This window comes from Chanodichthys erythropterus, chromosome 7 (genome assembly GCF_024489055.1).
Source record: "Chanodichthys erythropterus isolate Z2021 chromosome 7, ASM2448905v1, whole genome shotgun sequence".
Classification (NCBI taxonomy): domain Eukaryota; kingdom Metazoa; phylum Chordata; class Actinopteri; order Cypriniformes; family Xenocyprididae; genus Chanodichthys; species Chanodichthys erythropterus.
In genome coordinates this window covers 43,195,931-43,340,109 of record NC_090227.1, presented here as the reverse complement: position 1 = coordinate 43,340,109, position 144,179 = coordinate 43,195,931, and the positions used below count along the sequence as shown (strand labels likewise).

The following is a 144,179-nucleotide window of genomic DNA, read 5'->3' as shown; positions in this document are numbered from 1 at the left end:
TCATCATCCAGGACAGATGTGATAATTTGTCATGAACTTGTACACTCCGTACCAAGAAGGGTCAGAGCAGTATATTCAAAATTATGGAGGGCATACTAAGTGCTAGAATATTATACATTTGTTGAATTAAATCTAGGGTGTACTCATTTATGCAATCCTTAATTTAAACAAAATTGTCTAATTTACTTATTTTATGGCTATTAGTGAAGTTCACAACGTAATTTCGGGAGGAGTGAACCCATCTAATCTTTCAATTAGTGAAACTCAAACATAATCTCAAGAGGAGGGAACCCTAATCTTTCAATTACATCCAGAGCATATAAGCAGCTACTCACCCTGCTCTGGCATCAGTTGTTTCGATATCATCCGGATGCGTCCGTTACTGAAACATGTCCGAACTCCAGCTGTTCCCGTCAGACGACGAATTCTCCAGCGTCCCAGAGACGCCCGCTCTTCATCTCCAACCCAAACCAGGTCGTTCCACATTGGATTGTGATCCACTGCCGAATCGCACAGGACGTCAGCTCCAGCGCTCGTACAAGCCGCGCTCAAGAAGACCGCTCTCTCCTCCTCCATCAAGACCGTCATCTTCCTCCGTCTCCAGTTCTCCTTCTCCTCCTCCTCAGTCTTTATCTCAAACTACTCGCCAGGACGTTCCGTTAATTCCCCCTATTTCAAAATGGACTGTAAACAGCCTCCGTCAAGCACTGGCTAATTCCGGTGTCCATTTCCAACGCAGATCATCAAAGATCCAACTATACGAGCTTCTGACGAGTTCCCAAAATTCTCCCAGCCAGCCCGAACTTCAATCAAAAAATCCTAAAAACAAAATTCAACGCATCTCAACTATCCGTTCTTCCCCGCGGCAGCAGAGTAGTCGCCAAACTCGCCACCAGCACGAGCGCGCTAATCCGACCGCTCGTACTTCGGCCACCGAACACAGTTCTCCAGCAGGCTCCGGCTCCAAATAACCCTCAAGTTTTATTTTCAGGTTCAAGATCCTCCAAGCATGACACGGAAATACCTTCTCATTTAATTCCATTCTCTTCTGTTCCGTCTTTCCTTCCTAATTCTCAAAAAGGTGTGGAATCCAGTGTGAGGCTGCCTCCACTGAATGTTCCACCCCCTCTCCCTTTTCCTTTTTCTTCTGGTGACGACCACAGCGTGAGGATGCCTCCGCAGTCAGTCCCACCTATATCTCTTCCTATTTTCCACTCTTTTCCACCTGCTGCAACTCATACTAATCAAGATCCTCAGCCCTCTACGTCTACAGCCCCAGCTCGCTGGCCATCTCATTCCCTTGCGTTAGCGGAACATCTTCCACCTCCTCCTCATGCGGTAGCCCAGGAACCTCCTCCAGTGTCTTCTCAACTTCGCTCACTAATCCTAGCAGAAATTCAGAACATTGGCTCCAGACGCAGACTCCAACCTGACACCAGTTCCTCCCTTTTCAGAACTCATATTCCAGTAGACCATCCTCTCAGTCATCTCCACACCCTATCAATGGAATCAATATTGCAAGCTGTTTCTCCAAGAACTCTTCAATCTTACTGGACAGCCCGGAATTCTTTTAAAAACTTCCATATAATTTACAACATGGCTTTTCCAGATTTTTCCCTCCTCTCAATTACTTATTTTATTTCCCACCTGAACAGTACCAAATCATTTCAGCCAGGATCCATTAAAGTCTACCTTTACAACAACTTCCTGTTTCATGGCGAAACTTTGCCAGGCCGCCACAGACACGCCCTTCAGCGAAAACTCTAGATCTTCGCAATTTAACATCGCAAAGACCTTTAGATTAGACTGACCAAATATTATGTTGATCTGATTAAAGCTCTAGGAGGAGTTCGTTAAAATACAATGTCTAGAAATGGCAAAAACTAAAACAATTTTGTAGAGAAAATCAAAATATCTGACTTCCTGTTGAATTTCAGATTTTGCACCCAGGGGCTTTTTTTTTTGTTGTAGTAATTGGGCTGTTACATGTGTCTAACAAATGTCATACCTGTACGTGAAACGTAGCGCTTAATTTAAATTTTATAGCTAGCGCTATCGAGCCATTTTGCCAACCTAATTCTGAAACCCATATCAAATGTAAATTTTCACCACTTTTGACGCGTATGCAACGTTTCATGAGTTTTTGAGCATGTTTAGGCCCTCAAAAATGAGATTGATCTTGGAGAAGAATAATAATTGACTGAGCGATTACAATAGGGTCCTCACCAGAGCCGGCCCTCCCTATAGTCAAGTAAAGTCAAGTCAAATTCATTTATATAGCGCTTTTACAATTGGTAATTGTTTCAAAGCAGCTTTACATATTAGAAGCACAGAAAAAAGGGAAGTGGTGAAAAATAAGCTGTACAAACAAGCGTGGTAATATGTAACATATACAAGATGGTGCTACATTAAGCCAATGTCGGCTGACTTCCAGGGGTGGAAAAAAACCCCTACACTCTAAAAAATGCTGGGTTGTTTCAACCCAAAATTGGGTCAAATATGGACAAACCCAACCGTTGGGTTAAATTTTTAAATGCATTTTTTTTAACCCAACGGTTGGGTTTGTCCATATTTGACCCAATTTTGGGTTGAAACAACCCAGCATTTTTTAGAGTGTAGGAGAAAAACCCAGCGTGCTAACACTGGGAAAAAAGTCCTAGGAGGGAAAAAACCCCTTGGAAGATATATATAATATATGTAAATGGATATGGAGATCAAAATCTGAATTATACATTTTATTATAGAGATTAAAAATAGATTATATATAAATATATATAAGCGGATACAGAGATTAAAAATCTGAATTATAGATGCTACGTTGTAGTCAGGTCCAGACACAGGTTCTCCATCTGATCTGGATACGGCCTGGATCCAGCACCCGGTAAACCTCAGGATAAGCAGAGAGACTGACATTAGCGTAGATGCCATTCTGATGTACCTGTACCGCTAATATATAGTGTTATAGTAAATGTTCTCGGTTCCGGCCGACCTAATTATTGCAGCATAACAATCCCTTAACGGATTTGAAAAATGTTAATGCATTGATAATGTGTTATGTGTATGCAAGAGCAAAGAGATGTGTTTTTAGTCTAGTCTATAAGCGAGTTTTAGTTTTAGTCTATAAGCGAACTCAGCGGCTGCTTAGGGCCCCGCCGCCACCAGGGGGCCCCCAAGAGCAAATAAAATGACAGCTTGATTTTGACATTGCGCATTCTATCAGTTGCAGTTCTGGCGCATCCGTCTCAATACTGTGAAACTTGACGTTCATTCGCATCACGTTACACTCACTCACAGGACACTGCACTTATCGCAATCACAAAAGTTCGTTATTTGCATGTGCTTTAAAGCATTGCCGGTTAAACATGCTGACCAGCTGTTCTTAACCAGAAGCATGCATGCACACTAAAAGCCTGTCAAACAGCCTCCGGTTAGTGGACTTTATCTTTTGCATCTGCACTAATACTGTCAAATACACACAAAGTTTAAATAAACAGAGTTGGTTATGTCTAAAGTGAAAGTAATCAGTTGAGATAAAATCGGATGCGTGTCTGTATTTTAGATGCGTGCCGGTCTTAAAGAAACAGAAGCCTAAAGCCCCGGGTATACTTCTCTTTCCGCGCTCGGACGCGTTTGCATTATGTATTGTGTTTGGAACCTCACATGCCCAGAAATCGCGAGATGTCAGGGAAAACATAAGACTGCAATTTAAATGAATAATATAATACATATAATCTGGTAGTAAAATATAAAGTGTAGCGCATTTTATTGATGCAAAGATGAATGGGATATGTGTAGCTATTTTGTACATCATTTGGAACTGCTTTTTATTCACTAAGCAGGATCGGAGAAGAAAAATAGTGCATCCACCATTGCAACATAGTTCAGAAGATACACCAAGAGAACAAGAAACAAAAACGATGGGGAAGGCATGCTTCTGAGTAATAGTAAACATGCTGCCCTTGTCCTTAAAGGCATTGTTGGCGTGTTGCTAACTGAAAAGGATTGCGCCATTGACCAACTGAACCCTGCTCTAAAATCAATGGTGCAGTATTTTTTTGTTATTTAAAGGGCACATTAGTAATATGTGCCTATAGATGGCTGCACAACACACATACACAGTGCTTGATGCACACACAGGGACGCACAGCAGCACACAAACATGCCAAATATCACAAATAAAAGGATTCCTCACTGCGTTCAGTCAGAGCAAACATGCAGAAACTGTCCAGTCTCCACAGAGACCTTCCATTAAAACAATTAGACAGCGCCCTCTTCTGGATTGAGTTTGTCACGACACACAGAGGTGCCGCCAGTTACATTGTTTTACAATTGCTATCCAGCGTTTACTAATACATAAAGTACTTTTTCTAAACTCTTAACACAGCAACACACATACATCACACATATGGCCAAATAGTTAATTTTCTGCCCCAAACCATATTTTGTTAAATAAACACAAACTCTACATTTCAAAATGCTAAAAACTGTCTTCAACACATAATAACTCTATCAAAACACTGTCAAACACTAGCACTAGTTTTCTATCCAACATGAACATATAGTCAATCAAAGCGCAATGACTGTTGATGGCATTATGAAAACTGCATTACTGTCAGGTTTAGGTACAGATCCACAAGGCAAAAAGGTTCAAAAACATAAAGTAAAGCTAATAAACCAAATAAACAAGTCAAAGTTCTGAGTAAAAAGTCTCTCAAAGCAATCCAAACATAGGCCAAAAGATCTGTCTGAACAAAAGAAAAAATGTTTTATGTAGGCTAAATACACACACACACACACACACACACACACACACACACACACACACACACACAAAGGCTTGCGGTCTAACATGTTTTATGTTTGTGTCACTGGTCAGAGAAAGATTAGCTCATCAAAGTTCTCTAAACACAGATTATTGTAAATTAGATAATTTATTTTAAGAATTTCAAGTAAGTGAAAAAAAGTGATTAAAAAAAAGTCTTAAGTGACGATGACGACAGGAAAATGAGTGAGAGATGACTGAAGTGTTTATATCCAGAAATATCAGGGTGCGAGCGGTCCTGCTTCTTGAATCAGAGGATCTTGCGTGATAAGGAGCTTCCAGCTGATCATTTCCCCAGCACGTCGCTAAAAACACTCTATACATCCCAGTGTGCATACTATACCCCATTTCTGACAGTGTGGAACAAACAAAACAAGCCATGAAAATTGCCCTGACTCTTGATATTTTATCTTTTTAGATGATTAGTTAATTGCATTTGATATATTTTACTGTCAATAACACATTTGCAATGGGTTGTGAAAGCTGCTTTTATGCATATTTGCATAGTTTTTGTTGCATTTGCACAGTTCTGGCCAGCAGGGGTGTTGTTTCAAACGCTTTCGAAAAAGCTTTTCGAAAAGTTTCGTTACTCACATCACTACTCATCACTACTGACAAAGAGCAATGATGAAATAGGCATTGATTTCATCTGAGGCACATTTTAGGATTAGTCGTTCGCTGGGTCTGGTGTCAATAAAAGCTTCTACTTATGGAAATAATTCCATAGGACATACAGCATAAGCTTTTTGAAGAATACAAAAGGCGATCATTTGTTTATATAAAACATAATCATTTGCATTTTTTTTTTTTTTTTTTTTTGAAAATGAGTGATTGTTTCTCTAGATTAGACTCTTATTTCTCGTCTGGTATCATGTAAAGCTCTTTGAAGCTGCACTGAAACTGACATTTTCCACCGTTTGGAGGCCAGTGAAGTCCACTATATGGAGAAAAATCCTGGAATGTTTTCATCAAAAACCTTCATTTCTTTTCCACTGAAGAAAGAAAGACATGAACATCTTGGATGACATGGGGGTGAGTAAATTATCAGGAAAATTTTATTTGAAAGTGAACTAATCCTTTACCAGTGTGTTAGCAATGAGAAAATGCCTATTAGATTTGTTTTTGTAGTCAAGACTTTAAGGTTTATATAGAAATTTAAATGTAAAAATGATTGACTTTTAAAAAAACACACCCAGAGAAATACAAACTAGAGTATAAAGTATCACAGCTGTCTGGCTTAAATGTGACAGAAGAGAAATACAAGAAATGTTGAAATCTGCTCAGATCTCGAGGTCTTCATGGGCTCCCATCGGATGAAAACCTGGTCTCTGTGTGGAAGAAATAAAACTTTTGTTATAGTCATAATCTCATATTATTAATAGTGTAAACATTAATGAAAATCTTCAGAATATTAACAGAATATTTGTGATTAGATGATGAATCACAACTATTACATGCACATTAAAGGGTTAGTTCACCCAAAAATGCATTAATTTCTTTCCCTCATGTCTTTCCACACCCATAAGACATTCATCTTCAGAACACAAATTAAGATATTTTTGATGAAATCCAATGGCTCAGTGAGGCCTTCATTGACAGCAAGACAATTAAAGGATTAGTTCACTTTCAAATTAAAATTTCCTGATAATTTATTCACCTCCATGTCATCCAAGATGTTCATGTCTTTCTTTCTTCAGTCGAAAAGAAATGAAGGTTTTTGATGAAAACATTCCAGGATTTTTCTCCATATAGTGGACTTCACTGGAGCCCAAATGGTTGAAGGTCAGATTAGTTTCATTGCAGCTTCAAAACGTTCTACACAATCCCAGACGAGGAATAAGAGTCTTTAAGGAATAAAATTTTGAACTAATTGTTATATACTTGCACTAGCATATTGTATATGACAATTTAGTTCAAACTTTGACCTGAGGAGGGCAGTAATACACTTAGCAGTGTCTACACTGCTGGAATTCAAATAGAGAAGAAGAAGAAGAGAGCTAGTTCAAGATGAGCATTTATGATTAAAGCGTATAAAATAATAATTAAAAAAAAAAAATTAGAAAATGAGTGATGGTTTCTCTAGATAAGACCCTTATTTCTCATCTGGGATCGCTGTAAACTGTAATTTTGACCTTTAACCGTTTGGGCTCCATTGAAGTCCACTATATGGAGAAGTATTTTTTCGACTGAATAAAGAAAGACATGAACATCTTGGATGACATGGGGGTGAGTAAATTATCAGTAAATTTTAATTAGAAAGTGAACTAATCCTTTAACACTTTTAGATGCCTAGAAAGCTACTAAAGACATATTTAAAACAGATCATGTGCCATTAATGTTATGAAGCGACGAGAATATTTTTTTGTGTACAAAAAACAAAAACAATGAATTTATTCAACAATATCTAGTGATGGGAGATTTCAAAACACTAAAACAAGTATTCTCGTCGCTTCGTAACATTAAGGTTGAACCACATGAACTGTTTTAAATATATCTTTAGTAGCTTTCTGGACCTTGAAAGTGTTCATTATCTTGCTGTGAATACAGGCCTCACTGAGCCATCAGATTTCATCAAAAATATCTTCATTTGTGTTCTGAAGATGAACGAAGGTCTCACGGGTGTGGAACGACATGAGGGTGAGTAACTAATGACAGTATTTTCATTTTTGGGTGAACTAACCCCATAAACATGAATAATAATAATAATAATAATAATAATAATAATAAACTCTCAATATGTCTCCTACATTTTGTTAATTCATGACTACAATTATTTAGGACAGTAGACAGATATAAAATGGAAGTAAACAGAAAAACCAACTCTGGGATTAATTTCTGACATTATAACACAATATCTGCTGTTCTGAAAGTGTGATTGTATTAAATGTACCTTATGGTTTTGGCAGCTCTTCTTGTGTTGTCATTTCATTTTTTTCACAAGTGGAGATCTTGCAAGTTTGGCAGAGCTTGATCATCATCGTCATCATCATCATCAGTGTTATTAATCTCTTGCAGATTAGTTGGAAAATCTCTCAAAAATTCTCTCAGTTCCTGCCAAGTCCCCTGGAGTTCAATCTCAAATCTGATTGGCTGTGTTTCTCTTCGACTGAACTGAGCAGTGAGGTTTCCATATGCCTCCTTGATCAATCTCATCCAATGGTTGATATCTGCAGTGGGTCTGAAGATCAGGCTGTGTAGATGGTTCATTCTTTGTTGATCTCTTGGCGAATACAGTTTGAAGAGAACGTCTGGATTGTTGTGCAGCCTATCTTCTTTGATTCATTCTAGTTCAAGATTAGTCTTTGTAAGATCCTTCTTTTGGTACATTTTTCTGACCACTCTTCCTGCTGACATTTCTAGTCAGTGCTGGTGTTTGAGGATGGTGAAGGTCCTGTTTAAACCTCTTGTTAACCAGCTCACGCTTATAAACCCTAGTGATTGCACAGGTTACACATGTTGGTTCCCGTCTCTGAATAATCTCATCCACTGGAGGCCATCAGTGGGTCTGAAGAGCAGAACATGAAGACGACCTCGTCTGTAAACTCTGAAGAGAACATCTGGATGTCCTTCATACTCTGACCGCTGACATTTCTGCCTCTTCTTCTCATCACAAGACAAAATGAAGAGGGCGGGAACTTGTTTTGGTAAGATTAACTTGAATCCACATATTCGTGTTTTCCAGAAGGGGTTGGTCACATGACTCTCAAACTGAAACTCAGTTCTCAGTAAACAAACCTCAAAACACAACGCTCAAAGTGTCCATCAGTCAGATCTTGTGTGTATTATAGTCAAATTATATGTCATTTATAAACAACACAAAGACAATGAAGCAGATTTAGCATAAAAAATCCAATGCATTCATTTTACTTTCATTAGATCACATACTTTTTATTCAATTCCAGCTTTTTATTCTGTCATTTGATATATTTATTTATTTTTTAAGGAGCAGACACAAGCTATGCTTTTGAGGCAGTTTGCATGTATTTAAATCAGCAAATAAAACTTCATTAAAATGTTTGAGCTTAAATAATATACTTGTAGTGTGTAATTAAAGATTATGGCTTTTAAATGGTGTTTAACACACAGTGTATGTAAAGTGTTACGAGTTTCTTCTCTTGAGTGTTCTCTGTGATCATTATTATTAGTGTTTATCTTGAATTATGGAACTTCTTACAGTAATTTATACAGTTATGACTGTGTAGAGTTATTTTATATTTGATTATTCAGTTTCTGTGGTATTACTATTATTAGACATGCGTGCCTGAAAAAATATATAGCATTGATTTATTTGTATCTTTCAATATTTTTACCGTGGTATCGACTTTGGTGTCGAGTATTGTGCACTTTTGGTAGTACTAGATTTTTGGTATCGTGACATCCCTATTTGTTGCTAAACAATTTTTTAAGTATTATAGTATGTTTTAATAATCTTTCCAAAGCTATAAAAGGCTAAAATATTCCATGTTTGACTCTTTCTATTGTCTATCCGGTCTAGGTTTATAGGGATTTTAAGAAGTAATTAGTAATGAGTTGAATTACTTATTGAGTAATTAAATTATTTTTCAGACAGAGTAATTAGAGTAATTATTTTAAATACAACATTGATGATGTAATTAGTAATCAATTACTTTTTTTGAAGTAAGTACTTACCCAACACTGCTTATGAGGATATTACCCATGTCCTCATGTATCAAAAGGCTTATAAATCACACAGAATGAGTTTTTTGTGAAAGTAAAAACGTGCACAGTTTCCTGTGATGGTTAGGTTTAGGTGTAGGGATAGTGTAAGGTGACAGAAAATATGGTTTGTACAGTATAAAAACCTTTACACCTATGGAATGACCCACAATTCACAAAAACAAACCTGTGTGTGTGTGTGTGTGTGTGTGTGTGTGTGTGTGTGTGTGTTCAAGCGGCACATGAACTGATCATCTCTTCCTAATAAACGTGAATTAACATCAGTACATGCCTTTTCTTAAGTTCACGACCCCTCCCTCATTAAAACCTGTGTTCAGTGATAAAGCGCTCTTCATGTGGACTGTGCACGAGCGCCAGAGAGCACAGTTGCATCCCACTGATAACAGCGGCAACACCAACAAACGCTCAGCATGATATCAGAAACAACACATTCTAGTGCCAGATCACCTCTTATTTAACAAACTAATGAAATGAATGCTTTGCTAGTCAACTGGAGATGTTTCATATGTGTTAGGTACATGCTGCAAGATGTTTCAAAAAGTGGACGATATCGACTCAGTTGAGTTGGGTCAACACAATTTAGTTGGTTTACGTCAAATTATTTTACTCTATTGTAAAACATCATTGGTCACAGAGCTATTTTGAATGTCCCGGGACAACGTGGTGTTAACATCACAATATATGTTGCAATCACACAGAATGGGCTCTTCCACCAGCATGCCGACTTAGACCCTTACAACACAGCCAGCCTCTTTTGCAATGACCTTTTGTGTCTTGCCCTCCTTGTGCAAGGTGTCAATGGTGGTCTTTTGGACAACTGTCAAGTCAGCAGTCTTCCCCATGATTGTGTAGCCTACAGAACTAGACTGAGAGACCATTTAAAGGCCTTTGCAGGTGTTTTGAGTTAATTAGCTGATTAGAGTGTGGCACCAGGTGTCTTCAATATTGAACCTTTTCACAATAGTCTAATTTTCTGAGATACTGAATTTGGGATTTTCCTTAGTTGTCAGTTATAATCATCAAAATGAAAAGAAATAAACATTTGAAATATATCAGTCTGTGTGTAATGAATGAATATAATATACAAGTTTCACTTTTTGAATGGAATTAGTGAAATAAATCAACTGATGATATTCTAATTATATGACCAGCACCTGTAGATGTGAATGGTTTATTTTGCAGTGTTGTGTCTTATTTGCTTGTGTGTAGAGTTTTGACACAATGAGCCAAATTTAGCAAAACGTGTGTAAGCAATAGGCAAAAAATGTAAGTGATCTGCTAATTACAGTTTTTTTCAGTTGCTAGCAAGCATTGTTCAATACCGAAACCACATTTTCAAAACTCTTCACACAGTCTGCATTAGCAGCATGAACAGTTCATCTCACCTACAAAACTCACTCAGACCAACATAACACTCATTCAGAAAACACACATTTCATTCACAACACACTGACCTAAAACACACTAACAACAGGAAGCGTTACATCATTGATGAACTTTTCGTTTTTAAAGTTTCAATGATTTTCCACATAAATCAGTTCTTCATATAGAATACTGTAACACAATTTCACTTTATTGAAAGCATTTGTAACACGAATGAATCAGAAATTAATCAAAATTAAATTTTTTATATGAATATAGTACTTGAAAATAATAACCAAAAGGTGAAAAAAGAGGGAAAAAACTCCAGGGCTGCAATGATAATAAAAAAAGAATAAATAAAATACATTCTACACATTACTGTGACAACATGTGTATTTGTTCATTATAGTAAATTACAGTGATGGTTCTAGTCTGCTCTCTCTCTTGCATTGGAGTAGGTGGAACTTCAGCTAAAATTGCAATTAGCTTGTAATGATTATTTTTTTCATTTTTGGCTATATTACAGTTTTTTTTTTTTACAATCACTTTGCTACTATTTTCAGAACATTGATGTCATTTTTCACAACTCTAGCCACAAAACTCACAACCAATGATCAAAATGCACATTTTTCAAAACTCTAACGCTTTTCTCAATTGCTTGGATACAATACACATGAAACTTAGATAATTTGTTCATTCAACAAAAATCACCTGTTCAATATGACACAACTTACAGTTTTTTACAGACGCTAGGACACATTTCTCAATACTTAGGTCACTTTTGCAAAACTCTTCACACAGTTCTCCTAACCAACTTTCATCTTGGCAAAGCAGTTCATTTCACATTTAAAATGTACTACAACTACCAAAACACTGTATTCAGGTCTCAAATCAACGTATTCTTTCAGAACACTAGCAAAGGTTGACAGCCGACAAACACACTTTGTCACCCACAAAACAATGACCTAAAAAACACTAACAACATGTAGCATTATACAATGTTTTCTTGTGTAAAACAAGGACACATCTCTGTTTATAATTCACTGCAATACTGTATATGGTACTGGAATGAATTAGACATGATGCAGAATTCATCAATATTTTATGTTGTCTGCTTTTGTAATATAATTGAAAGAGTAACACCTGTGTAGATGTTCATCTACAATGAGAATCAGCTGTGGCTGGTCCAACTGTCCAATTGTTTTTATAGCATTTAATTTCAAGATTTAAAATATATTTAATTAAAATATTATTGTAGGAATGCAGCAAATTGCTGTCTTATTCAGTTTTGTATTATGTTATTGTTTTGAACACAAGTTTAACAGTTTTGAAAACAGTATGTTAGCATGTGCAAATCGGCCTGTACGTACAAAGAGTTTTGGCAGTTGTTGTGTCTGAGTGAGAAAAGAATTAATGAAATTTGAGAGATGTAGTCATTGAATGCATTTTGTGCCAAAGCAATGATAATTGATCCTCAGTTTAGCCCACATAGACTTCTGTTGTGCTCACTGTGTGAAGAGTTTTGCAAAAGTGACCTAAGTATTGAGAAATGTGTCCTAGCGTCTGTAAAAAACTGTAACATCAAAGTACTGCTATTTCAAAAGGCAATTCACACATTACATTTCAAATGAGTGTCTATTCATTTCCTTACAATGATCTAACTATCAACTGATACAACTGCTCAAAATGATAAGTAACTGTTGCATTACTCTTAATGCATAGTTGTATGGAAACAGAAAAACAATCTTCCATGTTTACTGTAAATCATGAAAGTTTCAAGATAACGAGATTCATTGTCACCAATTAGCGTGGAGCATGAACCAATTAGACTACAATATCCATGGATGATGCCTGCAATGACATCACAGCAGACCAGTGTCAGGCCTGGATTCGCCATGCCCGAAGGTTTTTTCCAAGATGTTTGGCTAATGAAAACATCCATTGTGATGTAGATGAGAACCTGTGGCCAAATCCACAACATAGAGTTGATGACAATGTAGAAGTACAGTAATCACTCCTGTTTTGTTTCTTACAGTACAAGCAAGCAAGTTGAGGAACACTGCATTTGATGTTTTACAGTACTGTCTTTTCTATTTCATAGCTAATTATTTTTGCTTTGATTCAAATAAACCTATGTTGTGATTGTACTGTAGTGTTTTGCATCAATATATTACAAACTTTGTTCAATGATTCCACTGTGTCTGTAGTATTCTCTCTATACTGCAGTACTTTTACAGAGTACATGTAGTTCCATAGTGAAACCTGTATCATCTATTTTGTTCTAAAATATTTAATGATTGTACAAACAATGACACAGTGAAACTATCGGTTGCTTGTGTTTGGGTGATCTATAGTTATGTTTCAATGGTATTTCACAGTAAATTTGTGTTTTGAACCAATGATTGTGCAAGTGCAAGATTTCTTTAAAGATGTGGATGCACAATGCAATGTTTTGAACAGTAGACAGCCTGTGTTACAAGTGATAACCGTTTTGAGTTTTGAAAAATGACATCAAGGTTCTGAAAATAGTACCAAAGTTATTGTAAAAAACTGTATTGAGAATAATTTAAAATAATTACTGCATAAATGCTTGGAATTTGCCATCATTCTGTTTTGAATGTGTTTTTAATCATTTTGAATGCAGTGTGTTAGCATTAGAAAAATGTGCTGAAAATACATAGTATTTTGCATGTTGTGGAGTACGAATGGGAAAAGAGTTCCTGAATTTTGAAAAGTGTGGTCACTGAATGCATTTTGTCTGAAAGCAATGAAAAATGATTCACAGTTTGATCTGCATTGACTTCTGTTTCGCTGACTGTGTGTAGAGTTTTGAAAATGGGGTTTCGGTATTGAACAATGCTTGTTAGCAACTGGAAAAAACTGTAAGACAAAACAGAAATATGCTGCATTTCTACAGTAATATTGTAATGAAATATATGCTGAATCTAAAAAATCAAATACTATCAAAGCAATTAGATGAAACTGAACACCTACACAAGCATTCATTTTTCAATTTCATTATCATCCATTCAAAGAGGAAAACTTTGGAATAATTTTGTACTGTTATGTAAACAAGGTTCATGTAACAAACTGCAGTGAATTATAAACAATAGACAGTGTTATTCTTGTTGTTGTTTTTGCTCGTTGCTTGAACACATTTTACAAAACTTCGCTCATTGTGCCAAAACTCTACACACAAGTAAACATGACACAACACTGGGAAATATACCATTCATATCTGTGTCAAATTGAAACTCTACTATCAAAACCTAACATTCCTTTGTCAAAATGTAACTCTGATGACAAAATGACACACACTTGCATCATATGCATACACTTTCAGATCAGGGGGAACACACTAGTCTACTTTATATAAAACACTGCAGTCTTTAATTTTCACTGTTTTTATTCAGTTCATCAGTTAGCATTCTGTGAGGCTCAATGCAACACTTACAGTTTTTGTTCTGGGTTTTTTTTCCAACAAAGGTTTTCACAACAACCAAAAATGAAAGTACTGAAAGGTTACAAATGACATCAACTCAATACTGCACATCACAGTACTATACAGTACAGTAAAGTAAATGCAGTAACGCAAAAATAAAACAAAAATAAAACAAAATACACTACTGTAAATACAGAAAAACAGGCCAATTGTGCGTGGGTGGGATTATAGATCCTGCCGTCTGTTTGGGTCTGGCCACATGATCCACCACCGTTGCTCTAATGTCATATGAAATATTGCTCAGTGCATAGCCTCTTTGACCATGTCCTACTCCTCTCTCTCTTCCTCTTCCTCTGCCTCCACCTCTTGCTCTCCATGCTTGCAAAGTTCTCATGGTTTACAGTTTTTTTCAATTGCTAACAAGCGTTTAGCAATACTTAAAGTACTTTTTCTAAACTCTTAACACAGCAACACACAAACATCACACAATTAGCCAAATAGTTAATTTTCTACCCAAAACCATATTTTGTTAAATAAACACAAACTCTGCATTTCAAAATGCTAAAAACCTTTTTCAGCATATACTAACTCTATCAAAACACAGCAAACCTGATTCAAAATAGAGTCGTTCTGTCAAAACATAGCACTGGTTTTCTATTCAACATGAACATATTGTCAATCAAAGCGCAATGACTGTCAAAATACTAACAGTTGATGGCATTATGAAAACTACATTACTTGTCATGTTTCGGTTCTAACTGGAGAAAATATGAAATCCATTGTTTTCATAATTCAGTTTCCTTTTACTACAGTAATAGTATAATGCATGTAAGCCATTCTACATGTTTGGTTGAGTGTTGAATGTGTGCATTCTTGGCAACAGATGTGAGTCATTATTTTATAGAATGCGCAGTAGAAAAAAAGAGGAAGTAAGTAACAGAATTGCTCAGGGCAGCTACTGGTCAAATGGGTCCCCTATGCAGAACTTCAGTTGGCCCCTTGGTTGAAATCTCTTTCTGGGGGTGTGGTGTTGATGTTGCGCTCATAGAGGTTGGGATGGTGTCCACTTGGTAGCTAGTGCCCTGTGCAGACCACATATTCTGCATATATGGAACAGTGGTAGAGGAATCGTTGTAGTAAAAGCTTTACATGAAACTTTTACTGAAATGAAAGCATGAAATTGCTGCCATTGATCAACAACAAATCCAACATACATGGCCTTTGGTGATTATGGAAGCTTTGTTTCCTCCACAGAATAAAAAAAGTATAAAAGGTAATTGTGACTTTATCTCACAATTCTATTATTATTATTTTTTTTATTTTTTTTTATTTTGCAATTGTGAATATACATCTCACAATTCTGACTTTTTCCCCTCAGAATTGTGATATGTAAACTGTAGGAATTGAGTTTAAAAAGTCAGAATTGTGAGATAAAAAGACATAATTACCTTTTTTATTTTCTATTCATGGCAGAAATAAGCTTTCATAGGAGATGCACAGTCCAGCACACATTCTTCCTCCTCTCCCATACCTCTTCTTCTCACTTGCCCTGATCCAACTTCTCCTTTCCTCTTTCATCTATTCTTCTCCCTTACCCAGATATTATTTTCTTTCTGCTCCTCTGTGTTGTTCTTCATCCGCACTGAACAAATCCAATTCAAAGAGTCCTATTTTACTGTGTGTCCATGTAATAGAAAGAACTTCAACCCCTGACTATGCTTCCAACTGAGACTGGAATCTGCTATTTCTCAATATTTCAGTGATCTGCTAATTACAAATGCTTATCAGTTGTTTCAGTATTTGTTTTATATATTTTTTTTTCAATACTTTTGAGCTGCTGTTGTTGCAGAATTAGAGGTTTTATCCTATATTTAAAGACTGGAACATTGGGTCTTCATTTCTGACTTGCTGCATGTGTTTAAGCATTTGTAAATAAGATGAGAAAGATCCATGATTTTGGTATGGGGTAAGCTTATATGAAAATAAAATGTAAGCATTTAAGAAATGTGTTAATTGACTGCATTTTGTGTGAAAACGACATGAATTGTGTTAATGGTGTGGTCACAACAGACAGATGTTCTGCTAAATGTGTTTAGAGTTTTGAAAATGTGACTACAGAATGGACAAAAGCATGTTAGCAATTGAAAAAAACTGTAACTGAGGCCTTTTTGTAGCTGGCTGATTGGTGTTCAGTTTTGTAAGTAAGTGTTTTGAGGTGTGTATTTGAGTGGTTGCAATTACCCGATGTGTTTTGTATTTTGGATACATGTGTTTTCCAAATGGCACCCTGAGATTTCATTTTTGAACGAAGTGTCTTATGTATGAAATAGAGTGTAGTATGCAGGACCAAGTGTGTTGCATAAAGGAGTAAGTGTGTTGCAGAATTGCAACTAGAGTGCAAAGCAGCGCTTTTGTTTAAGGTATGGGTACATGTGTTTGAGGTATGGTAACAAAAGCTTCAAGTTGTGTTACTTTAGTCAAAGCATGGGTCTATAGTGTTCAAGCCACGGGCAAAAACTGTAAGCAAAATATAAGCACATACAGATCATTCATTAGACACTACATTCAAAAATGGAAAACACAACATCCAGAACATGATGTTACTGAAAAAAAAGTATACACAGTAAACACATTTTGCCATCACATAAAATGTGTAGAAATCACAAGTAATGTGAATTTAAAGTATACTGTATGTATTATATTCAATATTATATAGTATTGAATGTCTGTATATTATATACAGTACTTACATACTGCAAACATACAGCAGTCTAAATGCAAATGACTAAAAGGTCAAAGAAAACTCTAAATGAAAAGCATGATACAGTACACACACACACACACACACACACACACACACACACACACACATACTATACTATACTATACTATACTATACACTATAGTAGACTATACTATACTATACTAGACTAGACTAGTATCTGTGTAGTATAAACTGCAATTGAAATAAAGGTGACTTGACTTGATTTAGGCCGGACCCAACATGAAGACGTGATGCTGAAGCAGAATGAATCTCTCACTGACTCTGAACTTTTTGTGTGTGTGTGTGTGTGTGTGTGTGTGTGTGTGTGTGTGTGTGTGTGTGTGTGTGTGTGTGTGTGTGTGTGTGTGTGTTCTGTATCATGTTTTTCATAGTCATTTGCATTTAGACTGCTGTATGTTTGCAGTATGTAAGTACTGTATATACAGACTATATAATATTGAATATAATACTGTACTTGCAGTGCATACAGTATACTTTAAATTCACATTACTTGTGATTTCTATACATTTTATGTAATGTCAAAATATATTTACTGTGTTACAATATACTTTTTTTCTGTAACCTCATGTTCTGGATGTTGTGTTTTCCATTTTTTAATGTAGTGTCTAATGAATGATCTGTAGTGTTTATATATTGTTTAAATGTGTGTATGATCTGAAAGCTTTGTTTGATTTTGCCATAAGAGTCAGAGGTTTTGTGAAATTAGTTTGAAGATTGGATTTGTGTTTAATGTTTTGAGAAAATGAGTGATGGTTTCAAGAAATGTGTTTTAGCAATTGTGAAATACTGTAATACTGCAGAACAGTGCAATCCTGGCCTAGCCTGACATTGTTCAGGGTGGTTAGAATGGTCTCGACTCGAGCGGGAGACAATCGTGCCCGCATCATGGTGGAATCCCATATGACCCATAAATATGTCGTTCTCTGGGTAGGACAGAGAACACTTTTCTCTCATTTAATCTCAACCCTAGAGAAACTAGATGGGCTAGTACGACACCTGTATTGTAACGCCATCTCTTGTGACTGTGCTAATATTAGCCAGTCGTCTATGTAGTTCAAAGGCTAGGCCGAATGGAAGAACCCGATATTGGTAAGCTTTGCCCCCGAAAGCGAACCTCAGGAACCTCCTGTGTTGTGGCAATATTTCTATGTGAAAATATGCGTCCTTATGATCGATCGTGACAAACCAATCGTGATGTTGGATTTGCAACACGATCGTTTACGATTAACATCTTGAACTCGAGAGCTTTGACTGAACGGTTTAAGCCTCGAAGATCTAAGATTGGACGCAGCCCCCCGTCCTTCTTGGCAACTAAGAAGTATCTGCTGTAGTACTTGACTCTCTCTCTAGAGGGGGAACATGCTCTATGGCCCCTCTCTCCAGCAGAGATTGCAATTCTTATGACAGTAAAGTCGCTTGCCCCGGCTTCACGGTAGTGGAGACCACACCGTTGAAACGCGGAGGACGACAAATAAATTGGATTCTACTGTCTTTAGAACCCACACAGACCCCCCTGGCAGTAGTTTCCACGCTGACAGGTTCTCTGAAATGGGCACTAATTTTGATACTTCCGTTGAGGGGATGTTAGATGTTCCACGTCCTGATGTGTTACAGAAATCAACGGAACACCTAACATGTCACTGAAAACCGCTGCCCCCCGCTGCTCCAGAGGTGGCGGGGAAGGAGGGTTTATGTGAAGATATTGAGAAGGGGCGGGTGTTAGATATTATGAGGCTGCTGAACGTGACAAGCTGGTCCCTAGATTTATAAGGGGAAGCACAACTCGCCACAGCCTTCTTAGCAGGTCAGCCTGGTCCACCTGCAACACTGCCATAGTATGCAGCAGTACCAGTCTGATACACTGATCAAAACACCTTCCCACCAGTATGGATGTTAATATGCATAGCTTGGTGGGGAGTGCTGTCTCTTTAAGTGACTATGAGCTCCAGAGAGGAGATAGCTCGCAAGGGTCTCTTCAAACTGGAGCATCATTGTTTAAATCACACGCCCTTGTACCCACGATAGTCAAATAAGTTGACATTGAAGGCACAAAGGCACAAGAAAAATAAGGTTTTCCCCATGAACGAGTTAACGTCATGGAGAACCTATTTATTGCTTATATATGCATATATATATATGCACAGGCCCAGATTAAGAACACGTTGGGCCCTGGGGCTATAGCAACACCAAGGGCCCCCTTTCATCCGATTGCCATTTCATTTTATCAAATTATTTTATATAAGCACACTAAATAATCCATGCTATTTAACATATTTTAAAATATATTTAACACATAAAATATTTAACATATTTTAAAATTGTATTGCATATACTGCTGACACAATAATTCTTTCCTCTGATTAACACAAAATAAACTATTTTGAAGAATGTGGGTAACCAAACAGTTGATGGTCCCCAGTGATTTCCACATTATATATATATTTATTTTTTCCTACTATGGAAATGAATGGGGACCAGCAACTGTTTGGTTACCCACATTCTTCAAAATATTTTATTTTGTGTTCAACAGAAGAAAGAAACTCATTCAGGTTTAAAACAACTTGAAAGTGAGCATGTGATGACAGGATTTTAATTTTGGGGGTGAACTATCCTTTTAAGGACAAGGGTCCGCATGCTAACTATTAGGATGCTGTTACTTTAAGATCTGCACGCGTCCGATTTTCTCAACTCACTTCAGACATAACCAACTGTTTATGTAAACCTTTTGTGTAATTGACAGTATTATAGCGCAATCAGACGCGAAAGATGAAGTCCAGTAGTCAGGTGCTGTTTGACAGGCTTAAGTGTGTGTGCACGCTTCGGGTGTATGGGGTCAGAAAAAGCGCATCTCAGAACAGCACACGAATGACATGTTTAAGTGGCAGGGCTTTAAGTACATGCAAATAAAGAATTGATTGCGAATAAGTGCAGTGTCCCGTGAGTAACTCTACCGCTGTGTTAACGTGTGATGTGAATGTGTCGAGGTCGAGTTGTACGGATGGAGGCACCAGAACTGCAACTGATAAAATGTGCTTTAAAGACAGATAGTTGGAGACAAGTCACTCGACATTGGTGTTCGTCAAAAAACAGTAGGAAAGTTAATTCGGGATTTTTACACGGGTGATGATGATGAGAGAAAAACACTGACATTCTGAATCCACAGCAATAAAATCAATCGACTTGTCCCTGTAAATGTTGAAAACACCTTACGTTTTAATGAGAAACAATTACCATCCGAATAGGGCTTAACTCGTAATAAAAATAATAACTTGATGCAGCTGCTATCTCACCTTTTTCAACGTGTAAAGCACGCAGATCGGCGACGGTGTCGATGGGTGAAGATAATTTTGAGCTGCCGCTGCACGCGGGGTCTTCCACTGGCTCGAATGTTTTATGTGAACCGAAGCAGTTAGTCAGTTTTGTAATTTTTGCTGTAAGATTAGCATCCCTTTTCTCCCTTTCAAGCTTATTTTTCCTTTTGCGCACCACTATCACATTTTTTTTTTTTTTTTTTTAATCATTTTGAACACCAGCGATGCTGAACAAGCAATAAAGGCCAATTTTCTAGTCTAGGCCTACATGCGACAGCATAACGCAAAGAGGCGTTTCCCGATGTCATGCCACGAATTGTAAAGTGATTTTGATTGGACGGTGATTTATCTGTCAGGCACATTTTCCAATCATTTTTTCTTGTTATTTTATTAGACACAAATCAACCACCTTTGACTTGTCAGTCTCATTTCCTCCAGCCAATCACGGGCCCCCTCTACCCGCGGGCCCTGGGGCTTCAGCCCCACCTAGCCCTTATGTTAATCCGGCCCTGTATATGCATATATATATATATATATATATATATATATAATTAAATATATAAATATAAACATATATTATAAGGCCATTTCACTTAATAAATTCCTCAGAATTAAATGCAGCCAATTACCACACAAGTAAACACGGTCTGAATGAAAGGCTGTGCTTAAAACTTTCATAGATCAGTCTGATATGCCTATAACACAGCCATTGTGTACAGCGCAGTAACAGCCTGACTCGTTGTGAAACGCCTCTGATGATGCGCCCCCAGGGGAGAGATAACATGCAAGCGTCTCTCCGATCTGAGGCAGCATCATATAAACGCGTGCCTTTGCACCCGCGATAGTCGATCGAGTCGACGTCACGGGTACAAAACACATTTATATTAGAAATGTTTGGGGTCTGCTTGTGTCACTGTTTGAATGACCACCCAGAGCAGTTCACTTTATCATCACAGGAGGAACGCTCAGAGACGGACAAACTCATATTCCATTCCAATGGAAAACACTAATTGTCCTCTGCCCGAGCCGAAGCAGCGCCGGAGCACGCTTCGGTCTCGGTAAAAGATATTGCGATCCGGAGAAAGAGTGAGAGCAATACGTATAACCCCGTCTCTCGCTCCTCAGCCAGATTGCCACGCGAGCCCCACGATCACATTGTGGGTGCTGCCCCTTGAATAAGCAAAGCGAACGCGAAGCACTTAACTATGAACATTCACAATGCTCGCACTCGCCCCGTTACATCGCAAGGGCAGCGTGCTCTTCCCCAAACAAATGAAACAATACTGGTGTGTGTCTGATTCGGAGATGGACCGCGAACACGGAGACACACACCGTTTGCTTTGTTCAGCGATAACTTTCTCTCAAATATAATATATATCATATATGCGTGTTCACTTTTCACTTGTCAGACAGAGTTGAAAAAGGAACAAAGGAAGAGAAAGTTCTGCGCACTGCCTGTCAAATCTAACTCCTAACAAAGTAATGAAGGAAGGAAAGAGTTGAGCAGAGCTGCTTCACACACACACTTCACAGTATGGTCTCTGAAGACAAAAGACCTGCTGATGCACAGGTGGATCATCTAATTATAGCCTCGCTACGACGCATTCCAATGACGTCACGCAAGGCTATAAATATAGGTCAATTTCATTGACGTTGTTTTACACATATATTCACAGCTGGTCACGACTAAAAGACGTTCCCATAGCGCTGAATAAAGCGCAGCTTAGAGTGTAGCCTTTGAAAGGGAACATATTTTTCAGGTAAAAACATGATCTCTGTGTGCAAGAGATGAAAAAAAAAAAAAAAAAAAAATGATTATATTCATAATCATGTGTATCTATTATTATAAAGTAAACATGAACCAATTCTCAGGATAACAGAACAGCTGTTAGATGATGATGAAACACAACTTGCACTGTTACATGGTGTGAGTTTTCTCAGCATTTATTTAACTTAAACATGAACAATAATGTTTTCAGATGATAATAGCTGAAGTTCTGGAGGGTGAGACGGGCTGCTTGACTCAGTTGTCATGATTTGTTGAACATCTCTGGTGGAAGAAATATGAACACATCATGAAATGAAGAAAACATAGATGCAGTCAAAACAGATTTTCTACATTTTGTTAATTCAAAAACAAAGTTTTATTGGGGTTAGTTAGAACAACTTTTAACAACACTCAACTCACAGCTGTCTGATATGATTCTACGACATTTTTATCATTTCAATATTTGCTGTTTTTAAAAAAAAATGTGAATGTTTTACCTTGTTTATGGCAGCTCTTGCTTAAATTGTGTCATTGTAGACTACATGTTGTTTTTTCCAATTTAAGATCTTGTATTCTCGCTCTCAGATCTTCTATTGCTGCTCTCAGATCTTGTACTGTTGCTCTCAGATCTTGTACTGTTGCTCTCAGATCTTCATCTTCAAGTGACGTCAAACGATTGTTTGGAAAGTCATCACAGAATCTCTGCAATCTTCTCTGATCACCAGAGAGATTCATCACATGTCGAATCCGCTGGTCATCAGCATGTTGAAAAGTCCACTGAGCAAAGATGCCAGTATATCGATCTCTAAGTGTTCTTATCCACCAGCAGTCATTCGTGGGTCTGAAGAGCAGAACACGAAGTTTTCCTTGTCTATAAACTCTGAAGAGAATATCTGGGTTTTCGTTCAGCTGTCGTTCTCTGTGTTGCTTTCTTTCTTCGTCTTTTTTATCATCTTGTCCTTCTTCAATAACCAGCCCTTCATCCATGTCTCTGACCACTGCTGTTTCTGCTGCCATTTCTAGTCAGCGCTGGTTTGTGAAGAATTTGAAAGTCCTGTTTAAACCTCCCGTTAACCAGCTCACGCCTATAAACTCTAGTGATTGCACAAATGTCTCAGGTTACACATGTTGGTTCCCGTCTCTGAATAATCTCATCCACTGGAGGCCATCAGTGGGTCTGAAGAGCAGAACATGCAGACGACCTCATCTGACTCTGAAGAGAAGATCTGGATGTTTCTGTGTCTCTTTTGTTCAGTTTCAGTCATGTTTCCAACATCCAGTCCTTCATACATGTCTCTGACCGCTGACATTTCTGCCTCTTCCTTGATCTTCTCATCACAAGACAAAGGGAAGAAGGTGGGAACTTGTTTTGGTAAGATTAAACTGAATCCACATGTTCATGTTTTCCAGAAGGGGTTGGTCACATGACTCTCAAACTGGACCTCAGTTCTCAGTAAACAAACCTCAAAACACAACGCTCAAAGTGTCAATCAATCAGATCTTGTGTTTATTATAGTCAAATTATATGTCATTTATAAACAACACAAAGACAATGAAGCAGTTTTAGCATAAAAAATCTAATGCATTCATTTTACTTTCATTAGATCACATTTCATTAGATCACATGTCATTTGATATATTTATTTATTTACTAAGGCAACAGACACAAGCTATGCTTTTGAGGCAGTTTGCATGTATTTAAATCAGCAAATAAAACTTCATTAAAATGTTTGAGCTTAAATAATATACTTGTAGTGTCTAATTAAAGATTATGGTTTTTAAACGATTTAATGGTGTTTAACACACAGTGTCTGTCATGAAACACACATTCACAGTGAGGTTAAAAGAAACGATGAGTAAAGGATCTAAATACATATAGTCAGGATTATGTTGTTTCATAGTGTTTGTGTTCATGTTTCCTTTGTTCAGTTCCTATAGTTACTAAGTTCTCCTGTTCATTCACTAATGAATCCCACATGTATCTAGATGAGTAAGCACTTCCTGTTTTGTTCATTCCTTTGTCGTTTCTCATCGTTATTTAAAGTGTTATGAGTTTCTTCTCTCGAGTGTTCTCTGTGATCATTACTATTACAGTGTTGTCATGGAACTTCTTAATATCACCATATACTTTGTGCACATGTTCAAATTCTGCATGTAAAACGTTTTTACAGCGTCACTTTTCATTTACATGAATTGTGTCACTCTATCAACAGTTATTACACAAGGAACTCGTAATAAAAATATAAGAATGTACAAGTATCATATTAATATAAATATCATATTAAATAAATGCTTGTCTTCACAAGCAGTGGTTTATGTTGAGTTAGTAATGGGCTATTATACTATTACTAAAAGCTGTTGGGTAAAATAAGTGAACACAATAAAAACACACTGACATTGATTATAATAGTTTAATGACAGGATCCACTGTGACAATCACTGAATCATTCGTTCAAAAGATTCATTCAAAAAGAAATTTTTACATAATAAATTAATTTAAATTCATACAGTATCATAAATATTTTTTAACAGACTAATTTTAGACATTTATAAAGTGACTCATTTATAATAATAGAACATCTTGTTTAATCCTCTAGTAAATAACATGTTTTGTTTGCTTGTCTAAAGTTTTGTTTTCACAATCGTGCAGGTTTAGTGTGAGATGCATTCTGGGATTCCTGGCTGTCTCAAGTCCGCACAAGTCACGGCCAATGAGAATGAGAAACGGCCAATGTTCTTTTTTTATTGGGTTTTTGGTTAAATGGCTGAAATAAGGTTGATATTCAGCTGTGTGGCAGATTTGATCCCAGCTAAACATGACAGAGAAGAGAAATAAAAGATGCAGAAGGACTTCAAGGGTTCCCGTTAACATGATCTCTGTGTGGAAGAGACAAAACAGATAATCTGCTGTTATATTCCTGATCTCATAACTATTATTTCAGAGTAAACATGAATAAATCAATTCAGAAGAGTTGCTTATAGATGAATATGTGCACGTGAATAAGTGTATATTCATACAGAACTTTTGACCACATGTTTAGTGTATCTGTTTGCACTTGCATTAGTCTTCTATGACATGAGTTTCTCAGCATTTCATTTATCTTTATGAATATATTATGATCATTAGAAAAATTGTTTCAACATTTATATCTCTGGTTAAACCTTAACCCAGCTCAACTAGAACCAAATGAAAGCTTAAAACAGACACATTCAGTGTCAAAAACACTTGCTACACTTTCATTCATGAATAAAGCATGGTGTTATTCTACTTTTAAAGTCAGTTTTATGATGGAAGTAACAAACAGATAAATCCAACAAACCACTTAACTCAATGACTATTTTTATGATTCATTTATGACATTTTAACCATTTGTACATTTGCTGTTTTGGAAGTGTTAATGTATTGAATATTTTACCTCATGTTTTCAACAAGCATTTTCAACAAACATTACATTTCTGTTATTGTTGTAGTCCTCTGTTTTGTAATTGAAGTTCTTGAATTCTATCTGTCAGATCTTCAATATGGTCATAGACAGAAATGTTTTCGTCATGATTGTTATTAATCTCCTGCAGATGGTTTGGAAACTCGCGGCAGAATATTATCAGCTGTTCTCGATTACCACTGATATTAATCACATCTCGGACTGTAACTCGGTGAGAAACTCTGTGAGTCCTCTGAACAGTAAGTACTTCATAGTGTCTTCTGATGAACATAATCCACCAGATGGGATCTCTAGTTGGTCTCAAGAGAAGACAATGTAGTTTTTGTATATCAGGTGGATGAACTGGGCTATACACTCTGAAGAGAACATCTGCATTTCGATCCAGTTGATCATCTCTGAATGTTTTTCGCTGACTGTCACCCCACCCTGTAGCATCACCTACTCCATAGATGTCTCTGACAACAGCTTCTGTTCCTTCATCATCATCATCATCATCATCAATGTTATTAATCTCTTGTAGATTATTTGGAAAATCTCTCAAAAATTCTCTCAGTTCCTGCCAAGTCCCCTGGAGTTCAATCTCAAATCTGATTGGCTGTGTTTCTCTTCGACTGAACTGAGCAGTGAGGTTTCCATATGCCTCCTTGATCAATCTCATCCAATGGTTGATATCTGCAGTGGGTCTGAAGATCAGGCTGTGTAGATGGTTCATTCTTTGTTGATCTCTTGGCGAATACAGTTTGAAGAGAACGTCTGGATTGTTGTGCAGCCTATCTTCTTTGATTCGTTCTAGTTCAAGATTAGTCTTTGTAAGATCCTTCTTTTGGTACATTTTTCTGACCACTCTTCCTGCTGACATTTCTAGTCAGTGCTGGTGTTTGAGGATGGTGAAGGTCCTGTTTAAAATCTCTCGTTCCAGTTCACGCTTATAAACTCTAGTGATTGCACAAATGTCTCAGGTTGCACATGTCGGTTCCCGTCTCTGAATAATCTCATCCACTGGAGGCCATCAGTGGGTCTGAAGAGCAGAACATGAAGACGACCTCGTCTGTAAACTCTGAAGAGAACATCTGGATGTCCTTCATACTCTGACCGCTGACATTTCTGCCTCTTCTTCTCATCACAAGACAAAATGAAGAAGGTGGGAACTTGTTTTGGTAAGATTAACTTGAATCCACATATTCGTGTTTTCCAGAAGGGGTTGGTCACATGACTCTCAAACTGAAACTCAGTTCTCAGTAAACAAACCTCAAAACACAACGCTCAAAGTATCAATCAATCAGATCTTGTGTGTATTATAGTCAAATTATATGTCATTTATAAACAACACAAAGACAATGAAGCAGTTTTAGCATAAAAAATCCAATGCATTCATTTTACTTTCATTAGATCACATACTTTTTATTCAATTCCAGCTTTTTATTGTGTCATTTGAGATATGTATTTATTTACTAAGGCAACAGACACAAGCTATGCTTTTGAGGCAGTTTGCATGTATTTAAATCAGCAAATAAAACTTCATTAAAATGTTTGAGCTCAAATAATATACTTGTAGTGTGTAATTAAAGATTACAGCTTTTAAATGGTGTTTAACACACAGTGTATGTAAAGTGTTACGAGTTTCTTCTCTTGAGTGTTCTCTGTGATCATTATTATTACAGTGTTTATCTTGAATTATGGAACTTCTTACAGTAATTTATACAGTTATGACTGTGTAGAGTTATCTTATATTTGATTATTCAGTTTCTGTGGTATTTCTACTTACTATTCTTAGACATGCCTGAAAAAATATATAGCATTGATTTATTTGTATCTTTCAATATTTTTACCGTGGTATCGACTTTGGAGTCGAGTATTGTGCACTTTTGGTGGTATCGGTACTGACTAGATTTTTGGTATCGTGACATCCCTATTTGTTGCTAAAAATTTAAAAATGAAAGTATTATAGTATGTTTTAATAATGTTTTCCAAAGCTATAAAAGGCTAAAATATTCCATGTTTGACTCATATTTAAATTATTAAAAGAGTTTCCTTTCTATTGTCTATCCGTCTAGGTTTATAGGGATTTTAAGAAGTAATTAGTAATGAGTTGAATTACTTATTGAGTAATTAAATTACTTTTCAGACAGGAGTAGAGTAATTATTTTAAATACAACATTGATGATGTAATTAGTAATTAGTAATCAATTACTTTTTTGAAGTAACTTACCCAACACTGCTTATGAGGATATTACCCCATGTCCTCATTTATCAAAAGGATTATAAATCATACAGAATGAGTTTTTTGTGAAAGTAAAAATGTGTTTCCTGTGATGGGTAGGTTTAGGTGTAGGGCGACAGAAAATACGGTTTGTACAGTGTAAAAACCATTACGCCTATATAGAGAGTCCCCACAATTCACAAAAAACAAACCTGTGTGTGTGTGTGTCAATATATTACTTTAACAATATCTCTAAAAAAATCAAACCCAGACTATATCATTAGAAAAGTATAAAAGTTACAAGTGTTTAAGATTAAGTACAGCAGTGTGTAAATGAATCTAACACAATCATCCATACTAGGGTGGAAAAAAAAAAAAAAAATGATTTCTCGATTTTAATCGATTCTCATTTTTATGAACCGATATCGATTCTTAAATCCCAAGAATCGATTAGTCTAGTCTGTTTTCAGTCGATGAATGAGCAGAATATGTAGCGCCTCCCATCCAATAAATCGCAATAATATTTGTGCTTTGTTACTTTTGATATGAAGCAATGTCTCAGATTTAAAATGACGTCCATCTTATTATGAGATTCAAAAAATAATTAAAGCTGCAAGCAGCGATGAAAGGTCCCTCGCACCCGGGCTCACCACCACCCATTTGCATCAGGAAAACAGTGAACAGTGGGTGACATGGATGCAAGCGAGTAAATACAGGAGAAATATAGCCATTTCAAAGTCAAGTCATTTCAAAGTGCCATACTTCCTGCTGCCAACAGGTGGCGCTTTGACCGTAACCAAATATTGCCATGTAGATGTCCTCAGGCCAGGACTATTATCAAACATATGAAGTTTGGAGCAGATCGGACATTGTATGCCTGAGTTGCTAGAACTTCCTGTTTCTTGGCTTTAATCGCATACATTAGCACTCAGCTAAGTGTTTCATGATTTAACATATTTCTTTAACATATATTACTATGTTTGGTACATCATGGCATATTAAAATGTTTTTCTGAGAGTGAACTAAAGTGTAAAGGATACCATTTCCTGTTGCCAGCAGGTGGCACTATGACTAACTGAATATTGTCATATAGATGTCTTTAGGCCAGGACTCTTATCACACATGTGAAGTTTGGAGCAGATCAGACATAGTATGCCTGAGTTACAACTGCTTCATCATTCATGGCGAAACATCAGAATTTGTCAGGCCGCCACGGACACGCCCTTCAACAAAAACTCAAGATCTTTGCAATTAAATGTCGCTAAGGCCTTAAGATTAGACTGACCATATATGATGTTGTTATTATTAAATGTCTTTGAGGAGTTAATCACAGTGTAAAATATGTCATTTCCTGTTGCCCCCAGGTGGCGCTATGACTGTAACTGTATATTGTCATATAGATGTCTTCAGGTCAGGACTCTAATAAAACATGTGAAGTTTGGGGCAGATCCAACATCGTATGCCTGAGTTACAACAACTTCCTGTTTCATGGCGAAACATCGAACTTTAGCAGGCCGCCACGGACACGTCCTTCAGCGAAAACTCTAGATCTTCGCAATTTAACGTCATAAAGGCCTTAAGATTAGACTGACCAAATATGATGTTGATCTGATTAAAGCTCTAGGAGGAGTTCATTAAAGTACAACGTCTGGAAATGGCAAAAACTGCACAAATTTTGCAAAGAAAATTCAAAATATCTGACTTCCTGTTGGTTTTCAGATTTCACTCCAAGAGACTTTTTTTTGTAGGTATTGGGCTGTTAGATGTGTGTACCAAATTTCATACCTGTACGTGAAACGTAGTGTCAGGGGCACTTTGTTGAAATATTTTAAGTGGAGCTATCGAGCCATTTTGCCACACTTAATTCTGAAACCCTTATCAGACGTAAATTTTCACCACTTCTGATGCATCTGCAAAGTTTCATGAGTTTTCGAGAATGTTTCGGCCCTCAAAAAAGTGATTCACCTTACATGGCGAAACATCAGACTTTGTCGGTCACCACGGACACGCCCTTCAACGAAAACTCAAGATCTTTGCAATTTAGCATCTCAAAGGCCTTAAGATTAGACTGGCCATATATGATGTGCTTCTGGTTAAATCTCTATGAGGAGTTAATCACAGTGTAAAACATGTCATTTCCTGTTGCCCCCAGGTGGCGCTATGACTGTAACTGTATATTGTCATATAGGTCAGGACTCTAATAAAACATGTGAAGTTTGGGGCAGATCAGACATTGTATGCCCGAGTTACAACAACTTCCTGTTTCATGGCGAAACATCGAACTTTGCCAGGCCGCCACGGACACGCCCTTCAGCGAAAACTCTAGATCTTCGCAATTTAACGTCTCAAAGGCCTGTAGATTAGACTGACCAAATATGATGTTGATCTGATTAAAGCTCTAGGAGGAGTTCGTTAAAGTACAACATGTGGAAATGGCAAAAACTGCCAAAATTTTGTAGAGAAAATTCAAAATATCTCACTTCCTGTTGGGTTTACAAACTTTGCACCCAGGGGCTTTTTTGTAGGTATTGGGCTGTTACATCTGTCTGCCGAATTTCATAACTGTACGTGAAACGTAGCACGAAGGGCGCTTAATTGAAATTTTGTAGGTGGCGCTATCGAGCCATTTTGCCACACCTAATTCTGAAACCCATATCAGATGTAAATTTTCACCACTTCTGACGTGTGTGCAAAGTTTCATGAGTTTTTGAGAACGTTTAGGCCCTCAAAAATGCGATTCATTTTGGAGAAGAAGAATAATTGGCTGAGCAATTCCAATAGGGTCCTCACACCATCGGTGCTCGGGCCCTAAATACTGTTTTGGTGCTGTTTAATGTGGCGTGACAGATCGCTTTAGCGCCTCAGTTAAAGAGAAGCATGTGATCATCCTCTCCTCCGCTTTAATACCAGTTACAGCGCCAAATAAACATGCATGAACATCTGAAGGTATGTTACAGTTTTTCTCGGTTGCTTAAACACATTTCTTGAAACTATGCATCATATTCTCAAAACAGTAAACACAAATCCATAACGTCTCACCCAATTCCTCAAACATCCTATTTTCAGGTCAAAATGAAGCTCTACACTCAAAACCATCATTCTAAACCAGTCATTCTAAACTCTATTTATAATAAAACATCATTGAGTGTAATTTAAGTGTTTGTATATTAATAAGTTAATTTTAACCTTCAACATTATAGTAATGTAGTACCAGCTGACTCTCATGTGTAGTTTACAGCATTAGATTAGATTTTTTTCCTCTAGAAAATTTGCCATGTATTGTAACATACTGTGATATACTACATCCAAAATAATCGATATCGAATCGAATCGAAAGCATGTGAATAGTAATTGAATCGAATCGTGAAAATTGTGTCAATACCCAACCCTAATCCATGCAGTGTCAAAGTTGGGTTTTGTTAAATGAATGTAAAGTTTTTAATGAAGTGTTTCATTTTGCAAAAGAACTGAAGTGTTCTGCTTGTGTGTGTGGATCTGTGAATTGTGATCGCTGCGTTTCAGTTCAAGCGGCACATGAACCGATCATCTCTTCCTAGTAATAATCATGAATTAACATCAGCACACACCATTTTTTAAGTTCACGACCCCTCCCTCATTAAAACCTGTGTTCAGTGATAAAGCGCTCTTCATGTGGACTGTGCACGAGCGCCAAGTGAGCACAGTTGCATCCCACTGATAACAGCGGCAACACCAACAAACGCTCAGCATGATATCAGAAACAACACATTCACACACTCTTATTTAACAAACTAATGAAATGAATGCTTTGCTAGTCAACTGGAGATGTTTCATGTGTGTTAGGTACATGCTGCAAGATGTTTCAAAAAGTGGACGATATCGACTCTGGTGAAAAGTGGTGTGGACGTGTCCCACCCACAAATTACGCCCATGTATAGTAATATCATTGTACTTGTACAAGTATTTTCAAACAGGTTAACTCGGGTAATTCTAAACTGTACATTCATAAACCCTGAGTTATTTTTAGCATTTCCATTGTCAGTATCACTGATTGCACAAATACGACATTGGTTTAAAAAACAGCTTGTCTCGATCTTGTGCACGTTTTTACATGTTGACGGTAACATCCAATTTGCCCTGAAAATACTTTTTGGACCATAAATTGTACAAATAAAAAGTTTTTTTTTTCATCAGAGCCTGCAAAAGTGGTGCTAAACCAGTTCAGGAGCAGAAAACCACAACCCATCTTTTTTTTTTTCACGCAATTTCATTTAGTTTATTCAAAATAAATCAGTTGAGTTGGGTCAACACAATTTAGTTGGTTTACGTCAAATTATTTTACTCTATTGTAAAACATCATTGGCCAGCTATTTTGAATGTCGTGGTGGTAACATCACAATATATGTTGCAATCACACAGAATAGGGTCCTCGACCAGCATGCCAACTTAGACCCTTACAACACGGCCCACAAATGTTTTTGTTTGTGTAACATATTGTGTTTAGAATATGTTCTGATTTTCAGTGCAAAATGTAACCTTTGGAAAGCCATGGATGTAGCGAATGGTTTTACAATGTGGTGAGAAATAAATATTTTCATCAATGTACAGTACTGATCTTGTGTCATTTTTTTTTTGTGTCAATATATTCTATATCTTTAGTAAAGTATAAAAGTGTTTAAGATTGAGCACAGCAGTGTGTAAATGAGTCAAACAGAATCAGAATGCATGGAACATGTGTGTTCCATATGGTGTCAAAGTTGGGTTTTGTTAAATGAATGTAAAGTTTTAAATGAAGTGTTTCATTTTGCAAAAGAACTGAAGTGTTCTGCTTGTGTGTGTGGATCTGACAAAATTAGCCTTGCTTTTAAAATTGTGCTTGAGCAATCGTAAAAAACTGTAATCCCACTGTATCTAGATGAGTAAGGACTTCCGGTTTTGTTCATTCCTTTGTTGTTTCTCATCATTATTTAAAGTGTTGTGTTCTCTGTGATTATTATTATTACAGTGTTTATCTTGGATTAACTGTGTCATGGAATTCTTAATATCACCATATACTTTGTGCACATGTTCAAATTCTGCATGTAAATTCTTTTTACAGCGACACTTTTCATTTACATAAATTGTGTCACTCTATCAACAGTTATTACTGTCACAGACACGTCAGGCTCCACCTCCCTGCAATACCCACGCACTCAATCACCGGAGTTCTGATCACCGCCACCTGCACGTCATCATCCCCGCTATCACCAGCACTATATCTGCCACACTCACACACACAGTCTTTGTCCGGTCTCGTTTGTTATACAGACTCATGTATACTTACCTCAAGGACTCCAACCTGCTACTTACCTGCTACCAGCGATCCCAGTCTCTCCAGCGTCTCCAGTCTTCCTCCTGTGTTCCTCCCTCCGTGTGTGTGAGTGTTCCTCGTCTGCCATACTCCATCTCATCTACCACGATTTCCATCTACAAGCAACAAAGGACAGTATTAATTCCCTATCATCACATTGAACTCTCTATCCACCATTTACTCACCTGCTCATTGCTGAATTTCAATAAACAACCTTACTTGCTTTTACTTCTGCCTCCGTGCCGTCTGTACTGTAACAATTACATTAGGAACTCACAATAAAAATATAAGAATGTTTACAAAATATTGGGAGACAGAGGCTAGTTGTCATAGGGGAAAAGTCTATAGGCCTATCTCAGTATGAAGATATCATATTAATTTTACAGTTTTTTTTAGCAATACTTAAAGTACTTTTTCTAAACTCTTAACACAGCAACACACCTACATCACACAATTATCCAAATAGTTAATTTTCTGCCCAAAACCATATTTTGTTAAATAAACACAAACTCTACATTTCAAAATGCTAAAAACCTTTTTCTACACATACTAACTCTATCAAAACACAGCAAACCTGATTCAAAATAGAGTTGTTCTGTCAAACACTAGCACTAGTTTTCTATCCAACATGAACATATAGTCAATCAAAGTGCAATGACTGTCAAAATACTAACAGTTGATGGCATTATGAAAACTGCATTACTGTCATGTTTCAGTTCTACCTGCAGAAAATATGAATAGTTTTTAAAATTCAGTCTACATGTTTGGTTGAGTGTTGAATGTGTGCATTCTTGGCAAGTGAGTCGTTATTTATAGAATGTGCGGTAGAAATAGTGAAGAGGAAGAAAGTAACAGAATTGCTCAGGGCAGCTGCTGGTCAGATGAGACCCTATGCTGAACTTCAGTGCCCCCCTCTGTTGAAATCTCTTTCTGGGGGTGTGTGGTGTTGATGGTGCCCATAGAGGGTGGGATGGTGTCCCCTATAGTGCCCTACACAGACCACATATTCTGCATATGGAACATGGTAGTGGAATCGTTGCAGTAAAATCGTTACGAAGCTTTTACTGAAATGAAAACATGAAATTGCTACCATTGATCAACAAAAAATCTATTATTGTTATTATGGAAGCTTTTTTCCACCACAGAATAAAAAAGCATAAAAGGTAATTGTGACTTTTTATCAAAAATTGAGAATTGAGAGAAAAAAAAGTCAGAATTGTGAGAGAAAAATTCACAATTTCCTTTTTTAAAATTTTCTATTCATGGCAGAAATAAGCTTTCATATGTTCATCATGTGTAAGGGGGGAAAACACAATCCAGCACACATTCTTCCTCCTCTCCCATTCCTCTTCTTCTCCCTTGTCCTGATCCAACTTCTCCTCTCCTCCTTCATCTATTCCTCTCCCTTACCCAGATATTATTTTCTCTCTGCTCCTCTGTGTTGTTTTTCATCCGCACTGAACAAATCCAATTCAAAGAGTCCTATTTTACTGTGTGTCCATGTAATGGAAAGAAGTTCAACCCCTGACTACGCTTCCAACTGAGACTGGAATCTGCTATTTCTCAATATTTCAGTGATCTGCTAATTAAAAATGCATATCAATTGTTTCAGTATTTGTTTGATATTCTTTTCCAGTACTGCTGTTGTTGTAAAAGTACAGGTTTTATCCTATTTTTGGGTCTTCATTTCTGACTTGCTGTGTTTAAGCATTTGCAAATAAGATGAGAAAGATCCATGATTTTGGTATGAGGTAAGCTTATATGAAAAGAAAATGTAAGCATTTAAGAAATGTGTTAATTGATTGCATTTTGTGTGAAAACGACATGAATTGTGTTAATGGTGTGATCACAACTAAATGTGTTTAGAGTTTTGAAAATGTGACTAGCCTACAGAATGGACAAAAGTATGTTAGCAATTGAAAAAACTGTAAAACCATATTAAATAATTGCTTGTTTTCACAAGCAGTTGTGTTAATAATAGCATGTATTACTAAATAATAGCCTATCACTAATAGCTGTTTGGTAAAATAAATGAACACAATAAAACCACACTGGCATGAATTATAATAGTTTAATGGCAGGTTCCACTGTGACAACATACCCCATACAGTGTGACATCATATCCTAACACTGAGGTGTCTTGCACAAAAGCTCAATGTAACAGTGAAAATGAGAAAAAAATATTGGAGTAAAGAGTGTAACAGCTGTGTGACAGACTTGATCAGTTGTCTGGCTTGAATGTGACACAGAAGAGATTATAAGGAATTAATATTTTGTCTGCTTTAACTTGATGTCTTCAAGGATTCCCATCAGGTGTTAACATGATCTCTGTGTGGAAGAATTAAAAACTGTTGTTATAGTTGTCATAATCTCATTTGTATCTTATTAAAGGGTTAGTTCACCCCAAAAGGAAAATTCTGTCATTAATTACCCTCATGTCGTTCCAAACTCATTAGACTTTCGTTCATCTTCAAAACACAATAGACAGAACTCCATAGACCACTACTCAACTGACACTTTGACGCTTCACATTCTCACGTTACGTGCTGCGTAACACGAGAATGAACCTCATTGGTTCTCACATGCTTCAAACAAACATGCTTGAGGTTCCGTTTACCATATCTGAAGTTTGTGTTGAATTGATGAATGTTTATGTAAATAAAAGACTTAATTCAATCTGTTCTTTATATAGTGATTGTGTCTCTTCAGAAAATTTGGACTAAACCACTCAATTCACATGGATTAGTTTTATGATCTCTTCATGAACATTTGAAGCATCAAAATGTCATTTGCATGGCTGTCAATGGAGGGACAGAAATCTCTCAAATTTAATTAAAAAGATCTTCATTTGTGTTCTGAAGATGAATGAAGGTTTTACGGGTTTGGAACGACATGAGGGTGAGTAATAAATTCATTTTTAGAATTTTCATTTTTAGGTGAACTAACCTTTTAAAGAGAAAACAAGAAGAATACATTTTCAGGAAAACAGAATGATTGCTGTTAGATGATAAATCACAACATGCATGCACATGAACATAAACATGAATTAAAAATGATGCATTCCTACATTTATTTTCTTCCTTAAAGACTAAAGTTTTTGGGGGGTTAGCTTAGTGTTGAAGGTCTTTCAAATACAGAAGCAACAAACAGATAAACCCTAAAATAAACACTACTCAACTCACATTTGTTTTTTTATGATTAGTTGATGACATTGTGAACCATTTCTACAAATTATTTGCTATTTTGAAAAAAATATGATTGGATTGAATGTTGTACCTTATATTTTAGGCAGCACTTCTTTAATTGTCATAGTGAGTTTGAATCATGCCTTCCAGTTCTCCAGTTTTTTCTTCCAGTTCTCCAGTTTTTTCTTCCAGTTCTTCAGTTTTTTCTTCCAGTTCTCCAGTTTTTTCTTCCAGTTCTCCAGTTTTTTCTTCCAGTTCTTCAGTTTTTTCTTCCAGTTCTCCAGTTTTTTCTTCCAGTTCTTCAGTTTTTTCTTCCAGATCTCCAGTTGTTGTTTCTAGATCTTCTGTTTTTGCTTCCAGAGCTTGCATTCTTGCTTCCATCTCTTGCATTCTTGCTTCCAGAGCTTGCATTTTTGCTTCCAGATCTTGGTTTCCTATCAGTGCCATTTTCTAATCTGTGCTGCTGGTGTGTGAAGACTGTGAAGGTCCTGTTTAAACCTCTTGTGAACCACCTCACTCTTATAAACCCTTGTGATTGTGCAAGCCAAACAGAAGATGACAGGAACTATTGTACAGTCAGCACATATTTGATTTGGTGCCCAAATAAAGACAAGTCAGGTTTGTGTGCATCAGACTGGTTTGGCCACATGACTCTGAAACTGAAATCATGGTATAGTGATGGCAATAGCAAAGTACTTTAATATATATACCACAGTACTGAATGTTAACCATATTCATCTATCATGGCCAAAACAGTACATGGCAACCCAAAGCACTTCAATTACCATGGTAATACCATTGTACTCTATAGGGCTTACCTCTGAGTCATTCAAACCAGGTTAAAATCCAGGTTAACAGCATCCAGGGTTTTTAATGTTTAACACTGTTTAGTCTTTACCCTGGATTAAGAATGAATCCTGCATATTCTGGTTTTGAGTTTTCAGGAATCATAAACCTGGGGTTAATATTCTTATTTGCATGTTTGGTGTGTCAGTATCATTGATTGGAATAATACTGCATGTGAGTTTACATAACAGCTTGTTTGGCTTATATATTCATTATAGTACCAAACAATTGTAACTGGTCCTACTCGGCTCGCTCCGAGTGGGATTTGAATTGACGTTTCCGGCATGGATCCCGTTTCCATTACACAATTTGTCCTGAATAGACTTTGTGGAAATTAACAACACAAATAAAAATGTCTCTTCTTCATTCCAATTAATACATTTCAGTTGGAGCCCGCAAAAAGCGGTTCATATACCCAGGGTAAAAAAAAATAACCCAGTGTCAGCAGCCAACCTGGCCCAGACAGGTGCTCAACAATGTGACCAATGAATTAATTGCACACTCTTGAAAGGTTCCATGACAAGAACTAGGCTATTCAAATTCATCCCCAAACTACAGCCTGAGTGAACAAACATGCACATACTCACAGACAGACAGACATAGTTATAAGATGAAAGCATGTTAAACCTTAAACCATCTTGACCACTCACAATGATCATCCTGTGATCTTTCAACCATGTATTTGATTTAAACTCAGATCTGGTTCAGCAGGTTTGACATTGAAACGGCTGTACTAGTCCTGTGTGTTTGACTGCAGCTCTGCAAATATGATTCATTCAGGAATAAAATAAAACAAAACCATACAGTAAAAGCATTTCGGGTTTAACATCTGACACAACCAGATCTACAACATACCTGGGACTGGGACTGAGTGTCCCTACTTGAAAATGATACATCATTCAAGGAAACATTTTCAACATTTCCGAGAAGAGTTAAAGGTTTGTGAGAAGAGCAGATTCAAATCAAAAATCAAAAGAAACAAAACAACACTAAATGACAAGACCTGAAGATTATATAATCCAACCAAATCAGCTGCCCCTCAGTCCACTATGATTCCCAAAGTGATGAAGTGACCATTTCCTCCCTGTTAACTGCTGAAGACTCGTGTGACTCTCTTCACCTAAATTAAGTTACATTGAGTTAGCAATGTTACTGGAACAATCAACAAAACTTGACCTTCCTCTAAATAATCCCAACACAAAACCAAACATTTACATTTATTCATTTAAAAGGCACTTTTATCAAAAATGAGGATAAACAACAGATTTGTCATAAGAGTCAACAATAATAGTATACAATGCCAAGTTTAAAGTATAAAAAATACAGGAGTGGACAAAGCTAGAGCAGAATGCAGAAGAGATTTATTTTTAAATAAACTTTAGAAAGTGTCTTTAAAATGGCTTTTGAACAAAAAAGACAATTTGTTGTAAAGACTGGTGAGTTTGAGGAGCTCTTTATTTCTTCTTTTAGACAGTCCAGATCATATATGAACATTTCAGGGTCAAAATCAAAAGGAGACTGGATCATTGAACTACTGTAATAGCGCTTCATTCATACAGTCATATTGAGTATAATTTTCCCCCTCCTGTCTCTGTTTACTGCTATTCCACCAACTTTAGTTTGATGAAAACAAATTATATGGGATTTAAATGACTGAATTAGTAAATATCATATAGTAAATAATGCTAGAAAAATCTGATGTTTATTAAAATAATTGCATTGTCTTACAAACTTGCCAAAAGGATAAAATGTCAAGCCAAGTCAGGCTAAAGTTCAGAGCTGCTTTTATTCAGAAATTTAAACACTTAAAGTCAAATTTAAACACTGAAAATGTTCCAGAGCTGCTTCATGAAAGCATACATGATCCTGTAATTCATTTGCGATACTGATTTCCATTAGAGACGTCATACAAACAGAAGCTGTCTTGTTTGTGAAATATGAAGTATCATGATGAGTATTTTAGCTCCAGATGTTCAGCACTGATTGTGAACACTGAGATTTTCACGATGCTTCCTGTGTTCAGCTTCAGTCATGATTAATCTTTCACGATTCACTCCTTCATTCATCAATCTTACCAGGTTATTTTCCATTTGAGATCAAGATTATGATGATTACATCACACTTTAGCACTCATCCTGCTTAATAAAAACAGAGAAAATTCTGTAATAATTATGAGCTAAATTCAGCAGCCAATCTGACCGCAACAGGTGCTCAATGATATAATAGTGCATCCTTGAAAAGTGCCATGACAAGCCTGTTCAGATTTGTCCCAAACAACAGCTAAATGAACCAACCCAATCACAGACAGACAAGCAAATATATATATATAAAAGTAGAAAGCATGTTAAAATTATCATCCTGTCCCCATATGATTTTTCATTCATGTATTTGGTTTAAATTTTGCTCTGGTACAAATCTAAATCTGGTTCAGCAGGTCCGACTCTACCAGTCCTGTGGATGTGACTGCAGCTCTGATTCAATAAAACAATAACGATACAGTAAAATCATAAGGAGTTTAACATCTGACACAACCAGATCTACAACATACCTAAGAGTGCCCACCCTTACTTGAAAATGAAACATCATTAGAAACATTTCAGAGAAGAGATGCAGTTTCATGAGAAGAATCACAACTGAACAGCTGGGAACAAACCTAAAGAAATGAAACAATGCTAAATGGTAAAGACAAGACATAAAGGTCACAATCCACTCAAATCACAGGCAAAAGACTGCAGTTACACTATGAAAACCACCTGATGATTGTTTCCTCCCAGCTCAAGACTTATGTGACTATGAGCATCTATATTGAGTTAACAATCCCAAATCAAACTAACATTCATTTAGCAGGCGCTTTTAAACAAACAAACAAACAAACAAAAAAAGACAATTTGTTGTAAGAAAGCAAGACTTGTGAGGAGGATGAACTATCATTTTCGTTGTGATAAATTTCAAGTTAAAAGACAGAACAACTTCAAAAAGCATCTAACTCATTTCTCTGGATGTAGATAAAAGCTATGAGGTGAACATGATTAACGATGAAAACCAGCACAATAACACTGATATTAAAGTGTCACACCTCATGATGACTGATCAACTCTCTTATTCAGGTGATTTACAGGAAAGCTCATTAAAGAAAGGTCAGGTGACTCAACATCAATCTTAGTTGTGTAACAAACCGTTGTTGTACACGTGTGCAAGCAAGCACAGCTGGAATCTGCTAGAATTGAGAAAGAAATATTCAAAACTGTTTGCCAAGATTGCACACTACATTTCTAAACAGTGATAAAATCTGGCAATAATGGTGTCATACATTTTGTTTCTTTAGCTCAAATCATATATTACAGTTTTTTTCAACTGCTTACACACAAAATCCTTACTTGTCACACAATATCTGAAACCTGACACTCAAACAGCAGAACCACACACCAAATCTGCAAAACCACACACTCATTCTCGGCCTTTGACTCAGTTTTCCATTTCATAAAACACTTTTTGCAAAACACAACACACAATTCTCTATGTAACACAAAAATATAACAGGAGTATCTTGATTTCCTTTTTTAAACACAACCATTGTTTCTGTACAACTACACATGGTTGATGTATTTATTTTCTTTTGTACTGTGTAATACTGCAACCACAAATGCTTTCTGTGCTGCTTTGCACTCTAGTTGCAATTCTGCAACACACTTACTCCTTTATGCAACACACTTGGTCCTGCACACTACACTCTATTTCATACATAAAACACTTCGTTCAAAAATGAAATCTCAGGGTGCCATTTGGAAAACACATGCATCCAAAATACAAAACACATCGGGTAATTGCAACCACTCAAATACACACCTCAAAACACTTACTTGAACACCAATGAACACCAATCAGCCAGCTACAAAAAGGCCTCAGTTAAGCCATTTTGAGAACTTTGCAAGCATGGAGAGCAAGAGATGGAGGAAGAGGAAGACAAAGAGAGAGAGGAGTAGGACATGGTCAAAGAGGCTATGCACTGAACAATATTTCAGATGATATTAGAGCAATGGTGGTGGATCATGTGGCCAGACCCAAACAGACGGCAGGATCTATAATCCCACCCACGCACAATTGGCCTGTTTTCCTGTATTTACAGTAGTGTATTTTGTTTTATTTTTGTATTATTTTTGCGTTACTGCATTTACTTTACTGTCCTGTATAGTATTGTGATGTGCAGTATTGAGTTGATGTCATTTGTAACCTTTCAGTTCTTTCATTTTTGGTTGTTGTGAAAAACTTTGTTGGAAAAAAAAAGCAGAACAAAATCTAAGTGTTGCATTGAGCTTCACAGAATGCTAACTGATGAACTGAATAAAAACAGAGAAAATTAAAGACTGCAGTGTTTTATATAAGTAGACTAGTGTGTTCCCCCTGATCTGAAAGTGTATTCATATGATGCAAGTGTGTGTCATTTTGTCATCAGAGTTACATTTTGACAAAGGAATGTTACGTTTTGATAGCAGAGTTTCAATTTGACAGAGATATGAATGGTATATTTCCCAGTGTTGTGTCATGTTTACTTGTGTGTAGAGTTTTGGCACAATGAGCGAAGTTTTGCAAAATGTGTTCAAGCAACGGGCAAAAACTGTACGATATTTTTGATGAAATCCGATGGCTCAGTGAGGCCTGAGCAATGACATTTCCTCTCTCAAGATCCATTAATGTACTAAAAACATATTTAAATCAGTTCATGTGAGTACAGTGGTTCAATATTAATATTATAAAGCCACCAGAATATTTTTGGTGCGCCAAAAAAACAAAATAACGACTTATTTAGTGATGGCCGATTTCAAAACACTGCTTCAGGAAGCTTCAGAGCGTTATGAATCTTTTGATACTGTGTTTTTTAATACTGTATTTGCCACAGAATGATAACCATATACATTCATGTCAACTACAGTAATCCAAAGCACTGCAGTTGGACAATTATAGGGCAGTCGTGGCCTAATGGATGGAGCGAGGTGATACCCTTGAGCAAGGCACCGTACCCCCAGTGGCTGCCCACTGCTCCGGGTGTGTGTTCACGGTGTGTGTGTGCACTTGGATGGGTTAAATGCAGAGCACAAATTCTGAGTATGGGTCACCATACTTGGTCACTTCACTTTTTCACACTTTTCTCTTTAGGGCTTTTATATAGGTATAGGTACTCTATAGGGCTCTATAGGGCAATGGTTGGAGAGTCGGACTTGTAACCCAAAGGTTCAAATATGGGACATCATAATTGGCTACACGTCACTTTTTACACTCGTTAACCAGAAACATTCTAAACCTGGGTTAACAGAATCTTGGCATAACTTTTTCATGTTTTACACTGTTCAGTCTTTTTCCTGCATGGGTTAAGAATGAATCCTGGATTTGTAGGTTTCAAGTTTGTCTGAAAGTCCCAGATATTGATTGATTGAACTTTATTTTCCACCAATGTGGAAATGGATGGCATTCTGTTTTCCTCATAAAACACAGAAGATATACTCATACACAGTTAAGACAATAATTATAATCAACAATTAAAAAAAGGTTCTTATTCTCACAAAAGTTTCTTACACTTAATTCCATTCATTGTCCTGCTTGCCACTGGTATAAAAGTGTGTTTGTAAATATTTTTAAAAACTCTGGTAACCTTATGAACCTTCTTCCAGAAGGAAGCTTCACAAATTTAGAGTAAAGTGGGTGTGTGGAATCTGATAAAACCTTTGTTGCACTTCTACTGTATGCATTGAACGCAAATACAGTTTATCAAGCTGTGTTTGCCATCATCCTATTATTTAATGTATAACTTTTTCTTATTCCTCACTTCGCTTTAATATTAAACATTAAAATACTCTCAACATGGCTTTTATATACCATTTCCAAAACTTATAATATAAAAACTCTTCAATTTCTTCACCTTCCTCCCAGTTGATAGTGTGTTATATATGTTATATGTCAATGCCTTTGCTGGACAAGCTCTTTATTTCATGGTGACTTTAACATTCTTTCACATTTTTGCTGTCAGTATAATTGATTGGATAAATATGACATGACCTGTGTAAATAACAGCTTGTCCTGCTTTTCAGCATCGGTTAGGCTTCTATATTTCTGATAGCATCCAATTTACCCTGAATATACTTTTTAAACCATATTTTTTCTTTCATAAGAGCCTACAAAAGCGATGCCAAACCTGCTCCGGAGCAGAATATCACAACCCATAAAGTGGGAATATGGCTTTACTCTGGGTCGGAAAGATAGATAAGTAAAAGGTATATAGTAAATAGTTAAAAGAAGAAAAAAATGATAAATTATCCTGACCATGCACAATAATCATCCTGTTCCCATGTGATTTCAGCTATGTATTTGATTTAAATGTAAATCTGGTGGAGCAGGTTAGATATTGAACCGGTTGTACAGTATCAGTCCTGTGTATCTCTCGATCTACAACATACCTTAGAGTGTCCGCCCTTACTTGAAAATGAAACATCATTAGAAACATTTCAGAGAAGAGATGCAGTTTCGTGAGAAGAGCAGAATCACACTGAACTGCTGGAAACAAACAAATGAAATGAAACAACACTAAATGATGAAGTGTGTACAATGAGACCTGCAGGTTACAATCTACACAAATCACACAGTAACATTTCATCCAGCAAACCCTATGATCCCCACAGTGATCGAGGGCATTTCCACACTGACCATCCTCAGACAGCATTGACCGTCAGTTATAGTGGAAGAAATAATGGATTTGGTGAAGTTTAGTGGCATCAAATCGTTTGATCAACATGTTTTCTGAGTAATATCTGTGAAAGTATTCGTGTGAAACTATAGTTTCAGGGTGTTACCAAGATTGCTGTTGAGTCACCTGACTTTTCTTTAATGAACTTTCCAATAAAACACCTGAATAAAGGAAGTTGCTCAGTCATCATGAGGGTGCGACACTCTAATGTCAATGTCAGTGATCCATTTCCATCATTAATTATGTTCATCTCAACTGTATCTGTTTATTTGCATCCAAAGAAATGAGTTGAAAAAAGATAGAAAGCATTTTTGTCATCTTCTGTCTACTTGAAATTCATCACAACGAAAAACAACATGACGGAATTTTATGAAATAGTAAATAAAATTTTGCTCACAATTCTAAATGATGCTAGAAAAATCAGATGTTTATTAAAAATAAGCATTGCATTTTCTTACAAACTTGCACAAAGTATACAGGATAAAAAGCAAATAAACTGAGTAAAGTGAAGCTAAATAAAGTTCAGATCTGCTTTTATTAAGAATCTCAAACTCTGAAAATGTTGCACAGCTGCTTCATGAAAGCAGAAATGATCCTGTAATTCATTTGATGCTGATTTCTATAAGAGACGTCAGACAAACAGAAGCTGTCATGTGATTCCCTTTATAATGAAATATCAAAGACTCATTTACTTTGATAAAGGTTAAAGACTGATATGCTGAAGAAAGGAGTGTCATCATCATCATCATCATAATCATCATCATCTCAGAATTTCTGGCTGCTGATGGCACTGAAGGGTTTGGACGTTTCCTCCGCCATGAACGCCTCGATCTCCTCCACGGTTCGAGGAACGCAGGTCAGCAGCTCCACGCTGTCAGCCGTCACAGCGATATCATCCTCGATGCGCACCTGAAGAGACAGAGATACATTATGATCAATATTCATGTGCATTAAAATAGCCTAAACATTGTTTCTAATATCTGAATTCAAAGTGCTTCTGATTATAATATTAAAACTATACTGTATATAATTCATGATATATGTAATTATGCATACATTATAGCATGCAATATTAACAAATCATTAGCAAAATAACCTGCAAAAATGATATAGTGTTTAAGAAAGGACTAGTTATGGATTGATATGAATCTACTGGAATAAATGATTAGTTTGTAATAATTCTGACCCCGCCGAAGCCGCGGAAGCGATTCAGGACGTCGTTGTTGATGAAGCCGCACTGATCCGGAGAGTTGAGCGCTTTATCCAGCAGGTGGTTGATGAAATAGATTCCCGGCTCCACCGTGAGGACCATGCGCTCCTGCACCACACGGCCCATCCGCAGACTCTTCAGCCCCGGCTCGTCCACGCGCTCGGTGCCCTGAACACCAGAAACACAGACACCTGAACTGAATCTGTGCTAACATCACATGAACCTCAGTGAGGGGAAAAGAGACACTTTAATAAAGAGGAAAAAATCTGATGAAAGGCTCAGAACTGACCTCTGGATATCCTCCCACGTCGTGGACGTCGATGCCCAGCAGGTGACCCAGTCCGTGCGGCATGAACACGGAGCCCAGATGAACCTTCAGCATCTCCTCCACCTTCCCACGCAGGATCCCGATCCTAACCAGCTCCTCCAGGTGAACCCGGTCAGCCAGACGATGCATGTTTGTCCACTTCACACCTGACCGGCGACATAAGAGACATTTCAGAGCTCAGAACGGCATTAGACTGAGGTCAGAGGTCATTTTACAGCAGAAAACTGAAGCTCTCTTGAACTTTAAACCAAACACAGTGTCATTTTGTCCTTTTAGGAAGTGCATTCTTAAATAATAAAACTCATATTTAAGAAACACATGCATACTTTAATTCTACAAAGATGCATTCAATTGCATGTTTCTTGAGCAGCAAATCATCATATTAGAATGATTTCTGAAGGGTCATGTGACACTGAAGACTGGAGTAATGATGCTGAAAATTCAGCTTTGATCACTGGATATAAATTATATTTTACTATATATTCATATAGAAAACAGCTATTTTAAATCTTAAAAATATTTCGTATTTTTACTGTATTTTTGATCAAATAAATAAATGCAGCATGTTCAAAAACATGAAAAAAATCTTACTGACCCCAAACTTTTGACTGTTAGTGTAAATCAGACAGTCACAGATTTGGTCAGTAATTTTGGTATCACCAAAAATCACATAAAAAGACATTTCCTAAGCTGTTTCCATATTGATATGTAGATTTCAACAAACCATTTCACAATGTTGTTTTTCAAAGTACAGGATATTAATGCAATAAATGACAAAAATGTAAGAATATCACTAAATACTGAAATTCTGTGCATCTACATATCACTTCAATGACTTTTTTTGTTTATGGATATAGAATTTAAATGCAAGTACTTCCTGAGACTTTTTCTGGTTTTCAAAATAATTTCCTGAAAACTGTCATTTAAAGATGGATGATGTCAGACATAAATATAATTTGATTGTAGTAAATCAGCTTCTACTTTAAAGGGTTAGTTCACCCAAAAATGAAAATAATGTCATTAATTACTCACCCTCATGTCGTTCCACACCCGTAAGACCTTCATTCATCTTCAGAACACAAATTAAGATATTTTTGATGAAATCCGATGGCTCAGTGAGGCCTGCATAGCCAGCAATGACATTTCCTCTCTCAAGATCCATTAATGTACTAAAAACATATTTAAATCAGTTCATGTGAGTACAGTGGTTCAATATTAATATTATAAAGCCACGAGAATATTTTTGGTGCGCCAAAAAAACAAAATAACGACTTATTTAGTGATGGCCGATTTTAAAACACTGCTTCATGAAGCTTCGGAGCGTTATGAATCTTTTGATGCTGTGTTTTTTAATACTGTATTTGCCACAGAATGATAACCATATACATTCATGTCAACTACAGTAATCCAAAGCACTGCAGCTGGACAATTATAGGGCAGTCGTGGCCTAATGGATGGAGCGAGGTGATACCCTTGAGCAAGGCACCGTACCCCCAGTGGCTGCCCACTGCTCCGGGTGTGTGTTCACGGTGTGTGTGTGCACTTGGATGGGTTAAATGCAGAGCACAAATTCTGAGTATGGGTCACCATACTTGGTCACTTCATTTCACTTTTTCACACTTTTCTCTTTAGGGCTTTTATATAGGTATAGGTACTCTATAGGGCTCTATAGGGCAATGGTTGGAGAGTCGGACTTGTAACCCAAAGGTTCCAAATATGGGACACCATAATTGGCTACACGTCACTTTTTACACTCGTTAACCAGAAACATTCTAAACCCGGGTTAACAGAATCTTAGCATAACTTTTTCATGTTTTACACTGTTCAGTCTTTTTCCTGCATGGGTTAAGAATGAATCCTGGATTTGTAGGTTTCGAGTTTGCCTGAAAGTCCCAGATATTGATTGATTGAACTTTATTTTCCACCAATGTGGAAATGGATGGCATTCTGTTTTCCTCATAAAACACAGAAGATATACTCAGTTAAGACAATAATTATAATCAACAATTAAAAAAAGGTTCTTATTCTCACAAAAGTTTCTTACACTTAATTCCATTCATTGTCCTGCTTGCCACTGGTATAAAAGTAAGTTTGTAAATATTTTTTTAAAACTCTGGCAACCTTATACAGAACCTTCTTCCAGAAGGAAGCTTCACAAATTTAGAGTAAAGTGGGTGTGTGGAATCAGATAAAACCTTTGTTGTACTTCTACAGTATGAATTGAACGCAAATACAGTTTATCAAGCTGTGTTTGCCACCATCCTATTATTTAATGTATAACTTTTTCTTATTCCTCACTTCGCTTTAATATTAAACATTAAAATACTCTCAACATGGCTTTTATATACCATTTCCAAAACGTATAATATAAAAACTCTTCAATTCTTCACCTTCCTCCCAGTTGATAGTGTGTTATATATGCTATATGTCAATGCCTTTGCTGGACAAGCTCTTTATTTCATGGTGAATTTAACATTCTTTCACATTTTTGCTGTCAGTATAATTGATTGGATGAATATGACATGACCTGTGTAAATAACAGCTTGTCCTGCTTTTCAGCATCGGTTGGGCTTCTATATTTCTGATAGCATCCAATTTACCCTGAATATACTTATTAGACCATATTTTTTTATGAGCCTACAAAAGCGATGCCAAACCTGCTCCGGAGCAGAATATCACAACCCATAAAGTGGGAATATGGCTTTACTCTGGGTCGGAAAGATAGATAAGTAAAAGGTATATAGTAAATAGTCAAAAGAAGAAAAAAATGATAAATTATCCTGACCATGCACAATAATCATCCTGTTTCCATGTGATTTCAGCTATGTATTTGATTCAAATGTAAATCTGGTGGAGCAGGTTAGACATTGAACCGGTTGGACAGTATCAGTCCTGTGTATCTCTCGATCTAACATACCTAAGAGTGTCCGCCCTTACTTGAAAATGAAACATCATTAGAATCATTTCAGAGAAGAGATGCAGTTTCAGAGAAGAGCAGAATCACACTGAACTGCAGGAAACAAACAAATGAAACAACACTAAATGATGAAGTGTGTACAGTGAGACCTGCAGGTTACAATCCACACAAATCACACAGTAACATTTCATCCAGCAAACCCTCAGTCCACTATGATTAGGGTGACCACCAACAAACAAACCAAATGTGGGACATGTTACCAACACTAAAACACAACCTGAAGCTGTTATATAATGTCTATCTAACTTAATAACAACATTAGTATTCTTCCTTTCAGCTGATAAAAATACTTTGTTCTTTAGTCCCTTCCAGAAAACACCATTACATCAAAACATGTCTTTATTTTACATGTAATTTAAATTAAACATCACTGACCCTAAAGGCAGCAGGCATCATGCAGATAACTATTTTTGAATTAGGTGAAGTTTAGTGGCATTGAATCGTTTGATCAGCATGTTTTCTGAGTAATATCTGTGAAAGAATCTCAATCATCTGTGGAAACTGCCACAGCATTATTTGACACATCTGTCTGTTTTTGTATTGCTCTTTTCAGACAAATCTGCCCCTAAAAACATGTAAAAACAAACAAACATTATTTAACGTCAGTTAATCATCTCTTCTCATCTCAGCAGGCGGTTCTTGGCCAGAATAAACTGAATAACGTAAATCAGACTTTATTCTGCTGATAGTTCAGGGTCAGAGCACAGAATCTCACCAGGAACATTATCAGATTTTAGTGTGTTTTGAATGTTACTGAATTGTGATCCTGTCAATCAGTTTTGAAGATTGTCTTTCTTCATTCCAGTAGATTCCAGCTGTACTTGTTTACATTCGTGTGAAACGAGTTTGATGGTTACAGAACTAAGATTGCCGTTAAATCACCTGACTTCTCTTTAATGGAGTTTCCAGTAAATCAGCTGAATACAGGGAGTTGATCAGTCATCGTTAGGGTGCGACTCTTTAATGTCAATGTCAGTGATCCGTTTCCATCATTTATTTTGTTCATCTCAACTGTATTTGTTTATTTGCTCCCAGAGAAATGAGTTGAAAAGATAGAAAGCATTTTTGTCATCTGTATACTTGAAATTCATCACAACGAAAAACAACATGACAGAATTTTATGAAATAGTAAATAAAATTTTGTACACATTTCATAAATGATGCTAGAAAAATCAGATGTTTATTAAAAATAAGCATTGCATTTTCTTACAAACTTGCACAAAGTATACAGGATAAAAAGCAAATGAACTGAGTAAAGTTCTTTAAAGTGAAGCTAAATAAAGTTCAGATCTGCTTTTATTAAGAATCTCAAACTCTGAAAATGTTGCACAGCTGCTTCATGAAAGCAGAAACGATCCTGTAATTCATTTGATGCTGATTTCTATAAGAGACGTCAGACAAACAGAAGCTGTCATGTGATTCCCTTTATAATGAAATATCAAAGACTCATTTACTTTGATAAAGGTTAAAGACTGATATGCTGAAGAAAGGAGTGTCATCATCATCATCATCATCATCATCATCTCAGAATTTCTGGCTGCTGATGGCACTGAAGGGTTTGGACGTTTCCTCCGCCATGAACGCCTCGATCTCCTCCACGGTTCGAGGAACGCAGGTCAGCAGCTCCACGCCGTCAGCCGTCACAGCGATATCATCCTCGATGCGCACCTGAAGAGACACTCACATGATCATCAATATTCATGTGCATGCATAAACATGCATAAAAGTGTTTCGAAAGTGAAATATTAAAACTATACTGTATATAATTCATGATATATGTAATTATGCATACATTATAGCATGCAATATTAACAAATCATTAGCAAAATAACATGCAAAAATGATATGGTGCTAAAGAAAGGACTAGTTATGGATTGATATGAATCTACTGGAATAAATGATTAGTTTGTAATAATTCTGACCCCGCCGAAGCCGCGGAAGCGATTCAGGACGTCGTTGTTGATGAAGCCGCACTGATCCGGAGAGTTGAGCGCTTTATCCAGCAGGTGGTTGATGAAATAGATTCCCGGCTCCACCGTGAGGACCATGCGCTCCTGCACCACACGGCCCATCCGCAGACTCTTCAGCCCCGGCTCGTCCACGCGCTCGGTGCCCTGAACACCAGAAACACAGACACCTGAACTGAATCTGTGCTAACATCATACATGAACCTCAGTGAGGGGAAAAGAGACACTTTAATAAAGAGGAAAACATCTGATGAAAGGCTCAGAACTGACCTCTGGATATCCTCCCACGTCGTGGACGTCGATGCCCAGCAGGTGACCCAGTCCGTGCGGCATGAACACGGAGCCCAGATGAACCTTCAGCATCTCCTCCACCTTCCCACGCAGGATCCCGATCCTAACCAGCTCCTCCAGGTGAACCCGGTCAGCCAGACGATGCATGTCCGTCCACTTCACACCTGACCGGTGACATCACAGACACTTCAGAGCTCAGAACGGCATTAGACTGAGGTCAGAGGTCATATAACAGCAGAGGACTGAAGCTCTCTTGAACTTTAAACCAAATGCAGTGTCTATTTGTTCTTTTAGGAAGTGCATTCTTAAATAATAAAACTCATATTTAAGAAACACATGCATACTTTAATTCTACAAAGATGCATTAAACTGCATGTTTCTTGAGCAGCAAATCATCATATTAGAATGATTTCTGAAGGGTCATGTGACACTGAAGACTGGAGTAATGATGCTGAAAATTCAGCTTTGAATCGCAGAAATAAATTATATTTTACTATATATTCACATAGAAAACAGCTATTTTAAATTGTAAAAATATTTCACATTTTTACTGTATTTTTGATCAAATAAATAAATGCAACTTTATTGCAATCTTACTGACCCCAAACTTTTGACTGTTAGTGTAGATCAGACAGTCACAGATTTGGTCAGTAATTTTGGTGTCAGAAAAGAATCAGTTCTGTTTATTCTCTGTAGTTTTGCTGCTAGTGTTTGGTATGGTGACTCTGAGTGTTTGTACCTGGTTTGATGGCGGCCATCACGGCTCTGGAGGACTTCAGCACGGCTTCATAAATGGCTCTCTGGTCGGCGGTGAACTTGCCGTTGGCCGGGAAGGAGCAGGTGATGTCGGAGGAGTAGCAGTAATACTCTCCGCCCATGTCAAACAGACTGTCAGGAAACAATCAGACGGTTTTATAGGAATATTTCCCTCTGACCAGATCTAAAAACACCTTTATGGCTCGGGTTTAGTTTTATGATTTGGTTTGGTGACACCATCAAATACAGAGTACTCCAGGTTTATAATTATTATTTATTTTTTTGTCCATTTCAGTTTTATTTTTTGTTATAAGTGTGCCTTTGTTAATGCCAACTACATGAATTTTGACTCAGGTGTTTATTTTTATTGGAATTTTAATATTTTACCCTCATTTCCTTCAAAAAATCAATTTTACCCTCCGTACAAAAAATACTCACACTCAGGACCTTAAGGACAAAAATGTCCTGCAATTTTTTAACCCAGGGCCATTTGACTATAAAATGATACAATATTTGCAAATAGGCATTCATTCTATCAGCAAGGCTTCAAATTTTACATTTTTACAATTTTTTACTAGATTGTGCCATATTTTCAAATTTGGCATATAAAAGAAATACTCGCTTTGTGAGGGGTTGATCATTTCATTGTTTGCAAGATGTAAAGTGTAGTGATGAATTTTAACGCTTTACGATTTGTAAAGCGTTAAAATTCTGAAAATGCATGAATGTTTGGTAATTATGAATAGAAGAGATGCTGATAAAAAAAAAAAACAGTCAGTGAAAGTGGAAAAAAACATGAATATATAATATTTCTATTACAGTTTTTTGGCATGGACATTTTAGTCTATTATGGACCCTCAAAATTAATGTTGTTGTTCTTCATTGTCACACCGAAGAATCTAATAAGCAAAGAAAAAAAATTCTGCTTAGCATTTAGTTTATGAAAATAAACTACTATTTTTAATTTTTTCATAAAAAACACCTACGGCATTATTTAAACAAACCAGCATTTAAAGGGTTACAGTTCTTAAAATTAGATAGAACAGATGCTGGTTAAAAAATTGACATCAGTGGAAGTGGAAAAAAATATTAATAAATCATATTTTTATGACATTTTTGTCTATTTTGCACCTATGTGTAACTTTTTTTTTGACGCACAAGGGTTAAATGAACAGTATCACCAAAAATCTGACATTTGCTAAGCCATTTCCATATTGATATATAGATTTCAACAAACCATTTAACATACAACTTACAATGTTGTTTTTCAAAGTACAGGATATTAATGCAATAAATGACAAAAATGTAAGAATATCACTAAATACTGAAATTCTGCACATCTTCATATCACTTCAATGTCTTTTTGTTAATGGATATAGAATTTAAATGTATAGAATTTGAATGTTTTCAAAATAATAATTTCCTGAAAACTGTAATTTAAAGATGGATGATGTCAGACATACACATTATTTGAATGTAATAAATCATCTTCTACTTCAAATAATGCAACCATCATGATTTTCAAAAATGTGCTTGCAAAAGTGTGTTTGCATTTCTTGTCCACCAGGGGTCAGTGTGCAACTGCTCATAAAGAGATCATGAAGTCTGAACACTGACGAGTGAAATATTCATCACTACACTGACTGTAAACCAGCAGGAATCAACAACACAGCTGATATAGAACACAATTAATTCAAGTAATCATGAAACACAAGGGAAAAGAGGCTCATAAACTCACCACATGTCTCCATCCTGGATGGTTTTGTCATTGGGAGCTCCGGCGTGTCCGTAATGCAGGACGGAGGAGTTATTCCCACTGTTGGAGTTTAAACATGTAAAATAACTGACCAGAATATGCATGAAAAAGTGTTCATCACACACAATCATGTGATTTCAAGACTTATAAATAATGCACGTCACGTGCACTACAATGTTATAGTGCTTTTTCTAGTTTTGCAGGTTCACAAACATTTTTAGGTGAATTATGCATTAAACACTGAATCTGAAACATGTCTGAAGTGTATTTATCTGTCCAGATGATCTGATGTCCTCTGGTCTGTCGTTGCACTGTTAGGTCGTGTTGTGTGTGTAACATCAGTAATGAACACAACAGCCTCTGATGGCTGACCGGCTCTGATCTATGTGTGTGTGTTGGTGATTTACCTTCCGCAGATGCAGGTGTACGAGGTGTGACGCATCCCTCCGCGAGAGTAACAGTAGTGCTGGAACAGACTGAAACACACATTTCACATGAGCATCTGTGAATACTTCAGCACAAAACCAAAAGAAAGAAAAGAAAATGCATTTTTCATAAAGAAAATTATGCATATTTTTAGTTTTAATAATACTTTTTGCAGCGTAAGAATATTTTCATGACATTAACCCCAATTCTTATTTTAAATTCAGTGAGAACATTTCAAAGAACTGAATCCAAAGCATCAGCCAAAAGCAACACAGAAACCCCTTGCTTTCATTTCTCCTCTGTGACCGGCACTAAAATCGTAAAATGCAACATGAAGAGCCTGAAAGAGCCTGTCAGTCGATATCAATTGAAAAAAGTGGCAGCCTCAGAAAACCTTGAGTGATAAATTCATATCTCCACATCAACAAAACAAGATACACACTGATTTGAAGCAGATAGACGAGAGGTTTTCATCTGCTGTGCCATAAAACAGGTGGAAAATCCCACAGATGCACATTAAAGGAGGGACCCGGCCGAGCCACACAGATCAGATCACAGAGACACCCTAGCAACCACATAGCAACACCCTAACAACCACTCAGAATACCCTAGCAACCACATATCAACACACTAACAACCACTCAGACACCCTAGCAACACACTAACAACCACTCAGACACCCTAGCAACCACATAGCAACACACTAACAACCACTCAGACACCCTAGCAACCACATAGCAACAACCACTCAGACACCCAAGCAACACACTAACAACCCCTCAGACACCCTAGCAACCACATAGCAACACACTAACAACCACTCAGACACCCTAGCAACACACTAACAACCACTCAGACACCCTAGCAACCACATAGCAACACACTAACAACCACTCAGGCACCCTAGCAACCTCATAGCAACACCCTAACAACCACTCATAAACCCTAGCAACCACACAGCAACACACTAACAAAATGGAAAAATGGCCTCTTCATAGACTGAAACTAACAATACTCTTAATATTAAGATTAATATTCAATGTCAACAAAACTCATATACAATGTCAACAGTGCACATTAATATTCAGTGTCAACGGTGCACATTAATATTCTTTGTCAACAATGCTCATTAATATTCAATGTCAACAGTGATTATTAATGAGCATTGTTGACACTAAATATTAACTTTTAATGTCAACAGAGCTATTTACTATTCAATGCCAACAATGCTCATTAATAATCACTGTTGATGAAGCTAATATCCAGTGTCAACAATGCTCATTAATATTCATTGTCAAAAGTGATTATTAATGAGCATTGTTGACACTAAGTATTCATCTTCAATGTCAATATACTTTAGCTATTTAGTATACAATGCCAACAATGCTCTTTAATATTCAATGTCAACAGTGATAATTAATATTCAGTGTAACCAATGCTCGTTAATAATCACTGTTGAAACTAATCAATATCCAGTTAATTAATAGTCAATGTCAACAGTGATTATTAATGAGCATTGAGCAATTAGCCAACATTGCTCATTAATATTCAATATCAATAAAGCTAATTAATATTCAGTGTCAATAATGCTCATTAATATTCATTGCCAAAACTGATATTATCAATGCTCTTTAATAATCACTGTTGACGAAGCTAATTAAAATCCAGTGTCAACAATGCTCATTAATATTCAATGTCAACAGTGATTATTAATGTGTATTGTTGACAATTTTTAATGTCAACAAGGCTTTTTAATATTCAATGCAAACAATGCTCATTAATATTCATTGTCAACAATGCTCAACATTCAATATCAATAATGCTCATTAATATTCAGTGACTTCTAACATTCTAGCAGTACATGGGCTTCATCACTCAAGGTTGCAATGTTACTAACCCCCTTTTTCAACTTTCGTTTCATAATGCAGTTAAAAGTGGTTCTAACTTTGGGTTAAAAAAGGTAACCCAAAGTTAAGTATATTGTATTAAACTAACAGAAGTAATATAAACTATGAACAAACAGGAAGTTTGTTATTGCACATGAAGCCAGTTTTTGGCCAGAACTGTTGTTCTCTTGGGAAAGAGCAAATAACAATTGATGGAGCTGTAATTAATTTCAGCCCATGCCAAACAGAAATCACTCAGATGCAGAATGAAGGTTCGCAGCAGGCGTCAGATTGTGAAGGTCATGTGACTCTTATTTCAGATGATTCTTTCTGATGCTCATGAAAATTTGGCTTGGTTTCTTTCCCATTATGAGGAAATGAAGTGATCAGGGAAACACTTCCTTCAGGGTTTGATCTGTGTGTGTTTAATATAGACTGTATGATCCAGTTATTCTAGATTAAATCACACGCTAATTGGAGATTGGATATGGAAAGTACTTTTAATTGAGGGATAATTGTAACCAGCATCCAGGAAACACCTTGATGCTCATTTCCCCCATTCAAGCTCTTTTCATACGGCAGAATATGTACTACTGTTCAGTGATATTGTAGCTCAAAATGCTCAAGAAGTTGATGCAGGTTCAGAATACACAGTGCATCAGTTTGTTGTGTATGGAGCCGCAGACCAGTCGAAAGAGCCAACAGTGGACACGTGAGCATCAATCATAACTGCTTTAATGTTTTTATGGTCGCAAAATATAACTAAATTATCACTACCTGAAGGAAATATGAAATCCATAGTTTTTATAATTCAGTTTCTTTAAGGGGGGAAAACACAATCCAGCACACATTCTTCCTCCTCTCCCATTCCTCTTCTTCTCCCTTGTCCTGATCCAACTTCTCCTTTCCTCCATCTATTCTTCTCCCTTACCCAGATATTATTTTCTCTTTGCTTCTCTGCGTTGTTCCTCATCTGCACTGAACAAATCCGATTCAAAGAGTCCTATTTTACTGTGTGTCCATGTAATGTAAATAAATTCAACCCCTGACTATGCTTCCAACTGAGACTGGAATCTGCTATTTCTCAATATTTCAGTGATCTGCTAATTAAAAATGCGTATCAATTATTTCAGTATTTGTTTGATATATTTTTTCAATACTTTTGAGCTGCTGTTGTTGCAAAAGTAGAGGTTTTATCCTATATTTAAAGATTGGAACATTAGGTCTTCATTTCTGACATGCTGTGTTTAAGCATTTGCAAATAAGATGAGAAAGATCCATGATTTTGGTATGAGGTAAGCTTATATGAAAATAAAATGTAAGAAACGTGTTAATTGACTGCATTTTGTGTGAAAACGACATGAATTGTGTTAATGGTGTGGTCACAACAGACAGATGTTCTGCTAAATGTGTTTAGAGTTTTGAAAATGTGACTACAGAATGGACAAACACCTATACCAATGCCTATAAGGCATGAAGACATTAAGATATTATAATCACATGATTTTTCTGCACATTGTGAACTGTGAAAATTGGCAACAATGCTCATTAATACTCAATGAGCACTATACAAATTTAAATACAAATAAATGTGACCTGCCGCAAAGTGATGATTAATATTTAGTGTCAACAATGCTCATTAATATTTAATGTAATAAGAGATGATTAATATTTAGTGTCAACAATGCTCATTAATATTCAATGTCAAAAATGATGATTAATATTTAGTGTCAACAATGCTCATTAATACTCAATGTCAACAGTGATTATTAATGAGCACTATACAAATTTATATAGAAATAAATGTGACCTGCCGCAAAGTGATGATTAATATTTAATGTCAACAATGCTCATTAATATTTAATGTAATAAGAGATGATTAATATTGAGTGTCAACAATGCTCATTAATATTCAATGTCAAAAGTGATGATTTATATTTAGTGTTAACAATGCTCATTAATACTCAATGTCAACAGTGATTATTAATGAGCACTATACAAATTTATATACAAATAAATGTGACCTGCCGCAAAGTGATGATTAATATTTAGTGTCAACAATGCTCATTAAAATTCAATGTCAAAAGTGATGATTAATATTAAGCGTCAACAATGCTCATTAATATTTAATGTAATAAGAGGTGATTAATATTTAGTGTCAACAATGCTCATTAATATTCAATGTCAAAAGTGATGATTAATATTTAGTGTCAACAATGCTCATTAATACTCAATGTCAACAGTGATTATTAATGAGCACTATACAAATTTATATACAAATAAATGTGACCTGCCGCAAAGTGATGATTAATATTTAGTGTCAACAATGCTCATTAATATTCAATGTCAAAAGTGATGATTAATATTTAGCGTCAACAATGCTCATTAATATTTAATGTAATAAGAGATGATTAATATTGAGTGTCAACAATGCTCATTAATATTCAATGTCAAAAGTGATGATTTATATTTAGTGTCAACAATGCTCATTAATACTCAATGTCAACAGTGATTATTAATGAGCACTATACAAATTTATATACAAATAAATGTGACCTGCCGCAAAGTGATGATTAATATTTAGTGTCAACAATGCTCATTAAAATTCAATGTCAAAAGTGATGATTAATATTAAGCGTCAACAATGCTCATTAATATTTAATGTAATAAGAGGTGATTAATATTTAGTGTCAACAATGCTCATTAATATTCAATGTCAAAAGTGATGATTAATATTTAGTGTCAACAATGCTCATTAATACTCAATGTCAACAGTGATTATTAATGAGCACTATACAAATTTATATACAAATAAATGTGACCTGCCGCAAAGTGATGATTAATATTTAGTGTCAACAATGCTCATTAATATTCAATGTCAAAAGTGATGATTAATATTTAGCGTCAACAATGCTCATTAATATTTAATGTAATAAGAGGTGATTAATATTTAGTGTCAACAATGCTCATTAATATTCAATGTCAAAAGTGATGATTAATATTTAGTGTCAACAATGCTCATTAATACTCAATGTCAACAGTGATTATTAATGAGCACTATACAAATTTATATACAAATAAATGTGACCTGCCGCAAAGTGATGATTAATATTTAGTGTCAACAATGCTCATTAATATTCAATGTCAAAAGTGATGATTAATATTTAGCGTCAACAATGCTCATTAATATTTAATGTAATAAGAGATGATTAATATTAAGTGTCAACAATGCCCATTAATATTCAATGTAATAAGAGATGATTAATATTTAGTGTCAACAATGATCATTAATGTAATATAAATATAAAATATTAATTTTCAATATCACCTATAAGGCATGGAGACATTACGATATAATAAACAGTGACATCATGATTTTTCTGTGAATTGTGAAGTGCTCTAGTATACAAATAAATGCAACTTAAGGTGCTGCAGATGCCTGAAAACTCCTCTGGAATAACAAACAACACTGAAAACCGATGCACAATGCATATACTCTGAAACACACTGAAACAGCAGCCACCATGTAAAGAAATAGTTTAAAATAACTCCAAACATCATCCTGTAATAGTAAAGCGCCACACACTGCGGCTGCATGTATGCTGCAGTACGAAACGGCGTCTCAGAATAGCTCACGTTCACCCAGAGGAAAGAGCCGTTAGAGTCTGAGTGGGCTGCTTGTGCTTTTTCTTTGAAATGCTTCCATTCCTCCGGCATCCCAGACTCCTCCTCTGCACAGGGATATCCCTCAGCGCTGGCATCGGTACGGCACGCCAGACTCAAATGCACTGATCTTGGTCCAACACGCCGGCCTGCCGCAGGGCTGAGGGACACGTCCAGCTTTCTCCACACCAAAGTCTTACGAGAGACAGTCGAGACTTACATGTGGGATAACCTTGACTGCTCTCCGACATTTACAAACCTGATTCCAAAAAAGTTGGGACACTGTACAAATTGTGAATAAAAAAGGAATGCAATAATTTACAAATCTCATAAACTTACATTTTATTCACAATAGAATATAGATAACATATCAAATGTTGAAAGTGAGACATTTTGAAATGTCATGCCAAATATCGGCTCATTTTGGATTTCATGACAGCTACACATTCCAAAAAAGTTGGGACAGGTAGCAATAAGAGGCCGGAAAAGTTAAATGTAAACATAATGAAAAGCTGAAGGACCAATTTGCAACTTATTAGCTCAATTGGCAACATGATTGGGTATAAAAAGATGGGCAGAGGATCACCAATTCCCCCAATGCTGCGGCCAAAAATAGTGGAGCAATATCAGAAAGGAGTTTCTCATAGAAAAAATATAAGAGTTTGAAGTTATCATCATCTACAGTGCATAATATCATCCAAAGATTCAGAGAATCTGGAACAATCTCTGTGCGTAAGGGTCAAGGCTGGAAAACCATACTGGAAGCCCGTGATCTTCTGGCCCTTAGACGGCACTGCATCACATACAGGAATGCTACTGTAATGGAAATCACAACATGGGCTCAGGAACACTTCCAGAAAACATTGTCGGTGAACACAATCCACCGTGCCATTCGCCGCTGCCGGCGAAAACTCTATAGGTCAAAAAAGAAGCCATATCTAAACATGATCCAGAAGCGCAGACATTTCCCTGGGCCAAGACTCATTTAAAATGGACTGTGGCAAAGTGGAAAACTGTTCTGTGGTCAGACGAATGAAAATTTGAAGTTCTTTTTGGAAAACTGGGATGCCATGAAATCCTGACTAAAGAGGACAAGGACAACCCAAGTTGTTATCAGTGCTCAGTTCAGAAGCCTGCATCTCTGATGGTATGGGGTTGCATGAGTGCGTGTGGCATGGGCAGCTTACACATCTGGAAAGGCACCATCAATGCTGAAAGGTATATCCAAGTTCTAGAACAACATATGCTCCCATCCAGACGTCGTCTCTTTCAGGGAAGACCTTGCATTTTCCAACATGACAATGCCAGACCACATACTGCATCAATTACAACATCATGGCTGCGTAGAAGAAGGATCCGGGTACTGAAATGGCCAGCCTGCAGTCCAGATCTTTCACCCATAGAAAACATTTGGTGCATCATAAAGAGGAAGATGCGACAAAGAAGACCTAAGACAGTTGAGCAACTAGAAGCCTGTATTAGACAAGAATGGGACAACATTCCTATTCCTAAACTTGAGCAACTTGTCTCCTCAGTCCCCAGACGTTTGCAGACTGTTATAAAAAGAAGAGGGGATGCCACACAGTGGGAAACATGGCCTTGTCCCAACTTTTTTGAGATGTGTTGATGCCATGAAATTTAAAATCAACTTATTTTTCCCTTAAAATGATACATTTTCTCAGTTTAAACATTTGATATGTCATCTATGTTGTATTCTGAATAAAATATTGAAATTTGAAACTTCCACATCATTGCATTCTGTTTTTTTTCACAATTTGTACAGTGTCCCAACTTTTTTGGAATCGGGTTTGTACACACACTAGTTTTAAATCCTAGCGAGCTGCGATGACATTGTCTGCATTGAAAACTATTCAACATGACACTCTAACATGCATTTAAATGCAAGGTACGCAGCAATAGTTTTTGAATTCAGTAGGCATTGCTCTAGAGTTTGGTTTGATATTTTTTCTCTTTAAAGCACTAATTCCCAAACTTTCTTGGGAATTTATGCTTTTTTTCCCCCTCCTGAGATTTTAAGTTAGTATTTCAATAATTTAATCACACACTGCATGTTCCTGGTTCTCTGATGACCGTTAATGGTCAAATGTCATGCAGGTAAATTAATTACTTATTTGTTTTAAATCATAATTACTTCTATATAATAAAATTACCTATTTCAATGTGACATTTTTTTTATATACAGCTATGGAAAAAATTAAGAGACCACTCCAAGTTCAGAAATCAATGTTAGGTGGTCTCTTAATTTTTTCCATAGCTGTATATAATTTTTTAATTTCAGTGTTTTACAAAGTTTACATATTAATAATTTAATACATTTTTAGTGTTTTTTTTATCGTTTTTTTTTAATTAAATTTTACATTTTCATGATTTAATTAAATTCTATAGTTGTATTTTGATTTCAAATGACATTTTTATTTTTTTAGTATTTTAATTGCTTTTTACATTTATTTTAACTTTACATATTTAATAAATATTTAAATTTACAATGAAATTGTACATTTATTTGATTTATTTTTAGTAAGTGTTTTTTATTGTTGTTATTATTTTAAAATTATTTCAATTTTTAATAAATTCCATATTTAGTAACTGTTTTATTTTGATTATTTTATTGAATTTATTGATTATGTTATTAGTAAGTGTTTTTATAAATTGTATTTTATTTTAAAATGATTTATTTCAAACTTCACATAATTATATTTTTTAGTACTTTTTAATGTTTTAATTTTAGAACTACTTATTTTAGCTTATATATATATAATTAAAAATAATAAATCTTATATATATATATATATATATATATATATATATATATATAAGATTTAATTATTTTTAGTAAATCTAATTGATTGTTTTTATTTTAATATGATATATTTTAACTTTACATTTTTATAAGTTAGCAAATGTTTTATTTTAAATGTTATAATTTTACATTTATAAACTTTTATTTTTTCATTGTTTTTATTTTGAAATTATTTCAAATTTTACTTTTTTCATTTTTAGTAAGTGCTTTATTTTGATTGTTTTTATTTTAACATGATTTATTTTTAACTTTTCATATTTATAATTTAATAAATTTTTAGTAAGGATTTTTATAGATTTTATTTTAAAAGTAATTTTAACTTTACATAATTACATTTTTAGTCATCTTTTATGTTTTAATTTTAGAATTACTTATTTTAATTTATATTTTTAAGATTTAATTATTGTTTAGTATGTTTAATTTTGATTGTTTTTATTTAAAAATTGTTTATTTTAACTTTACATATTACGTAATATATATTTTTACATATTTTAGTAAATGTTTTAATTTTAGAATCACATTTTAATTTTACATTAAGATTATTTTTAATAAGTTTATTTTTTATTATTCAATTTTTTTAATTTTTTTTAATTAAATTCATTTTTAGAAAGTTTTATATCCTAACAAACACCTGCACTTCCGAACCCCAGTTTGGGAAACCCTTCTTTAGAGGAAAGTCGAAGCACCATGAGGACAGATATCCCATGATGCTCTGGTGTTTTGGGCTGCGCTGCACCTGGAAGCTGGATTCATCACACAGACCGAGGCGCGTCACATCACACAGTCTCACCATCTGCGTTTCCTCTTAAATGAACAATCACAGCAGCTTTCACACGCTGTTCTGTGAGCTCCTCAACATCTCCCGTCCTGCCGCTCGTTCCGCCCAGTTTATCTGTTCAAAGAGAGCTGCTCTGAACACACAACAGAAGCGGAGCTCAATCACAGGTGTGACCATGCATAATTCATCGTTTGCTGACCCAAAAATGAATATTGCATTCTCATTTTACACAAATGTACAATATCTAATGCTCCACAAACTGAGAAGTGTCAATCCCATGATGCCTCACTGTCCACACCAAGAGCAAACGCTCGTCTTCATACTGACATCACACTAAGACGAACATGTGCTTAAAAATGAAACACAAGAGCAGACAACGCAACAGATGGTGGAGACGGATCAGGCTGGATAATCTAATCTCAGTTCAGTAAATCCTAATCAAATGCCGTGTTTGTGGCGGTTAGAGTGACATTTCCCATCGGTAACCCGGGACAGCTGTTTGTTATCGCCTGGATTTGCATTTTTAGGACAAGCCGTGCTGTCCTTCGCTCAAATTTCATCTGGATTTATCCGCGGTCAGTCTTGTTTTCTGCTGAAGGGATTCGGAGCTAAACCCAAATGTTTTTCACTGATTATGCAACTAAATCTCAGCAGGATAATTAAAGCAAAACAGTGTTTCCGTGTCATGAACGCACCTGTCCGTCAAAAACACACCTGTCCGTCAGAAATTCATACTTTTATTCATCAAGGACGCATTAATTTGATCAAAAGTGTCAGTAAAGACATTTATAGTTCTATAAAAGGTATTATTATTTCAAATAAATGCTGTTCTTTAGAACTTTTTATTTATCAAAGAGCCCTGAAAAAAATAAAATAAAATATCAAAGTTTCCACAAAAATATGAAGCGTTTTCAACGCTAATAATAATCTTAAATGTTTCTTGAGCAGCAAATCATCACATTAGAATGATTTCTGAAGGATCATGTGACACTGAAGACTGGAGTAATGATGCTGAAAATTCAGCTTTGATCACTGGAATAAATTTAATTTTACAATATATTCACATAAAAAACAGCTGTTTTAAATTGTAATAATATTTTGTGATTTTTACTGCATTTTTAATAAAATAAAATAAAAATAAATTCAGCTTTGATCACATGAATAAATTACATTTTAGCATATATTCACAAAGAAAACAGTTATTTAAATTGTAATAATATTAATATTTCACAATTTGTTCACATAGTTTTACAGTTAATTATTTTAACTTTACATATTCAGTGTTTTATCTTAAATGTTTTTATTTTAGAATTACTTATTTTAATTTTACATTAAGATACATTTTTGTGTTTTATTTTGATTGCTTTCATTTTAACTTCACATATTTGTTTTAATGTTTTTATTTTAGAATTATTTTAATTTTACATTTTTTAAATTTTATATAAATTTTATATAGATTTTTAGTGTTTAAATTGACATTTATGATTATTTTTTTTTTACAATTAAACTTTACATTTATATGATTTAATCAATTTTAGTAAGTACTTTTTCATTGTTTTCATTGTTTTTAAATGTTACACTTTTATTAAATTATTTTTTTTAGTAAATGTTTCATTCTGACTGTTTTAATTTACCAACTATTTATTTTAACTTTACATATTTAATATTTTTATAATTATTTACAATTAAGCGTTACATTTATGATATAATTAATTTTTAGTGAGTTTTTATTTTAAAATTATTTAAATGTTACTTTTTTATTAAATACATTTAGTAAGTGTTTTATTTTGATTGTTTTTATTTTAAAATAATTTATTTTAACTTTATGTATTTATGTTTTAATTCATATTCAGTTTTTAGTTTTTATTTTAAATTAAAAGTTACATTTTCATGATTTAATTAATTTTTATTAAGTGTTTTCACAATTTTACTGTAATTTTTGATTTTACTGTAATTTTTACTTTATATTTTTACATATATCAAATTTATGTAATTTATATTTATATATTATTATATATATTACAAATATATATTTAGTTTCTTTCCCCAATACATAAATAAATTCATTAACTACAAAATAAATTATGAGATTGATTGCGACGATGGCTCAAAATAGATGTTAATACCAAGTGCAAACAGTCAATAAATCTCTCTTTCAAATTCTTTATCCTGTCTCTCTTTCTCTGGGACCTCTGAGAGTTTCCTCTGAGAGTTGCAGTGGACGAACGCTGTAATTAGCGGCTCCGGGGCACGTCTTCGTTTCTGCTCACTTAAATCACCCTTAAATATGTGCTTTAAAGGCCATTTTAACAAGACGTCTTTATGTTCACACAAACTGCAATTAAAGTAAATGAGGGATGAGTTTTAACCAGAGGTTAGTGAACACACTGGCGCTAGAGTCTGACATGAAACAGGATCGTGGAAGAATAAATTGGAGTAACGATTGAAAACGGAGCCCAGGTGCCGTCTAAGAATAACCTGATGATACACACGGATTTACGGGATTCTGCAGAACATCCCACTTTAAAAGTCAACATGAAACACTTTATACTTCTAATTTCAGAGTTTAAAGCAATTGATTGGATAGTGAAACTGTCTTACGTTCAAAACGTAATGGAACGCCGTTCGACAAGCTCCTTTATGTTCTAAATTTAAAATTGTTTACTTTGAACATTTCTCGCTTTTTGCAACATAAAAAAAAAACAATTTTAGATCGCAAAAGTGTAAAATGACACTATTTGGCAACACCTTTCATGTAAAGATAACGTTACAATCACAATTTAATCATTATCCTGGAGATAAAATTACATAAAAGTCCTATTCTACATCAATTCCCAATAACTAAAACTATTAAAAATATTAAAAATTATTGATATTCATTATTGTTTTTGGTAACAAATTAGGCTGAAATAAAATTGATTCTTTTTATTTTAACTTTTCATATTTATGAATTAATACATTTTTAGTAAGTGTTTTTATAGATTTTATTTTAAAAATATTTATTTTAACTACATAATTATAATTATTTTTTAAAAATGTTTTAATTTTAGAATTACTTATTTTAATTTTACATTTTTAACATTTAATTATTTTTAGTAAGTTTAATTTTGTTAAAATTTATTTTAAAGTGGTTTATTTTAACTTTATTTGTTTAAACTATTTTTAGTACATTTTTTAATGTTTTAATTTTAAAATGACTTATTTTAATTTTACATTTTAAAGATTTAACTATCTTTTAAGTTTTTTTTTTTTAATTATTCCAATTTTTACTTTTTTAATTTAATTCATTTTTAGAAAGTGTTTTACATTGATTGTTTTACATAACATAAATAACAAATATAAATATTAGAATAAAAAAAGATAAAAATGCTTTGGCAAGTAACAGTAAAACGTTAAAAAGTAATAAAACTTCAGTTACATTTTACAATAATTTTCCATAAGTTAATGCATTACTAATTTACTGTATTTATTAATTTTAGTTAATGTTATTTAATAAAAATTAATTTCATGTTCATTGTTAGTTCCTGTTCAGGTCCACTAAATAATATACAGATACAACTTTTGATTTTAATAATGTATTAGTAAAAGTTAAAATTTTGATCCAGTTTTTATTACCTTCATATTATTACCCAGTAATGTTTGTGTCTTTAACTCATATTTTCTATATTTGAGAAAAGAGATAGGTTTGCACATAATTTTAACAATACCATGACAAGCTAATGTTATGTTGTATAATTTAAAGCCTGTGTGTGTGCGTGCGTGTGTGTGTGTGTGTCCTGAAATCCTGCTCTAGTTCTGTCTCTGCAGAGCTTCAGCTGAGGCTTTTAGAAGGACCAAAAATCAAGCGAATCTCTGTTTCTCTCCCCTGTTGACGCTCACAGAGACTCGGAGGGCCCGAGCTTCACCTGCAGGCATCATTAATGTGGCTGAATCCCTGATCGATGATCACACACACACACACACACACACACACGGAGCTGTAAAGCTCTCAGTGAAATGAGAATCTCAGAAGCCGCATTTGCCTGAAGCTCCAGTAAACATGATCACAGGAGGCAGGTCATCTCTGATGCCGATCATAGCGCCGCTCCACTGCTCACACTAACACTTCTCTTTCACTATTTGCTATTATTGTTTTAACCTTAATTAAATCAGCATTAACCCACAATAAAGGACGATGTTAAATATTGGCAAGATTGTAGAAAGTTCGTATCATCCTAAAAACAATGATGACCAAATAGTTGGCTCTACTGGACCAATATGAACTAATAATTCATGTGGTGTAGCAGAAAAATTAAAAATTATAAGGGCTTTTCACACTTGAAACTGTAAAAAAAGATTTTATGGTGAAGTAAATACTACAGAAAAACACATGTAATGTATGAAAAAGTTAGTTCAGGCAAGAATTTAAAAAAACTAAGTAAATTCTATATTAGTACTCAATTTAAGCTTGTAGAAATTAAAGTGTAAATATCAACATTATAAAATCAACTTTTCTGATACTGGTGTTCCCATCATGCACTGGGCCTTGAATAATTAATGAGGTTGATTTTTTTCGCTGTTTTCCAGCTGTTTTTACACTTTTATCATTGCTTTTGTGGTTATGTTTAGTAACTTGTCATTTTGTGACAATTAAAGTTCGTTTTCAACTCAAAATGCCACATTCTCACTCAAAAACGATCCATCGAATGTTACAGTCATCGTGTATTGTACATCTAATATATGTAAACATGGTGTCTACCAACCCGATCTCACGGCAATTCGTACGTATTTTACGAGGTGGCTAAATCGTATGAATTCATACGACCTCACTCGTACTAATTCATACGTATTTTGCTAAATCGTATGTATTTTACGAGTTGACAAATTCGTATGAATTCATACGAATGACCTACCCCAAACCCCGCCCCTAAACCTAACCGTCACTGGGGTTTAGACAAATCGTACGAATTCGCACGAGTGAGGTCGTATGAATTTATACGAAATAGCCACCTCGTAGAATAAGTACGAATTGGTCGTGAGATAGCGTTGTGTCTACATATTATTTATTGTATTATTTACTTAGATTCAGTGTTATATTGTTTGAGTAAAATGTATTGCAAAAGAAACTTCAACTAAGTAGAACTTTACTTGGTTAAGTAGAGTTACTTAAAGGGGCTCTATGTAAGAATGACAGCTAGTGGTTGAAATGGGTACTGCAGTTCGAATTTAAAATATTGTTCGGCCCCGCCCCCGCCCCTCCTCCTCAGACTCGACGCTCTCGCGGGTTGCCTGTTCGAAGACACGCGACGGGAGCGACATTGGATGGCGAAGAGACTTACACACTGTAAGATTATGAGTTGATATCGCGTTTTAATATGCTCCCGTTCATAGAGATTTTTAGATGGATGCTGAGGCTTTTAAGGACGGGTAGATTCTGCGATCTCTGACCCAGTTTGTTCGCTGGCTTCCATTGCTGCAATTCGCTGCATGTGTTTTCCGCCAACTGGCAAGGAAAAGCATGTTTAATAAATATATGCAAACATATTATGGTATTTTTATGCTTTTGTACAGTCAAAAACTTACATAGAGCCCCTTTAATTCCATATTTGAAATGTACTTAGAAAAACATGCATGCAAAAACTTGCAAAAGAAAAATTTTGTTGTTTTTTACAGTGTGTGTTTTACAGAAATTGTTTAAGTACTACAAGAAACAGCTGGTAGGGACTACAACAAGCTTCTTCCCGGGTTAGTGACGTCACAAACCATAAAATTTACATAAACCCCGCCCCCGAGAACACGCAACAAAGGGGGTGGGGCCATGTTGAGCTGCTTTAGAGAAGAGGAAGAGTTGTTGTTTTACACCGGACTGCTTCACAAACAATTCAACACAAAAGATGAACATGACGGCACATGCTAGTGGATGAGTTGAATCAACTCCACAGCAACTACATCAATTTATCCACTAACCATTCAGAAACGTCTAAAAGTTGTAACTTCTTCCTGAGTCTCTCCATCAGTGTCGACTCCGGTTTGAACAATGAACAAAATCCTCATTTTGGCTGCGTGAGATTCTCCAGCTTTGTTGTTGTTGAGCTGTTAAAGCTCCGCCCTCTTCTGTAAAGGGGGCGGGAGCAGCAGCTCATTTGCATTTAAAGGGACACACACAAAAACGGCTTGAGCTGAAATTTTGAGCTGAAACTTCATTCTGGAGACACCAGAGACTTGAGAAACGCAGAGTTTTCAAACTACAGCTTTTTGAAAGTGTTTGTTTTCAAAGGTCGACAGCCGTAACCGTAGCAAAAGTTATGCATTTTAAAACAAAAACGCACTAGTGTAAACAGGGCCTAATCGTGGGCTGCACGTCACCTTAGATATCTGGTTTGTTACCTTGATGATTTTGAAACTCTGACTGGAACACCACAGCTTGACAAGACTGACATGGCCTCAGTTCAAAGACGTCGGTGCTTTTTGAAAGCCCTGCGGCCCATATTGTCTCCGACGGCCTGTATTGATTAAAGCCTCGTGAAAAAGCCTTGTTTTTCCTGGAGAGCAGCAGCTCCGTATGACATCGTACCGAAATCCCGCTTCCGAAAAGGAGCAGCGCTTTGTAATCAGTTTTGGGAATCAACGCACTTTCTGAGATGTCGTCTCAGATCATGTTGTGGTCGATACTTCCTGGCAGCCAAAATTTCGGAGCATTGTATTTGGTTACATAAAAGTGAAACTCATGCATAAGCAATCCTATTATAAAACTTATATAATAAATCTAATTATAAAACGGCTGGATGCAATTGGAGGGGCAACTCTCAGCGAGCAGAGTTTTATCTGTAGCTCACTGCATGAAGGACAGAAATGAAGTGGGAGGGAATCTCATGTGGGGACAGATTTCTCTCTCTTCACGCTTGTACGTCTTTCATCAGAAAAAAAAAACAGTTGCAAATGAATGCAGCATGAACTCAGTTTCAGAGCGGAATAGATTTGAGGCTGGGAAGTCTCACATCAATGGAGTATTTTTAGAAGCATTTGAGGTGAGAATGAATTTACTCGAATGCAAAGGGAATTTGTCTCTCAAATTATGCAATGAGGTTCTGCAGGGTCTTAAAGTCAATCAGAAATCGAAATTTAATTTCATAAAACATGTTTCTGGTCTAAATGTGAATGAATCATCAGTGCATATTATTCTATTTAAGTAAAAGTCTGTTAATGCAATCAACCAATAAAAAAAAAAGAAAATTAATTAATTATGTAATTTAGTTCATAAATAAACTCACCAAGGTTGCACATACTATTAGTTAAAAGTTAATTTAATCTAATTTCTTTTAGACGGCTGTTGTAGGTAATGCAGCCTTTCTTAAATCTAGTCAAAAGAATAGTAATTTAATGCTAAATATAATAAATGTAACAGCAATAATAGCAAAATGAAGACTTATTTGAAAAAGAATCATTTCCAGTGGGAAACATTAACTTGACCTTCGGCACATCATTCTGAAATGTAAAGTACGCTTTTCCCCCTCCGATCAATTCAATTAAGTCCTGTTTCACTCATTTTCAAATGACTCTAATTAAGAGGGTAATATATAACTGAGGTACAGAAGGGAGTGACACTGAAACATTATGCCATCTCAAAACATCAGTGATACTAAAAATACAGAGGGGATTCTGGGTAAAGCAATTTTGTTTATTCCACAGTTTCATCTAACCCAGAAAGTTTAATATCTCAACTGTCTGCAATCGCAGACTCATATCAAAGCACATCAGGGTATAACGCTTCCTAAAATTCACACATTACGCCAAGCTTAAACTTAAGAAGTTTTGAGATAAAAAATTCAGCTGGTTCTGTGTCTGATTCCATCAGGGACACAGACATGAAAATATTCAAACTTTAAAAGGAAACTGACTCTGTATCAAGCAGTGAAGATGCAGAGGATCATGTTGTAACCGTGCATAGTGCAAATACTGAGTGAAACATTATTGCATTTCTTAAAAATATATATTTTTTTACTGGCTATCACTTCACAATAAGGTCTAATTAGTTAAAGTTAAACACATTTGTTACACTGTTTCTTCTTCTTTATTAATGTTAGTTTAAAGAAAATACAGCTGTTTATTCATGGTCCATTAAATAATATTAACAAGTTTTTAACAATGCAAATTAAATTAAATTAACATAGATTAATACATTTTAGAACTGAACAAGCTTAGGGTTAGTGAAAGGCGCTTCACATATAGAACCATAAAGGGTTATCAGATGCTTCATATGTAGAACCTTAAAGGTACAATATGTAATAATTTTGTCCACTAAGGGTCGCTAGAAACCTATTCAAAACAAAGGCGTAGCTTGATGACGCCAAGTTTGAGAGTGGAATCTTGGGACATGTGGTCTCCATCTCAATGGATGGTGCAAAAGAATAGGGATTGGACTCAGGAAGAAATCATGTTCATGGATGTGATTATTAACGTTACTGTAGTATGAAGCAGAGCAGGAGCGAGTGTTGTGGAGCTGAACGAGCGACTGATCAACACACACCTCACGAGCAGCGGGACTTTTATTATGACACAGTCGCTCTGTTTATCATATTAGATACATTTGAGAGTGTTGAAAATGATGTTATAACGTTACTCTGTGCGTTCGCTCGGCGGCTGCTGTGAGACACTGTTACACACTGCTGTAAGATAGATCCATTTTACAATATCAGATTAAATGCTGGATGATTTTGTTGATAATTATCATGCAATTCATTTTAAAACGTATTGTATGATGGAGAAAATGCTGTAGTGATGTTAATAAAAAATAAAGCTGCATCTGGTTATGCTATGTTAGCTACTTCACAAAATAGTGTTTTTCTCTGAAGAAAATTTGATTTAAACAATAAGACTAAACGTGTTGAGCTATATAACAATAATTAGTTTTCTGTCTATAAACATATCAAAACAGTTGTCTATTAAAACATGTAATATATTAAAATGTCTTTGGTGTTTCCATGGTTTCTACAAAATCAAACCGGAAACCAAGGATAACGCGGGTATGACGCCAATGACAGGCGACTCCTCACACGTCCCGGAGCCTTGGTTAAAACTGCAATTTTCTCACAATTTACAAATAGTTGCAAACATTTGGGATATTGTAAGTACTCAAATGAACTAAATATATAACACTGGCCTAGTGTTTTTTGGATATTTTACTGCAAAAATATTACATATTGCACCTTTAAAGGGTTCGTCAGGCACTTCAAATGTAGAACCTTAAAGGGTTCCGTCATGCGGTTCATATTTAGAACTTTAAAAGTTCTATAAATGAAACATCCCATGGAACCCTTTAAGGTTCTAAATATGAACCTTATGTAGAACCTTAAAGTCAGGCGTTTCATGTATAGAACCATTCAAGGGTTCCATCATGAGATCATTTTATGGATTTAGTTTTTATTAATTATTTTTTCTTCTTTATTAATTCTCTTTTTAATCAGTATTCGTAAACATACTTTATCACCAAAAAATTTGAAATAACCTATTAAACATGAAAGTATTATGCAACCATTTAAGGCATTTCTCATTATACGTTCTTTAAAATTGATTTGATTATTCAGATTGATTATTGATTATGATTATTCAGTATTCGTAAACATACTTTATCACCAAAAAATTTGAAATAACCTATTAAACATGAAAGTATTATGCAACCATTTAAGGCATTTCTCATTATACGTTCTTTAAAATTGATTTGATTATTCAGATTGATTATTGATTATGATTATTCAGTATTCGTAAACATACTTTATCACCAAAAAATTTGAAATAACCTATTAAACATGAAAGTATTATGCAACCATTTAAGGCATTTCTCATTATATGTTCTTTAAAATTGAGTCAAGAAGTAGTATGGAACCCCACTGAAACTTTTTCGAAGATTGGCCTAAAAGAACGCAGCAGAATAACTTTTGGGACTGCCGTGTCATGAGAGAACCTTTATATAAATAAATTCACAGGGCAAAAAAAGACAGAAGTCATCTTTTGCGCGGCTCTATTTTCCCTTATATCACAAGCCCTATATACAGCAGAGGCAGTTATCTCCATTCTGTGATGCAGCACATATCAGGCGCTTTGAAGTCACAGCCAGTGGCCATCGCAAGAGAGTCGTAATGAAATCTTCAAACTGCTGCTAATTGCAGCTGTATCTGGAGTCTTTGCGAGGGCTGGAGAGAAACGAGGGAAATGAAGGCGAGAGACAGAGAGAGAGAGAGTTACAGAACAATGAGCACCACATAAATGCTGAGGGGACATCAGGGACAAACGCCACCGCAGCGAGAAAAAACAGACCATAAACAACAGCAAACTTCATCTCTAGCATATTTATAACGCAAACCCACACATCTGTGCGTGATTATTCTTTTTCAGATTTAATTAAATCAATTAAGAGTTATGGTCGTGCTGATACACGAGGGGCGGCCAGTCTTGAATAATGTGCATTATTAATTCAGACAATAAGGTCAAACCTTCACATTTAATAAAAGCAAACTAGGAGAATTCACCCAGTGAGGAGCAGGGAATTGTGGGATAGATTTCAGTGGCGTCTTTCATCCCATATTCTCAGTTCCCCTGTCACCTGTGCTGCCTATTTATAACTTGTAACCATAACAACAGCTGTATTGCTTTACAAATATAAAGTCAGAGAGCAGGACACTTTGCCTCAAAATAATGTTTACAACATCTTCATCTGGCAGAAATCATTAGATGAACAGAGAAAGAACAAAATAAGTCAGAAAAATGTGTGACACTCACTTCGTTTAGAAAACTCCCATGAAATTAAACCAAAAGAGGAGTGAAACCTTCAGAGATACAGAGACAAGAAAGATAAAAAGGCACGGTAACACTTTATAATAACTGCACGCTATGAAGCATTAGTTAAACATTAGTAAATAGTCAATTCATCATTTATAAAACATTAATAGACATTAGTAAGCCGTTTATAAATACAGCTATAAATGCATTCTTGATTTATAAGCATATCTATAATGTGTTTAATAATTGTATTTTCATACTTAAGTCCGGATGGAGCGCCGGCGCTCCCATTTGCGTGTCTCTCTTTAAGAGCCAATAAAAATTAAATCCATATAGGTAGCACAAAAATTCTTTTTGCATACAAAATCAGAGACTTTAAATATCATATCAAGCCTCCACTGCATACAAATATGTATATTTCACATGCTCATAACTTCATGAAAAGACAGATCATAGAAAATGGCACATCAATATTTAAAGCAGATTCTCATGATTAGAATGAATCCAAAATCATAGCACTCAAAAAATGGCTAGATGCATTAAAAAGATTAGATTCTGAGAAGTGCCTGTAAACTGGAGTTTACCGCCTGTTGGCGCCACCTGGCTGTGGAAAAAATGAATAACAATTTATTAAACTAAACTTTATGCTATCACCACGAAATTTGAACCAGATGCAGCTCACATGTAGGAGAGTTCATAAGATCATTTAAGAAGTGTAAGTAAATGATTAATAAAACATTTAAATGTAAGTTTATGCATCTTATTATTTATACATATAGTATTAGTTATTTAGTGTGTTAATAAATGCTTTATTAACACATATTCCTAGTGTCAAAACTACCTCAGTACTAACTTTAAAACAGAAAATCACTTGTTTTATAATTACCTGAATTAATCATGAATTGCAGTAGGAAAATGTGTTAATAAAGCATTTATTAACACACTAAGTAACTATTACTATACGCCTAAATAATATGTATAAATAGTTTATTAATCAATTACTTACACTTCCTAAATGATCTTATAAAACTGACAACTCCTAAATAACTGTTTTTTTTAAATAATGTAATACTTAATTTAGAGATGATAGTGTGAAAATACAATTATTAAACACATTATAGACATGCTTATAAGCATTTATAGTTGTATTTATAAACTGCCTACTAATGTCTATTAATGCTTTATAAGTGATGAATTAATCATTTACTAATACTTCATAGCATGCAGTTATTACACATTGTTACCATTTTTAGCTGAACTATCCCTTTAATGACAAGATAATGATTATAATAATTAAAAAGATACTAATTAACCAAACTCTCTAGTTTCTCTCCAAGAGACAGTGAGTTCATCTGTTCTTCCTTAACAAAGAGTCACAAACAGGGAGGATCGAACTCATCGAGGGCCAAGTGAAGGAAATAGAGTGAGAAGAATCTACTTTGCTTGTGCAGCGGCTGGTAATGGAAAGAGCGAGCGTGAAAGTGGACCGCTGTCATACGGAGCGCTGCCTCGGCCCGCCACGGCTAACAAGCATTTAGCTGACAATGGGTTAAAGCCAAAGGTTTGACGTCTCTCAACTTTCTCGGCTCACAGATACTTTAGTTGGACCTAATTGCTCTCCGAGGGACCAATCCTGCGGTCAGACCCGGCTGAACACGGAAAAGTGCATGCTGGGTAACCTTCACCTCTCCATAACACGGATCCATACCAGCAATATTCACAGTTTTGGACTAAATAATACGAGCGCTCCGTGATCACAGCAGCTGAGCTCACTCTTAATCCTGTTATTTTCCAGAAGAGATGAAAAACGATGTCTCAAGTCCCACGACACAAATTAAATCTCATAATCCTAAAATATTTCAAACTCCCTGGATTAAAGGGAGATGAAGAACTACAAAACACGTCAAACCAAATGAAAATCACATTTAAAATATGGCAAAACGCAAGTAGATTTTTTACATTTTTTGCAAGTGAAGGATGCATGACCATGTTAGATCGGATCTCCAGGATCTTTACAAGATCCCATCTGAAGAAATCCATTTAGTCTGATATTCAAAGCTGCATGTCTAACAGTAAGTCAGATTATCGCTTGATGCGTTGCTGTGTTATCAGTGTTCAGCCGCAACACTGGTTACTAGGGCTGAGTACTGACATAATTTCCACGATTCGATTCGATTTCTATTCACATGCTTGCGATTCAATTCCAATTTCAATTAGATTTTGATTATTTTGGATGCAGTATTTCAGTTTCAGCACATGGCAAATTTTCTAGAGGAAAAAAAAAATCTCTCAACTAATGCTGTAAACTACACGAGAGTCAGTTGGTACTTCTATAATAATATTGAAGGTTAAAATTAACTTATTCATATACAAACACTTAAATTACACTCAGTGTTTTTTGTAATAAAGTTTAGAATTACATAATCATATTTCTACTCCAATTCGTTTTTTGTTTTTGTTTTTTTTAAACATCTAAATGGCTGCTGTCATAACTAATTTATTTAATCATGCATTAAATATTGAAGAACACTAAAAATTATAATGAATATGTAACGGTGCATAGCTATATTTATCTTTCTAGAGTTCTCTTTTCTAGCTGACTAATGAGTTTATGGTCACTGAATATGTTTTTCGGAGGTAAATGTGACGTCACGTGACATTGTTTACAAGCTGTTTTATTGACGTCTTTCTGAGGTTGAAGCACTGATTGAGCGATTACACGAGACATGATACGGATTTCAGAAAGTTGTACTGTATATTTTAACATACCTTCAGATGTTCATGTTTATTTCGCTGTAACTGGTATTAAAGCGGAGGAGAGGATGATCACATGCTTCTCTTTAACTGAGGCGCTAAAGCGATCCGTCACGCCACATTAAACAGCGCCAAAACGGTATTTATTTTTTGAATCTCATAAGATGGACGTCATTTGAAATCTGAGACTTTGCTTCATATCAAAAGTAACAAAGATTATTGTGATTTATTGGATGGGAGGCGCTACATATTCTGCTCATTCATCAACTGAAAACAGATTAGACTAATTGATTCTTGGGATTTAAGAACTGATATCGGTTTGTAAAAATGAGAATCGATTAAAATCGAGAAATCACCCAGCCCTACTGTTTACATCATTTGCCCACTGTGGCACCGCCCCCACCAACATTTTGTTTTTTTAAAGTAATAAAAATCATTTAGTTCAGTTAGAGAACAGACACCACAATTAGAAACTGAACAGCGTGAGCCGAACAAGAGTTGCAGCAGGAGTTAGATTTCATTCATCACGAGAGTGTGGAGCGATGGCGATGGCGGAAATTTGCTTTCAAAGTTAAAAGCAAATGCCCCTATTTAAACGAGTTTGTCATTGTACGGTTTTGTTGTTTTTAATGAAGAATAATAATGAACCCACCATTCAAGAAATTGCCGCACACAAATTGGCGATAATTAGAAAGCGAAAGTAAAACGCGCACTGCCGCATGGGTATTCATAACTGTGTGTGGCCACTGGTGTGGAGCAAAGCGAGCATTTGAGTTTCCATATGAATTAATTGAAAACACTCGCTAAGCGCATAAGTGATTTAAAAGCCAGGTGGAAAAAGAAAGAAAAACTCCAACTCCCCCCACCCCGGTGATACCAATATTACCAGTGTTGACACACGTCGATTAACCGGTGGAAAAAAGTCAAGAAACAGCAAAACATAAATAAATAAATAAAATGAATGTTCATTATTTTTCCCATATTCTCCATTGTTGCAGCTCCTTTCTTCCCAGTCTGTCAGTAACACACTGTTTAGTTCCTGTCTCTATGAAGCCCCTCCTTCTGAAAAGCACAATGCGCTCTGATTGGTCAGCTTCAGCAGTGTGTTGTGATTGGTGTTTGGGAAATGTGTTTGAGTCGCAGGAGTGAGGAGCTGACTGACAAGACGATGGCAGAAGATTCGCTTTTGAAGATAAATGTAAAAGCGCCTATTTAAATGTGTCCCGCCCCTTACCATAACCGCCAGTTTCAACACACTACTAACTAACTCAAGCAGGCCCCACCCCTTTATTCTGTGCATGAATTATTTAAATGAGGAATATTTTGACGTGTTCGTTCCCAGAAAAAACTCAAGACTACAATGGTGGCGTTTCATAAACTGTGACTCTGATATAGAGAATAACTGGAACTTTGCAGAGCTTTTTCATGCTCAAACAGCAACATTACACACACAAAAAAAGATGAACTCAGATCCTTCAACCATGAAAAACCTGACCAATGCTAAGTGGTTGCAAACCTCTGCAAACGCAAGATGAAAACCCCCGTTTCGCCACATTGATTGCACTCCGCGTGAACTTTGAGGAAGATCAACTTTTCTCACCCGCTGTCATCAGCCAGCTTTCAGTTCTTCATGGTTTCAAACCTCATGAAACAGCAAACAAATCATCACCTCGACGTGAAGACAGATGCTTTAAAAAACTTCCACTTCATTTCTTTCACTTTTGAATATCTTCATCATCTGCTGCCTGGGGACAAGGCCAAGTTTGAGTTTCATTTTTACCACGTTCATTATTTGCTCTTGAAAATGTCTGCAGGATACGAGAACAAAAAAAAAAAAAAAAAAAAAAGCTTAGTCCTCGAGGAACAAAAGCAAACTTCATAACACATGAAGTTAAGAGAGACATTCATCAGCCTGCGGCTACGAGAGGAAGCAGGCTTCATCAGTCTGAGAAAGCAAGTCTACTAGTTCCTAACGCTCACGTTTGTCCTGCTTTAGTGCTACGTGACCGAATACAAATGCAGCATCTGTACCACCTCCCTTCAGCTCCAAAACAACTAGAACAACATTAGAACTGTTGTTGTGTGTAATCATCTCATTAAAGAATAAAAAATAGCATTTCTACACTTCCTTTCTTCTGTGCAATACAAAAGGAGATACTACAGATCATCCATGGTGCTCGTTCATGTCAAGATATGACAGCTATTTTGATGACTTGCAACCAATGATATTTGACCACAGACGTCGAAATGGGTGGAAATGGGTCATATTTGAATTGAAAATTGTCAATCATATGGTCATATTGGAGCTACATGATGGCAACTAAATGACTACAGTATTCATTTTCCTTTTCTTTAAGACAGTGGCCTTGACAATACGAGACCTCAGCAGACTGTCAAAGAGGCCTCAAGATGACTTAGAATGATTTAAAAGAAGACAAATCAATAAGCTAAAACAACTAAAAGTCAAGATATTTATTTATTTCACCAACTCAACCACTGATTTTTGTCTGTGAAGAACCAGGATACTTGGAAAACTTGGATATGTGAGGAAGCCTCATTTGAAAAGTATAATTTAGGTCATGTAATATAGTAACACTTTAGTTTAAGGTTCAATTCACACTATTAACTAGTTTCTTATTAGCATGCATATTACTAGGATTTTGGCTGTTTATTAATACTTATTAAGCACACATTAATGCCTTACTCTGCATGACCATATTCTAAATCCTATAATCCTAACCAACCTAACAACTACCTTACTAACTATTAATAAGCAGCAATTAGGAGTTTATTGAGGGGAAAAGTCATAGTTAATTGTTAGTTAATAATGAGAATTGGACCCTAAACTAAAGTGTGGCCATATATATATTTTTAATGTGATTCTGTCTAAAGAAATATGAAGTAAACATCAATATCTCTCTAAATGTGTACACTTTTGGACCAAAAGCACTGATGGAGGTTAGTAATCGCAAAAACACAAATAAATGGAATTTACATGCATATGAAATATCAATAAGTACCAATTTTGAATGTTGATTTCCCTGACAGAAATTACTGTTGCCGTAACCATTTTTTAAAATCAGTGGTCAAACATCGAAACTAGAGTCCTAAATCTTTCTAATGATACACATTTTGTCAAGATTAAATATGAATGTCATGGTAACAGTGAACGTAAACAACAAGCGTGCCACACAAGTCCTGAAAAGTGTAGCCAAAACATCTCGATCGCCCCCAGGTGGTTGGTCCCAGTATAGGTCATAAACTAAACAAAGGAGAAACTAAACAATCAAATTACACTTCAAATATTTTTGTTTCTGTCATTTTATGTAGTTTTTATCACACTGATGTAAGTGCAAGTTTTCGTTTTTTAAATAAGTTTGGGCTAAGTTGGTTATTTGATGCCATAACTGACAGCTTCTCTGAGCGAAGTAGTCACTGAGACACCAACAAACTTTTTTGGGGATTTTCGGGAGGAGATTGGAGCTTCGACTTTAATTTATATATTTCCATAACTGTTTATTTCACACTGACATAATGAGTTGTTCTGCATTAAACTTTACTAACTGATTCTGCGGGAGTGAGCCTTGATACTGCGGCTCGACTTCACGCTCACTACTGCGCAGACTCGGGTTCCAAGAAGTCAGCACCACATTTGGACATTGGTGGCTTCACCTCTACAATGGAAGAGACTGAATGTGCGTCGACCATATTTTTTTACAGTCTGTGGTAAACAACAGCAATCTTTGGCCGTTAATGGTCTTTGTGGGAAAAGTAAAGAAAATAAATGATCCTATGGAGGGAGAGCTTTGAATACTGTTGTGGACAATGAGAGGCCTTAAAGACAAAAACAATGAGATTCACTGCTTTAAGATGAAGCAAATCGATTGATTGTTATCCTCTCATGTTTCTCATGTTTTCAGTAAACTCATGTTCTCCAAATGTCCTCTAACACATGATGAAAACACCTATGACATCAGCACTGCTGCTAAGCCTCTGTGCATTTCATTACCAAACTATCCCACCACACACATCCATGATTCAAAGGAGTTAAAAAATGAATTAAGTTTCCAGCATTGTGCAGCGATGAGAGGCTTCTCCACTGCGCCCAGTCCTGCAACAAAACTCAATTTGAATCGATTCTGTGTCTCAAATCCTGGATGGTTTTTCCCACGGGATGCAGCAGCATGTGTGTGGCCACTAATGCGAGAGATTTTTTGTTTTTTTATCAGGCTCGTCTTCAGCTTCAGCTCTGAGATGTGAGGTGGACCACACAGCTGCACTAACAAACAAAACGCACTAAAAATGCAAAATCAGGATGTGTTACATCCTAAAAAGGGTTTTCATTTAATTAGTTGTGCTTGCAGAGTGTTGCCATGGCAAGCACCGCTCAACACAATGCCCTCAGAAAATATAGCATTAATTCATTATTTACTGTATATATCATTTCTACATTTACTCCAAAGCCAAGAAGTGATCCTATGTTGTCAAATAGCAACTAAAACTGAGATATTTTTATTTCTAAAAAGCAATAAATGAGTTTTTGCGGCGGATTTCTGTGCCATTCCCACTGAGGGGCCTCAGCTGCTTCATTTAATTAGTAATTACAAATGTAATGAAGCAAAATGAGTGTTAAAAATGAGCGTTAATTCTGTAAGACATGATGAAATGTGATGCATTGGAAAAAAAGAAAGGCTGCATCTGGAATCGCACACAGTATGTCACAGAAGTAGTATGTCTGAATTCACAGTACTCATAAAACAGTAGGTGAAATGTCCTACTTCTTCCAGCAAAATTCTGAAGTGAGCATACGATGGAGACTTTACTATCCCATGAGGCCACGGGAGAGGATTTGTGAATGGCAGTGAAGTGATGCAACTGGTAGGTCACATGACAGTGACAACATAGCGAATATAGTATGTCCGGACTACATTCAAACTACACACATTCATATTATATAGAACATACTTTTTTTTAGCATGCAAGAATTAATTACTTATTCAAAATAAGTACCTACTCAAGAGTATGTGATTTCAGAAACAGCCATCATCTATGCTGTGCTGCGTTTATTTATTAACTTCATGTGTTTGTGGATGTTCATTTAAATTATGTCGCAATGTTCTGTTCTTCAAACAACAGAAAAAATTCTGCAAAATTTCAGTTTTGGTCCATCCAGATGTAAAATCTATTGAATAATCTAAATACAGTGTTGGGGGTAATGCATTACAAGTAACTTGAGTTATGTAATCAGATTACTTTTTCAAGTAACTAGTAAGAAATGCATTACTTTTTAAATTTACAACAAAATATCTAAGTTCCTTTTTCACATTTATTGACTGACAGCTCTCCTGTTCAGAGAAATAAAGTGCAGAGGTGTTGTGCAATTCCTCAAAATTAATTAAAAGAGTGAAATGCAATCTCAGAATTTTATGCAAACCTGTAATAATTAACTATATTAACCCTCTGGGGTACTTAATTTATGGGTCACACTCAGGAGTAAAAAATTTGAGTAAAATCAATGAAATATATTTTTGTTCAATAATATTTTTTCTTTTCTTTTTTGGTGTTTTGAGATAATTTTATGATTTATAATTAATATTTATGCAATAATTATGACAATTTTTTTCCCATTGAATATAATAGAAAATGTATGTATATATATATATATATATATATATATATATATATATATATATATATATATATATATATATATATATATATATATATATATATATATATATATATATATATATATATTTTTTTTTTTTTTTTTTTATTAAATTACACACATATACTTTATGCATTTAATCTCACTTTATTCACCAATGTCTTTGCTGCTGACTTCAATGATCTAATTCAACCATACTAATAAGCAAAAATGAATTTAGATTAGATTTAGAAATAAGTGTGTTGCACAGCTGAAAGGTTTGTTTGAGCTGCGCCCTCTACTGTACAGGTGTGAATATGCATTTCCTTCAGACTGAAGCTTATTTATTTAACTTTTTGTGTGAAAGTGCATTAACATTAGCCAAAAATAGTACTTTTTTGATATTAAAAAACAAGCAAGCCCAGCTCGGGTGAGAAAAAGTAACATAAAAGTAATGTAACATCACTTTTCATTAAAAGTAACTAAGTGATACAATATTGTAATGCATTACTTTTAAAAGTAACTTCCCCCAACACTGCACACTACTGTTCAAAAGTTTGGGGTCAGTAAGTGTTTTTTTCCTGAAAGAAGTTGATTCTTTTGTTCAGGAAGGATGCATTAAATTTATCAAAAGTGACAGTAAAGACATATTGTTACAAAATGCTACAAAATATTCTATTTCAAATAAATGCTGTTTCAAAGTATCCTGAAAAATTAAATCTATCATTGTTTCCACTAAAATATGACTGTTTTCAATATTGATAATAATTATAAATGTTTTGTGAGCATCAAATCATCATATTAGAATGATTTCTGAAGGATCATGTGACACTGAAGACTGGAGTAATGATGCTGAAAATTCAGCTTTGATCACAGGAATAAATTACATTTTACTATATATTCACATAGAAAACAGTTATTTTAAATAGTTAATAATATATATTAATATAATATAATATTTCACTATTTTTACTGTATTTTTGATCAATTAAATGCAGTCTCTGGTGTGCATAAGAGTTGCACTTGAGAAACTTGTTTGCAAACTTTTACGAAACAAGCCAAGACCACTTGGAGAAAAAAGCTGAAGATGTTTCCCCTCACTTATCCCTAGTGAGCGTGTGAGTAAATCTGACCACTGCTGTACTGATGTGAGTCGCTGCCTGACATGACCTTGCCTGCGGTTTTGTCCTGTCCTGTCCTGTCACACACACACACACACACACACACACACACACACACACACACACACACACACACACACACACACACACACACACACACACACACACACCTGTTCGCCACAATCTCTCTCATTATGTCCAGTCATAGTGAGTCACTGGCCCCTAATGGCCTAATGCGACTGTATGACACATAACGGTGCTCAAAGCATCTCTCACATTAAAAACCTTCATGATCCCTGCAGGAAACTGACATTCACAGGAAAAAAGAAAGTTAGGAGGAAATTGGACGGAAATTGGCTTCTCCTGAGAGATGAATGCAGAGGTGTGGAGTGATGTTACGAGAGAAGGTCACATCCCAGCATGCACTTGGGGCGAACAGAGCTGAAAGGGAAGATGTCATTAGAGGAAGTAGATCATGCATCACAATCTCGGAAGGTCTGGACAAAGCCACTGTTGCACGGACCGCTTCGAGACCTCCGGACGCCACTGCGGTGCTTCTTTAGAGGACAAAACAAGTGGAGGGAGTCGGTCTTATCTTACAGTTCTCGACCGGCAGATACTGAGAGAAAATCCCTGTAAAAATCTGCAGCTTATCAGAGCTTTTGTTTGGAGAGGAGAGAACCGGTCGGCTGGTCTTATCAGACACAAAACACTATCAAAGCTAGAAGATCAACGCCTCACACAGATTGCAAACTGCAGAGTGGAAGAAGACTAAAGCTCAACTACAAGATACTCATTATATAACATGGTTACATTTTTGGATAACAAATACAGTAAAAACTGCAGTTTCATAAAACAAGGGTCAATGCAACAAAAAAAGATGAACATGACGGCACATGCTAGTGGATGAGTTGAATCAACTCCACAATAGACTTGTGCCGATATTCGGTAATGCGATAAATCGTGATAATGAATATGCACGATATTGTAATCGTCGGCACTTCAGAATACCGTAAATAATAATTTATTACCAATTATTAATTTTTTATAAGACAATTAAGAATACTTTACCCATCAATCAACACCGCTGTATTCTGCGTCAAAAGGACACGCACTCAGATGTAAACAATCCCAACGTGCACGAGAAGCACATGGCGGAACCAGTGAAGGAGACGAGCTGAATGAAAGTGCGCGTTCACTCTCTGACAGCAGAGGGCGCTGATGGAACAGCAGCGTGCAGCGGTTACCACGGAAACCGTGCAAACAAAGTAACTGCGCTAGTGAAGTTTTTAAAATGCTTCAAACAGACATTCATTTTTTTGTAATCTCAGTGTTCATCACAGCACCAAATACTGAATACTTGAAGACTTAAAAAAGACTTAAAAGGATATTTATTTTCAAACCTAAACATTTTTATATTTTAATCTGGACTACAACATGCCCTAATGATTAGAAATGTTCTTATTATTTGTTATTGTTCAGTAACACTTTGAAAACATACAGCTTCATTAGTTAACATGTTAATTCATTATCACTAAACTGACAATAAAAATACTTATAACGTATTAATTATTATTAATTAATGTTAACTTCTTAGTTACTATTTAATAACATTACTAAAATCAAAATAACTTATTTAATGGACCTGAGATAAAACTAACAATGATCAGGTGTGTTTCTAAACTAACATTAACAAAAAATAACTCTTTCTGTAACAAATGTAGCTATTGCTCAATCTTAGTTCATGCATTAAATAGAGTAAAGTGTTATCTGTTGTTCTTTATAGCCTTCTTTTGCATTTTAATCTGTTTGAAAATTTCAGTCAGAGTTGCTTTTGTTTTATTACAAAAAGAGTTCTTAAACCTGTTAAAACTATGACAAAAATGGTTTTGCAACTTATTTTAATATTGTGATAATAGCGTATACTGTGATAAAAGCTTCATAAATTAATCGCAACATGAAAATTTGATACCGTCACATGCCTACTCGACAGCAACTACATCAATTTATCCACTAACCATTCAGAAACGTCTAAAAGTTGTAACTTCTTCTTGAGTCTCTCCATCAGTGTCGACTCCGGTTTGAACAATGTAAGGCTGAACACTTTCCTCATTTTGGCTGTGTGAGATTCTCCAGCTTTGTTGTTGTTGAGCTGTTAAAGCTCCGCCCTCTTCTGGAAAGCGGAAATCATTTGCATTTAAAGGGACACACACAAAAATGGCGTGTTTTTGCTCAAATTTGACAAGCTATAATAAATGATCTGTGGGGTATTTTGAGCTGAAACTTCACAGACACATTCTGTGGGACACCAGAGACTTAGATCACATAATTTACATGAACTTTCTAAACAGAATCAATAAAATCAATCTGGTGGATTTCAATGAGGCGGGATGTAGAGTTTACAAAACAACAACAACAACAACAATGCTAGACTGACACAAAACAGATGTTTTTGGATGTTAATGAGGACCTATTATGCCCTTTTTCAAAGTCTTGATGTTGTTTTTGTGCTCAACCTGTTCTAGTATTCATGCTTGAATGTTGATTATTTTCAGCTCCTCTCTTCCCAGTCTGTCATTAACACTCTGTTTAGTTCCTGTCTCTATGAAGCCCCTCCTTCTGAAAAGCACACTGTGCCCTGATTGGCCCGCTGGAGAAGTGTGAAATGTCCAACCCCTTACCATAACCGCCCGTTTCAACTACCTCAACCAGGCTCCACCCCTTTATTCTGCATATTAATTATTTAAATGAGAACTATTGTGACATGGACAGGTATGGTAAAGCAGATACTTTGTTCTGTTCTCAGTGGAAACGTGGGCTGGTTCTGAGAGCGAGTTCACAGGAAAATGGTGTGACTTTCTTCATTAGACTTCACTCCAGGAAAAAGGATTTAATCAGACCACCCGAGACAGCTCAATCAATCAGTCAAATCAATCAATCAATCAATACTCACCTCTCCATCTCATACTCTTTCAGGCCCGGCTTCACACGTTTCATCACCTACAAGGAAACACACACTGAAATCAGATAAGAGTGCTTTACAAAATATTCAATTAGCCATCCATCTCCATCATCACACTGAGCGATTCCCTTTCCCCTCTCCAGATAAAGTCTAATAATCTCAATGAACTCTCGCCGGCAGTCGGAGCGCACAGACGGCAACAAGAGCCGCAGAATGGCTCTGAAAATGACCAGCAATTGCCTTCAAATTACAGAACGACTCATCCATTTGATGAGATAACAGTCATTTGCAGCACGGCAGAGAGAAATGAGGGAGAGCGTGTGTCGAGGGCGGATTAGAGGGGCTGTTTGATGATTGCAGGTTAGGAAGCTTTTATTTTAATCGAGAGTCTGAGTCACACCGCACAGCAGCACTGAAGGATCCCCGGGAGACTGCGGAGATCAGGTTGTTTCAAATAATGGCAGTATGTTGGGTGACAGAGGTAATATGATACTTATAGGCATAAAGAATAAGATTTTTTTTTCAGCAAGGATGCATTCAATTGATCAAAAGTGACAGTAAAGACAGTTGTAATGTTACAAAATATTCAATTTCAAATAAATGCTGTTCTTTTGAACATTCTATTCATCAAAGAATACTAAATATGAATACTAAATACTAAATAAAAAAATAAATGCATCACAGTTTGCATTTGCATTTTCAACAATGATTCTTGAGCAGCAAATCAGCATATTAAAATGATTTCTGTAAGGTCACGTGACACTGAATGATCCTGAAAATTCAGCTTTGATCACAGAAATAAATTACATTTTATTATATATTCACATAGAAAACAGTTGTATTAAATTGAAAAAATATTTTGTGATTTGTACAGTATTTTTGATCAAATTAATGCAGCTTTGTTGAGCAGAAGAGACTCAAAAACATTAAAAAAACAACTTTTGAGAGTTCAGTTCTATTAGATACATTCATAATGAAAATGTTTAATTGATATTGTAATAATATTTCACAATATTATAATTTTTACCGTTTCATTCTGAGAAAAAAGAGCAAAAAATTATCACTTGACACGTCTGGCGCTGCATTAGACGGTCTCCTGAGAGAGATCACCTGTCGCAGGTGAACAGGGACCGGTTCGGCACCGCAGCGCTGGGAGTTTGGGAGGGACGGGAATGAGCGGCGATGAGCGGCTCAGGTGTCGAGCATTGGGTTTTAATGACGTCCCACGAGAGGGACAGGAGGAGAGTGGCGAAACGGATAGACACGTTCATGATAGCTTCTCATTTGTCCCTCTATGTTCTTCCTGTGCTGAATATAAATAACTCATTAACCATATAAAAAGGTCCAGAGTGTTCTGAAGCATCTTCTGTCAGATTAGGAAAGCAGTCAGAGTTTCTACAAGTGACAAGAAACCCAATGGAATACATACAGTTATTGAATTCAGAGCTACATTAATGTAATCCAAAAGGAAATTGATTTTTAACAACAACGTATAAACCGTTAAAGACAGGCTTACTGTGAGCTGCGAGGTTGTTAATCGATGGTATTTGATTCCGTTGAAGCCGTCAGCCAGCATTATTTCAGCTTAGTTTAAAAATAATCATGCTTAACTGTGGAATTCCTGGCAAAAAAACGACATTTCCCATAATGCTGTACAGAAAATTACACCAATCCAATGCCAAATTAGCTCCGCCCACTCCCATTAAGCAATCGAGTCAATCTCGTTTTGTTTACAAAACACTTAATTTCATATTTCTACATCGTTTTTAATTTGATTATGCTGTTTGCAATGCTTCATGGGATTGTAGTTCTTTCCCTCACTAAAGTCGTTAAGTCTTTTTGTTCCAATTTTCAAAAACTTTTTTTGCTTCAAATCAAAGTGTGTAGTTTTGTGATTCACCTTGTAGCTGATTGGTTCGGTTCATGGCTCATAACTCTTTAATGAAGACTTTTTTTAAAATTCCTATGGGAAAAATGAATGGAAAAAATACCAGTGCCACTGAAAAAGGGGGCACTAATGCACTCTATTTGCTTTAATGTGCAAGAAAAACACTGACATGTTCAAATCTGAAGGATTTTGGATCTGCATGAAACATTTATGTTGACATCCTCATAAACTAGTCTGAATAGAGTTAATGAAACTGCACTATATGTGTTGGATAAAATATATAAATGCTTGATTGAGAAAACGAACGTTATTTGAAGATATTTAAAACAGTACCATTTCATGCATCTCTAAACTGATACAGAATATCAAGATGTTAGTTTCTCTTCAGAAATTCACATTTATGCATGTGACATTTTGCCTCTATTCAGATCAAATTACAGTGCATTAAAGCTGAAAATCGAACCACTGACTCTGGCATTATTAGCATCATTCCCTACACACCAATAAACATGCTTGAAACCAGATCTACATATAGTCCATTATTCATATCTGTAAGGTTCAAAGGTCAAATAAACGTTGTCCGCTCTTGTCAGATTCAATAAAACAGTAAAAGCCTCTGGACTTGAGCTGAACTCTTAATCTCCGCTCTTTCGCCTCAGCTCTCTTCACCGCAAAGACAAAATCAGCATTTAGTCGCTCATTTACATTTCAAACTAGCAAAACTTGCTGCTGTAAGCATCACTGACAGACCACTGCACATTCAGATGAATCTCAAGTAACCCGTCAATAATAGCTCACATTTCACCTCAAAAACTAAAGACATGCATATTTTGCTTAAAGAAACTGAAGCCTAATTTTAAGGCCTATTGAGATGGAAATGAAAAACTCAAAGGTAAAATGTCCATTTTTGAGTGAAATATGACATCAGTCAAAGAGCTGGAGAGAAAGAGAGAACAAAAACATCCAGAATCTGTACATCCAGAGATCTTCACCCAGACATTAAATTGAGCCGACAAGCGTTTTATGCTATTAACTCCAGGAAAACTGCTTGATTCATTGGGTCTCAAGAATATGATTTCACTTAAAGTGCCTTTATGCTATTTTAAAGGCACTTAATTTTGGTCTCCTACAATACGTTCACATGCATCAAAGGTCAAAAAACATTATAATATTCATTTTAGCATCAGCTTTTTTCTCACAATGTCTGAAAAGGTTCAATAAAGGATATGGTCTCTGTAAACCCTGCTCTGCTCTGATTGGCCAGACGGCCCAGTCTGTTGTGAGGCGAGTCAAAAGTAGACATTGTTCATGGGCAGCCAATGAAGACTGGCATAATGCAAATATAGTTAAATCAACTCTGCTCAGAGTACATATGGTCCCTCTCTAAGTAGTGTTAAAATAACACTAAAGCAGAGTTAAAGTTAGTGAGATAATTAAGCAATTAATTAAGTAATGATTGCACAGTAGTGATGAACACCTGCTGTTAACAAGCAGAATCACTGAAGAAATAAGAAACACAAGAACTACAAGTGACTTTAGTCACAGCCTTATTAATTGCTTAATTATCTCATTAACTTTAACTCTGCTTCAGTGTTATTTTAACACTATTTAGAGAGGGACCATATGCACTCCGAGCAGAGCTGATTTAACTCTTGGGATTTTGCTGTGTATGTAAGTTTGAGCAGGAAGTGAGACTGGAATTACTGAGGACTTGTTTCAGTTTAGAATTGCTTCTTTCTTTCCAACTCCATTCATCTGCATTTTGATCTTTGCAGACGTTTTACATTCACAAACAGCTCTAATTCACACTACATGAAAGGGAATATCTGAAAAATCATAATGGGGCACTTAAATGGCAACGATTAATTCATCTATTAATGATTCTTTCACAATTTTGAGGAAGAAAGATGTTTGGAAATGTTTTATCATCCACATCAGCACAAGAATACGTTCCACAACCATTAACGGAATGTCATAAAAAACAAAAGAGAAGTGATTCTGAAAAAGAAATAGATTTTGATTCTCAACTGCTAAATGGTTTCCCATGGCCGTACAGTGAACTCTTTGATATCCCTCGTTCCTCATTTCGGCATTCAAAAAACAATTTGTTTCCATTGTGGCTGTGACTCATGTCCCTCTTAAACTGAATATCCAGCAATAAAGGAAGACGAGAGGTTACAGCCGTGAGATGTTTGTCTATATCAGCTCTGGCTGAGACTGGCACTTATGAAGACCTATGTGTGTTAATATGTGCCGAGGCCTTTACTGCTGGAACTGAGAGATCAAAAGAGCCTCAGAATCTGTCCTTCAGACCTTCAACTGAAGATCGACCCCGTCTGCCAAGGTCATTCTGAGGTGCTGGGGCTATTTTCTGCAGATAATGCAAGGACAACCATTCACTGCACTTCTACAATGCCGTCTGTACATGTGGCTGAATCCACTAATGACTGAAATGTTTCTCAACAGTTTTAAAGGAACAGTTCACCTAAAAATTTAAATTGTCAATATTCACTCACAGTCATGTCATTCCAGACCTGAGCCCCTTTTTTTGTGTGTATGACCCATACAGTACAGTCTTTATTATATAGCTATAACATTTTTTTCGAGTAAAAACCTTAAGGTTTTAAAACAATATGAGGCAAATGAAGTAAATAATGACAGAAGTATCATTTATGAGAGATTTATTCCATTAACCCTCTGGAGTCTGAGGCTGATTTGGGGCCTGGAGAAGTTTTGACGTGCCCTGACATTTGTGCTTTTTTCAGTTGTTCATAAACTGTATTCATTACACTGTATTCAGCACAAACTAGGCTACCATAATATGTGAGGAACATGTATGTACATGTTTTTGAAGGAATACTGTTTATGCATGGTTATTGAAAAAACAAAAAACTTAAGTCACTGAAATAAGGCCAAAAAAAGTATATTAAATCTGCATTGACAAAACTTCTGGGTATTGGAGGTTGTAGACTAGAGTTTTTTCTTCAGAATTATGTAAAAATTATGCTGCCTACTCCTTCATATAAAACAATATATTGATTTAGTTTTTGTAAGACACTTTTTGTCAAGAAACACAGTATGCGTGGAGGCATGAATCATCATAATGGGTCATTTACGCCTGAGAAGACAAAAGAATCGCATAATAATGACCTGAAATGACTTGCATATTAATGAGGTTTAGTCAGGTAGGCTGTGAAAAAACCCTCTGTAATCATGTCCCAGCTCAATTTAAAATAATGGTATTCTATTATATTCTTCAAAATATCATGTATTTCTGTGATGCAAAGTGTTTGAACAATTATGTTACCTCTATGGCATTTCATATAGACTTTTAGCTTAAAAGCATGCACATTTGGAGAATTATTGATGGATTCTCATATGTTTATGTCAATTTTCTATACAGAGGAGTAATATTCAATATTTATTGTCATCACTGTGAGCACTGGATACTGTGTTTTCAATTCATACATGCAGCCGGAGGGCGCTCTGTACACCTTCAGGCCACAAATTCATATAAAGAAGAAAAGGAACTAACTGCATGTCTACTAGAGATTGCTAACCATGGCTTTAACATCCAGATAAACACTTTTCAGGACAATAAATACACGATTGAGACAATGCATACAAGTATTGCCTCTGAATTTGCCTCTGAATAGCGCTGGCTCCGTGGGTGTGGCCGCATTAGCGGGTAATGAGCTGAATCACAGACTTCTGACATGGCTCTCTTTTCATACAGATTATTATTCATACAGAAAACATTTGTTTTCGATTTGACTTGCATGATGTAAAACCTGACATTTCAACATTTCTTTAGACATAAGTGTCATTTTTTTGTCATTAGTATTCATAAGTTACAGTTCATTTTCTGAGAACTATCAGATTGGAGTTCGTGCAGAGGTAGACGAGAGATCACGCATCATGTTAGTTTTCTTTATTTTACAAAAAGCACAACATTGTGTTTTTACTCTGAGTGTACACAAATAAAAGAAGATATTCTATAGTTTCAATTGATATATTACTTGTGTCTCTATGACAAGAAATGACAGAGTTTTTTAAGTCTGTTTTACTGCAATGTGAAAAAAATCCTGCAAAATGTGCCGGCGAGTTAAAGGACTCCAGAGAGTTAAAGGGGGCCTATTATGCCCCATTTTACAAGATATAAAATAAGTCTCTGTTGTCCCCAGAGTGTGTATGTGAAGTTTTAGCTCAAAATACCCCCCAGATAATTTTTATAGCATGTTAAAATTGCCATTTTTGGGGGTTGAGCAAAAATGCGCCGTTTCAGTGTGTGCCCTTTAAATGCAAATTAGCTGCTGCACTCGGCCTAAGAGGGAGGAGCTTCAAGAGCTTGTTCTCCCCTGTCAGTCAGGACACGTTATAATGTCAAAAACTGCGAATATATGCTGCATGACCACAGAACAGGTATAGTTTAGTTCAATTACGGTTATAACTTCTATTGTCTTCTTGTTTTTATCCACTATATTAGTAGAAGCCAGTTGTACCGGACCCCGTTCGACTTTACCGATGAGTTTTATGACGTTTTTTGTACTTCACACAAAATATGAAGCATCTGTTTTCACTCTAGAAAATCACTGTAAGAGCTTAATAAAACAGTGTAAGTGTGCATTAAAATATTATCCATAAACTCTCTCCCTTGTATTATCATCAACATACACAGCGAAGTACACAGAAACAATCGTTACAACTAACAGAAACAAATATATAAAAACCTTATGCCTTTTCGGGTAGTGCTTAATAAACGGGTAAACTTTATATCCGTAAATCAACTCCGATGAACTGTAATAAAGTGCTCTCACCTTCATTACTGCTGTATCCAGTATCACTCTGGAGAATGTAAGCTGGATCAAGAACAGTTACTGATCTATCCTTGAGTAACAACTTTTTAGCACAACCTCTGTTTTGTATTGTCCCTTTGTACTGACATTCGTTCACAAAGCAGTGAACTAATGTGAACTAATGTGACATCACACCGCCAGGGATCTGGAAACCTCTTGTTCTGAGACATTGCTTATGATTTATGGGTATTAAAAAAAAAAAAAGTTGTGGTTGGATGTTTATCAATATCGGGTGGTTGTGTATACACACTGCCAACACACATTTATGTCCAAACACCATGCAAAAGTGAATTTTGTATAATAGGTCCCCTTTAAGAGCAATCGGTTTCCTTAAGAGGCAGGTTGCGTGGAAATCTCTTAATAACTGCGACATGAATCGATGTTCACAAACCCTTTTGATGTAACGATCGATGTTAAAGCCAGCAGTTACTATGATAAATATGGTCTTAGCTTAAACACACAGTATTAATTCATGTAAAAACCACAGACTGGCACATAAAACTCTTAAAAAGGCTTTTTATTCATTAATGGATATCAGGAACTTATTCTACCACAAACCATCAATCTTGGATTATTAAATTATTTTGAGTCTCTTTTATTCACGTCGGCTGCTCGACTGCTGTGCATTTTCAGACATTTGAGACGTCATGTTCACTTAATAAATACCGTCTAACTGCACATATATCAAGAGTCTGTGTTCATCTGTCAGCGGGGCAGAATTATATACATTATGAGAGCAGCGTGCATTACGTGATTGGTGACTTTAGACTATATTAGAAGGTAATTTACAAGAGCAAATTGTGCCACTGATTGCACAATTTTTTGTTTGCACTGTTTTAGCATCTGATTCAATAAGGAACAGTTAGGTAAACTACACTGTAAAAAAAAATATTTTAATAAACAAAACAATTTACTGCGTTTGTCCAATTTATTTTTCCACTGTATTTGAATTGGCTCAACTTTTGGGAAGTAAGTAAAACTCAAAACAGCCCATGGAAAAAAAATAAATATAATGAATTAAAATAGCTCAAATTTGTGGTCACATGTGAGATACATGTCACACTGCAAAAAAGATGTTCTTACTTGGTAATTTTGTCTTGCTTTCCAGTAAAAATACATAAACTACATAAACCAAGACACATTTACTTGAGAAGCAAAATTACTTATGATATTAAGTCTTGTTTTATGAAAAATGCATCAAAATGAAGCGAGTTTGTGTTTAAAACAAGAACAATATCTGCCACTGGGGTCAGTGGGGTATTTAGTAACTAAATACAGCTGTGAGCAGCTATAATCGGGGTTCAAGCGCTTTAAGGCCTTTAAGCACATGCGTAAAAAGGTATGTTTTATTTAGCAAGTCTGTAACCATCTCAATCATATATGGAAAATACCACTTGCAGCAAATACAGGAAATTTACCATAGGAAATATATTGTTTTTAAAGCTTTTTAACAGTTATTGAGGTTGAGCCAAAAACCTAGGACTAGTTCACTAAAGTTGGTTTTTGAAATAATCTCCAATATTTAACGAATGATTTGATGGATAGCAGCGGTCCTAGAAGCAAAGTTGACCAGAATGAGGAGTTCAACCATGTTGTATGAATCTCGTGGGCATGCGCAAAGGCCTCTAGGCCCAGCGAGTTTCGTTCTGATTGGCCTCCGTTAACCTTGTCTGATAGCTGCTCAAACTTCATTGGCCAATGGTGGACATGCTTTTTGAGATATGTCAGTGTGCTCATAGACAATCATGGCACCTTGGACAAAGGCTCTGTATGCCAATTGTCAAGTTAATCGGACTAATGGTGATGTAGTTATCGCCAATTTCATGTTTTTTTATATTATAGCACCACCAAGTGGACAGTTGCCACGTCCTTTTTCACACGATCACAGAATGAGCTCTTACAAAGGTGTGCCAAGTTTGGTGAAAATGTCTCATTCCGTTCATGAGTTAGAGCCGTTTTAGTAAAAGTGGCTCCACCCACTTCAAAAGTTTTGGCGGCTTTTAGGGACCGTGAATCGAAATTTCAACTTTTTTTGATAATTACTGACAATTAGACTCTGGAGAATCTCACTGCACTGGTTTGGTTCCGATCAGGCCAAAAACCATGAGCCATTATGTTATGAGCCATTTCGTACTTTTGACCACTGCAGCGCCCCCGTCAGGCCGATCGGGGCGAGCCTTGGTGATGTTGTCGACTGTGTGAGCACTACCAGCCCTCAAAAGTTTCAAGTCTCTACGACTTACGATTTGGTCTGACCGATCACTTTTAGGGGAGAATGCTGATTCTTGGAAATTTTAACAATTACAACAGGGTTTCAGAGCAACGTGCTTGAACCCTTAAAAAGATGCATGTTTTTATGCTGAAATATCAACTGTTTAATATTCTGGTATTGCCTTGTGTCTGTGAAGGATAAATGCAATGCTGGCCTAGATACTGATCAAACGAGGTTTAAGATTTTGGAAGCTGCTATACTATTCACTGTAAAACACTGCAGCGTTTCCCAAAACATCAAAAGAAAAATAAATCGCAGAAGGCTTATGATGCTTTTGAGAAACAGTCCCAGTCCTTCAGAGAAATTATCAACTCTTACCACCGTCATCTAAAGCCCTCCAAACTTTTAAAATAAAAAAGCATCCCTTTTAGGTTTTCAAATGTGCTTGTAAAACTCAAGTACACTCTAACTCTAATAAAACTGTGTTGAGCTTTATGGACGCGACACAAAAATGTTTACCTCTTTGTGGGCTTCACTGGAAATGCGGTTGGTGTAACGCAGAACTTCCAGCTCCATGTCAGTCTTCTGAAGACGACTACAGGCAGAGAGAGAGAAAAAGTTAATCATAATAGAAACAATAATGTGAATATGAAGACATAACATCTTAAAGCACTAATAACAGTGATTTTTACTATGAGAAAACTTAAAAACTGTTGGAGACCTTTAATACATGAATGCAGAATTCAACACACTACTGTTCAAAAGTAAAGATTTGCTCACCAAGGCTGCATTTATTTGATTAAAAATACAGTAAAAACTGCAAAATTGTGAAATATTATTATGATTTAAAATAGCTGTTTTCTATGTGAATATATTTTAAAATGTAATTTATATCATGTGATCAAAGCTGAATTTTTAGCATCATTTCGCCAGTCTTCAGTGTCACATGATCCTTCAGAAATCATTCTAATATGATGATTTGCTGCTCAAGAAACATTTATGATTATTATTAATGTTGAAAACAGTTTGTGCTGCTTCATATTTGGAGGAAACAGTGATACATTTTGTTTCTCAGGACTCTTTGATGAATAGAAAGTTCAATAGAACAGCATTAATTTGAAATAGAATCTTTTGTAACATTAAAAAAAAAAAAAAGCATTTACCATCTGTCCTTGCTGAATAAAAGTATCAATTTCCTTCTCAATGACCTCAAACTTTTGAACGTCAGTCCGCTATTGAACAACTGCTCATCCAATCAGAAAGTTTAATGAAGACTGAACGTCTCTGATAAACTTTCAACCCTAATTTTAGCCAAAACACAGCAGGACTGACGTCAGAGAAATCAGCACTTTTTTCTCTCCTTAGTGAGTTACTGTTTTTTTCTTCACCTCCACTGTCTATTCCTGGTCGAGCATCCTCACTTGTGTCTTAATGAAGCTGCTTGCATTACTGAAGCATCTTGACATCTCCTATGACTCAGTGTGAATGTGCAAACTTTCTAATAACACGTCTAAATATAACACTGCACGCACACACTGAGAGAGAGAGAGCGGTAACCCATGGTTACGATCAGCGATGTGATTTTTATCTCTATTCCAGAGCACTGAACGTTTAACACACGGATCATGGGATCTCTTTCATCAGGAATTCTGCAGGAAATATGGGGTTTGTTAAACAGTATGAGGATTGATGTTAAAAAAATATTTACTTGTCTGATTTGACAACTCATGTTGTTTGTGTGCACGCCTTGAACAGTCAACATGAAATCAAAATTGACACTGTTTTTTTAATGCATGTTCTTGGTTTGTGAATAATTCATCAGTGCATGTTATTTGAGAAAAAAATAAATGTTCATATTCATATTTTTTCAGCTGAGATCACTATCAATATCTCAGTACAGATATATATCAGAGGTACACCATCAGATTAAAGAAGCAGAGCAGGCTGTGAATGCAGAATTTTTTTACTACTGAACAAGAAGTGTCTTTCGACCTACATTTCTGATGGAAACCAGCTCTTTTCTAAAGCACTGATCACAGACTTACAAACACATGGAAATGTATCAATAATTCATCACCCATATTAGTAAATAATGTCTGTTTTGGAAAATAAAGGATATTTACGTGTCTTAATTGATTACCAATCAAAAATTCGGGGCAATTCTGACTTTATATCACACAATTCCAACTTTATATCACACAATTCTGACTTTATATCAAGCAATTCTGACTTTACATCACGCAATTCCAACTTTGTAACTCGCAATTCCGACTTTGTAACTTGCAATTCTGACTTTATATCTCGCAATTCTGACTTTAGAACTCTCAATTCTGACCTTATATCAAGCAATTCAGACTTTATAATTTGCAATTCCGACTTTATATCTCGTAATTCCGACTTTATATCTCACAATTCCGACTTTATATTTTGCAATTCTGACTTTATATCTCGCAATTCCGACTTTTCTGACTTTAAATCACACAATTCTGACTTTAGAACTCGCAATTCTGACCTTACATCAAGCAATTCAGACTTTGTAACTCGCAATTCCGACTTTATATCTCGTAAGTCCGACTTTATATCTCGCAATTCTGATTTTAGAACTCGCAATTCTGACCTTATATCAAGCAATTCAGACTTTATATCTCGCAATTCTGACTTTAGAACTCACAATTACGACTTTTCCAACTTTATATCACACAATTCCGACTTTATATCTCGCAATTCCAACTTTATATCTCGCAATTCCGACTTTGTAACTCGCAATTCCGGCTTTGTAACTTGCAATTCTGACTTTATATCGCGCAATTCTGACTTTATATCACGCAATTCCAACTTTGTAACTCGCAATTCCGACTTTGTAACTTGCAATTCTGACTTTATATCACGCAATTCCAACTTTGTAACTCGCAATTCCAACTTTGTAACTCGCAATTCCGGCTTTGTAACTTGCAATTCTGACTTTATATCGCGCAATTCTGACTTTATATCACGCAATTCCAACTTTGTAACTCGCAATTCCGACTTTGTAACTTGCAATTCTGACTTTATATCTCGCAATTCTGACTTTAGAACTCGCAATTCTGACCTTATATCAAGCAATTCAGACTTTATAATTTGCAATTCCGACTTTATATCTCGTAATTCCGACTTTATATCTCACAATTCCGACTTTATATCTCTCAATTCCGACTATATACCTCACAATTCCGACTTTATATTTTGCAATTCCGACTTTTCCGACTTTATATCACACAATTCTGACTTTAGAACTCGCAATTCTGACCTTATATCAAGCAATTCAGACTTTGTAACTCGCAATTCCGACTTTATATCTTGCAATTCCGACTTTATATCTCGTAAATTCCGACTTTATATCTCGCAATTCTGATTTTAGAACTTGCAATTCTGACTTTATAACTCACAATTCCGACTTTATATCACAAAATTCAGACTTTGTAGCTCGCAATTCCGACTTTATATCAAGCAATTCAGACTTTGTAACTCGCAATTCCGACTTTATATCTCGCAATTCTGACTTTTCTGACTTTATATCACACAATTCTGACTTTGTAACTTGCAATTCTGACTTTATATCTCGCAATTCTGATTTTAGAACTCGCAATTCTGACCTTATATCAAGCAATTCAGACTTTGTAACTCGCAATTCCGACTTTATAACTTGCAATTCTGACTTTATATGTCACAATTCTTACTTTATAATTCACAATCCTGACTTTTTAATCACACAATTCTGACTTTATAATTCACAATTCTGACTTCATAACTCAGAAATGCGAGAATAAAACTCAAACTTTTGAGATAAAAAGTCAAAATTACTTTTTTATTTTTTATTCAGTGGTGGAAACGACTTGCAGGTCTTTAGTGTTTGCCAAATGCTTCATCGTGGAGAAGCAAACGGCAAATTCTCTCTGGAAATCTTGGGGTAATAAGTGAATGTGAGGAACAGAAGGAAACAACCATGTTAGCAGGAAAGCAAAGGGAAACCATAATGAGCCGCTTTCCAGCGAGTAATAGAGGAGAAAACCTAATGCACACAACAGCGAGAGAAGCACGCAGACCATTACAGCCAAACACCGGCCTTATAGACCTGCCGGGAGGCTTGAGAGAGAAAGAGAGCGATTGATGGCAAATTGTTTGTGATGCTGTCATGAGAATGAAGAGCTCTCAGTCATGACAGAGTCATTCTGCTGAAATTAGCTGAAGCGTTTCATATGCCTTTCAACAGTGACTCCCTCATCAGAAGAGCATTTGAGTATCATTTGTTGAATATCAAAAATGCACATTTATATGAAGAATAACAATGATTTCAGGATATTTCATTGTGTCTGAATGCTTAATGACGCTCTGTTAGTTAAACACAAGAGTGATTAAACAAGCTGATCTTCTCAAACACATTAAGAACAAACTTTTAAAATGATGCAATGACAATCAAAACACAAAAAGATGAAACAATCCAACTTCACCCACTCCAGTAATTGCCGTCTACTTTACCTTTCATCAATGATCAAACGTTTGCTAATTGGAGTAACTGGCAAACTTGCTTTGATTTTGTTAATTGGACTTTAGTAACAAGCACAGTTTTGAGCTTTAGTTATTAAGACATCAATCACATATAGGCTGCAGAACAAACGTCTAAATGGCATTAAACACAGTGTCAAAAGGTTCAATTGTTTTGACATTTACATCTGCGATATAAATGACACTCACCAGTCCACAATCACAGGGTGCAGCAGGGAATTATTCACCTGAAACCTGCAGGAGAGAAGAAAAACATGATCAAAACAACACAAAATAATGTTGTGTCATTTCCAACACTACTTCTACTGCTTTAACATTTCAACCCCCCTAATGTTTTGTTTGAAAAGTGCGCTTGTGCTCTTTGTTTGACATTTTGCTTTGATATTTTGTATATAATGCGATGACATTCACGTTTAATTACTTTCTCATGCATAAATGTTCCAGTAACAGACAACGGTGAAGATCTCTCAAAATATTTCTCATTAGGAGTCTTTTTGTGCATGAGTCTAAACAGGGCCGTCTTTTTATCCGAGCACATGGAGGATTCGTGTGCTACTTTCCCTGGAATGAGTTTCAGGAACAGAACTCTGAATAATGGATGAAACTCACTGGCTGATGCCTTCAAAGGACGCTTCACGACAGGTGCTGCCGCTGTCAGTGTTCAGTCCTCGCTGCAGACACACAGAGACAGAGACGTTAAACCGTCTCATTATCTCGTTATCCAAGGTAATAGAACAGAAGTAAAATCACACTGTTACTTCCAGTGCAGATGTCTGAATACCACAATTTCCCATAATTCCTAACAGAGGGAGACTTATGAAAACATACCCAGGTCACTATTCACTCATTATATACACATACATATACATTATTATTATTATTATTTAATTATAATTCTCATATATATATATATATATATATATAATATACACATACATATACATTATTATTATTATTTAATTATATATATATATATATATATATATATATAAATATAAAAAAGTTTAATAGTAATAATGTTAATATATATATATAATTAAATAATGATAAATAATAAAAAACAAGTGTATATATAATATCATATATATATATATATATATATATATATATATATATATATATATATATATATATATATATATATATATATCAACATTATTACTATTATACTTTATATATATATAAATGATATTATATATACACTTATTTTTTATTATTTATCATTATTTAATTATATATATATATATATATATATATATATATATATATATATATATATATATATATATATATATATATATATACAATATTAATAATATAATAATATAATATAATATATATTTTTTTTTATATAGAAAAATTATATATGTATAATTAATGGTAATAATGATGGTGATAATAATAATAAACAATATTATCGTATAAATAATTACTAATATATGTGTGTGTGTGTGTGTATGTATATATAATTTATTTTATAATCTATAATTATATAATATATATATATATATATATATATATATATATATATATATATATATATATATATATATATATCAACATTATTACTATTATACTTTTATATATATATATATAAAAGTATAATAGTATTAATGTTGATATATATATATATATATATATATATATAATATAATTATAGATTATAAAATAAATTATATATACATACACACACACACACACACACACACACATATATTAGTAATTATTTATATGATACTATTGTTTATTATTATTATCACCATCATTATTACCATTAATTATACATATATAATTTTTCTATATAAAAAATATATATATATTATATTATATTATTATATTATTAATATTGTATATATATATATATATATATATATATATATATATATATATATATATATATATATATATATATATATATAAATTATATATACATACACACACATATATTATATATACATACACACACATATTAGTAATTATTTATACGATACTATTGTTTATTATTATTATCATCATCATCATTATCATTATTTAACTATACATATATACATTTTCTGTATAAAATTGTAATTACATACATGCATGCATATATATATATATATATATATATATATATATATATATATATATATATATATATTAATAAAATGTAAAAATGTACTAAGTATAATAGTCTTAATGTTAATATATATATATATATATATATATATATATATATATATATATATATATATATATATATACACACACACACTAATTTTTATATTATAAAATACAATAGTAAATGTATACTATTTAGTATTTATATACTATACTATTATTTTATTATTTTTATTATTATTAAATATATATATATGAAATTATATAAAAATATTTTATTTATATATATATAAAAGTAAAATATATACATGAATAAATCTATATAAAATATATAATCATAATATATTAATTAAAATGTAAATATATTATAAATAATAATAATAACAACAACAGTAATAATATTATAATATATACAATAAGCATTAATAAAATAATAAAATAATAATATTACATACACACATTACTCCAAATAACAATAAAAGACATGGATGCAGTCCTGAAAAACTTGAAATAAAGATTTTACCAGTGTGAGGAGGACACTTGGCTTCATTTTTTTCAGCACATCAGCAATCTGTGGAGAAAAGCTTTCATTAGAGTGGATAATTTAAACAAAACATCATGTGCTTCTAAAAATATCAGTGAAAACCCCTGGACGCCACTGACAGGAACACTAATGAACAAAAGCGAGGTGAGATTTCCTCATGAAAAGAGGAACCAGCGGTGGTGGCAGATATCTGACAGACACCTTAATGTCAACCAATGAAAGCATGAATCATCAATAATCTTCAGCCAGCGGTACTGTGTGAACAGGATGAGCAAAGCATTCTGGGAAAGAACACCTGAGCTGTCTTATGTGCTCCAAGGAGTGGATAAGAAGCATTTTAAACCCACAGGACGAATCAAACAGAGACTATTTTACCTCGGGGCAGATTTCTAAGCAGAATCCACATTTCTGCCTGATGCTTCACCCAAAAGCTCTGCAGAAATCCATGCAGACGACAGCAGCGCTGAATGTTAAAGGGATAGTTCATCATGTTTTGTTGTTCCAAACCTGTAAACTGTTATTTTTATGCATGGGCCACAAAGCATCTCATGCAAAAGCAATTATTTAAGAAAGGCCAGGCTCTATTATCCTCTTCTAATACAGCTGTCAGGAAAACAGATTGACCTATGACAACAGACTGAAGAGTAAATGAAGCTTTCAGCGCCTCTCTCCATCCTGAACGAATGAACCCAGCGAGAACATCAGATTAATGCCACGCAGGGGGCGAATGCTTAACGTTCCTTATCCAACAAATTACAAACATACCACGTCTAGAGAAAATGAGCTGAGGGACAGATCAGGAGATGTTTATGGAGTCAAAACAACATTTAAAATATTGTGCTTATGACAGCATCGACTATACATGCTGTATATATTACTCCAAAAAAATAAATAAAATCAAAACTAATCAGATTTTAAACCACTGGTAAAATCGGCTTTCAGTAAAACTTAAAGGGATAGTTCATCCAAAAATGAAAATAATCCCATGATTTACTCACGCTCAAGCCGTCCTAGGTGTATATGACTCTTCTTTCAGACAAACACAATCAGAGTTGTATTAAAAATATCCTGGCTCTTCCAAACTTTATAATGGTAGCCGAGATTTTGAAGCCCAAAAAAGTGCATTCAACCATCATAAAAGTAATCCATATGGAAGGTTAATAAAGGCCTTTTGGATATTCTTCTTACAAAAACACATCGCTTCGCTTCAGAAGGTCTCACTGAAGTCGTAAGGATTACTGTTATGATGGATGGATGTGCTTTTTTGGGTTTCAAAATCCCGACCCCCATTCACTAAAGCCATTATAAAGCTTGGAAAAGACAGGATATTTTTTGTAATACATGTCCGATTGTGTTCGTCTGAAAGAAGAAAGTCATATACACCTAGGATGGCTTGAGGGTGATTAAATTAAAGGGTTAGTTCACCCAAAAATGAAAATTATGTCATTAATTACTCGCCCTCATGTCGTTCCACAAATGTAAGACCTTCATTTATCTTCAGAACACAAATTAAGATATTTTTGATGAAATCCGAGAGGTATATGAAATCAATATAATCACTTTCAAGGTCCAGAAAGGTACTTAAGACATCGTTAAAACAGTCATGTGACTGCAGTGATTCAACCTTAATCCTTAAATAACTTGTTATTCATTTTTTCACAGCCAGATGGCGCCCACGGGCGGTAAACTCCGGTTTAGAGGTACTTAAACTACATTAAAAAAAACATGAACTAACAATGAACAATACTTCTACAGCATTTATTTAATGTTCATCTAAACATTTACTGACACATTTTTAAGATCAAAAGTTGCATCTGTTAATAACACATTTGCTAACACTTTAGTTTAGGGTCCAGTTCTCACTATTGCTTATTAGCATGCATATTACTAGGATATTGCCTGTTTATTAGTACTTATAAAGCACATATTAATGCCTTATTCTGCATGACCATATTCTACATCCCTTAAACCTACCCAATAACTTAACAACTACCTTGCTAACTATTAATAAGCAGTAATTAGGAGTTTATTGAGGCAAACGTCATAGTTAATAGTGAGAATTGGACCCTAAACTAAGTGTTACCCAAGCAGCTGCACTTAATTCTTCTTAAATGCATTATGTAGTCTTATAAAAATATAAAAGTGTATAATGTTTTTACAACAGCAGATGTGTAAGTTGCAGTTCCTTATAAAAGTTACTGACCAACCGACTAATAATTATTTGATTTTCTCAGCAAAACCTTTGTACCCGTAGATTAAATGTAGACGCTGTGCAGCAGCTGTACATCATCTTAACATTTCTGTGGTATAAATATTTTATTATTTTGCGAGCAGGCCAGGTTTGACTTATGACTCTGAAAGAAAGTCACAGGTTTGCAAATAAAAAAGTGCAAAAAAAAAAAATGTCAGGAACACTTTACAATAAGGTTAGGATTAATGCATTAGTTAAACTAACAGTGAACAATATATATATTGTACAGCATTTATTAATCTTAGATAATAAAACATTGGTTCATGTAAGTTCAACGTGCATTAACTAAATGTAACCTTATTTCAAAGTGTTACCGAAGTGTTTAAAATTAATATTTATATACAGCAAAATCCCCAGAGTTAAATCAGCTCTGCTCAGAGTACAGAAGCAGAGTTAAAGTTAATGAGATAATTAAGCAATTAATTCACTTGTAGTTCTTGTGTTTTTTATTTCTTCAGTGATTCTGCTTGTTAACAGCAGGTGTTCATCACTACTGTGCAATCATTACTTAATTAATTGCTTTATTATCTCACTAACTTTAACTCTGCTTCGGTGTTATTTTAACACTATTTAGAGAGGGACCATATGTACTCTGAGCAGAGTTGATTTAACTCTGGGGATTTCGCTGTGAAATATATATATATATACATGCATACATAAAATCTTGCACTTGGTCTTAAATGGATCAAAAGAATTGTGATAATTTTCTTAATTAAACCAAACATACTGAACTGATAGCAAAGGACTGAAATATCACATTAATCAGAGTTCTGAAAAATAAATAAATAAAACTGTTTTAAACAAATTGCTTAGTCCGAGCTTTTGTTGAGAAGACAGATTATTGAAGATAGATGAAGGAAAAAGTGACATGCAAGATTAATGGCCAAATTTTAAAACATTTTAACAAAAATCCGAGCTTAATTGAGTCTGGCGGCCATGTCAAACACCCTTCATTATTCAAATTTTATGAGTGATCAAGATTAATGGGCTCAAAATGTCAAAAAATCAATGTAAACAAAATCAATAGTGTTTTCATTTGACGTTCTCGCCTACTGGGCTGAATAGCAACACATATCAATGTAAGTGGAAAATTACTGTCATTAAAGCAATCAGTACGTGCCTGACTGAATATTATGGAGGAGCCGAGCAGCTGTGAGTGTGACGGGATCGGATCAGGACAAACGCCCGAGAACTGAACGTGTAACTCCAGCTGCTGCACTTGAACACAGACCAACTGCTCGTTGACAAAAAAATTAATTATCTGCAAAAAATACTCAAGACTAAATTAAGCGCAGTGCATCTCAGCTTAAAACACAATCTGACGCTGAAGTGGATCATTTATACACCACTAACATCACTAAACTGAATTGCAAAAATAATGTCAGGCTTCCTGAAATCTCCAATCTTCCACTGGATGGACAAAAAGATGCTAAAAAGACAACAGAGGAAATACGGAAATCGACATATGAATGACAACTGTATACATGTAGACACCCTGCAGCAGCTGTACATCATCTTTACCTTCCTGCATTATGAATATTTTATTATTTTGTGAGCAGGCAAGGTTTAACTTATGACTCTGAATTACTTATTTATCATTTAACATCATATCTGCATCAAATGCTATATTCATGACAAACTCAAGAGGAATAACACTGAAAATAATCATAATACACTGCAAAAAAATTGTGTTTTTGTCTTGTTTTCCAGTACAAACATCCATCTAAACATTCTGAAATCAGGATACATTTACTTGAGAATAAAAATGACAAAAGATGAAGAAAAAATATCAAAATGAAGTGAGTTTATGCTTAAAATATGAACAAATACCTGCCAATGTTGTCAGAAAAATAAACTTAATTCAAAAGAGAAAACAAGATAATTTGTCTTACTGCTTTGGCAGATATTTGTTCCTTGTTTTAAGCAAAAACTCACTTAATTTTGATACTTTTTTTTTTCAGTAAAAAAAGACTTAATTTGATTTAAGAATGTTTAGATATTTGTACTGGAAAACAAGACAAAAATACTAAGGAAGAACATCATTTTTTTGCAGTGTAACAATAATATTTCAATTAATTGTATACAATAACTTAATAATATCTCTACAAACGACAACAACAAAAACATAATAATTGAAATAATATCTTTGAAAACATATCTTTCAATTTGATATTTAATTTTCCCCTGGAGAAACTTTCTTAAAAAATGTCCATTAATGTACTTTATGAATAAAAACATGCAATAAAATATGCATAAATAACAAAGGCAATTCATCCCCTTCCTGTGTGACCAATTCAACATACAGTCTGGTCATTTCTATTTTAAAAATGAAAACAAATGCAAGGCATTTCATTTTTGATTTCTCATGAAACTGAAAGTAAGTCATACAGGTTTGTAAATAAAAAAGTGATTCCCACAGAAAAAAAAAAAAAAAAATAGTGGTAATAGTTATAATAAAGGTCTCATTTGTTAATATTAGGTAATACATTAGCAATCATGAACTAATATATTTTTACAGTATTTATTAATACTGCATTAACAGATACAGCCTTTGAATTTAAAAACAGAATTGCAAAAATAATGAAATCTCCAATACTCCATTGGTTGGCTCAAAATGAACAGCAAAAGGGAAAATCATCATATATTTGTTTTTGCACATTAAACTGAAGTTTGCATCATGTCAAGTTCACTCCTACGGCAGCGACAAACAAACCACGACAGTATCTTGTGATTAAATTCAACAAATGCAAAGACATGCACACAGTCCGACGGCTCTCAAAGTCATTCTTGCGTATATTATCTAGCAGCTGAGGGCAACAGCCGAAGACGGGGACGTTTTTGAATGTCAAAGACACTCAGCGTGTCGTGCATCCCGATGCGGCCCATCTCAGGGTCTGTTAGCGCTCGGGATTAAACACGGGGAGTTTGTGGGTGTTGTGTATTTGCCTTGGAGATTTCATTTGTTTTGTAAGATTACAGATATCTCCCTCTGTTTTCTGCTCCCAGCAGCTCTGTTTGCCTTCTCAAATGATCTGTTTAAGCAGCGCTGAGAGGAACCTCAGGAGAAGGTCATTAACGCTCACGCACACAAAGAGAAGAAAAGAGTTGAGGAGGGATTGCGATGCACTTGTGCATTCCAATGAAAAAGGGAAAACACAAAAATATCTTCTTCTTGTCATTACCTCCACTACACCAAAACAGTTCTTTCTGGTTCTCGAATCTGATTGGCTGAGAGCCGTGTGATATTCTAGTGATAACAGCACTCCTACCTTTTCACCGTTTGTATCACTTCGCTTGAAAAGCGACTGTCATGACAGCCGAGCAAATCTGCCGTAATTTCTACACTTGTTGTTCCACAAACTGTAGTTTTAAGTTTTTTTAGATGAGAATGTAGTTGTTTAGATCTGAATTATGTGACTTATATGTAATCATAGCGCTTATTTTGTTCAGACGTTTTCGGAGATGCGAGCTCCAGGCCGTTCAGTGCTCGAGTAGCTGCCGAGAACAGCTTCATCTCGGCCAGTGCTTCGTGGATTTGCCGCTGGCTCTTAAAGTGGTTTAAACATGAGATATAATTAATTTTGGGTACATAAAACAGGCAATCTTTGGTCTTATTAATCTATTTCTTGTTCCTGAACAAATTGAATCAGGCTATGTTAAATTTAATAATTACGTTTGACTGAATTGTACAACTGTGTTTATTATCTATTGTCATTTATAATGGCTGTTGTTGTTCAATAAATATTTTATATAAATAATATGTTATATTTGGTATTGAGAAAGGGTTCATTATGGATTAAGTTTAAAAAAGTTAAATTAAAACATTAAAACGCCTTTAGATGGCGGCAAACTTACGAGTGAATGAGTCGCAAGAGACTTTTAAATTGAAAGGGACTTTTATAAACAAAGAAAGTCAATTGAGTAAAAAAGACAAATACAAAGGTCCTCAGCAGACATTCAAACGAATTTTTATGATGGATATAATATTATCAACCTGAAGAATGAATGATATATGAGACTCGGGCTGCACGATTTATTGCAATTTTATCGCATGCGATTTGGCAAAAGCTGCGATTATTTTATGCGCAGCTTGTCAGAGCTGTACAGTTCTGTGATCAGTAGTAAATGCTTCTTCATCTGAAAGCCAGAGGGCGCTCTTGTGCAGAAACTGCAAATATGCCCTGCTGCCGAAGTAGAACACGCGTCATTCCACGAAATCCCATGCTATCGCTGTAGCTGAATAAACAGAAGATTGAATGTTTTGATTGATTAAACATGACTAATAAACACACGACTGCCTTATTCTGTCTAAGAAGCCACATCATCTCACAGAAGGACGCTCAACTGTCGTTATGCAGTGAGTTTGGATTAAAAACATGTAATTAAATGTTGTCTTAAATGCTTCTCATGTCTGGAAAGATGTTTTGATGCGTGTTGTTTTTTTTCAAATGCACATTATAAGCGATTCAAACTCTATTATAACATTATTTCTTATTTATTTACACACTCGTGATGATGAACCGTTGTATAAATGCAATATCACACTCGCAGCCGTGCAATATAGCCGTGTATCATCATGATGTGATTACCTACGGCCGAATGCTGATATACAGCCATATCGCACGGCTACAAGTGTGATATTGCTCATATAAATACCTTGTTATGCATCTGAAGTTACACTTTTCTTAAACATACTGTAGCATTCGTGCAGTGAGATTATAAAATACATTGAGACGTGATGAAAGATGTCCATCTGACAGGTCTACATCAACTGGAACATAATATATAGACTATTATCATAAATGTATCTTTTTAAATGGCTTTTGTTCTATTTGAACCTGAAAAATAAGCTGCAATTACAGTGTCAACTCTGAGACATTCTGACCTCGTCACACTGATGCACAATCGTTCACAATTACATTTCTAAATGAGGGTCATTTAGACAAAACTAAGAACAAAACATGCTTCATCATTTTATACAGTACATGTCATTCTGAAAACCTGTCAACTTAGGCAGGATGGGCATCACTGGACCAGCATGCATTGCAGAAGTACTCTCTTTTAAATTCAAGATTTAGATTCAATTTGAACTTCAATATAAATTGCTGTAGTTGCCGTCAACCAACTTTTAACTGAGCTCATACCAATGCATTGAAGGATTGCTTTTCATGTGATGAAGGACTGTCTAAAAATTTGGCCAAAATAATGCATCTTTGAAATGATTAAAAAATATGTACCATGAAGGCAATGTGTCACTTTGAATAAAAGCATCTGTCAAATGCATAAACATAAGTCATCTTTCTGCCTTTTGGAAAGGACTTAAAATGCTGTCTTGGAAGCTCACTTGATTCTGGAAGCAGAGCTCTTGACAAGCAAAAAGAAATAGAAAAAAACATCTTTGAGGGCATTTTAAAACATAGCGAATTATTCATAATGCAAGCATGACTGCTTTTCTACATGTGGAGAACTGACCCATGGCTAGAGGCGCCGATATCCCAGCTAACAACTCACAATTACACTTAAACTGCTGCATCTTAACATGCTGCGTGTGCTTGATACAGTTAGAGAAAAATAATTATCTTCCCAGAGTCTGCAGGGATCTAAATTGCTATATGCTCTCATTTAATTTATTCTGAGGATCTTCTTGCTGCCTTTAGGATTTTAAAATGTGAATTTCCTATAAAAGTTTTCATTAGTGCACTGACTTTTAACGAAATTTTGGTCAATCAGGATGGATAACCTGCTATCTAACTACTTTGTATTGAACGTGAGTGAAAAACTTAATTTGACCATTAAATCAGCACCAAAACTAATCACAAGCTAATCTAACTAATCACAAAATGACTAAATAAAATAAAAAAATTATAATATAAAACATATTATATATACATATTATGATTACTATTAGTATTGTATAAACATTAATATAATGAATTAATATTAATAAACAAAAATAACAACAACTACAATAATACAACAATTATAAATGACTAAAGATATAATATAAAATTATAATATGTATTTTTATTTTATTATAACAAAATAACAACTACAATAATATAAAATAAAAATAAGATGACTAAATAAAATAAATTATTATTTATTTTTTAAAATTATTATTATTATTATTATTATAGAAAATTAACAAACATATATATATATATATATATGTAATATTATAATATTTATTATAAAATAAATTAATATACCAATATTATAATATATACATGCAAAAGGTTTGTGTTTTTATATTATTAGTATTATTATATGGATTATATATAATATACAAAAAGTAATTAATTAATTAATTTGAATAAATAACAACTACAATATAATACAACAATAATAAAATGACTAAAGATATATTATAATACTAAATTATAATTAATACATGTTTTTATTATTATTTTAAAACAAACAATTATATATAATTTTAATTTATATATATATATATATATATATATATATATATATAAATATATATATATATATATATATATATATATATATATATATATATATATAGACATTTTCTATAATAAATATTATTTATTTTATAATAAATATTAGATTATTATATGCATTTTTATATTAGATTTTATATATTATATTATATTTTTATTTTATTTAGTCATTTTATTTTTATTTTATATATAATCTTCAGTTCCATCTGAACAAAACACTCATTTTAAAGAAATAAAGCCACCAAAAACTACAAACAAAACCGGCCCAGTTAGAAACCAGCTCAAGGCCACTAAAGGAACTTCATTATCTGCTTTATATAAGACAAATCTAATGAGGACAAATGAACGAGCACAAGAGATATTTAGCTGCATACTAATAAACGCAGTTATTTAAAGTCGAGCGCTACTCACGTCAGTGGTGTAATGCACCTCGTCTACGGCGTACTTCTCCTTGAAGTGTTCAGGCGGGTAGATCCTGTCGACACACACAGAAGGAAAGAGGTTTAATGAGAACTTCCTGTGGAGTGACGTACTGTGTTTTGATCCTTCTTGTTTTTACGTGATCAAACAAAATCTTCTCTTTTCACATTTTTAATGAGGGTCGTTTGGGGCTGATTATTCATGTGATTTTAAATGCATTGATAACTGATACTCTGGACAGAAGACTGGATTGAATCTTGATTCTGCTAATGGTCTCTGCAGGCCTCGGGCAATCAAGTAAATGGACTCTTGATGTCAAGTGTTTTTGAAAGTGAAGTATTCATGCAAACACACTCCAACCTCATTTTCAAATTGAACATCAATAACTTTGAGAGCTTTAATATAGAAACACGGCTGTAAAGTTTTCAAACATGCTTGGTTTTGCCCTTTGCTGGCATGGTGCAGAAAATAAGGATATTTGGGTTATAGACCATTCATTTTCTCTACAGAAAAACAGCTTTTATTCAGCATGGATGCATTAAATTGATCAAAAGTGACAGTAAAGACATTTATAATGTTACAAATAAAAGCTCTTTTGAACTTTCTATTCATTAAAGAATCCTGAAAAACCAAATGCATCATGGTTTCCACAAAAATATGAACTGCTTTCAACATTGATAATGATTAGAGAAGTTTCTTGAGCAGCAAATCATCATATTAGAATGATTTCTGAAGGATCATGTGACACTGAAGACTGGAGTAATGATGCTGAAAATTCAGCTTTGATCACAGGAATAAATTATATTTCACTATATATTCACATAGAAAACAGCTGATTTACATTATAATAATATTTCACAATTTTTATCCTATCCACTATCATTATATATACAGTACATTTATTAAAAACTATATAATTAGTTTTTAATTTTATATAATAATAATGATAGTGAATAGGATAAAAATTGTGAAATATTATTACAATGTAAATCAGCTGTTTTTTTATATATACAAACAAAATAAAAATAATATATTATAATATTTATTATAAAATAAAATATTTACAACAATATTAAAATATATACATGCATAAAAATGAATAAATAAGGTTATATATATATATATTTTTATACATATATTATTATTATATGAATTATATATTATATAAAATAAAAAAATTGTAATTAATAAATTAATATGAATAATAACATCAACAACTAAACTAATAATACAACAATAATAAAATGACTAAAGATATTATAATATAAAATTATAATTAATACATGTATTATTGCTATATAAAATTAATATAAATTATAAATATAATTGTATTTTTTTGACAAAATAACAACAAATACAATAGTATAAAATAATAACAATAAAATTATATATAATTGTTTATATATATAGTAATATTTTTGTAATATTTTTAAAATATAATTATTTTATAATATTATATTCATTTTTATATTATATTTTATATATTCTTTTATATATTCTTCTTCATATATATATATGTTCCATCTGAACAAAAACACTCGTTTTAAAGAAACAAAGCCATCAAAAACTACATACAAAACCATTATTATAAATCATAATAATATTTCACAATGTTTAGAGTATTTTTGATCAAATAAACGCAACATTGGTGAGCAGAAGACACTTCTCAAAAACATTCAAACTTTCCTGACCCCAAACTTTTCAATCTGTGTGGTTTTAGCTTCAATTTTTAGAAAACTAGTGTTTAATTCCTCAATAAGAGCTAAACGACCAACAATCCTGAAAAGATACACAAACCAGAGAAAAAGTTTGAAGCATTATACAGTAAATGATGTAACTGAGTGACCTAAAACTACTGTCTATTTGAATATTATTATTAAATCACAATCTATGACTTGTCAATAATTTGTATTGTATTGTAATGGCTGATTTGATTACTGTAGGATGAAGAATTCATTCATTCCCTCAGAAATGTGTTTAAATCACAACGTACAATGCTGCGATTCATCTCAGAGCTGGTTGGTTTGGTTCAAGGCTTAGATCTCTTTACTAATGAATTTTTTAAATCCCTATGGAGAAAATGAATGAGATAAATATGTGTGAAACCTGCAGCAATCATTCGCGTCTGTAGCACAAACAGTGAAGGACGAGTGTCGTGCTGAAGAGTGATTTTAAAGGTCAGGGTTTGAGCAAATCATTAACTCCAGCGTGAGCACTAGTAATAGCGATGCTTGTCTTAACACCACTAATTATGTAATTAATTATGCATTAAGCTGTTAAATAAATGTAAAGGCATTAACCCAATGTAATTGATCTCACATGCAGGTTTACATGTCACGGCAATAACGCACATCATGACATCCAGAAACACTGTAATACCAAGAAAAACAGTGTGGGGTCACTGATCACAACAGCCGCGAAAACAAGCCCATCAGAAGAGCTGCTGACCCGAGACGCCCCGAACCCCAAATCCTGTAACTAACTCATCAGATGAACTGGGAAACCACAGCCGCATGTATTAGATCAGGACGGCTTATCCAGCATGAACAGGAAGAGAATTTACCGCAGCACCTTTGAAAGGAAGGTTTAAAAAGCAGGCTGATTTCAAAGCTCGACAGCAAACTCCGACTGCACCGTCCGGCTCAAAGCGGATCTCTTTACACTTCCGACTGCTTCAATAACACATCATAACCGCAAGGCTTTTATGAGTCCCAGAACATTTCAGAGCTCCATTTTCATGCCTGCCTGTTTTCACATTATGAGGAGGATTGGGAGAGGATGTTTCTGTTCATATTATAATATATATTACATTTTATATATATATATATATATATATATATATATATATATATTACATTTTATATATATATATATATATATATATATATATATATATATATATATATAGTAAAAATGTTTCTGTTATCAAAGCTGAATTTTCAGCATCATTACTCCAGTCTTCAGTGTCACATGATCCTTCAGAAATCATTCTAATATGATGATTTGCTGCTCAAAAAACATTTCTGATTATTATTAATGTTCAAAACAGTTGTGCTGCTTCAGATTTTTGTGGACAATACATATATGTGTGTGTGTGTGTGTGTGTATATATATATTTATTTCTATCAAAAGTTTGGGCACGTTTGCTATTTTTCAATGTTTTTTAAAAATGTCTCTTCTGCTTATCAAGGCTGCATTTATTGGATCAAAAATACAGAAAAAACAGTAAAAATGTGAAAAATTATTACAATTTAAAATAATGGCTTTCTATTTTAATATACTTTAAAATATAATTTATTTTCGTGATGCAAAGCTGAATTTTCAGCATCATTAAACCCAGTCTTCAGCGTCACATGATCCTTCAGAAATCATTCTAATATGTCGTGGTGCTTAATATTTTTTTTTTATAACCTGTGATACTTTTTTTTATAGGATTCTTTGATGAATAAAAATTAAAATGAACAGCATTTATTTAAAATAGAAATCTTTTCTAACAACATACACTACCGTTTGAGGTTAGTCTTTTTTTGTGCGTGAAATAAATCAATACTTTTATTCAGCAAGGGTGTGTTAAATTGATAAAGTTATAGTAAAGACTTATTGTTAGAAAAAAATTACAACATTGATAATAAATCATCATATTAGAATGATTTCTGAAGGATCATGTGACACCAAAGACTGGAGTAATGATGCTGAAAATTCAGCTTTGAATCGCAGAAATAAATTGCATTTTAAAGTACATTAAAAATGAAAGCCATTATTTTAAATTGTAATAATTTTTCACAATATTACAATTTTTTTGTATTTTTTATAAAATAAATGCAGCCTTGATGAGCAGAAGAGTCTTCTTTCAAAAACATTAAAAATAGTAATGTGTCCCAACTTTTGCCCAGTGCAGTATATATAAAATCACTGAGGGTCTCAGAAGCAAACAGAGAAATACATTCCAGTGAAACTATACAGAGTCAGGAAAATAAACCGTTTGCTGACTCCACACATTTTCAAGGCAATCATATCAGCAGACATCAGTAAGCATGAAAAGTACACATGCACATCTGAATTCACCCATCTGAGAGAATGAGAGAGTCACTCACTCGCCCATCCATGTGGCGTAGCTCTCCGGCAGCTTGGGAACAAACAGGATGGATTTCTTGGAGTTCACGTCGATGGCGCCAAAGCAGTCGGCCTCCGTCACACCGAAGGTCCAGTGGAAAAACGACTCCTGCAGAGCAACACATCTGACTCAGCGAGAGGTTTAAGAGCCTCTTCTGTACATAAAACAGGGCAAAGTGGCTCATTTCCATACATACACATGTGCAACCGTGTTTCTATGGACTGTATTCCTGAAATGAGTCATAACACAGAGAGCATTCAGTGTTATTAATTCAAATGGTTAATAATGCCACGGCTGACTCAATCTGGAGATATTGTTTGTGCTCTGAAATTGTTTGTGCCTTTAGGCCTGAAACACATGCAAACACTAAACTATGCAAGCTTGATTTCATGCATTGCTGTGCTACGAAATGTGCCAGAATACAATTCATAATGCAACACACTGCACACAATGCATTTTTATCACTGTAGCAAGAGGAGCTGTAGTGGACAGTGACATAAGCGGTCAGTTTTGGCTATTGTTGAGTTTGAAGAGGATCTCGCTGCGCTAACAAGAAAAGAAGATAATAAAAGTTGAGTAGAACAAAATGAATTTTAAAGAAAGCCCTATAAGTGGCTTTCTTTAAATTAAATCAATTAATATTTTTTTTTCAGATATTAATTAATAAATACATATATAATAAAGAATAATAAAATTATAAATAATTTAAGAAATTAAAATATAAAAGTTATATTACAAATATTATTTAAATAAAATAAACAAATCAAATTAAAATAATTTAAATATTTTAATTTAATTTATTTTAATTTAATATAATTTATTTAATTTTAATTTAATTTAAAATATTTTAATTTGTTTTAAATTATTAATATTTTACTTAAATTTATTTTAATATAATTTTATTGTATTTTAATTTAAAATTAAATTTAAAAAAATAAATTACAATAAAATAATTCAAATTAAAATAATTTAATTAAATATTTTATTTTATTTTATTTTAATATAATTTATTTTATTTTAATATAATTTATTTTAATTTAATTTAAAATATTTTAATATTTTTAAAGAAAAAAATAAATAAAATATTAATAAATTTTCTTAAAAATATTAAATATTTTAAATTAAATTAAAATAAAATAAAATTTAAATAAAATATTAATACATTTATTTTATTTTAATTTAGTTTAAAATTAAATTTAAAAAATAAAAATAAAATATTTTTATTTAAATTAAAATAATTTATTTTTATTTAATTTGAATTTTTTAATTTAATTAAAAGTTCAAATAAAATATTCAAATAAAAAATTAAATAAATTAAAATAAGATAAAACAAAAATTAAATTAAAAATAAATGAAAACTTAAAATTAAGATTAAAATTAAATTGCATTTGGCAGATGCTTCTATCCAAAGTAACTTCAAGGAGTTTTCACAGAGCCAATAATATTTAAATTATACAGTGCCAGGTTTATAGATTAAGAAGCAAGCTAGAGAAGAGTAGAAATTACACTGCACAGAATATTTTTTAATTATTTCTTTGTTAGTGTGTAAGTGTATTGGTCTAAGAATAAATAAACTTTTGATTATTAATATGCATTCCTCTCCTATCATTCATCTCCTCTGGTGTATGACTGCGTTGCATTTCTTTGAACTGCATTTCACTAAATGTATCTTGTATCATTGCGATTCAACATCCTGTGGGTTGTGGCCAATTTATTTCAAATTCACACTCATGAATAAAAAGCAGTCACTCTTCAGTTGGGCGAGATCTCCAGCAGAGGCTGAACGGCTCGCTCTCGAACACGATCAGATAACCGCAGTCTCTCATCCACAGAGGATGATTCCTTTGTGCTCAAGTGATTTTATTGTCTTGAGTGCATTACAGAGTTCACGTTCTGTACGGATTGTGTAATGGAGCAGTAAAATAAAATCACCGGAGGACACGCACACATTAACGAGCAGAAACCGTGCACAATTAGAAAAGTGCCACGAATCTGATTCAAATTAGAAACGTGCAAGTTAACACTTCAAAAAGAAGGCAAAAACTACAACACAAGACAAGCAAATTAATGGTTATGAATTATTTACAGTTAAATTATGATGAAAGCAGGAAGGCCTCAAGTAATAAACATCACAACAAAATCGCAAGACTCGCTCCATGAGATACCGGCGCGCAATCTCTGCCAAACAACACAGGATGTGGACGTTTTTGTAGCTAATGAATGAGAAACACGCTCCTCATTATGTTCAATCAACTTATGTAAATGCGGTAAATTACGAGGCTCTATCAGACACCCAACCGGAGCGCTGAAATAAAAGGTCTGAACTCGCACGCCTCTTGCCAACACAAATTACCATTTAGCATAACACAAACAAGAGCACCACTTACGAACCGGTATAATAGGAAGACAAACACTCAATAATCATTTAGAAATGAAACCTCAGAGTCATCGAGATGTTTCTCGTCAATGCACGATGCATGCAGCACTTTTTGTTAGCTGTAGTGGTGATGCATGAAAACGTGCCATCTATGCTTGCAATCAGACGTCCACTGCTGTGACCAGGACGAGGTTTGGCTGGTTAGTACAGTCCAGCTTTATTCTCCATTGGCAGATATTCAAAAGTCACATAAATCAGGTATCATTTTGGAAGTGACCATTCTTTAGGCTCGTAAAACTGCATCTGAGTCTCTAAAGTCTGAAGTAAAAAGTGGTAACACTTTACAATAAGACTACATTAGCTAATAATGAGCGATGCATTTGTTGGCAGTATTTATTCATCTTTGTTAACCGTTCATTGTTAGTTCAAGTTAGCTAAGGTGCATTAAATTAGATTAAATAACAAATAAAACATTTAGGACTGTCATGATCAGAAATTTGTGCTGACAATTGATTGTCATACAAATAACTGCGATCTTTAATGCTGTGAAACTTAATGTTTATATAATTTATAATATAATATAATATACTTTTTTTGTTACTTGGAATTGTATATAATTGAAAATTATAAAATTGTCCCATATGATTTACTTTAATGCTGTGAAAACTAACATTTATATATAATATAATATAATATAATATAATATAATATAATATAATATAATATAATATAATATAATATAATATAATATAATATAATATAATATAATATAATATAATATAATATAATATAATATAATATAATATATTGTTTGTTACTTTGTATATAATAATAGAAAATTATAATAAAATAAGACCATATGATTTACTTTAATGCTGTGAAAATTAATATAATATAATATAATATAATATAATATAATATAATATAATATAATATAATATAATATAATATAATATAATATAATATAATATAATATATTGTTTGTTACTTTGTATATAATAATAGAAAATTATAATAAAATAAGACCATATGATTTACTTTAATGCTGTGAAAATTAATATAATATAATATAATATAATATAATATAATATAATATAATATAATATAATATAATATAATATAATATAATATAATATAATATAATATAATATAATATATTGTTTGTTACTTTGTATATAAAAATAGAAAATTATAATAAAATAAGCCCATATGATTTACTTCAATACTATGAAAATTAAAGTTTATATAATATAATATAATATAATATAATATAATATAAAATAATATAAAATAATATAATATAATATAATTATAATATAATATAATATAATAAAATATAATATAATATAATATAATATAATATAATATAATATAATATAATATAATATAATATAATATAATATAATATAATATTTTTATTACTTGGAATTGTATATAATTATATTAGAAAATTATAATAAAATAAGCCCATATGATTTACTTTAATGCTGTGAAAATTAACATTTATATAATATAATATAATATAATATAATATAATATAATATAATATAATATAATATAATATAATATAATATAATATAATATAATATAATATAATATAATATAATATAATATAATATAATTTTTGTTACTTTGTATATAATAATAGAAAATTATAATAAAATAGGCCCATATGGTTTACTTTAATGCTGTGAAAATTAATATAATATAATATAATATAATATAATATAATATAATATAATATAATATAATATAATATAATATAATATAATATAATATAATATAATATAATATAATTTTTGTTACTTTGTATATAATAATAGAAAATTATAATAAAATAGGCCCATATGGTTTACTTTAATGCTGTGAAAATTAACATTTATCTAATCTAATCTAATCTAATCTAATCTAATCTAATCTAATCTAATCTAATCTAATGTAATCTAATGTAATATGATATAACAATATAATATAATATGATAACAAGACATGATATAAAACAATGTGATTAAACCAACAAGCCTGCATTTTATATGAAGGAAGACCTTTGACTATCTTTGTGTGTTTTTTTCTCCCTTCCACACCGGAATAGGAGACACAATATTGTGCATTTGATGGAATTTCTTTAAAATTAAATTATTTGGATTGAAAAGTGCACACTTATTGTGGTTATCTCGAATAATTGCAATTAGATCGAATAACCACAACCAGACACTTAATCGACAATCGCAACAGGCCTAGTATTAGCAAATGTTGAAATTACCATGAACTAAGATTAATAAACACTTTAGAAGAATTTTTCATTGTTAGTTCATGTTAACAGCACCTGTCTGAAGATCTCGTCGGTGTCGGTGCAGTATCTCTGCTTCTGCTCTCCTCCCTGAAGAAGCACCACAGATCCAGCCTTCAGATCCTTCTCAGCTTTCAGGCCTCGACACAAACGCTCTCGGTTTTCTGCAAACAGGGCGGCCGATACTCTCAGGGTATCATTTCCCAGCCAATACACTGCCTTCCTGTCATAGTCAACACAGAAACACACATGTTATTCACATAAAACACTGCAAATCAAGAACTTTAACCACAATGAAAGGCCCTTTCCCTTCTACTCATTCAGATGGCATTAATTGTTGTTCATTTTAGCTACAAAGAAGTACATATCTTGATCAAAAAGAGATGAAACTAAAATCTTTATGACTGTTACGCAAGAGCTGGATTTGATCCCATGATAACAGGGAAGAATTCTTTCTGCAGGAACAGCTGAAAAACATTATGACCGCAGGCGAAACTTAAAGGGATATTCACATCTTTTATAAATACGTATGCTGCTATTTAAAGTTTTGAACACCTTCTTGCTGCTTTTTTGCTGTTTATAATAACTACATCTGTCAAGATCCAAAAAAAGCAACATGAACGTATCAAAGTTTCATTACAGCAATGCTTCTGAATTTCTGTCTGTTCCTCAATCAAAAGCAACTTATTATTCTCTGTTTACCTCCATCCATCATTCTCAATGTTCAGATTAAAAGAAATCCATATCAGAAATAGACACGTGCCGATATTCGGCAATACGATTTATCACAATAATGAATATGCGCGATATTGTTATCGTGGGCACCTCAAAATACCGTAAATAATTATTTATTACGAATTATTTAAATTTTATATTACATTTTACTTTACCCATCAACCATATAAATAGCACAATGCTGCGTGCACTATGTAAACAATCCCAACATGCATGAGAAGCACATGGCGTTCACTCTCTGACAGCAGAGGGCGCTGATGGAACAGCAGAAATACAGCGGTTACCCCGGAATTATAGCAATTATAATATGCTATAATTCCTTTATTATAGCATTTATTAATCTTAGTTAATCTTAATTAATCTTAGGACCTAAAACTAACAATAAGTTACATTTTTTAACCATTATTAACAAAAAATAATACATTCTGTAACAAATGTAGCTATTGCTCATTCTGAATCTTAGTTAATGCATTACCTAATGTTAAATAAAAAGACCTTATATAGTGTTACTTGTTGTTCTTTATAATTCTTTTGCACTTTAATCTGTTTTTATTTTTTATTGTACTGTTTTATTGTATTTAAATGTTATTTTTGTTATAAGAAATAGAGTCCTTAAACCTGTTATACTATGACAACACTATTTTTTGCAACTTATTTCAATATCATGATAACACCGTGATAAAAGCTTCAGCAATTATCGCAACATGAAAATTTGATGCCGTCAGAAACAGATTTTGCTTTTGATTATACTCTTTTTACACCCTCAGATGCAACTTTCTCATATAATCTAACATTAAAATCACGCTCATGCTTGGCTAAAAGGAAGACAATGCTCTTTATCACTGATAGTGTGTGTAAAGATTAACAGTGATCATGGGCGTCTGTACAGTACGTGGTCAAAGGTCACAACTTACATTCGTGAACCTTTTACATGCTCACTCCTGTTTAATCACCCGTCCTGATAAAAAGAGGATAAATGTACAGTCAGCAGGTCATTATCACAAAATAAACCCCAGCAGGATGATCAGTAGATGAAGCAGAGAGGCCTGCTATCAGCCTGAGGGGTTATTTTATGATAATGACAGGCACATTATTCTGCTTATTACATTTTAAAAATACCAGATGGACATGAACTATGATATTTGAGTTGCAAGTAGTGGTTCAGATTTGCTTCATAAGAGGAATTTTTTTTTTTTTCTTTCTTTCTTTCTTTTTTGGAAGAAATTAATATTTTTTTTTCAGCACGGATGTGTTAAATTGATAAAAAGTGATTTATATTGTTAGAAAATATTTCTATTTTGAATAAATGCTGTTCTTTTTGACTGTTTATTCATCAATGAATCCTGAAAAAATATTAAGCAGCACAACTGTTTCCAACTTTGATAATAACTGAGTATCAAATCATCATTAGAATGATTTCTGAATGATTATGTGTCACAAAAGACTGGAGTAATGGCTGATGAAAATTCAGCTTTGCATTACAGAAAAAAATATATATTTTAAAGTATATTAAAATAGAAAACCATTATTTTAAATTGTAATAATATTTCACAATATTACTGTTTTTTTCTGTATTTTGATCAAATAAATGCAGGCTTGATGAGCATAAGAGACTTCTTTCAAAAACTTTAAAAATAGTAATGTTTCCAAACTTTTGAATTGTAGTGTATATAATAATAATAATAATAATAATAATAATTCAATGCAAATTTGATCTCTGAATGCCATAAATGACCAATCAGAACCAAAAATATACTAAGACATGCAATAAAATCAGTTATTTTTGCATTTTGCATATTTGTGTCAAAAGCAGGCCTTAAAAAAATAATATACTTCATATATAATTGTTTTAAACAACATTTTATAGACATTCTGACACTACTGAAATGTGTAATATACAAACAAACACATGAGCATTGAAATGAGCTGCAGAAATCGATTATAAATGTTACATTTATAAGGAAATGATGACCTTTTGCATATATTTAAACTAAAACTTTGATGATAAAACAAAGTTCAAACTGGTCAACTTTCACTTACTTATCTAGCATCGCTCCTTTACCATGGTATTACTACAGTACGATCTTGTAAGGGAACCTACACCACCCAAAATCAACTAAAAGCATTGTTTATTCGCAAAACAGCACAGAAACAAAAGCTGAGACGCCAATTAAAGAAGAAAAAATACAAAAACATCTAAGAGAAACCTTAAACGCGCATCTGCATGTAAAACACCGAGCTCTGCGCATGCGCAGGAGTAAACACCTCTGCATGCGTTTAATGTTGCGTGATTATGAATAAAATAAATATCCAGAATAAAATTAAAACACTGGAAACTCACTGCTGTGAGGATGCCATGCTGCTGCTGCTCAGCTGAGAGATCGAGTGAGTCATGTGATCAAGAGCAGCTGATCACTGCGCGCGTGCACTCGATCACATGACCGCGCTTTTTCCGAGTGTTGCTCAATGCTCGTGAGACTGATGACTAGAGAAGTTACTGCACAGATATTATCCTTCAAAACATACTGAACCTGTTCAGTGCAGTCAAACTCATTTTAATTTTGTCATAGAGCACCACAAAATGTCAGATGTATTGCTTTAAGGTAATTTGATACAATATAGTCAATACATTAACATTTATTTGATGTCAGAATGTGTATATTGAGTAGATTAGATTCTTCTGTAATATTTAAGTATTTATTAAATATAACTGAAATTGATTTAATATAAACTTCTATAGGTGGATATTAATATCATGTTGTGTGTGAATACATATTAATGACTTATATTGAAAAGTGAAAATGCATTTGCACAACTCTTACAGCATTTCAGTTTACTATTATATTTACAGTCAACATGAAATCAAAATTGACTGTCTAAGTACATGTTCCTGGTTTTATTATGCACAATTTATCAGTCCACTTTATTCTATAAAAAATAATGCTGGTTAAAGGTGCAATATGTAAGTTTTTTGCAGTAAAATATCCACAAACACTATAGGCCAGTGTTATATATTTTGTTCACTTGAGTACTTACAATATCCCAAATGTTTGCAACTATTTGTAAATCGTGAGAAAATTGCAGTTTTAACCAAGTCTCCGGAACGTGTGAGGAGTCGCCTGTCAATGGCGTCATTCCCGCGTTACCCTCGGTTTCCGGTTTTATTTTGTAGAAACCATGGAAATACCAAAGACGCTTTAATATTTACATGTTTTAATAGACAAGGGAACAACTGTTTTGATATATTTATAGACAGAAAACTAATTATTGTTATATAGCTCAACACATTTAGTCTTGATTTTTTGCGAGTCTCATGCTTTACCATGCCTCAGAGAAAAACACTATTTTGTAAAGTAGCTAACATAGCATAATCAGATGCAGCTTTATTTTTAGTAACAGTAATACAGCATTTTCTCCATCATACGATACGTTTTAAATTTAATTGCATGCCATTTATCAACACAATCATCCAGCATTTAATATGATATTGTAAAATCGATCAATCTTACTGCAGTGTGTAACAGTGTCTCACAGCAGCCGCCGAGCGAACGCTCAGAGTAACGTTATAACATCATTTTCAACACTCTCAAATGTATCTAATATGATAAACAGAGCTGCGTTACCTCATACTCATGACCGGAAAAGCGGCAGCGGCGCCGGCGACTGTGTCATAATAAAAGTCCCGCTGCTCGTGAGGCGTGTGTTGATCAATCGCTCCAGCTCCTCGTTCAGCTCCACAACACTCGCTCCTGCTCTGCTTCATACTACAGTAACGTTAATAATCGTGGCTTACAGAATTAAAACGGGTTGTGAATGTGTTTTCTTGTTAACTTTGTGAACATTAAGGCTGTCTATGGAGGGACAGAAATCTCTCAGATTTCATTAAAAAGATCATCGTTTGTGTTCTGAAGATGAACAAATGTTTTGCAGCTTTGGAACAACTTGAGGGTGATTAATTAATGACAGAATTTTAATTGTCGGGTGAACTAACCCTTTAAAACGAGCGCTCAATACTCAGCCTACTCTGGTGTCTTTTGTTGGGTGTAAAACATTCTATAAACCACCGCATTAAACCATAACAGAGCAAAACCATCTGTTAAAATGAGTTTTTCATCTTTCATTGGTTCATAATTTCTCTGAACGTAACACAGCGATGGCGCTTTGAGCCCGAGAGAGGTATTTTCTGCAACACCATTACAAGTTTTTCTCCTCAAGGAAATTAAAAGACAATCTGAAGATGGCACAGTACAATCTATTGCTGTATCATCCCTCTTTTTATCATTTAATCCTTTCAGGATGTGTCCCTTTCCGCCAGGGCTAGATTTGTGGATCTTATCATCAACCCCAAACTCTAAAATAATAATATAACAACTGCAGAAAAAACACACAATTGCGTTTGTGTCACATTCCCTACAGATGTTGCATTACCGGTCTAATAAAAGAAAGTGTGTAGGAAACGAATAGATGCATTTAAGCAAAAAGCTCATCCTGCTGTCCTTTGTCTAATGTTTCTCGTGACAGATAACCACATGACTCCATCAGATAAATTTGCATACAGTTGCCTTGATATGACTTTTTTCTTGTGGTTTTTAAGGAGCCCTGTGGCTTTGATGTTGTAATTGCATCCACATAATCTTGCTGATTAGCTTTTTTCTTTCTCTCCATTAAATGGAAGCGTCTTTCTCAAGGTCTGTCTGTAAATAATGAAGCCACTGTCCTTCACTCCCCTGTTTTACATGCAGATACACATGAATGTTGTTTTATGCTGCAATGTTCACTCATTTTAGTCAACATGAAATTTGTTTGCTCTCTAAAATATATTTTTTTGGCCATTTCTAATTATTGGGATGTACTTGTCCTCTTCAAGGTCTACTGTGGTTACGGCCCTGTTGAAAAGCACATATCAGTTAAACACTAGTATGCAGTCTGAATAGGTCTATACAACCCCAAACCAGGTTAGGCCTTAAACCCTGCAGTGCATTAGGGAACGTCCAGCATCTGAACTTCGAGTCTGAGTGCATGAGCTCACAACAGAATGCTTTTATCATCTCTCCACATGGGTTTGTTCTGGATGCCAGCTGCACTTTCATCATCATAAAGTTCTTTCTCTGTATCACTTAAGGTCATCGCCACCTGCAGAGCCTTTCAGAACATTCTCTACTGGAACAGAGGGTTTTATGGCACATTAAGGTATATTACTATACTACTCTCACTGTTGTTGTCTGATCAAGTATCAGCACACTCTCCTCAACAACACACATGATGGGAGGAAGCGTTCGTGTCCGTATCGCCCACTAATAACATCCTCCATCTTGCATTTATCAGCTGACTGCTTAATATTTTTTGATTGATTATTGTTTTTCATGTAGAACAGCTTAATCTGTGTTAAAGTGCACTGGAAATATTCTAAGGTTCTTTATTTTTACCTTTATTTTTAAGAGTGTAAGTGATCAGATGCACGATTTTAACCTGCTGGACCATAAAACTGGTGAAAAAAATCAGAGATGCACAACAAATGAGACGTATCTACACATTTAGACAAAAAAAAAAAGGTTCTATACAGAACCCTAGGGTTCTTGACTTAGTTTTAAAGAACACCTTTATCTCAAAAAGTTCCCATATATGGTGATATGTCTTGCATGATTCTTTTATGTTATTTCAAATTGTTTGTAGTGTTAAAGTTTGTTGATGAGTTGTTTAATTCATACAATTCAAGTAAAATAAAAAATTAATTAAAAGAAAAATTAATTAAATCTAAATCCATAAAATGATCCCATAATTGGAACCCCTAAATTGTTCTATATATGAAGCGCCTGACGAACCCTTTCTGACGGAACCCTCTATGGTTCTATATATAAAGCGGCTGGCCGAATCCTTTATGGTTCTGTATTTGAAGCGCCTGACGAACCCTTTAAGGTTCTACATATGAAGCGCCAGATGAAACCTTTAAGGTTCTACATATGAAGTGCCTGACGAACCCTTTAAGGTTCTACACATGAAGCGCCTGACGAACCCTTTAAGGTTCTACATATGAAGCGCCTGACTGAACCCTTTAAGGTTCTACATATGAAGCGCCCGACGGAACCCTTTAAGGTTCTACATATGAAGCGCCTGACTGAACCCTTTAAGGTTCTACATATGAAGCGCCTGACGGAACCCTTTAAGGTTCTACATATGAAGAGCCCGACGGAACCCTTTAAGGTTCTACACATGAAGCGCCTGACGAACCCTTTAAGGTTCTACATATGAAGCGCCCGACAGAACCCTTTAAGGTTCTACATATGAAGCGCCTGACTGAACCCTTTAAGGTTCTACACATGAAGCGCCTGACGAACCCTTTAAGGTTCTACATATGAAGCGCCCGACAGAACCCTTTAAGGTTCTACATATGAAGCGCCTGACTGAACCCTTTAAGGTTCTACACATGAAGCGCCTGACGAACCCTTTAAGGTTCTACATATGAAGCGCCCGACAGAACCCTTTAAGGTTCTACATATGAAGTGCCTGACGAACCCTTTAAGGTTCTACACATGAAGCGCCCGACGAACCCTTTAAGGTTATACATATGAAGCGCCCGACGGAACCCTTTAAGGTTCTACATATGAAGCGCCTGACTGAACCCTTTAAGGTTCTACATATGAAGCGCCTGACGGAACCCTTTAAGGTTCTACATATGAAGAGCCCGACAGAACCTTTTAAGGTTCTACACATGAAGCGCCTGACGAACCCTTTAAGGTTCTACATATGAAGCACCCGACAGAACCCTTTAAGGTTCTACATATGAAGCGCATGACGAACCCTTTAAGGTTCTACATATGAAGCACCTGATGGAACCCTTTAAGGTTCTACATATGAAGCGCCTGATGGAACCCTTTAAGGTTCTACATATGAAGCGCCTGACGAACCCTTTAAGGTTCTACATATGAAGCGCCTGACGAACCCTTTAAGGTTCTACATATGAAGCGCCTGACGAACCCTTTAAGGTTCTACATATGAAGCACCTGACGAACCCTTTAAGGTTCTACATATGAAGCGCCTGACGAACCCTTTAAGGTTCTACATATGAAGTGCCTGACGAACCCTTTAAGGTTCTACATATGAAGCGCCTGATGAACCCTTTAAGGTTCTACATATGAAGCGCCTGATGAACCCTTTAAGGTTCTACATATGAAGCGCCTGACGAACCCTTTAAGGTTCTACATATGAAGCTCCCGATGGAACCCTTTAAGGTTCTACATATGAAGCGCCTGAAGAACCCTTTAAGGTTCTACATATGAAGCGCCTGATGAACCCTTTAAGGTTCTACATATGAAGCGCCCGATGGAACCCTTTAAGGTTCTACATATGAAGCGCCTGATGAACCCTTTAACCCTCTGGAGTCTGAGGCTGATTTGGGGCTTGGGGAAGTTTTGACATGCCCTGACATTTGTGCTTTTTTCATTTGTTCATAAACATATAAATGACAAAAGTGTCATTACACTGTATTCAGCACAAACTAGGCTACAATAATATGTGAGGAACATGTATGTACATGTTTGTGTTTTTGAAGGAATAACATTTATGCGTGGTTATTGAAAAAACAAAAAACTTAAGTCACTGAAATAAGGCCAAAAAAAGTATAGTAAATCTGTGTTCACAAGACTTTTGGATATTGGAGGTTGTAAACTAGAGTTTTTGCTTCAAAATTATGTAAAAATTATGCTGCTTAGTTTTTGTAAGACACTTTTTGCCAAGAAACACAGTATGCGAGGAGGCGTGAATCACCACTGAAAATGGGCCATTCTCACCTGAGAAGACAAAAGAATTGGATAGTAATGAGCTGAAATGACTTGCATATTAATGAGGCATTTCAGTCAGGTAGGCTGTGAAAAAAAACTTCTGTGATGTATCAAGCTCATTATGATTTATGAAACATACAGAAAAATATTATTACAATATAAAGTAATGATTTTATATTATACTTTAAAATATAATGTATTTCTGTGATGCAACGAGTCTGAATATAGGCTTTTAGTTTAAAAGCATGCACATTTGGAGAAATATTGGATTCTCATATGCTTATGTCAATTTTCTATACAAAGGAGTTATATTTATTTAATATTCACTGTCATTACTATGAGCGCTGGTGTTTTCAATTCATCCTTGAAGTCGGAGGGCGCTCTGTGTATTTTTAGTCCACAAATTCATCTAAAAGAAGAAGAGGCTATTCCATGAATGGAGTTTCCAATTCATACAGCAGCAGGAGGGCGCTAAAGAAACAAAAACTCATCTAAAATTCATCCATAGAAGAAAAGTAAACAGGAACTAACTGCATGTCTTCTAGAGATCGCTAACCATGACTTTTACATCCACATAAACACTTTTCAAGACAATAAATACACGATTGAGACGATGAATGCATGTATTGCCTCTGAATTTGCGTCTGAATAGCACTGGCTCCGTGGGCGTGGCCGCATTAGCGGATAATGAGCTGAATCTCGGATTTCTGACATGGCTCTCTTTTCATACAGATTACATAAACACAGAAGGTTTGTTTTCGATTTGACTTACATGATTTAAAACCTGACATCTTAACGTTTTTTTAGACATAAGTTAAATTTTTCTGTGATTAGTATTCACTAAGTTACAGTTAATTTTCTGAGAACTATCAGATTGGATTTCGTTCAGAGGGAGAGGAGAGATCACGCATCATGTTAGTTTTCTTTATTTTACAAAAAGCACAACATTTTGTTTTTACTTTGAGTGTATATAAATAAAAGAAGACATTCTATAGTTTCAATTGATATATTACTTATGTCTCTATGACAAAAAATGACGGAGTATTTGAAGTCTGTTTTGCTGCAATGTGAAAAAAAAACTGCAAAACGCGCCAACGCGTTTTTAGACCTCAGAGTGTTAAGGTTATACATATGAAGCGCCCGACGGAACCCTTTAAGGTTCTACATATGAAGCGCCTGACTGAACCCTTTAAGGTTCTACATATGAAGCGCCTGACGGAACCCTTTAAGGTTCTACATATGAAGAGCCCGACGGAACCCTTTAAGGTTCTACACATGAAGCGCCTGACGAACCCTTTAAGGTTCTACATATGAAGCGCCTGATGAACCCTTTAAGGTTCTACATATGAAGCGCCTGACTGAACCCTTTAAGGTTCTACATATGAAGCGCCTGACTGAACCCTTTAAGGTTCTACACATGAAGCGCCTGACGAACCCTTTAAGGTTCTACATATGAAGCGCCCGACAGAACCCTTTAAGGTTCTACATATGAAGTGCCTGACTGAACCCTTTAAGGTTCTACACATGAAGCGCCTGACGAACCCTTTAAGGTTCTACATATGAAGCGCCCGACAGAACCCTTTAAGGTTCTACATATGAAGCGCCTGACTGAACCCTTTAAGGTTCTACACATGAAGCGCCTGACGAACCCTTTAAGGTTCTACATATGAAGCGCCTGATGAACCCTTTAAGGTTCTACATATGAAGCACCTGATGGAACCCTTTAAGGTTCTACATATGAAGCGCCTGATGGAACCCTTTAAGGTTCTACATATGAAGCGCCTGACGAACCCTTTAAGGTTCTACATATGAAGCGCCTGACGAACCCTTTAAGGTTCTACATATGAAGCGCCTGACGAACCCTTTAAGGTTCTACATATGAAGCGCCCGACAGAATCCTTTAAGGTTCTACATATGAAGCGCCCGACAGAACCCTTTAAGGTTCTACACATGAAGCGCCCGACAGAATCCTTTAAGGTTCTACATATGAAGCGCCCGACAGAACCCTTTAAGGTTCTACATATGAAGCGCCTGACTGAACCCTTTAAGGTTCTACACATGAAGCGCCTGACGAACCCTTTAAGGTTCTACATATGAAGCGCCCGACAGAACCCTTTAAGGTTCTACATATGAAGCGCCTGACTGAACCCTTTAAGGTTCTACACATGAAGCGCCCGACAGAACCCTTTAAGGTTCTACATATGAAGCGCCTGACTGAACCCTTTAAGGTTCTACACATGAAGCGCCTGACGAACCCTTTAAGGTTCTACATATGAAGCGCCCGACAGAACCCTTTAAGGTTCTACATATGAAGCGCCTGACTGAACCCTTTAAGGTTCTACACATGAAGCGCCTGACGAACCCTTTAAGGTTCTACATATGAAGCGCCCGACAGAACCCTTTAAGGTTCTACATATGAAGTGCCTGACGAACCCTTTAAGGTTCTACACATGAAGCGCCCGACGAACCCTTTAAGGTTATACATATGAAGCGCCCGACGGAACCCTTTAAGGTTCTACATATGAAGCGCCTGACTGAACCCTTTAAGGTTCTACATATGAAGCGCCTGACGGAACCCTTTAAGGTTCTACATATGAAGAGCCCGACAGAACCTTTTAAGGTTCTACACATGAAGCGCCTGACGAACCCTTTAAGGTTCCACATATGAAGCGCCCGACAGAACCCTTTAAGGTTCTACATATGAAGCGCATGACGAACCCTTTAAGGTTCTACATATGAAGCACCTGATGGAACCCTTTAAGGTTCTACATATGAAGCGCCTGATGGAACCCTTTAAGGTTCTACATATGAAGCGCCTGACGAACCCTTTAAGGTTCTACATATGAAGCGCCTGACGAACCCTTTAAGGTTCTACATATGAAGCGCCTGACGAACCCTTTAAGGTTCTACATATGAAGCACCTGACGAACCCTTTAAGGTTCTACATATGAAGCGCCTGACGAACCCTTTAAGGTTCTACATATGAAGCGCCTGACGAACCCTTTAAGGTTCTACATATGAAGCGCCTGATGAACCTTTTAAGGTTCTACATATGAAGCGCCTGATGAACCCTTTAAGGTTCTACATATGAAGCGCCTGACGAACCCTTTAAGGTTCTACATATGAAGCGCCCGATGGAACCCTTTAAGGTTCTACATATGAAGCGCCTGAAGAACCCTTTAAGGTTCTACATATGAAGCGCCTGAAGAACCCTTTAAGGTTCTACATATGAAGCGCCTGATGAACCCTTTAAGGTTCTACATATGAAGCGCCCGATGGAACCCTTTAAGGTTCTACATATGAAGCGCCTGATGAACCCTTTAACCCTCTGGAGTCTGAGGCTGATTTGGGGCTTGGGGAAGTTTTGACATGCCCTGACATTTGTGCTTTTTTCATTTGTTCATAAACATATAAATGACAAAAGTGTCATTACACTGTATTCAGCACAAACTAGGCTACAATAATATGTGAGGAACATGTATGTACATGTTTGTGTTTTTGAAGGAATAACATTTATGCGTGGTTATTGAAAAAACAAAAAACTTAAGTCACTGAAATAAGGCCAAAAAAAGTATAGTAAATCTGTGTTCACAAGACTTTTGGATATTGGAGGTTGTAAACTAGAGTTTTTGCTTCAAAATTATGTAAAAATTATGCTGCTTAGTTTTTGTAAGACACTTTTTGCCAAGAAACACAGTATGCGAGGAGGCGTGAATCACCACTGAAAATGGGCCATTCTCACCTGAGAAGACAAAAGAATTGGATAGTAATGAGCTGAAATGACTTGCATATTAATGAGGCATTTCAGTCAGGTAGGCTGTGAAAAAAAACTTCTGTGATGTATCAAGCTCATTATGATATATGAAACATACAGAAAAATATTATTACAATATAAAGTAATGATTTTATATTATACTTTAAAATATAATGTATTTCTGTGATGCAAAGAGTCTGAATATAGGCTTTTAGTTTAAAAGCATGCACATTTGGAGAAATATTGGATTCTCATATGCTTATGTCAATTTTCTATACAAAGGAGTTATATTTATTTAATATTCACTGTCATTACTATGAGCGCTGGTGTTTTCAATTCATCCTTGAAGTCGGAGGGCGCTCTGTGTATTTTTAGTCCACAAATTCATCTAAAAGAAGAAGAGGCTATTCCATGAATGGAGTTTCCAATTCATACAGCAGCAGGAGGGCGCTAAAGAAACAAAAACTCATCTAAAATTCATCCATAGAAGAAAAGTAAACAGGAACTAACTGCATGTCTTCTAGAGATCGCTAACCATGACTTTTACATCCAGATAAACACTTTTCAAGACAATAAATACACGATTGAGACGATGAATGCATGTATTGCCTCTGAATTTGCGTCTGAATAGCACTGGCTCCGTGGGCGTGGCCGCATTAGCGGATAATGAGCTGAATCTCGGATTTCTGACATGGCTCTCTTTTCATACAGATTACATAAACACAGAAGGTTTGTTTTCGATTTGACTTACATGATTTAAAACCTGACATCTTAACGTTTTTTTAGACATAAGTTAAATTTTTCTGTGATTAGTATTCACTAAGTTACAGTTAATTTTCTGAGAACTATCAGATTGGATTTCGTTCAGAGGGAGAGGAGAGATCACGCATCATGTTAGTTTTCTTTATTTTACAAAAAGCACAACATTTTGTTTTTACTTTGAGTGTATATAAATAAAAGAAGACATTCTATAGTTTCAATTGATATATTACTTATGTCTCTATGACAAAAAATGACGGAGTATTTGAAGTCTGTTTTGCTGCAATGTGAAAAAAAAAACTGCAAAACGCGCCGACGCGTTTTTAGACCTCAGAGTGTTAAGGTTATACATATGAAGCGCCCGACGGAACCCTTTAAGGTTCTACATATGAAGCGCCTGACGGAACCCTTTAAGGTTCTACATATGAAGAGCCCGACGGAACCCTTTAAGGTTCTACACATGAAGCGCCTGACGAACCCTTTAAGGTTCTACATATGAAGCGCCCGACAGAACCCTTTAAGGTTCTACATATGAAGCGCCTGACTGAACCCTTTAAGGTTCTACACATGAAGCGCCTGACGAACCCTTTAAGGTTCTACATATGAAGCGCCCGACAGAACCCTTTAAGGTTCTACATATGAAGTGCCTGACGAACCCTTTAAGGTTCTACACATGAAGCGCCCGACGAACCCTTTAAGGTTATACATATGAAGCGCCCGACGGAACCCTTTAAGGTTCTACATATGAAGCGCCTGACTGAACCCTTTAAGGTTCTACATATGAAGCGCCTGACGGAACCCTTTAAGGTTCTACATATGAAGAGCCCGACAGAACCTTTTAAGGTTCTACACATGAAGCGCCTGACGAACCCTTTAAGGTTCTACATATGAAGCGCCCGACAGAACCCTTTAAGGTTCTACATATGAAGCGCATGACGAACCCTTTAAGGTTCTACATATGAAGCACCTGATGGAACCCTTTAAGGTTCTACATATGAAGCGCCTGATGGAACCCTTTAAGGTTCTACATATGAAGCGCCTGACGAACCCTTTAAGGTTCTACATATGAAGCGCCTGACGAACCCTTTAAGGTTCTACATATGAAGCGCCTGACGAACCCTTTAAGGTTCTACATATGAAGCACCTGACGAACCCTTTAAGGTTCTACATATGAAGCGCCTGACGAACCCTTTAAGGTTCTACATATGAAGCGCCTGACGAACCCTTTAAGGTTCTACATATGAAGCGCTCGACAGAACCCTTTAAGGTTCTACATATGAAGAGCCTGATGAAACCCTTTAAGGTTCTACACATGAAGCGCCTGACGAACCCTTTAAGGTTCTACATATGAAGCGCCTGACGAACCCTTTAAGGTTCTACATATGAAGCGCCTGACGAACCCTTTAAGGATCCACACATGAAGCGCCCGACGGAATCCTTTAAGGTTCTACATATGAAGCGCCTGACGAACCCTTTAAGGTTCTACATATGAAGAGCCCGATGGAACCCTTCAAGGTTCTACATATGAAGAGCCTGACGGAACCCTTTAAGGTTCTACATATGAAGCGCCCGACGGAACCCTTTAAGGTTCTACATATGAAGCGCCTGACTGAACCCTTTAAGGTTCTACATATGAAGAGCCCGATGGAACCCTTCAAGGTTCTACATATGAAGAGCCTGACGGAACCCTTTAAGGTTCTACACATGAAGCGCCTGACGAACCCTTTAAGGTTCTACATATGAAGCGCCTGACGAACCCTTTAAGGTTCTACATATGAAGCGCCTGACGAACCCTTTAAGGTTCTACACATGAAGCGCCTGACGAACCCTTTAAGGTTCTACATATGAAGCGCCTAACGAACCCTTTAAGGTTCTACATATGAAGCGCCTGACGAACCCTTTAAGGTTCTACATATGAAGCGCCTGACGAACCCTTTAAGACTCTACATATGAAGCGCCTGATGGAACCCTTTAAGGTTCTACATATGAAGCGCCTGACGGAACCCTTTAAGGTTCTACATATGAAGCACTTGACGGAACCCTTTAAGGTTCTACATATGAAGCGCCCGACGGAACCATTTAAGGTTCTACATATGAAGCACCTGACGGAACCCTTTATGGTTCTATATAGAGCCTTTTTTAATAAGAATGTACAACCACATAGCAACACCCTGGCAACTACCATCAACCAAAATGTAAACATCTCATCTGCACTACAGAGATGTCCAGTTCAGGTGACGTCCAGCAGTTTGTTATGTGTCCATGTGAACACACTGTTTGACGGACGTCTTTACTCTTGAAACTGCTGGAGAAAAACTAGAACAACCTTGACTGTGTTTCTTCTCTCGACACATGCGGGAGGGAAGACTGTCTGGTTCAGTGCAGCTCATGTGGGCTGTGCTGCATTTGAAAAAGAGTCTCAAGGACTCCTTTGATATTAAAACATCTACAGCAGAGTCCCTGTCTCTGGACGCTCAGAGAAGAGGCACATGCAGCATGAAGAAACTTCTGATTCTGTGGTATGAAAAGCATAAGTCTGGCGTTAGAGAACATTTGGATCACAGCGCACAGCTGTGCTTCTGCCGTGATGTTGGTCTGATCAGAAAAACAGCTGTAGGTTTGTCTCAGATTCAACAACCATCTGTGTGAGATACAAAGACCCTCTAAAACTGGCATGAAGTTTCTTTGCAGTGTCTCAAAATCACAAAAAGGCATTTACCTATTTTATGTCTGTAATGTGATGAATATCTAAGTTTAAAAAATGTTCTCATTCAATGAGAAAATTATTCACAAAGAATTGATTTGATGGTGTAAAGTGTCTCTAAGTGATATTTTTTCTTTCAAATAAATCATACACAATAAGACCAGAAACAAGTGTGAAGTGTGAATTTGTTGATGTTGATTTTAACATCTTGCAAGCAGAAAGAGATTGAACAAAAGAGGGTCTCGGTCAAGCATTTACTTAAAAAAGCCATGTAACAGTCAGGGTTTCACATTATTAATGGTGGCTCATTCAATAACACGTTGGACAAATCAGCAATTTCATTTCATTTTAAAGCTGAAAGGTATTTTATGTTTCAGTACACACTCCCTACTAATTCCTTCAGGATCGTTTGCTCTTCGGATTGCACTGGATGGAAAATCCTGCCATCTCAGGCTGTATACAGAGGTAAGAACCATTTATGAATGCAATTTTTGCATTATATTCTGCCTTGTTGTAAGGCAGCATAGATCTATGAAGAAATAACCATGTGAATATTTCAATGCTTATCTCTAAAGCTTATTTCAATTTGTTGCATGTGACATTATGGTGCCTTGTTCAAAAAGGCATTAAATTATTTATTTTTTTTTGCCAATCTGTTTAGAAAAAATACATGAAATCAGATATTCTCAAGCTTGATCCAAATCCCCTTCAGAAGTGATCCGATTAAAGTCTGTTGGTGCGTCTGATTTCATGTGTGTTTTCCTCATCATTTGTTGTCTTGTGACAAACAAAAATCCACAGAAGCAACAGTTTTTTAAAGCTGTTGTCACAAATGGGGAGTTGGAAACTGCTATCATGAAAATGGATAAATTTGCAGTTGCTTTTAAATGGTGTTTGGGTTGAATTTTTGTTGCATTTGCGCTGTTTTTACCAGCAGGTCCCATCAGCCTGTGATGTTTTAAGTGCTTTGAAACAATGAATAATTATGCAAAGCAACTGTTTTAATTGATTCAGAGTTTCGAGAAGCTTCTCCAATCACTGATTACAGCCAGTGCAGACATTTTAGCAAAAGCAAATGCATTTTTAAACAGTCAGTCTAAGAACCTAAGAAATCTGAAACTAGTTTTTGACACACCTAAAATGTGGGTACATTTGTTTTGAAAATGTTTATTTTATAGTTTTATTTTAATGAATTGATTGAGTGGGATTATTTAATCTATAATGATGTGTGGTGTCTCCAGAATGTGTCTGTGAAGTTTCAGCTCAAAATCCCCCACAGATCATTTATTATAGCTTGTCAAATTTGCTCCTATTTGGGTGTGAGCAAAAACATGCCATTTTTGTGTGTGTCCCTTTAAATGCAAATGAGCTCCACTTTCTAGAAGAAGGCGGAGCTTTAACAGCTCAACAACAACAAAGCTGGAGAATCTCACGCAGCCAAAATGAGGATTGTCAGTAACGGTGTTCAGCCTTTCATTGTTCAAACCGGAGTCGACACTGATGGAGAGACTCAGGAAGAAGTTACAACTTTTAGACGTTTCTAAATGGTTAGTGGATAAATTGATGTAGTTTCTGTGGAGTTGATGCATCACTTTGTGCAGTTTGAGTGGGGATGAAGTCAAGACCAAGAACAATTTGTTTGATTTTAATGTAATATATTATTAAGATCTGATCTCTCATCCTCATTCTACTCTTATGATCCTGACTTCATGAGCAGCGTGATCATGGATGAGTGCTTAACATTCTCTGTATGTTCACGATGATAATGTTAGTTGATTAAAGCATAATCTTTTGATGAAAGAATCCTGCCGCTGCTTGAGACGTACCAGTAAATCTTCATATTTATGAATCTGGATCAGAGCTTGCACACGGAGCTTGCACAAGAAATGAGAGACGTTACAGTGAATGTATTGGCGTAATCAGGGCCAGTTGTTCAAACAAGTGAACTAAGTGGGCGCTCCGAGGCCTCCGGCAGATCAACACAAATCACCTCCTGTTTTTAAATGAGATGCAAAGATATAAAGCGTCTGTGAACAAGCATCATTTATGCAGCGGAGCGGCATGTTATTGCTCTGTTGGTGTCAGAGGTCTGTGTTTTACCACATTTGATGGTTGTTCAAGTTACGATATGAACAGGCCTTTGGAAGTGCAATATTGCTTTGGTGAAGTAGTTTATAATTGATTTGCATATATTTAGACATGTCAACATGACACGGTCCATTTTACTTTTGTAATGTTATGCGTTTGATTTCAGAGTGAAATCTGATATTCAGAAAGAGAAACTTGATGTTATCCATCAGGATGGTGAAAAGAATGGATGGAGGGAATTGGGGGTGAATATCTAGGGATACATCAGCCGAAAAGGATAGTTGTTTAATAGGTAGAAGTTATTATATTATGGTGAAAGATTATGAGAATAAGAGCAGGAATATGCATTAAGAAAGCAAATAATCAATTGTGATTTCATATTGACTATAACGAGACTCAAGCCAGTGTTATTAACTTTTAATATATAAAATATATAATTTAGTTTAAGCTTGTAATTTTATGTGCTTTTGGGCTTGTTTATATATATATATATATATATATATATATATATATATATATATATATATATATATATATATATATATATATATATTTCTATTTAGGTTCCATTTGTATTTATTTCAGTTTTAGTCATTTTAGAACTTAATCTTAAAAGTATTGTATTTCACTTAGTCACCAAGGCAAGGTTTGTTTAATTATTATTCCTCAAACTTATTAATAAATGTTAATTTCCAACCGAATTTGGGTTCATTTTAAGCAAGCAATATTGTAATCAATAGTTGTAAACAATAGTTGAGTTAAATAAAACTACCCAACATGTTGGGCAAAACAAACCGCTGGGTTAAAACAACTCAATTGCTAGGTTAAAACAACCAAACTGCTGGGTTAAAACAACCCAAATCACTGGGTTAAGACAACCCATTCGCTGGGTCAAAACAACCAATACGCTGGGTTAAAACAACCAATTCGCTGGGTTAAAACAACCCAAATCACTGGGTTAAAACAACCCACAATGCCAGGTTAAAACCACCCAATTGCTGGGTCAAAACAACCAATACGCTAAGTTAAAACAACCAAACCTCTGGGTTAAAACAACCTATTCGCTGGGTCAAAACAACCAATACGCTGGGTTAAAACAACCAAACCTCTGGGTTAAAACAACCCATTCGCTGGGTCAAAACAACCCAACCTCTGGGTTAAAACAACCCAACCACTGGTTTAAAACAACCCATTCGCTGGGTCAAAACAACCAATACGCTGGGTTAAAACAACCAAACCTCTGGGTTAAAACAACCCATTCGCTGGGTCAAAACAACCAATACGCTGGGTTAAAACAACCAAACCTCTGGGTTAAAACAACCCATTCGCTGGGTTAAAACAACCCAACCACTGGGTTAAAACTACCCAATCACTGGCTTAAAACAACCCAAAACACTGGTTTAAACAACCCAATTGTTGGGTGAAAACAACCCAATTGCTGGGTTAAAACAACCAATTCGCTGGGTTAAAACAACCAAACCTCTGGGTTAAGACAACCCATTCGCTGGGTTAAAACAACCCAACCACTGGGTTAAAACAACCAATTCGCTGGGTTAAAACAACCCAAATCACTGGGTTAAAACAACCCACAATGCCAGGTTAAAACCACCCAATTGCTGGGTCAAAACAACCAATACGCTGGGTTAAAACAACCAAACCTCTGGGTTAAAACAACCCATTCGCTGGGTCAAAACAACCCAACCTCTGGGTTAAAACAACCCAACCACTGGTTTAAAACAACCCATTCGCTGGGTCAAAACAACCAATACGCTGGGTTAAAACAACCAAACCTCTGGGTTAAAACAACCCATTCGCTGGGTCAAAACAACCAATACGCTGGGTTAAAACAACCAAACCTCTGGGTTAAAACAACCCATTCGCTGGGTTAAAACAACCCAACCACTGGGTTAAAACTACCCAATCACTGGCTTAAAACAACCCAAAACACTGGTTTAAACAACCCAATTGTTGGGTGAAAACAACCCAATTGCTGGGTTAAAACAACCAATTCGCTGGGTTAAAACAACCAAACCTCTGGGTTAAGACAACCCATTCGCTGGGTTAAAACAACCCAACCACTGGGTTAAAACAACCAATTCGCTGGGTTAAAACAACCCAAATCACTGGGTTAAAACAACCCACAATGCCAGGTTAAAACCACCCATTCACTGGGTTAAAACAAGCAATACGCTGGGTTAAAATAACCAAACATCTGGGTTAAAACAACCTATTCGCTGGGTTAAAACAACCCAACCACTGGGTTAAAACAACCCATTCGCTGGGTCAAAACAACCAATACGCTGGGTTAAAACAACCAAACCTCTGGGTTAAAACAACCCATTCGCTGGGTTAAAACAACCCAACCACTGGGTTAAAACTACCCAATTACTGGGTTAAAACAACCCAACACGCTAGGTTAAAAGAACCCAATCACTGGGTGAAAACAACCCAATTGCTGGCTAAAAACAACCCAATTGCCGGGTGAAAACAACCAATTCACTGTTTCAAAACAACCCATTCGCTGGGTTAAAACAACCCAACCACTGGTTTTTTAATGCTCTTATACAATTGGCAAACGAACCGTGTTCTCAAACACCATTCATCACCGAGTTCTCGACTGTCTTGTCTGCTTGGTTTTGAAATGTTGACCCGATAAACATTTAAAGTCTGAATTACTCTGAGGAAAAGCTCTCGACTCGTAATGCCTCAAACCGCTGGAAGATACGGCCAAAAATAGCTCCGGCCAAAATAAATCCAGCTGACCGGAGGGTTCACAGCATCCCAGCGCTTGTCACGTAACCCACGATCAATATTTAATGTTCATTTTCAAGCTGTCGGCTGAAATATAGAAAATTGGTCTCCTCCAAGCTGGCGGGGCGGTGACAGAGATTGGAGTTAAATATATGGCCGCGGGATTGGTGAAGACACAACTCATCTCTGCACTCCTCTCGGAGACAGACGGATGGCTCAGTGGCCCTGACACCAACATGAATCCTCCCGCAGCAAATAAAGTCATCCACGCTCCAAATAAAGACAACAAGCGCAGCTCAAGCTGACGCTCCATTACAAATAGACTGGAACGCTGGCTGGGCAGACAACGTATAATGACATTTTATGATGAAAAGGGAATATACATCAGGAACCGCCGATAATGCTTGGATTCTTTTTGCATCTTGCAATAAGATATTTTTGTCCTGTTTTGTTTGAGGCTCTATTGGTCTTTCTGGGCATAGAAATCTCTGCCCACACGGATATTGATTGGGCACTTAGGGGAAATGGTTCGAATGGAACACTAGCCTGCTGCACAGCAGAGCTGCTCGATTCTGGATAAATTGAGAATCACTATTTTTTTGGTTACACTTTACTTCAGTAGTCCACTTAAGACAGTCTACTAACAATAAGTAACTTTGCATCTACATGCAAACTAGCTCTAATTAGAGTATTAGTAGACTGTAGAAGACTGTTAGGTTAGGGTTAGTAGAATAAGTTGACATGCAGTTGCCAAGTTATAGTCAGTAGAATATCTGTTGGGAGCATCAAAATAAAGTGTATTTAAGCAGACAGTCTACTAATACTCTAATGACGACAAGTTGACATGTAGTTGCAAAGTTACTTGAAGTTAGTAGAGTGTCTAAGGTGGACTATCGAGAGAAAGTGTTACCTTTTTTGTTAAATCGAGATCATGATTCTCCCACGATTCTGAATAGACAACTAAACAAAACATATAATTCCCTATTTAAAAAATATTTAAATATTTGAATTATTAAAAAAAAAATGGTTGATGACTCACTCATTTTTTAATCACTCCATAAATCAGAAAATACACTCTTAAGAAATGCTGATTTTTAATTTCCAACCTATTTTATTAATTTTAAGCCAGCCATATGGTCATTTTTAAACAATAGTTGGGTTAAATAAAACTACCCAGCAGGTTGGGTAAACATTTAACCCAACCACTGTGTCAAAACCCATTTGCTAGGTCAAAACAACCAAACCCCTGGGTTATAACCCTTTAGCTGGGTCAAAACAACCCAACCCCTGGGTCATAATCCATTAGCTGGGTCAAAACAACCCATTCGCTAGGTCAAAACAACCCAACCACTGGATCAAAACAACCTAATCGGTGGGTTAAAACAACCCTAATCCTGGGTCATAACAACCCATTTGCTAGGTCAAAACAACCTAACCCCTGGATCAAAATAACCCATTCGCTGGGTCAAAACAACCCAACCCCTGGATCAAAATAACCCATTCGCTGGGTCAAAACAACCCAACCACTGGGTCAAAACAACCCAATTGCTGTGTTAAAACAACTCAGACCATTGGTCATAACAACCCATTAGCTAGGTCAAAACAACCCAACCCCTGGGTCATAACCCATTAGCTGGGTCAGAACAACCCATTCGCTGGGTCAAAACAACCCAATCGCTGGGTTAAAACAACCCAAACCCTGGGTCAAAACAACCCAACCGCTGGGTCGAAATAACCCATTAGCTAGGTCAAAACAACCCAACCATTTTCCATTTGTCCATTTTTCCACCCAATTGGGGTTGTTTTTAACCCAGGATTTTTAGAATGTTCTGTCAATAGCCAGAAAAATGTTTTTAGGAATGAAATGTTACATAAATCAGGCAAATTATAGATAACGATCCCCTCTGTAAAACCCTTCAGAATATAAATAGGAATAAAGCTTTAAAGTTTGATGTCATTTCTGCTGAAGTGGAGATTCTCACTCGCAGCCTTTAAAGATATGTATCGTAATTAAAATCTACAGACGCAAATAGATAACGTGTAATAAAACATAAAAGATATATATTTTGGAGGTTTTCTTTCCACTAGCCTGAAAGAAAATATTATGGAAGCAAAATCTCAAATTTGACCAGTGCATGTTAAAATAATGTTTTGTATCTTGTCCGAAATATTTTGGCTAATTTACTGTGTCATGTGGTACACTCTAAAAAAATGCTGGGTTAAAAACAATCCAAGTTGGGTGGAAAATGGACAAACCCAGCGATAGGGTTGTTTTGACCAACCTGCTGGGTATTTTTATTTAGCTCAACTATTGTTAAAAAATTTCTAAAAGTTAGAAAAGCAATAAATCTCCAAGCCCTCTGAGCAGATATGAATAATGGACATCTAATATGGATTCCTGTGACCCGCTCCAGAGTAGCTACAGGGCAGTTTGAATGCTCCGGACATGAAGATGAGCACAAGCGCTCTCTCTAGACGGCTGTACTCGTCTCTTCAGGGGCCGTCAACAGCATAGGACAAATAAAAGTGTGACTCTGTGACCCCTGTGTCGAGCAGAAGCGTGTCCTAGAGGCCTGACACTGCACATGCTAATGAGGGCGGCTCCTCCTGAGCGTACGACTCACAACACTATAGATGTGAACTAAATAAAGGGGGTTATGTCTGACAAGCTCCCTTTGGGGACACCTGGGGACGTCCTAAATGGGTAATTTTTCCTTTCTGAAAATGAAAGGCTTTCTTTTAGGGTCTGTTACATGCCCTTATTTAAGTAGCTAGATAAAATTAACAATTTTGACCCCTGAAGTCAGGCAATTCTGACAAAACCTTCATTTTAACCTTCAAATTATATAGAAAGTTGTGTGTGTATGTATGTGTGTATATGTATGTGTGTGTGTGTGTGTATATATATGGGGTTTTAGACAATATTGACATGAATCCTTTAAAATTTGTGATAATTTTGCACTGATAAGGGACAACACAAACTATGAAAACATATTTTATTACATAAACAGTTTATACTTAGAAAAAAACTTAAACTCTAAACTGGGTTCTGATTGGTTCATTGTATTCTAAACTTAGTTGGCAATCAATTGTTGAAGCTATTACAGTTTTTTCCAATTGCTAACACACAATTTTTCAAACTAGTCTGGTTTTATCAAAACACTTAACACAATTCACAAAACCACACACCCAAACTGCAAAATACCTCATATATCCTGCAAAATGAAGCACTGCAACCGAAACTACACATAACATTATCAAAATCAAACTTTTGCATGAAATGGCACACACTTCATTCATATTACCAGATTTTTGCCTAACCACCTACACACTGTTGGGCATAATGAAAAGCACCCCCATCTTTAGTATGCTTTGCCATAATACTAAAATATGTATCAGATTGTTCACATGCACAGAAATATTTGCAGATACACACACATGCTGTTGCAACATTTTTATTTTTTTTCCTTCACTACAGTAAACAAGTCAGTACAACATAAGCACAGCAGATATATTTACATGGGACT

General features: G+C 35.1%; 2 protein-coding genes across 2 annotated transcripts; both read right to left on the bottom strand.

The window, feature by feature from the left end:
- Positions 1–44,332: 44,332 nt before the first annotated feature.
- Positions 44,333–45,594, bottom strand: LOC137022942 (xaa-Pro dipeptidase-like). The gene is made up of 3 exons (XM_067389412.1): positions 45,427–45,594; positions 45,114–45,305; positions 44,333–44,836 (listed from the first exon to the last, which is right to left on the bottom strand). Exons 1-3 carry the CDS (start codon positions 45,592–45,594, stop codon positions 44,693–44,695), a joined length of 504 nt encoding a protein of 167 aa, XP_067245513.1. The 3' UTR covers positions 44,333–44,692.
- A 4,029-nt stretch (positions 45,595–49,623) lies between these two features.
- LOC137023486 (xaa-Pro dipeptidase-like) lies at positions 49,624–123,295 on the bottom strand. The gene is made up of 15 exons (XM_067390659.1): positions 123,160–123,295; positions 120,120–120,306; positions 115,397–115,524; positions 111,294–111,357; positions 102,147–102,194; positions 100,133–100,194; positions 99,713–99,757; positions 95,501–95,576; positions 86,017–86,063; positions 53,620–53,688; positions 53,195–53,272; positions 51,440–51,588; positions 50,680–50,864; positions 50,365–50,556; positions 49,624–50,110 (listed from the first exon to the last, which is right to left on the bottom strand). The coding sequence occupies exons 1-15, from the start codon at positions 123,210–123,212 to the stop codon at positions 49,967–49,969; spliced, it is 1,527 nt and encodes a 508-aa protein (XP_067246760.1). The 5' UTR covers positions 123,213–123,295; the 3' UTR covers positions 49,624–49,966.
- Between the last annotated feature and the right edge of the window lie 20,884 nt (positions 123,296–144,179).

Bases quoted from the DNA above. Each gene is read 5' to 3' on its own strand.
- LOC137022942 (XM_067389412.1), bottom strand. From the start codon at position 45,594: ATGCATCGTCTGGCTGACCGGGTTCACCTGGAGGAGCTGGTTAGGATC. The intron at 45,306-45,426 runs GTCAGTTCTGAG...TCTGGTGTTCAG, and splicing joins ACGTGGGAGGATATCCAGAG to GGCACCGAGCGCGTGGACGA. The intron at 44,837-45,113 runs GTCAGAATTATT...CTGTCTCTTCAG, and splicing joins GCTTCCGCGGCTTCGGCGGG to GTGCGCATCGAGGATGATAT.
- LOC137023486 (XM_067390659.1), bottom strand. From the start codon at position 123,212: ATGACTCACTCGATCTCTCAGCTGAGCAGCAGCAGCATGGCATCCTCA. The intron at 53,689-86,016 runs GTGAGTATTGAT...TGTGTGTTTCAG, and splicing joins AAAGAGTATGAGATGGAGAG to TCTGTTCCAGCACTACTGTT. The intron at 50,111-50,364 runs GTCAGAATTATT...GTGTCTCTTCAG, and splicing joins GCTTCCGCGGCTTCGGCGGG to GTGCGCATCGAGGATGATAT.